The sequence below is a fragment of the Hibiscus syriacus genome, unplaced genomic scaffold (genome assembly GCF_006381635.1).
Source record: "Hibiscus syriacus cultivar Baekdansim isolate YM2019G1 unplaced genomic scaffold, ASM638163v2 tig00110634_pilon, whole genome shotgun sequence".
Classification (NCBI taxonomy): domain Eukaryota; kingdom Viridiplantae; phylum Streptophyta; class Magnoliopsida; order Malvales; family Malvaceae; genus Hibiscus; species Hibiscus syriacus.
The window spans coordinates 479844-623707 of NW_024062807.1; the positions used below are offsets into that span (position 1 = coordinate 479844).

The 143864-nt window shown below is 35.0% G+C and overlaps 10 protein-coding genes, 1 non-coding gene and 3 pseudogenes across 16 annotated transcripts; 6 read left to right on the top strand and 8 right to left on the bottom strand.

Annotated features, from left to right (window-relative positions):
• The first annotated feature begins 1042 nt into the window (after positions 1–1042).
• LOC120136661 lies at positions 1043–6105 on the top strand (annotated as a pseudogene).
• Positions 6106–7782: 1677 nt separating this feature from the next.
• On the bottom strand, positions 7783–8000 carry LOC120136664. The gene has a single exon (XR_005517365.1). It is a non-coding gene; the product is annotated as a small nucleolar RNA U3 (small nucleolar RNA).
• Positions 8001–10801: 2801 nt separating this feature from the next.
• On the bottom strand, positions 10802–19606 carry LOC120136591. Of its 2 annotated transcripts, XM_039152570.1 has the most exons (9): positions 19595–19606; positions 13917–14023; positions 13678–13780; positions 13524–13583; positions 12964–13026; positions 12650–12850; positions 12068–12179; positions 11777–11994; positions 10802–11089 (listed from the first exon to the last, which is right to left on the bottom strand). In XM_039152570.1, exons 2-9 carry the CDS (start codon positions 14015–14017, stop codon positions 10997–10999), a joined length of 951 nt encoding a protein of 316 aa, XP_039008501.1. In that variant the 5' UTR covers positions 14018–14023; positions 19595–19606; the 3' UTR covers positions 10802–10996. The 2 variants fall into 2 exon arrangements, with proteins under 2 accessions (XP_039008501.1, XP_039008502.1); XM_039152571.1 differs by lacking the exons at positions 13524–13583; positions 19595–19606 and having other exon boundaries at positions 13917–14096.
• A 5745-nt stretch (positions 19607–25351) lies between these two features.
• On the bottom strand, positions 25352–28695 carry LOC120136608 (annotated as a pseudogene).
• A 4174-nt stretch (positions 28696–32869) lies between these two features.
• On the top strand, positions 32870–39105 carry LOC120136610 (probable serine/threonine-protein kinase PBL17). The gene is made up of 6 exons (XM_039152585.1): positions 32870–32945; positions 34558–34862; positions 36798–36933; positions 38079–38215; positions 38349–38472; positions 38570–39105. Exons 1-6 carry the CDS (start codon positions 32870–32872, stop codon positions 39088–39090), a joined length of 1299 nt encoding a protein of 432 aa, XP_039008516.1. The 3' UTR covers positions 39091–39105.
• A 5982-nt stretch (positions 39106–45087) lies between these two features.
• Positions 45088–51790, bottom strand: LOC120136662 (WD repeat-containing protein 36-like). Its single transcript, XM_039152623.1, has 18 exons — positions 51588–51790; positions 51476–51503; positions 51303–51403; positions 50976–51179; positions 50640–50883; positions 50136–50311; positions 49621–49703; positions 49255–49327; positions 48709–48774; positions 48511–48553; positions 48266–48405; positions 47777–47983; positions 47434–47518; positions 46971–47265; positions 46411–46672; positions 46107–46326; positions 45811–46025; positions 45088–45420 (listed from the first exon to the last, which is right to left on the bottom strand). The coding sequence occupies exons 1-18, from the start codon at positions 51711–51713 to the stop codon at positions 45271–45273; spliced, it is 2718 nt and encodes a 905-aa protein (XP_039008554.1). The 5' UTR covers positions 51714–51790; the 3' UTR covers positions 45088–45270.
• Positions 51791–56625: 4835 nt separating this feature from the next.
• Positions 56626–57747, bottom strand: LOC120136611. The gene is made up of 2 exons (XM_039152586.1): positions 57612–57747; positions 56626–57497 (listed from the first exon to the last, which is right to left on the bottom strand). The coding sequence occupies exons 1-2, from the start codon at positions 57745–57747 to the stop codon at positions 56626–56628; spliced, it is 1008 nt and encodes a 335-aa protein (XP_039008517.1).
• A 344-nt stretch (positions 57748–58091) lies between these two features.
• LOC120136612 lies at positions 58092–68809 on the top strand. Its single transcript, XM_039152588.1, has 20 exons — positions 58092–58372; positions 58467–58506; positions 58622–58864; positions 59122–59221; positions 59346–59420; positions 61036–61137; positions 61261–61377; positions 61476–61591; positions 61664–61763; positions 62043–62401; positions 62740–63070; positions 63458–63645; positions 64042–64260; positions 64611–64797; positions 65323–65555; positions 65628–65720; positions 65807–65908; positions 66266–66623; positions 66754–66891; positions 66974–68809. Exons 1-20 carry the CDS (start codon positions 58159–58161, stop codon positions 68807–68809), a joined length of 5151 nt encoding a protein of 1716 aa, XP_039008519.1. The 5' UTR covers positions 58092–58158.
• A 779-nt stretch (positions 68810–69588) lies between these two features.
• LOC120136648 (nucleolar protein 8-like) lies at positions 69589–71213 on the top strand. Of its 3 annotated transcripts, none has more exons than XR_005517361.1 (3): positions 69589–69830; positions 69906–70130; positions 70788–71213. XR_005517361.1 is itself a non-coding variant. In XM_039152615.1 (3 exons), exons 2-3 carry the CDS (start codon positions 70063–70065, stop codon positions 71148–71150), a joined length of 423 nt encoding a protein of 140 aa, XP_039008546.1. In that variant the 5' UTR covers positions 69589–69830; positions 69906–70062; the 3' UTR covers positions 71151–71211. The 3 variants fall into 3 exon arrangements, 2 of the variants coding, with proteins under 2 accessions (XP_039008546.1, XP_039008547.1); XM_039152615.1 differs by having other exon boundaries at positions 70796–71211; XM_039152616.1 differs by lacking the exon at positions 70788–71213 and having other exon boundaries at positions 69906–70230.
• A 172-nt stretch (positions 71214–71385) lies between these two features.
• On the bottom strand, positions 71386–74584 carry LOC120136613. The gene is made up of 7 exons (XM_039152589.1): positions 74561–74584; positions 74354–74434; positions 73801–73804; positions 72858–73393; positions 72542–72761; positions 72372–72448; positions 71386–71754 (listed from the first exon to the last, which is right to left on the bottom strand). The coding sequence occupies exons 1-7, from the start codon at positions 74582–74584 to the stop codon at positions 71386–71388; spliced, it is 1311 nt and encodes a 436-aa protein (XP_039008520.1).
• A 4986-nt stretch (positions 74585–79570) lies between these two features.
• On the bottom strand, positions 79571–93372 carry LOC120136646 (calcium-transporting ATPase 10, plasma membrane-type-like). Its single transcript, XM_039152614.1, has 35 exons — positions 93242–93372; positions 92286–92454; positions 90448–90564; positions 90323–90362; positions 89542–89651; positions 89328–89459; positions 89089–89178; positions 88542–88611; positions 88384–88454; positions 88222–88305; positions 88066–88143; positions 87904–87975; positions 87432–87515; positions 87273–87355; positions 87063–87171; positions 86905–86960; positions 86441–86483; positions 86253–86336; positions 85040–85177; positions 84880–84945; positions 84701–84799; positions 83612–83722; positions 83283–83453; positions 82771–82830; positions 82332–82496; positions 82122–82238; positions 81765–81863; positions 81549–81686; positions 81366–81466; positions 81169–81214; positions 80912–81046; positions 80384–80491; positions 80205–80296; positions 80031–80124; positions 79571–79901 (listed from the first exon to the last, which is right to left on the bottom strand). The coding sequence occupies exons 2-35, from the start codon at positions 92448–92450 to the stop codon at positions 79788–79790; spliced, it is 3342 nt and encodes a 1113-aa protein (XP_039008545.1). The 5' UTR covers positions 92451–92454; positions 93242–93372; the 3' UTR covers positions 79571–79787.
• Positions 93373–111018: 17646 nt separating this feature from the next.
• LOC120136586 (pentatricopeptide repeat-containing protein At5g57250, mitochondrial-like) lies at positions 111019–115431 on the top strand. Its single transcript, XM_039152566.1, has 4 exons — positions 111019–114422; positions 114566–114715; positions 115030–115089; positions 115178–115431. Exon 1 carries the CDS (start codon positions 111035–111037, stop codon positions 114293–114295), a length of 3261 nt encoding a protein of 1086 aa, XP_039008497.1. The 5' UTR covers positions 111019–111034; the 3' UTR covers positions 114296–114422; positions 114566–114715; positions 115030–115089; positions 115178–115431.
• A 10268-nt stretch (positions 115432–125699) lies between these two features.
• Positions 125700–129462, top strand: LOC120136623 (putative glucose-6-phosphate 1-epimerase). 3 transcript variants are annotated; one of them, XM_039152600.1, is made up of 9 exons: positions 125700–125985; positions 126137–126211; positions 126995–127051; positions 127132–127292; positions 127409–127549; positions 128294–128396; positions 128482–128581; positions 128870–129116; positions 129203–129462. In XM_039152600.1, the coding sequence occupies exons 1-8, from the start codon at positions 125794–125796 to the stop codon at positions 129082–129084; spliced, it is 1044 nt and encodes a 347-aa protein (XP_039008531.1). In that variant the 5' UTR covers positions 125700–125793; the 3' UTR covers positions 129085–129116; positions 129203–129462. The 3 variants fall into 3 exon arrangements, with proteins under 3 accessions (XP_039008531.1, XP_039008530.1, XP_039008529.1); XM_039152599.1 differs by having other exon boundaries at positions 129261–129462; XM_039152598.1 differs by having other exon boundaries at positions 128870–129462.
• Positions 129463–131273: 1811 nt separating this feature from the next.
• Positions 131274–136699, bottom strand: LOC120136659 (annotated as a pseudogene).
• Positions 136700–143864: the final 7165 nt, after the last annotated feature.

Here is a 143864-nt window from a genome sequence, read left to right on the forward strand (position 1 = left end):
AATTAGGGGGCATGTATGTTATATTTTATCTTTATTTTAGAGTTTGAAACTGGTTTTGATACTGAATATTAATGGGCTATGTTTTTAATATATGTATGATTTTCTGGATTGTTTTTGTTTATAAGTTATTTAACAACTTTTAAATGGTTTAATAAAAACGTTACTTTTTTCATCGTTTTTACTGTGGGTCACTTCGGTGGTCTTAATGTGATTCACCGAATCTGATCAGGTTATCGTATCGGTATGAGGGTGTTACATTCTAGCTCGTAATTTGATATTGAAGTTTAAAAATTTTCAATTTAACTATTCAACTTTCAAACTGCTTATATTTTAATCACTCTAATTTATTTTATTAATAATTTTTATGACTTGACATTTTTTATTATTATTTTATTGATATATATAAAAAATAAAAAATAAATTTGAAAGTTAGAGTGATTAAATTATGAGTAATTTGAAAGTTAAGTAATGAATTAAAAAATAAACTTTAGTGACTGAAATAAGAGTGAGAAGATAGTTGAATGATATATTTTACGCATAAAAAGGCGTCACGTGTAGGGATGGGCATGGGACCCAAACCCAACAGGTTTCGACCCGATCGAGTTGAGTTTTTTTTTAAAAAATCGTGTTCAGGTCGGGTCGAGTTCGGGTTTAGGGTGAAAAATACCAATCCGATCCGACTTGAAAAAATATAATTTTACCTTATATATTAGGTATAATTATAATATATCTCTTTATATTAATTTTCAATTAAGTAATTTTTTTTATTGAATAAAAATAATATATTCATTATTCTCAAGTCGGGTCAGGTGGACCAAAAACCTGAATGAACCCGACCCGTGCCCATCCCTAGTCACATGCATGTTAAGTTTTTAATGACAAGGTACTAAAATGAAACAAAAATTAAATGTTAGTATGGTTTTGAAAAAATTAAAAGTTTAAATACTAAAATAGATCAAAATTAATAATTTAGATACTGAACAAGTAATTTATCTAAAAAAAAAGAATTCGACGGACAAAAACTTGGGGAGTCGGCCTGGTCCGCTCCTCTTTCCATCCTCCAATTTTCTTTAGAATTTTCTGCACAACTTTCCTCTTTCCTCCGCCTAACCCTAACCCGCAAAATTCCCCCCTCATCTTTTAATCATCCCTCTAATTAAACCCAAGCTTCCCTAAATTTCTTCTGGAAATAATAATTTCCCCATTAATTTCAAATTTGTAATAAATATCTTGCATTTAGAAGAAACTATGCAATGATAGAATTACTGGGTTTTCGTCTCAATTGTATGGGGTTTATGAAATGCCTGAGCTTCGAAAAGAAGTCTGTAGATCCCGCGCCAAGCTAGCGCTGCCGCAGCAACCAGAAGAAGCGGGAACGCAAACGAGGCGGAGGAATCGAGGTCGGAAACGTGCGGCTGAGGTTGTTGAGGTAGGTAGGCCGAGGACAAGGTTGGCTTCCAAAAGATTGAAGGGGGAAGACTACCCTCAGGTCGTTGTAGCTGCTGCAAATAAGCGTGGGTCATAATTTTAATCATCAGGTGGTTGTGATTTCGGAGGAAGAGAGTGATATTGTGAGGAAGGAGTTGGTGAAAGTTGATAAAGAGGAGGTTGCGATGGGGGACGATAGCGGTGGGTTGAGTGCTAACAAGGCTGCCGGACGGGAAGAGGAGGGGAATAGTGCACCTTTCCCGGAGAGGGTATGCTTGTGGTTTTGCCTTCTTCTTCATTTTTTTTCTCTTTTTTTTTCTGAATTGCTTTGTTTTATTGTTGAAACTATTGTTGTCTTTGGAACTTGCTTCTCCAATATTTTTAATGTCAGGCACCCTTTCATCTTTCTAGTCCTTTATGTTTTTGTGCAATTGCTTTCTGATAAAATTTAAAAATGCTGAGAGCCAATTAATCCCAAGTTATTTGTCTACTAAACTGTGTTTAATTATATGAAGTGATTGGCAATAGCAGTATTCTAATTCTGTAATATAAATTTTCAGTTTATTTTGGTTAATGGGATTTGTTTTCCTTTTAACTTCAAAGGTTCAAGTTGGGGGATCTCCCATGTACAAGATAGAAAGAAAGCTTGGTAAAGGTGGATTTGGTCAGGTGTTTGTTGGAAGACGTGTTAGTGGTGGAAATGAACGAGCAACAGGTTCTGCGGCCATGGAGGTAAACCAACTTCAACTGTCTCAAGCCATGGACAGTTTCATATGATCCCAACTCTTGATATCTATATAAGTTCTCTTACCATTTTTGCATTCTTCTAGGTAGCTCTGAAATTTGAGCATAGAAACAGCAAAGGCTGTAGTTATGGTCCTCCTTATGAATGGCAAGTTTACAAGTAGGTGGCTGTATTTCCTTCTTAATCTCTCTGTAACGTTTCTAATTATATGACTATATCTGATACTTAGTGTTGAGATTTCGATAAACAGTGCTCTTGGTGGTAGTCATGGAGTTCCCAAAGTGCACTACAAAGGAAAGCAAGGAGACTATTATGTGATGGTATGATCTGCAGCTTGTTTTTTTGTTTGTGCATCTATCCTAAATCCTTGGTTTTTCACACGTGTATTTTCAGGTTATGGACATTTTAGGGCCCAGCTTATGGGATGTTTGGAATTCTTCAGGGCAAACGTAAGTGACCCGTCTATTCTACCTTGTTCAGACTACCCCTCTCCACCCGTTGCCCTATTTTTTTTTTGTTTGCTTATTGTCTTGTTCTGAAACGAGAGTCAACATACACTGAATCCCTTTATTAAGCCCAAGGACCCTCAAAATACTTTGAAAAACTTGGGGAAAATGAATGTAATTATGTCGAACACACACCTGCTTCCAGATTTCCCACTCATGTCAGACAGAATATCAATTGTTCTCAGTTTCTTCCATCAGACACAATTCAAAGAAACAAAAGTACTCCCTTTTTATCGTCTTCTTAAGAAAATGTATGCAAGTTTTTCACCAAATTTATCACTTCGTTATGGAATATTTATGCCTTGCAATCCTTTGCATAAGCAATGGGATAAGTGGACTCTAACATGGAATAAGCCCACTAATCTTGGATATAATTTTTTGTTCTCAATTTCATGTGCAGGATGTCTGCAGAAATGGTAGCTTGTATAGCAGTAGAGTCCCTATCAATACTAGAAAAGATGCACTCCAAAGGGTATGAATGCTGCTTTCCATGAAAGCTCTATAAATCTATAATATCGGTTTCATCTAGTTTTCAACACTTTTGTCTTGTATCTACTATCTTTTGATCTGAATGTTGATCTTATGTAATACAGTTATGTGCATGGGGATGTTAAACCTGAGAACTTTTTACTCGGTCAACCATCTACGCCACAAGAGAAGAAGTTGTTTCTTGTTGATCTTGGTTTAGGCAAGTCATTTATTTTGTCCCTGCAGTATCTCTTTATGTTTTGATTTGAGGTTCTTTTCTTATGTTTGATCAACACCATGACATTGCAGCAACAAAGTGGAAAGATAGCAGCAGTGGACTGCATGTTGATTATGATCAACGTCCTGATATGTTTAGGTTTGTATAATGTTTGTCTAGTTGGAGAATTGTTTCTGATAAACTCTTTTGCTGATATTGCTGTGTTCTGTAATTTACTGTTCATAAGAGGAACTGTTCGGTATGCAAGTGTTCATGCGCATTTGGGAAGAACTGCTAGTAGAAGGGATGATCTTGAGTCACTTGCATATACGCTCGTATTTCTACATCGAGGCCGGTTACCATGGCAGGGGTGTCAGGTATGGCTGATATAATTAATTATCACAGTGAATTGCTTATCAGAGACTTGTTTTAGCTTTCATCGTCTATTTTGTTTGCTCATTCTTTCTTCTACTTTCAAATTAAGGGTGACAACAAATCATTCTTGGTCTGCAAAAAGAAAATGGCTACATCACCTGAAATGCTTTGCTGCTTCTGCCCTCCATCACTAAAGCAGTTTCTTGAGATTGTGGTGAATATGAAATTTGACGAGGAACCCAATTACTCCAAACTAATATCGCTATTTGAGGTGTTGATAGGACCAAATCCAGCTATAAGGCCAATAAACACAGATGGTGCTCAAAAGGTACTATTGTGTACTAGTTTTTGTTGTCAAGAATACTGCACGTGATACTTTTTATTTATATAATCAACTAATGATTATAAATAGAACTCCAATAATTTTATGGTATAAATATGCTAGAAAAACAATAATCATGATTCATGAATGTTTGGTAGATTATTTATCAGGTAGGCCAAAGCGAGGTAGGTTGAACATTGACGAAGAGGATGATCAACCCAAGAAGAAGGTTCGTCTTGGTGTTCCTGCTACACAGTGGATTTCAATCTACAATGCAAGACTTCCAATGAAGCAGAGGTATTTTGCAGTATTGTCTGCATGTACACCATTAGGAGAAAATCTGTTCATATATACCTGTTTTCCTTGTTTGATGTTTTGATTCAACTGTTTGGTTATCATACAATTAGGTATCATTACAATGTGGCTGATGCAAGGCTGGCCCAACATGTGGAGAAAGGAATGGCAGATGGGCTGTTAATAAGCTGTGTGGCATCTTGTACCAATCTTTGGGCACTAATCATGGATGCTGGAACTGGTTTCACTAGCCAAACTTATGAGCTTTCACCTTCCTTCTTACACAAGGTGACTTATCGCATATTGTTATGGTTGCAATATTTTTCCTATTACAACTGAAGTGTTTATGTAAGGAATGACTTATTCTTCCACTTATGCAGGAGTGGATCATGGATCAGTGGGAGAAGAACTATTACATTAGTTCTATTGCTGGTTCTAACAGTGGAAGCTCCCTCGTCATTATGTCCAAAGGTCAGTTGATATTCTGTTTTGTCTAAATTGTCTGATGAAATTCTGGTTTTGATGGATAAGGCAAAATCGAAGGTCTGCATTTTAGATTATGATGTACCAATTTAGTTCTAAACCTTTTTTACAGAACCTGAATGGTACATCAACCTAGAATGTAGACAATCATTTTCATTTCTATCAAAATTTGTACTTTTAGAGGATTTATACGATCTGAGCAAACATCTTTGTTCTGTTTTTTATTTGCTTATTGTGGCTCAAGATTTCTAATTCATGGTAACCCTTTGTAGGCACCCAATACACTCAACAATCATATAAAGTAAGCGATTCTTTCCCCTTTAAGTGGATAAACAAAAATGGAGAGAGGGCTTTTCTGTCACCTCAATGGCGACTGCTGGAAGCAGATGGGGTGTTGTTATGTCTCGCAATGCAGGTTTCAGTGATCAGGTTTGACCTCAGCAGTTGCACTACAAATATTTGAATTCATGTTAAATTTGAAGTCAATATGATATCGACGGGTCAAAAATAAAAAACACAAGGATTTAGGCTAACTAACCACAACTACTAGTAAGTAATTCGAGTGGAACCTAACTCTAATCATAAAAGTTTATTAGATGTAAAACGTTAAAAAGCTCTTGATTTATTTTAGTCATGTGTTCACAACAGTAATGCCTGAATGTCTTGTTGAGTATGAATTCTGTCCGTCATATCTCATCTGCATTCGCTTTCTTATTAAATATTGTCGACTAATTTTGTAGGTCGTAGAACTCGATTTTCTCTATCCAAGTGAGGGAATCCACAGGCGTTGGGAGAACGGTTATAGAATCACATCAACAGCTGCGACTTCGGATCAGGCTGCGCTGATCTTGAGCATCCCTAAGCGCAAACCTGGCGATGAAACTCAAGAAACTTACGCACGTCGCAATTTCCCAGCACAAATGTTAGGTAATATGATCACTATAGAGTTGATGATCTGCAATCTATATCAACATATCAAATATTATGAATGTATGTTGTTTCATGTGAGCTTTGTTATCATGTTGTGTAGGAAAAATGGGCAAAAAATCTCTACCTTGCTTGCCTATGCTATGGAAGGACTGTATCATGAAATCTGTATCAATGGCGGCAGTTGTCTGTTGAAAAAAATGGAGTTTGTTCTCTCTTCCCTTGAATTTTATCTCTCATCTTTTCCTTTTTGATGCTCCAGTTAAATGTGCTATATTAGGATGTGTTAAGCATGTATCAAGTCCTTGTAATATTTTGAAAAGTTGCAATTTAGTCCTAATCTAGTGTATTTGTATTGTAAATACAATTGTTAACACCTTTTACCGGCTTCTGTTAAATATGCCATGGTGCATACACGTGGCACTGACGTGTATATTTTATGATATAATGATGTGCAATTAAATATTAGTGTTTACATATTTTTTGGAATTTGTATTATAGTCTAAGCAATGTGGCTCGTGTACTTTGTACTACTACTTGTTTATCATGTTGCCACGTGTTAAAAAGATGACCTGGCCTAATTAATTTTAACCAATTTTTTTGGATTTGCCAAAATGACCAACAAAATCGCAACGCGAAATAAAATCGCAACGCGATCCCCAGAATCGCAAATCAGTTTTCAAAATCGCAACGCGAATATGAAAATCGCAACGCGAACATAAATCGCAACGTGTATCCGTATATCGCAACGCGTATCCGTATATCGCAACGCTATCCGTAAATCGCAATGCGTATCCGTATATCGCAACGCGTATCCGTAAATCGCAACGATAATCCGTAAATCGCAACGAGAATCTGTAAATCGCAACGATAATCCGTAAATCGCACGAGAATCTGTAAATCGCAACGATAATCCGTAAATCGCAACGAGAATCTGTAAATCACAACTGAAATTTGGGTATATAACACTGAAACATAAACTAAATCCCTAAATCGCAACTCATTCCATCTCCATCTATCACTCTCTCCGGCGACATCCGTTCCTATATCCAACGACATCCTTCCCAATCCGGCAACAGGTTTTAGTTTCGCAGCTCGTCTGTTTAGTAAATTAATTTACAACCATGAAATCATCTAATGTTGATCATGTTTGGATAGATTTGTGTTTTGAGGGTCATGGGATAATGTTCATGTGTGTTTTACAATATATGCCTTTACCCATGAATCTTCAACTAAAATTGTCTTTACAAAAGTTAACTTATGAAACTCTAATGCTACGTGTTTCAAATAAATTGAATTTAGAGCCCCTAAGTGGATTGATTACAGCTTCTTTGGAGCCAAAAAAGTAGGTCGCTAGTGCCTTCGCTAATTCGGACTTTCCTACACCAGTTAGCCGAAAAAGATGAAGCTTCGTAAAATGATCTTTTCCGATGATCTCGTGAAGTTTCGTACCTTCTCTAAGTCCCGCTGCGGCCTGCTTCCTTCTTTGCCTTTATGACCTGGCTAAGCTCTCTTCTAAGCTCTTAACCACATCAAGGATCTGCAACAACAATTGCGCCATGAAACAAACTTGTGAAATAAAGGTTAGATTAGATTGTAATACTAGCACACCTCTTCATGACGGGTGAAAACACGAGCTCCGGCTTTATCGATCAAATCGTCGCTTTATCAGTAGAATACAATCACTAAAGCATGCAGAAATCAAGGTGAGGTACAGAAACAGAGAATCTATATAAACATAAACGCGTTCATTGGCGAATCACGAGAAATATCGAAATTCATCAAAAAGATCATAAAAGCTAATTCAAAGTGAAATCTACACGCAAGGCGCATCCAATTCCAAATTCATGGAATTCAGTTATAGTTTACTGCAATTAAGTGATTAACTTACCTTTCCGAATTCCAGGCTTTCTCCATCACCTCCATGAAGAAACAGACTACGAAGAGACAATGAGAAGCAGGAGTTGTAGAATCTTGGATTATTTAAGGACAAAAAAAAAGAGAGAAAAAGAGGTGAAGTCTGTCAGACAACTGCGTGACCACTCCGGCCAGACGAGGCAGACCGTGAACGATCCTCTGCGATCGAAGAAGCCACATCGCTTAGACTCCTGGATTAATAATCACGCTCTGATCACACAGTCTCGGTTCATCAACCAGACTTGGAATCCTGTCTCCTTAGAACTTAGGATACAGAGGTACGAGCCTATAAAACAGATTCTGTTCAAGTAAGGTCGTGCCCTACTTATATTTGGTTCCGACTTAAATACAACCTAATATTATCTTTCCTTTTTGACGTGGGATCTAACAAGCATCATTCATAATTAGGGATGAGAATTTAACCAGAATTTGATGGATTTCAATCCGATATAATATGATGGGATTGGATTTTTTTTTAATCGAGGTTGGGTTGAATTTTTTAACTATAAAACATTGATGTTTTAGGTAGAAATAATAATATTTTAGATAATTTTTACCGATTTTATTATTTAAATAATAAAAAAAACTAATAACGTTTTTTTTAGTTGTATATTAAGGTGTCGTACTGTAAAACTTCTCTGCGCTCCTGGATCGCTTGTCAACAAAAGTTCGTATGTTATCTTGGGGAGTCGGATTGACCCAAGTTGTTATCTTTGTGGCTCTGAAAATGAATCCAACGATCATATTTATACTGAATGTGTTTTCTCTAGTTAGATTTGAATGAAGATATTGCAGATATCGTCGACTGAAATTTCTAGAAATTTATTAACCTTTTTTAATTTTTTTATGAAAATCAATAAAATTCACATGAAAGAATCATAAACACATTGTATCACATAATGATCATATATATATTGAACCGTCAAAACCGATCAAATGTATTAATTAATTTAATTTTTTAATTCAATAACTTAATTGATTTAATTTCTCGATTTAAGATTTCGGATGGGTGAAAACTTTGATTTAATTAATTTTTTGTCTGAAAATTTGAGGACTCTACACTCTTAGACAATTAAAAAAATATGATTGTTAAAAGAAACAACCCTTTTAAGCTCTAAGGGAATTTGACCCGAATTCGATGGATTTCAATCCGATCTTATAAGGGATGATTTATTTTAAGAAAAAATAAGTTCGGTTCAATCTTTTTAAAATGTGAGAATAGGCCAAATTTGGATTAAAGTTAAAAATTCTCAACCCTACCCAAGATAATATTATAATTATACCTTATCTATTTAAAGAATAATTGTAATAATATCCCATTAAATCCTATTTTATCTAATAAAAATGGAAATTGCGAATATATATAGTGTCAGATCGAATACAAGTTTTTACCCTAAAAATCATATCAGGTGAAGCCTCCATAAACCATCCATAAACCAAGTTGGATGACAGGTGACAGGGTGTAATACTCATGTCGGATTCAAGTGTGCCAAAAATATGACCTAACCCGACCCATCCCTAACCTAAACCAGCCAATAACATATCAGTCGATGCATCGTTTTTGTTCCGATATTATAACTACAAACGTTTATAAAAGAAGCAACCCTTGTAAAGTTTTTGATTACCCAACACAGATCGAATAATTCAAAGAGCCAAGATATTTCAAGACTAGCATATAAGGTGGAGTTTGGTTCGCTGTAATGTTTATGAGGGAATTGAAATCTGTGAAGGAATTAGAATCTGTAAAGGAATTGGAATCTATCAAGAATTGAAATCAAATTCCATATTTTGTTTGATTAGCATGAAATGAAATTGGAATCCAATTCCATATTCTATTTGGTTCGCAGACATGTCCGATGAATTTTAATTCAGTAATATAAAATGACAGAATTGCCCTTCTTATTTTTTTTGCTTTATTTTAGATTGTTTTATAACTTACATGTTGTAATATATTATAAAAAATTAAAAAATATTAAATTTTCATTTTATTGATTGATTATTTATTTCAATAAATTATAAAAATCATGCTAATAAACATTATAAGTTAAAATCATCGCAATCAAAATATGTTAATAAGTTACCAAAAGATAGAACAATATTTCGATACATTCCAATCAGAGTATGTTAATTAGTTACCAAAAAATATACCAAAAACTATTTTTATTCAATATATGAATTAGAAACCCGACCCAACCCGACACAAAATAATAAAAAAAATTATTTTTATTCAATAAAAATATTGACTTAATTGAAAAACAATTATAGGAGTATTATTGTAATTATTCCTAAATATATAAGGTAAAATTATATATTTTTTCGGGTCGGTCCAGTTATTTCCACCCTAAACCCGAACCCGACCCGAATATCACACTTAAAAAAACCCGACCTGACCCAAATATCACACTTAAAAAAACCCGACCCAACTCGACCAAAATATCACTTAAAAAACCCGACCCGACCCGAACAAAATAAAGTTTCACCCGACCCGACCCGAATATATGAATTAAAAATCCGACCCGACCCGAAATAATAAAAAATATTTTTATTTAATAAAAACAATAACTTAATTGAAAAAAATATATATATAGAGGGATATTATTGTAATTATTCATAAATATATAAGGTAAAATTATATATATTTTCGGGTCGGATATTTTTCACCCTAAACACGAACTCGACCCGACCCGAATATCACACTTAAAAAAACCGACCCGACCCGACCAAAATAAAGTTTCACCCGACCCGACCCGAAATAATAAAAAAAATATTTTTATTCAATATATGAATAAGTTACCAAAAGATTGATGAGGGTAGTATGGTCAAACTTCAATTCCCTCCAACAAGGGAATTGAATTTCATCCATTCTTGGATGGAATTCAATTTCTCTCATTTGATGGAAAGTTGAAGCCATGAGGGATTCCAATTCCCTTGGAAAACTTGAACCAAACATGGGAAAGTGGTGAAATTGGATTCTAATTTTCCCCAATTCCAAGGGATTCCATCCAACCAAATGCCACCTAAGTTTATTGTTGCAAAAATAGACTGCAGATCATATTATTATTTCCTACGAGTTGCAACATCACTCAAATAAACTGAGAAATAAAATGCATATGGATGAATAAACAGACATATGAAACTGAGTTCTGAATCATATTGAAGCAGAAAACTACTTATCTCTCGATACCCAGCTAGTGGTGCTTGTTTAAGGCCATAGATGACGGTCTTGTGCAGTTTCAAAGAACAAACTCCTAGATATCATTAAGGACGAAAGCCTTATTGCAAAATAAAGACGCTCGGTTGCACCAAATAGACAATCAATTATCTTGTGGCGCCTCGAATCTTGTTGGCGTATCGATGCCCATCATGCAGCAAAGACCCGACACTAAAATTAAAAGCAACACGAGTCCCTGAAAATCAAGTAGTGCAGCCACATTAGAACCCCATATATGTCACAGCGGCAACACTTTTATGAACATTGAAAGACCGGAATGCATATTCAAATTCGTATAATCATATCACCGCACTGATAAAAATAAAAGCATACCGAATCCAAGAACGGATTAGTTAACACTGAAAGACAATAATGTATATCCATATATATAACCATATAATAGAAAGTAGGCATGAACGAACCGAACGAACACGAACAAGTATATCTTCATGTTCATTCGTTTAACTTTAACCGAATGAACACGAACAACTAAACAAAAATAATTTCTCGTTCGTGTTCACTTGTTAAGTAATGTAGTTTGTTCATGTTCGTTCATTAAAATGATAAACGAACGAACATAAAATATAATTTTCTTTTAAATCAAGCAAAAATTCTTAAAATACTATAAATAGACGAACATTAATATAAATTTAATTAAACAGGCTGATTACTGAACGTCAACGAACATAACCAAACGGATTACCGAACGTTCACGAATGTAAATGAACGAAGGAGCCCTTTCTTCATGTTCGTTCATTTAATTAAACCAACAGAAAATCTTGTTCATGTTCGTTCAATAAATAAACGAACTTCGCGCTAATAGAAAGACATTGCTGTTAGATTAGAGGTGAGAGAAGTGTGAAGCACAAGGGCAGAGGCTTACAACTAAAACTCCCTCTAGGAGTGACGATTTTAGCTTGCAAACCTCATCACAGATTTGACCACTGGCTGAAGCATTCTTGGGATTATCTTCAACAAGAAACCTTTCAAGCTCTTTATATCCGGGATAGTGGGTGGATTTAAAAGGATCAGAAACATAAAGAGCTGCATATTTAGCCCCGGATTGCTCCACTGAACTCATAACTTCATTCAAAATCTCGCCTGCATATTTAAATAAAAACAACAAATGAATACGTTTCGAATAAATGAATCTTCAACAAAATAAGACACATACTCTCGGGGAATGGTTGGTCAAGTTCTTTCAGAGATTGAAAGCCTCCATGGCATAGAACAACCAAATCGGTCTCCCCCTTTGTTCTCTGTTCCATCCTTGAAACTAGATGATCCTGCTTATGTTTTTTATCAGAAAATTGTGAAAAGGGTTTAATAAGATGGAGATAAAAAAAATGCTAAAATCATTGTCATACTACCACATTTTGGGTAATTTTGATGGGTTAATGTTGTGGAAAAAAATAGTTCGTAGGGGTGTTGCAGAAATTATTTTTCCAAGTAGGGTGAAATCAATCGTAGATGAGGGGAAAATGCTCAAACCACTGGCGTCTTCCCTATGCTGCATGTAGGTGAAAGCCAACCTTATCAATGTATCAACCCAGACAGGCGTCTTCCCAGAGACGCCAAGTTTTCCAGACGTCTTCTCCCATACACTATTCACACCACCCTAGTTGGGAAAATAATTTCCTCTTCACGCCATATGAGCAAATCTTTTTTTTCCACCACATTATCTAAGGAAAATTGCCCCACATTTTGTATTGATGCATTTTATTTATTTAAAAAAAAACTATTGAAGTTAACTTACATGGATCGAATGCAAGTTTCCAAGTTTCTGGAAACCGCCACCCTCTATAGAGCATGATTCTGAAAATGCAACATTACTGATTCCCAAACCATGCCCACAAGCTTCCTTAAAACTTGAAACCAACAAATTCTCCATTGTTTCCTCTTCAGAGGTAGCTACATATGGAAATGCCAATGAGAAGTTGGACCTGGTAAAAGAGGCCTGTTCAACGATACGCATCATTATGAAAAAGCAGAGACGTTGAATCTAAAGTAATTAATGCATTAACTGATGAATATATATAGAAGAATTGTAACCAGGTGAAATCTAGTCACCTTAAGCAAGTTCAAAAGAGCCGGATCCACATGTTTGCTTCCTGCAACATCTGAAGAGTGCAACTACAAAAAAGACCAACATCCTTAAGTAACATCTTTAAGTCAAGCGAAAAAGGAAGCTAGCACGGCATGCAATTTATCACAATGCAACAGCGAATTAAATGTACCTTCAACCTCTTCAAGGAAATAATAAAAAGCATACTACCATCATACATCACAACAGTAGGTCACAACAGTATGTCTATCCAGATCGTGACAAAAAATAATGTTGCAAATAATGTTTCTATTATACATCATCCAGCATGCTAACTATTTTCAACTCATTTAGATTCTAGATTACATGAAAAATAATGTTGCAAATCTATTCGACTACAGTATTGACTACCGAAAGAAGTAAAGAAATTCACTCTGCAAAATACATCATCATCGAGGGGGAAAAAAGGTCCACTAATATCATTAGTATATCACTTCTCCATGTTGTAGGCAGTGATTATTGATGACAAAAAGATGCTGAAAACTGAAAGCTTAGAACACAAAACATGAAATTCGAAGAATATTACCTCTCTATCAACAAAAACAAAGGCGAGATTGACAGAGCGTTCATTTTTCCTCTCAGAGCACTAAAATCAAAACAGAAAAATCGCAATTAATTAAGGAAACCAGCAAATTTAAAACCATGGCTATAAGACTGAAGAGAAAGAAACTTCAAAATACCAGTAAGTCAGACCAACCCCCTTGAGAGAGAACAGAGTTAGCTAGATCCTTAGGAGACATGATCTGATAATTTACAGATTCCTTCAATTCATTGTTGGATAAGCTGCAAAGCACAAATCAATATATATTTGAAAGAAAACGAGATCCCAATTCCCAATTTACAACAACCCTAAACTAGAAACTTTCAAATTTTACGAATTCGATCCAATGAAATCAGAAATTAAGACAAAAGAACTTACACCGGAGACCATAGAAAAGCGGGAACAGTGGATGCCGCTGAAATCTGCGCCGCTGCAACGAAACCCACCATCATCGCCACCACAAATATCTTGAAACCCATCGCGATGATTGGTATTGTGTATTTTTCTTCTTCTTATTAACTGAATAATTTGGTCCGATCAATTCGTATGTGAAGAGAACCAGAATTTCATTAGCACTTGAAAAACAACAAAGGAAGGTGCAGTGTTCACTTAATTTAGACTTTGGGTCTTTGAGATCTGGGCCGTCACTAATACTTTGAGGGCAAAATTGGCCCAATAGGCCATACGGGTAGAAAAAATTGTCTCAAAAATTAATTTGGGATTTACGGTAAATGTTACAGTACAAGAAAAACCCGTTACGTTCACGTGACGAGTTTGCTCAAATAATATTTTTATTCAATCTCGTCACATTGAATTAACAAGTTTTTTTTAAAAAGTATTTTTTATTGGATTTTGTTACGTCGAAGTGATAAGTTCAAATAAAAAATATATTTTATTAAAATTCATCATTTTCATATGACGAGTTCTAAATCACTGTAACAAATGTCGTAATTCTTAAAATAATATCTATGGTATCGTATTGGACTAAATAAAACCGCTTACTGTATTGGACCAATTTTACCATTTTTGTCCCAATAAATTTCTTAATGGAAAAAGGGTAAACGATTTATTCACTCACTAAATTATAGTGTCCATTTTATTCTTATATGATGTTAAATATTTTTCAAATAAAATATTATTTTGTGTAATAAATTAAGTAAAAAAGTTGATAAAATCTTTAGTATGAACTTATTTTCTTTGTACACTTAGGGTTGTAAATTGGTTGAGTTAGTTCGAATATTGTTTAGCTCGACTCTACTCGAAAACTTAAAAATAAAATTCGAATTGGTTTGAAAAATCATGAGCCTAAAATTTTTAAACTCGACTCGAACTCGAAACCATTAATTAAAGCTTGTAAGCTCAAAATAAAAAAAAATATTAAATTTAACTCGATTGAAGCCCAAATTCAAACTCGAACTTGAACTTTTGATACATGATTTTAAAAAAAATATATAAATATTAATATTATTAAAAATATAATTTTTTAAAAGTAAAATCTTATTATATTATGTTTTGAGTTGCCCGAAAATTTTTCAAGTCGAATATTTATTTAATTTTGACCAAATCAATTTTAAATAACTCAATATTTGTCTCGTATCACTTACCCCACTCTATGCATCTATATAACACTTTAATAGACTCATTTGGTTTGACGGTATCGTAAAAGATAATTAAATTAATAAAATTTATAAATATACAAAAAATTAAATTTATTGAATTATGTAGAATGGGGACTAAATTAATAAAATATCTAAAGAATAAACTATTATTAATAAGATTAAGCTCATTTGAATTTTAACGGTGAAATATATTTGTAAGAATATTTTAATTAAGATATTAAATTATAAGATAGACTACGCATTTGATAAATAAAAGATTTGTTTTGGTTTGTTTTAGTACCTAAACTTTCAATTTTTTTCAAAATCATACTTAACGTATAGTTATTGTCTCCTTTTAGTATCTCACCATTACAAACTTAATATGTTTAATATTTAAACTTTCAATTTTGTTCAAAATCATACATAATGTTTAGTTTTTTGTTTTATTTTAGTATCCAACCGTTAAAAACTTAACGTGTTTAGTACCTAAACTATCGATTTTAGTCCGTTTTAGTAAACGAAATAAGCCTAAATGGCTTTAGTTATCAAGTAGAAACAGTAATTGCACCCGGAATCTGAGAATTACCTAGCATTACTTGTTAGCCATTTGTATTAGTTGGTCCATTGCCGCATGCTCGATGTTCCTACAGATTAAACCACATTATTCTAGTTGAAGCACCATTTCATAAGGCTACCAACAACACTCGAAGACAACTATCTATCTCACCTTCTGTCTACTTCTCCCCCATTCTGAGTTTGTCGAATGGGGTATACTCTCTGATATTATCGAGCTATGAATAGGTTTCGAACATCAAGTCAAAACTCAAAACGTGGGAAGATATGGAATATGAGTGTTCGTTTGCCTTCTCGGTGCGTTCAGATGGTGTGTTAATGGAGTGTTTAATCCTATTCTATATAACTGCATGAATCATGAAGGCTGAATAACAGTATAGAGACCGTGGACTATCATATAACTTGTTTAATCTGTGGACTATCGTATGTGTGTACTTCTCCCCCTGAATTCTTCTGGCAGAATTTCAGTGCAAGCTTGTTTAAATAGATACATAAGAATAAGATGCCAAGGCCTTAGGCTAGTATGCAGTGTTTTGAAAACCGGACCGGACCGGCCGGTTCAATCGGAAACCGTTGTCAGGTCCGGTTCATTTTAACCCGGTAAACCGCTATTAGTGAACCGCAAGGAACCGTTGAACCGACTGTGAACCATTCGAATCGGACCAGACCGAAACCGCTAAGAACCGGCCATCAAGAAAAAATTAAAAAAGTTATAATTTTTATTTTGAAGGTTAATAAACTTTTTTTTGGATTTAATGTGTAATGTTTGGAGATTTTTATTAGAAATAAATCAAGTAATGAATGATGGAATTTTGGTGTGGGGATGTTTTTAGTTTTTTATTAAATGTTTTTGGTATTTTTATTTAATTTTTTAAATAATTATGACGTCGTCCGTTATTCGACCGGTCTAACCGGTTCGATCGGTTGAACCATTGAACTGGTAGCACGGTCGGTTCGCTGACCGGTCAGGTTCTAAAAACCATGCTAGTACGACCTCTTCGGTTACATGCATGTGTCTTATTGTAATTTTGATTTGTTAATATAGGGTAACTCATCTCTATGTAGGTAAAGGCAGCTAACGTGTATGAACCAAACGACCTCGGTGGTAATAAAATTATTGTTATTTTTTTAGGTCCCGTGTTCGAGCACTAGAAATGTCAGGAGTGTGAGCGTTCAATGTTTAATGGTCGAGAATATTCAGTTCTGCCTCCTGCAGAACCCGAACAAGAGGGAAATAGAATTGATTTTGTTTACTTTGTGTAGAGAGGTCGTTTTGCATCTATATAACTCGTTTTAACGCCGTTAACTATTAAAGGCCGAGTGACCAAAAAAACCCCATATATTAGTTCATTAAGGAAATTAAAAAAAATTTAAAGTACAATGAGTGTAATAAGAGAGAGTAAAGTTCAGTTGTCAAATTTATAATTATTATCTAATTTGCAGAAATGTTTCTTCTCCAAATTCAATCCCAAATCTACATGCAAATCGCCCTGATTATGATGAACTGACGATGATTCCTCTCTCTTAAACTCTCTATTTCCCCTTCACCAGTGTTATAATTCACATCAATCTAGAAGAAACTCACACCATGTTCTTGTTCATTGTGGCATTCGCATGCGTAAAACGCGATCACATCTCTTTCGCTTAGTTTCTTATCCTTCACGAATCGACTCCATCCTCCTGTAAACACGAAGCTTTGGCTACTCCGACAATAACAATACCGGAACTTCCAAGTTTTCACCGATTCGTCATAGAAAACAAGCTCGAGATCTTCGTATCCACCATTGTTGATTGTTTTGAATGCACGGAAAGTGTTTGATGGCATGTTTCTTTGGGATCACGAGCCTGTTCAGCTTTCCCACGTCGCTCGGAGTTAATTCCTTCAGAAATAGTTGGATACACGTGAATTGGAAATCGCCATGGATGATATTCGATTTCTCGTCCTTTGTGGGCATGAATTGACGAGAATCGTAGTTGACTATCAATTTTCCCCACTTTTGTATTGTTTTTAGGGATGAGCATGTGACTCGAATTCAATGAGTTTCGACCCGATCGGATCTGGTCAGGTTGGATTGGGTTTTTTTATGTGATGTTCGGGTCGGATTCGTGTTTAAGGTTAAAAATATCTTACCCGTCCAAAATATATATATAAATTTACCTTATATATTTATGAATAATTATAATAATACACTCTATATATTATTTTTTTCAATTAAGTCACTATTTTTATTGAATAAAAATATATTTTTTATTATTTCAGGTCGGGTAGAGTTTTTAAGTTATATATCAGTCAGGTTCAGATGAAATCTTGTTTTGGTCGGGTTGAGTCAGGTTTCGGGTAGAGGATTCATTATTCTCGGGTCGGGTCGGGTCAGGTGGACTAAAAACCCAACTCATACCCATCTCTAAATGTCTCCCTCACATTCATAGTTAAACTTGACCCAGTAGGAGTGGTTTTCTGCAGTTGTCGCGAATTGGTAGCTATGGACCTTTCCGGTTTCTTAAACAATTTTCGTAGTGTTGTGGTAGCATTTAGTTCTATGTTAGAAGAGAACTTTTTAAACAATTTTAATACGAGCATAGGAGGGGTAAAACAATTAGGCATCTCGACCCATGAAATGCCCGGATCCCATCTGAAAAGTCGTTGCAAGTCTGTGGATGTTTCGATTTCGAGAATAGCTTCCAGAGGGGTAAAACAATTTATTTTTCGAACGATACATAGATTTAAATTGTGGTTGTGAATTAGGGTCGGTTCCGTGTTAGAGGCTAGCTTGAGAGACTCATTTGTTGATCGCATTGAAGGGGTTTATAGGATTAGTGTGATAATTATACCTGGACCTTTTTAATATGACTCATATTAGTCGTTTACGGTATCGAAACTACGAAAAATTTTGTTCGATGTGTTCGGTTCGTTCGGGTTTGATGTCACGATGTTGTGTTAGTATTCACATTGTCCCAAAACAATTGTGTACTCATTTCGATCTTGATGTCCTGCGAAATCGAATGTATTGAATTGTCATATGCTTGTTTTCCTTATGTAAGAATTGAAAGGATAAAGTACACCATAGGTCATTGAACTATACTAAAATGATTGTTTTGGTTATTGAACTTTTAAAAGTTACAAAATGATCATTAAATTTATTGAACTATCACAAAATATCTATCCTTTTTACAATTATTATAACATTGCAGTGACCATTTTTTGTGATGGTTCAATCAATTTAATGACCATTCTGTTGACCAAAATATCATTTGAACATAGTTAAGCGACTTTTGGTGTGCGTGCAACTACGCATTTGGTTATTAAATTATTAGTTTTAGTCTATTTTAATATTTAAACTTTTAATTTTTTAAAAGCATACTTAACTTCTAGTTTTTTTTTTCATTTTGGTATCATGCTAACGTTAAGTTTTGAAAAATTGATAGTACTAAAATGAACCAAAATATAGTTTATGACTAAATGCATTAAATTTTTAACAGTAGATATTAAAAAACAAAAAAAAGAAATGTTAGACATAATATTTTAAAATAAAAGTTTAGATATTAAAACAGATTAAATTGATAGTTTAAGTATTAAATGTATAATTTACCCTAATTATAAATAAAATTAGAAAAAATTAATTGTTTCAGTCGTATGTTAAACTACCGCACGTGCAACTTTCCCAAATCGTTATTCATTCGTCGGCCTGGAAAATCAGAAAATACATAAACAAAACTGATTTCTTCTGAGAAAAAGAAGAATAAAGAAGAGGAAATATTACGTAGAAAATTGTTGTTGGTTTTGTTATTATTATTTTAATAAATCGATAAAAATTATTAAAATATTATTAATTTTACAGATTTTGTTAATATTAAACTCTTTACCGAGTTTGTTAATATATCAAAAAAATATTTTAAATAATTATTTATTTTGATATATTATCAAGCTCGGTAAGTCGCTCTAATAATATTTTCTGATTATTTTTTTTAATTTAGATTTATTAAATTTCATTTCGATGTAGCCTTGCAAAAGCCCAAATCAGAGGCAAAAAGACGAAAGAAACAGTTGGAATTTGATTAGATTGATGTTGGTTTTGGAGGGGCAATCAAAATTTGGATGAATTGCAGCAGATGATTGATTTGTTGTTGCTCTCTGAATCTGAGAGATGCGATTCATGCTTGTCTTCGTGATTACGATAAGCTTCTCTATGTGGCCGTCATCCTCATTTACATCCAGTAATTCCACTTCTTCCTCGTTGATTCTAACCCTAATTTACTGTTCACGCGCATAATCTTTTCGATTTTTCGATTGATTCAGATTGGGTGCGCCTTGACCGGATCCCTCGGCGCATTGTACAACGGTGTGTTGCTCACCAATTTGGGCATAGCCTTGTTCGCTTGGTCGCCATCGAGAGCGGCAGTCAAAGCTTAGGCCGAGCTTACGCCGTTTTGCTCTTTTGCGCCATTTTGCCCGACGTTTCATGGTTCGTCCTCTTCGCCCACGATATTTGGAACATGCCGAAGAGAGCACGGCGATGGGGAAGAGAAGGGAAAATCGCGGGATGTTGTTCATTTTCTCGGTGAGATTAACGCTTGCGATGGAGATAGTTGGGTGTTTCGTGAGATTATGGTCGTATCTCTTGTGGTTTCAGATATACAGGCTTGGGGTTTCGTATGTAAGCAATGGTGCAGATATAAGAGACCCTGATTTTGATTTGAGAATGGATTTTTTAGCCCCTTCAACTCCCTCAAACGCCTTACTTAGACAGTGCTCTCAAAATGAATCTGATGAAGCTTTAGGAGGCGCCATTTATGATCCTCCTTATTACTCTTCTCTCTTTGAGGATCGTCAGCTACAAAATAGAAATTCATGATATTGGTGGAAGTGGATCTGCTCCTGATGTTGAAACTTCTTTGCTAAAGCCATCACTTGTTTCGACTCTTCGGGTTATCGATGTAAGCATCTATCTGTTCTTTTCCTCCGACTTTCCGCTTTACACTTTTTTTTTTGCCTTTTAGCAATGGTCCAGTAGCTCTTACGACTGCATAACTATGAAATCAGTCACTCTGACTTCTATGTAGATTTAGATTTTAGATAGTAATACTATATGGGGAGTCATTTAGTTGTTTGAAGTTACCACTGTCTTTTTCTGTTGGACTATTTATGTCCTTTCTTGTTCACCAAGTTCCATAAAGTTGAAGAATGGCTTTCTGTTCGGTGAATGTTTATAGGGAAGCTTTGTGCTTATTTGGTGCGATTGTTGAAATTTATTGGCATTACCTATCTTGATTGTCAGCTTCAAAAGGAACTAGATTTTGATTACCAATAAAGTAATGAAATTTTACTGATTCTGGCGTATATCTGATAGGATTTCACTGGCTTTTTTTTCTTCCATTTCTCTGATAAAGTGTTTCTTTTCTTTTTGGCTCGATCCTACATAAGTTTAGAGTTTAGTTTTTCTGGTGATGCTGGTGGTGATTTTATCCTATTTGTCATGTATGGTTTATTCCTGCAGTTTTTTAGAGTAAGTACACCGGAGGTCCTGAACCATATTAAAATGATCGGTTTGGCCATTGAACTTTAAAAAGGTAAAGACTGTCATTAAATTTATTGAAATGTTACAAAATGATCATTAATTTATTGAACTTTTACAATTAATTATAACGCGCAGTGACCATTTTATAAACTTCAAAATTTTGTGACTTTTGAAAGTTCAGTGACCAAAAACAATCGTTTTAGCATATTTCAATGACCTCTGGCATACTTTACCCTTTTTTAATGGCTTGTTTAATCCTTCGTCTGATCTCTACTTTGCATCAGGAAACCAAAAGGTAATAAATCAATAAATAAAAATCAGTGCTCGTAACCTATCACGAGTATTTCTCCATCCCTATTCAGGACTGAAATGTATTGGAGAGATATATTGAAAAAAACATAATTAAATGTATTAGAAGAGATAGATTGAAAAAAAAACTATAACTAAATGTATTAGGAAAGATACATTGAAAAAACTATAATTAAATGCATTAGGAGAGAGATACTGAAATGTTTTGAAGGCATGAGTTACTTGCATGGGTTTGGCTTTTCTCTTCTGTTTTTCATGGATTTAGCTACACTTGTCCCGTCCCATAATCAGTTTAATTTGTTGTCTACGACTTTGGTGATCCTTAAAGCTAGTTCTTCATCAACTGGGATATGCAAGCTTTTAAATTACGGGTTGTTAATAGCATGGTCCATCTCTTGATAGCATACTTAATGTGGGTTTTCAGTGCTGATTATTGGTTTATAGTTATGATGTTTTCCTAATTGCAAGTCGATCACTTTGTTCGGTGCCTTTACCTGCTGAAACCAACCATTGCAGGAGGAGAATGCTACAATATTGCCTCAGAGTGTTTGAATCTGAGCACGATATCCGTGAAAATTGAGATTATCATTATCATTTTGCTTAAATTTTTTCGGCATGGTGGGAGTGGGATTTGTACAGGTTCCTGCTTTGTCATTCTTTTGGCAGGCAGGATGTAGCTGAAGGTCTTCGAGTTAGAAAGAAAAAAGGCTAACGGTGTGTTGAAACCCCGTAAGAAATATAGTTTTAAAGGGTTTTTTTTCCTCTTATATTCGAGAAAAGTTGAGTTTTTATATGATATAGAGATATGATGATAGTAGAAGCCAAGGTTGATCTCTTAGCTAATAGGCGTATAGTTGTAGATCAGATGTAAGAGCTAGGATTGTGCTCTTCTTTTAGCTTGATTTGCATTTGCCTTTTGCTGCCTGCTGTTTTGGGCAATTTTGCTAAACATTCTTCAAGTGCCCGGGTTATGAGGGTTGATAGTGTTCTTTTGAAACATTCTTGAAGGCACTCGACAAGATAATCGGATTATTATTTGATACACTGAACTAGTCTATGAACTCGGATAATCGTGTCCGGAAAAGTAATTGGTGACTTGTCCGATTAACATTTTCGGACATGATTTTGCCGACCACTTTCCGGATTAACCGAAAGGAAAGTAATCAATTACGTTTGCATAATGCAGCGATCGATCTAACGCCATGGAGCTGGAAACTGCAACCGGATCTATCAGTAACTTATAAACACAGTGTTTGCACCAGCACTTAGTCACAGGCAAACCCTCCAAAACACCCGACTGAAAAAATGACCTTGGGTATAAAATTATTAAAACATTTTTCATCCGTTTGTTATATTTTATAATTAATAAACTTTAAAATGAAAAATGTAAATTTTAAAATGAAAAATTATTAAATTAAAAGTTTTACAAAATATATTAAATTAAATCATTACATTTTACTTATCATATAATTAAAATTAAATTTTTTTAATTATATTAACATATTAAAATTGCATACCAAGTTTAACAAATCATATTAATTAATTTAATAAAATAATAAATTCTCATATATATATAATAATATTAATGAATTTTAATGTATTAAAGTTCATATATTTTAAATTTTACAACATAATATCAAACGAATTAATGATGTCTCTTGCTATTCATATACGTTTCCAAATGAAGAAATTCGAATGAGCATGGCACGGGACCAATTCATTTTTACCATAATCAGTTCAATTCAACCGAACAAATATAATCGTACCTCAACCCATCTATGTAAACCGCAACATGAAGCATGCTCCCCCATGAAAAAAAAAATTCAGGAGGCTAGCTCAGATAGTCAGATATTGCTTGAAATCCTTCTCTACTAGCTTGAAAAGGCCACATTCTACAGCTCTTCATTAACTTGGAATGAACTGATACGTGTTCTAATGATAGATTTGTTAGGAAACATATTACATATTTATATACAAATTATACCTCTAAACTAGGAAACTCTAAGTTAGGAAAGGTACTAATCCTAGGAGATGTAATCCCTTGAAATAAGGGATTTGAAAACAGAAAATAATTACAGAATCTCTTGACAGCTTATTTCTATAATTCCTACGCTCCCCCTCAAACTGGTGTATATATATTGTATATTCCCAGTTTGAATGACAACTCATCAAAAGTCACTCGTGGAAGGGCTTTGGTGAAGATATCTGCAAGCTGTTTCTTCGTCGGAATGTACTGCAGTTGTGGAACTCCATTGTTGACCTTCTCGTAAATAAAATGTCTGTCTATCTCAATGTGTTTCGTTCTATCATGTTGTACTGGGTTTTTTGCTATACTCATAGCTGATTGACTGTCACTAAAAATCTCAAAATTCTTCTTGTCATCTAAGTCCAGTTCTGTGAGCAGTCTTTTAATCCACATTCCTTCACATATTCCGAGAGTCATTGCTCTAAACTCTGATTCAGCACTACTTCGAGAGGCAACGGCTTGTTTCTTACTTCTCCAATTCACCAAATTACCCCAGACGTAGGCACAGTAGCCACTAACCGAGAACCAAACACTAGTCGTCGTCTACAGCTTCCAAGTTCCAACTGGGGATCTGTGACGGGGCTTTGCCAGGGCTTAAAATATGAAGGACGTGATTTTCAGAAACAAAACGACATCGTTTGGTAAGAACTTAATATCAATTCCAATAATTCTATTTTAAATATATTAATTTGTTTTATTTTTGTGTCTGATAATTTGAATATTGTATAAGAACATTTACCGCTTAAGAATAAATATTACTCGATTTTAGAAAGGCAAAGCCATTTGGGTAATGTTGTGAGTAAAAAAATTCTCCCATAATATCATCATAAATTATTTATTGAAGGACGACTATTACTATAATGTTATTACAAAGATATCAAGAATACAATTCGTCTTTTAGAAAAACGAAATGATTCAGAATATGTTTCTTACTTTATTATTTTATTAGTCACAATCCAATTACATGAAATATGAAAAAGATGTTAAATGATCCGTATATCCTTCTCGTCGTTAATCATCTTCAATGATGATATATCTTTCTTGTCGTTAATCATTTATAATCATCTTCAATGATCATTTCTCGTCGCTGGTGTGAAACCTTTAAGAATTATAATTATTCCTTTAATCATAGAGACGATTTGATTATTCTAATATGTTAAAAAGAAGCAAACTTATGCAAGAATTAAATGATCTCCTTAATAAAGAAAATTGTTGTTATTCTTTAAAGACCAAGATTCGAACAACATAAAGTCATAGGTGTGAATTTTCAATGTAAAAAAATTGATAATTATCTTTCAAAGCAATACTCCTTAAATTTGAGCCACAGGCAATTTTCAATGTATGCTTCAATAATAGTACCGAATACAATTTCAAGAAAAATCAATCATGGAGAATGAAAAGGCTAATATCATATAACGAAGTCGTTTGAACTGAATAGGTTTGTTATTAGGTTCTTTTTTTCTTTTTCTTATATAGAAACAGCCAATACTAGCATCTAGCATACTACTAAACTACTACTAATAAATAATAATAATAATAATAGTAATGGAAAAAGAAAGAAAAAAGGTAATAAAATAGAGAAACGAAAACCCTAAAAACCAACACCTTCCTAAGAGGTTCGCTGCCCCCCCCCCCCCCAAAACCAACAATGGAATTCACTTTTATATCTCCTTGAATGTGGTCCCATGGCTATGTGATCTAATAGCAATTCTAAGCTTCAAAAATTCCAGTAAATAACTCGCCCTCTGCTGCATCATATTCTAAGAGATCACAAACCACCCGCAAGGGTATTCACGAAAAGGCTAGCAGTTTTGGGTATCTCCGGATTTGTCGCTGACCGTTTTCCGAAACCTTTGCATCACCATTCGAGTGAGCGGTACTAGGTTGATTGATCAAGTCACCATTTGTTGCTACATTGCTCTTTTCGCCCGCTGCTGCTGGCTTTCCTTCCCACGCTGCAATTTTGAGAACTGAATCAGATCATTTTTCATGGATAAACAGGCACGGATTTATAAAAAAAGAATTGGCGAAGTTCCTTGCCTGCTTTTGCAACAGATGTTTAGTCTTTTTCTCCTGAATTGCTTTCTGGCGAAACTCGTAAAATTCAAAATCGTCTAGGCAAGTTTTGCTGGAATGCTCCTTGAAGATTTTGAGCAACTTAAGCCCCTGCTCGAGCTTGATCTGCACATAAACCAAACAAAGGTTACTCTTGGACTCGGTTAAAAAAAGAAAAACTTTTTTAGAACAAGGAATACCTCTTGTGTATCCCTGCTGTTCGTAACGGGCTTATTCTCATTGTTCTCTAGGGTTATGTGCTTCAAGGAGTTGTTGGGGACATCCTTAACAATGTGCCACTTTAGTGGGAAACAACCAGTCCACTTGTCTTGTTGCCAGAATTCGACGTTCTTCTGAAAGTCAACAGGCCCTACCATTTCAGCAAGCCAACGAATTGCCCACTTGTATTGACCTACAAAATGTTAAAAAAAATCATAGAAATTTAGGGCAGCAACAAATAGAATAAATTGCCAGGCTAGATAAGACACTAACCGAGAAAAAAAGATATAGGGCAGTGAGCAGATTTCTGCTGAGCCTCCTGGTAAGCTGCATCAAGCTTTTGTTACCATTTGGTGTGCTCGCCCAAACATTGTACTTGTGCTTTTATGCACATCATCCTCGCTGTATGATTTAATAACAAAGAACTTGGCATCGTCGAAATCCCAGGATTCCTCTTGGTTATATTGTTCCAGTCTGGAACAATGTATTCCTTTCCTTTCTCCTCATCCCTGGTTCCATCTGAGGGAATATTCTGCCATCGCTAGCTGCTGAGACAGGAGTTGCACCTTTTGGTTCTTAGGTCCCTTGGCCCTAGGTCCCCTGTTCAGTTCATTAAAAACGTCCGTGATATCATTGCCAGAATCGAAGTAACCATTGCCTCGTCCCCTTGGTCTATACTTGTCTGCCAACCAACCTCTTCCATTCGTTCGCAATCATAACCATTAGATCCAAAGCCTATTCCAGATCTAAAGTGTTACCATGCTGGCTATATGGTTTGTTCGGATACATCCTATTGATATAACCATGGCCAGTCCCCATGCCGGACATTGGCCCAGGATGCTGCAGTCCCTACAAATTCAATAGTACAATCAATATAAGTAAATTTTTGAAGGCCAACACAAAAATAACTAAGATCCATATGTGTCAAATACAAAAAAAGGAAATTATTAGACAAGCCAAATCATACATACCATGTAATTAGAATTCGATTGGAAGTTTTGATTCCTTGAAGATGGATAACCATTTGCTTTAGAAGCCGGCTTGCTTATTCCAGTGTTTGTCACATGCCTATGTTGTCCATCAGAATACATAGAGCAATCATGCCATGGGATAGGAGATCGAAACCCATCAAAACCATATCTCGGATCCTGATATCCAGAAGTAGAAAACCCTCCCGATGGTGCTTCCCTTCCATGAGAATTATTGGAATTAAATAGCTGGGATATGACGGTTTTATTCCACCTGGACCATTATTTAACTTCACACTGCCTCCATTGGAATTCAACTTCACCGTTTCAACAGGTAAGGGCTTTTGATCAGCGGCAGCAGAGGTCATAATCTCCCCATGGGGTGGAGCGGCAGGGTTCGGAGTGAACGACCACTGGACAGAGTCACCGGCTGGAAAAAGGGAGGATACTGGTAGTGCTGAGGCCCATACAGTTGACCATCACTACCCAAAGTCGGAACTGGGGAAGTTGCAGGTGAATATGGTCCATATGGTGCATAGCCATAACCATGATACATAACAGATCCATTGTCCGCATATACTCCCTGACAACACAGTATTAAATTAATTTAATGAAAGATAACGCAGCTAACATTTACTTCCAGTACAAGGAGAAAATGAGGACTCACATTAGTCATGTCAACTCCATCTGGATTCACATATTGTGAATAATTATCCCAGTCATTACCAGTGCCGTCAAACCCTGCAATACACAACATACAGATGAAATCAAATTTTAGCTCAATTATTTCAGAATAACAGATCCAAAACCGAAGGAACAGTTTGTTTGCTACCTCCATAGTATAGGCAGATGGATAACCACCAGAATATAGCACATAGTTGGATCCATAAAATCGGGAAGCAAAGGCGTTGCAGATCTCTCAAAGATGGAACTTGGGTATTTCCTGCGTTGCCTGAATCAACCGAACCATACTGATAAACAGAAGGCTACAAAGAAAAAATCACACATTCAGATAACCATCGAAATCCACACCTAAACAACTTGTATATCCGTATTGGTTCCTACATAATTTCCACTAAAACATCCGCATCACACGGCACAGTTTTATCCATAAGAGCACTCAAAGTAGGAAAGGAGGCTACCTTCTTGGCAGGCTCAGGAATATCCAAGGGCTTTGCTTGTGAATCTATAGACAATTTCTGCAACAACTCAGCTGTTTCTAAAAGAAAGCAACAAGTTAAAGAAAAACGATTTTTTCGCGATTTAGACTCACAAATTACGAAGAACAAATCAAAATCAGAGAAAACATTCCTTTCGCAACAAATTCAATCAATCAATCAATCGAATCGAATAACAACAAAATCAAAAGTACTCTTTTGGAATAGTCGAAAGAAGATCAATAACCATATAGGAGCAAGCGGGAGCATCAATCTTGTAAAATTGAGAATAAGAATCGTTCGAAACGGCAAATTCAATGAATAACATGTGGATCGAAAAGCGCAAACAAAGTACAGATCTACACGAAAGAAACACATAAACGAATGATTGAGGATACGACCTGCAGGGGGAGCAACTGTAGGCGCCATCACCACACAATCACTAAACCCTAAAACGAATCCCAAAAGCTCAGATTTGGGGGTTTTTGGAATAGCAAATTACAGCCTCAAAGCCACAGCCGCCAAGAGAGAGAGCGATTTGGGAAATTAGGGAAGCGAGAGAGAGAGATTTGAAAATCCAAATCCGGTGATTCAAATAGCACCACGAGGCCTGTCTCAACTTTGCATCTTTTGTTTTGGTCTTCACCCCATCATACTTTTCCAATGCGCTGTCATTCTACGTGGCTTTATTGTATTGGTTTGTTTGCATCATAGATTCGTTTTTTATTGGTGGGTGACATATGTAGGTAACCGTCGGGGACGTTTCGTTGTTATGGAAGCCGTGAGTCATTGGGAACGAAATTCTTTGGAAACCCTAAATTAGTAGGAGTATTCACAGTTCGGTTAAAACCGTATTAACCGATCGAACCGAAATTTTGATCCATTAACGGTTAATATTTTTTAAAAATTTTATTTTCGGTTAATTCGGTTCGAAATCGGTTAATTAATCAATTTAATCAAAATTATTAAATATTTAATATATTATATATATATATTATTTAGCTTTATGGGGTTTGAACTCGGTTTTTACCGAATTAACCTACCAAATTAACCGAATAATCCAAAAAATATTAAATATATAATATATATTATTTTTAAATTTCGGTTAACCGATCAATTAACTGAACTTAGTTCGATTCAGTTAAATTTTTTAGAAAAAATCTATTCAATTAACGATTAATGGAGAAAAAAATTGTTTAATGAAATTTGAGTAATTCAATTCGGTCGGTTAACCGAAGTACTCATTTGAACACCCCTATAAATTAGTCCTCATTGGAAAGAGATCTTATCCAAGTTTAATTACAAGCAAAATCAATTTACTTTTATAGATTGATGGCTTAATACATTTTGGGGCCGCAAACTTTAAAAAGAAATCAATATAACCCCTATTTTTTAACTTGATTAGTCCCTTTAAACCTAAAAAAACAATATATCTTTAATTGGCTAAAATTATAATCGTTCATTACAGTGTGAATGTAATTGTTTACATGGCTCGTGACAATTTATAGTGCTAACATGGTAACGGACATGTGAATAATAACTTTACAGGTGAATTTAATTATAGTAAAATGTTTGAGATCATAATTATTTTTTGGATAAATTATGAGTTTAATACCTAAATTATCGATTTTAGTCTATTTTAGTATCTAAACTTTTATTTATTTTTTCAAAATCATACCTAAAGTTCAGTTTTTGTTTCATTTAGTCTCCCATTCAAAATTCAACATTAAATCTTGGAAAAATTGAAAGTTATGTACTAAAACAGACTAAAATCGATAGTTTATGTATTAAACGCATTAATTTTTTACCAGCAGAATACTAAAATGAAATAAAAACTAAACGTTAAATATGACTTCGAAAAAATTGAAAGTTTAGATGCTAAAACATATCAAAATTAATAGTTTAGGTACTAAATGTGTAGTTTATCCTTATTTTTTTTAAAACATGGACTAAACACATCTATCGTGTTATAATTCTAATATGGACTTATGTATTAACACCATAACAATCCACGATAATTTTTGTCAATTAAAGAATAAATTTGATTATTTTATAGGTTTAAATACTTAAATAAAAAAATCAACGCCATGAACACTGGGATCTTCAAGCAGCAGCGCGCACACCTCTGCAGGGGGAAAGCGATGACATCTCGGATGCCGGCGGAATCCGTCGAAAGCATCACCGACCTATCGATTCCGAGTCCCCGCGAACAACCATTTCCGGCATTACGTCTTGGCCCTAATAGATTGTGCCCCGAGAAGAGATGGGAAAGGGGTTGCTTTGTCGTGTTGTTCAAGCTTAGGGTGAAACAGGAGCTGCATTTCCTTTTGTGAAATCTATTCAGTTTTTCTTGTACTTCCATTCTTATCGTGCAAATAATAACTTTCTGTTGCAGCATTTTGCAGTAAACCCTATAAGGAACTAGCATTCGTGAAATGTTAAAGAAGATAGACCTCATTAAGGAGGTTCCCAAGTAGGGATGGAACCCGAACCCGAACCGATCGGTCGCTTTTTTTTTGGGTTCGGGTCGGTCCTTTTTTATGTTCGGGTCGGGTTGGATTCGGGTTTAGGGTGAAAATATTTGACCCGACCCGACCCAAAAAAATAATTTTACCTTATATTTAGAGATAAATACAATAATACCCCTATGTATATTATTTTTTCAATTAAATAACTATTTTTATTGAATAAAAATAACATATGAATAGTTGGGTGACCATTTTGTAATTTTTAATAGTAAAGAGACTCAATAAAACAAAATCCTATAATTGAGGAACTATTTTATAATTTTTAATAATTCAACAGACTTAACAAAGTAATATAATATAGTCGTAACCCTTTGCATACACCCAAATCTTTAAAATAGAACCTTATTAAACAAATTCAAATATATATGATAGGTTACACTAGTAGTCATCGAGTTTTTAGGACATTTTGACTTTAGTTATTAAAATCAAAAAACTTTCATCGGAGTCACCGTTGTAAAAACTTAGAAATCATTGAACTATTAACAAAACTTGACATGACATAGCCACATATAAATCATAGAGTTTTATTGTGGATCAAACATGAGACCTTTACGAGAAAATATGCAATGTCTAACTACTGAATCAAATAAAAAACTTGTTACGAAGGAAAAAAAATATGACTAATGGATACTTAATTAAGGTTGATACATCAAAACATGCCACGTCAGTTGTTGTTAATCGTTTAACGACCCAATAATTGTTATGTTTTTCTTAACATCGTTGACTTCAATTAAATTTTCTCGATTTTGATGACCAAATTGCAAGCGTTTTAAAAATTTAGTGACATTTTTTAAAATATTTTTTCGACTCCTTATGACATCTCTAATCATCGACGTCTAATTCATGTTTTTTAATTAATTTGAAATGATTATAAGATGATATTTATTTAAAAGATTTAAGGGTAAATTTTATTGTTTTTCATTGAACTTTATTTTCTTTCCTATTTTACTCACTGTACTTTACAATCGAATCATTTTGCTCACTCGACCATTTTCTCTTTAACATCTAACGATGCGACATTTTATTATTATTATTTAATATAAAATAAATAATAAAATAAAATAAAAATAGAAGGTGGTTGGTTGCCACTTCCAGCCACCGTCGACTGCCGTAGATGGTGGTCGTTTGGTCCCAAAATCGGATGGGTCGCTTCGCCTCGACACCTTGATATGAATCCGACCTCTATTTTGTCGGAACTTTCTCCGAAGTCCATGAATTTGAGATTGAAAGTGGGGAAACCAAAACATTTAAGTCCAAATTCATTGGTTTTGGGACATTTTCCAATGAAACAACCATCAGATTCAGACTTAGGGGGTCGAGACAAACCGATCCATAAAATTTGGGATCGAATGACCACCATCTATGCCGATCGTCAGTGGTCGGAATGAAAATGACGTGGTGGCTGCGGAGAGAAAATGAAGAATAGAAGGAAAAGGGGTTAAATTACACCATGAATCACTGAACCTTACTCTCTCTCGTAGTTAACAGCAGAGTGAGTAAAATGATTCAATCTGTAAAGTTTAGTGAGCAAAATAGAAAAATTGAAAGTACGATGAACAAAATAGAAGAGAGAGTGTAGTTCAGTGAGAAAAAGTTTATTTTACCCAAGACTTAATCAAACATTTCAACGCTTCTACAAATGTTGTATTCGAACTGATTTAAAAAAAAATTATAATTATGTTTTTAATCACTAAGATCGTTGCGTGTGCTTAGTAGATAAAAAGGACCAATCCATGTTTTCAAATATCAAAGCTAAATATATCCGATTCATCTAATAATTTCCTAATTCCATGCGTAATCGATACAGTTGATGTTGATGAAATTTTGTGTTTAACCAAACGAAATTCCCAAATAAGAAATTCGATCCAAAATCCTGAAAAAAAAGTGGATAAAATTGGACTAAAAATTCTCCCGCGCATTCGAATTTAGATTGGAACGAGTAAAACGGCGCATCGCCACGCTTCGCGCGCCGTCGATGGCGGCAACGCCTCTGAAAAAAGCAAAAATCCCCAAAGAAAAGAAGAAGAAGAACGAAACAGTTAATCCAATCGTGGATTCGATCCGAAAGCCATTGTCGATATTCTTCTTCCCCCTTTTTTAATCTTCGTTTTCATTGGATTTTTTTCTTCTTTCTTACGGTTCCATCTTTGGGTCGGTTCAATTCCTTGGCGACGACCCAGATGCGATGCGATCTTACCCAACTCGAATTTTAACTCCTCTTTAGGTTTTTTCTGCAGATTAAACTGAGAAACCCATATTCATATATGTATATAATAATATTATCATGTGAAATATATTCATATATGTATGTCGATATTCAAGTTTTGGGGAGCTAAAATCCGAATTCAGATTGATTTTACAGGGTGTGGGTTTCTTTGATTGATGGGGCTTTGTTGTAGCTCCGGTGAGAAAACGCCATGCCAACGTCAACATGACAAATCTCCCGAGAGGAGTCCAGGTTAGTTTCATTTTCATTTCCCTTTTTTTTCTTCTGGATGTTTGTTTGGGTCTGATTTGAAGCTTTGGGGTTGTTTTTTATGCTGCATGTTTGCTGGATTGTTAGTTTTTTTTTCTCTCAAATCTTTTGTCCATTTGTTGTGAATTTGTTCGTATAGGGACGAAGAAAACTCGACTAAAAAAATTCAAATTCAAATCGAGATATAAAATAGAATTTAATAACTTGAAATTTCTAGTGATTGTTGAATTGATTTTTAAGTTTGAGTCGAGTCTCTTGACTATGTAGATATATATATCACATATAAAAAATATAATATGTATCGTATATGATTATAGAAAAGTGTTTGAATTAGAATCAAATATTCTAAATTTCAGTAATTAAATTTAAATAGAAACTCGAACGACTCAACTCAAATTTTATAGACTCGACTCGGTCGAACGCTCACCCTTATCCCATTTGATGAAATCCGAATTTGTGAAATGTTGTTCAACTGGAGAGTTGCAGTGTGGAAAACTTGATATATTATGGAATATTTTTGCAGAAAACTGGAGGAATCATGAGAATTAGTCGATTGATTAGGGTTTGAACAGTCATGAACCTGTAGAACCGACTCATTGAATGATTTCTGATTGTGCCTTGTGTGATTGATCTTTTGAGAATCGACTAGAATTGGGAGGAGGATTAATTTCGATGGTTCCGATACGATCATATTCACCAATGCTTATTTCGGAAGCTCTTGAATATGATCGTATCTAGTTCATGTTTAGAAAACTATATGAGTTACGATAACTAATAGATTGGATAGAGTTCGAACAACCTAGAACCAGGGTGCCTTGTGTGACCTATTGTTTGAAAACTGTAAGAATTGTTGAATGAAGATGAATTTCGATGTTTCCAACATTATCATGTCCACAAGGCCTTGATTAAGCACTTGCGGTTACAATTGCATCGGTTTCATGCTTGAATTTTCATATTTAGAGATATTGAATGCCTTTAGCTTGTAGACTATTTCTTTAGTGGGTGAAGTATGCAAATAATTTCCGATTATAAGAATACTTTGTTAAGTCTCTCGACTATCAAAAGTTATAAAATTATCCTTTAATTACGGGATGTTGCTTTGTCGAGTCCTCCAATTATTAAAAGTTATAAGATGATCATTCGACTGTCCATATATTTCAACTTATCATTTTTGTTAAAAAAATTGACGATAGTCTGAGCTGTACGTTAATATGCTGACTGAGATATGATCAACTTGATAAAAGAATCTAAAACAATTTTACAACTCAAACGGTTCTGATTCTGAGGTTAAATTTTATCATATCTCAGTTAATAAGTTAACATCTAACTCAAACGACAGTCAATTTTTTAACGGAAAATGATAATTTCAGAACACATGAATAGTCGGATGATCATTTTATAACTTTTAATAATTGAAGTACTCAACAAAACAACGTCCTATAATCGGAGAACCATATTGTAACTTTAATAGTCACGAGACTCAACAAAGCAACACCCTACTATCCCGGGACCATTTGTATACTTTACCCTTTTTTAATGAACAACTTCGAACCTATGGCCTGATAGTTGGTTAATGGCACTGCATTTCCAACAGAAAGAAACCCAGAAACGCATAGATCAAATGAAACCAAAACGCAAACCGTATTTCCTTTGACATCCGTCAAGGATCTCAAAGATCTACGGCAGAATCCGAGTTACAGCAATGTTAGCATCTTCACATATGAGGAGACTAAATTGGCTACCAAGGAATTCCGGCCAGACCACATCGTCGGCGAAGGGGGTTTCGGGGTCGTTTATAAAGGAGTCATAGACGAGAATGTGAGGCCTGGCTTCCCATCTACACCAGTTGCCGTTAAAGAGCTTAATCCTGATGGGTTACAAGGTGATAGAGAATGGCTGGTAAATCTCCTCCTTGCATTATTCTCTTTGCATCTTCTAAACCAATTCTATTAATATGAGGTGTTATTGTTTTACGAGATAATTGCATCATATGTCTCTAAAATATGATCCTTAAATTTTTTAAGTATTTTAATTTCATCCTCAAACTATAACTCCCATTCTAAACTAGTATTTAAACTTTTAAACATTCTAATTTTATCCCTAAATCATGATTCTCTTTCTAAATTGATCCCCAAGCTTTTAAATATTCCAATTTCATCCCCAAGCTTGTCCAAATACGTAATTAGTTTTTACCATAGTTTAACCTAATTTTTTTATTTATTTCAATCACATAATAATATAACTTAGCTTAACGATTTTATGAACAAGGGATGTGATTAGTATATATGTATAGTTTGGGATGAAACTGGAATATTTAAAAAGTTTGTGGATCGATTTAGAATAAAGGTCATAGTTTGGGGACAAAATTGAAATGTTCAAAAGTCTGAGTACTAATTTAAAATGATACATAGTTTAGAGATGAAATTAGAACATTTAAAAGTTTAAGGATCAATTTAAAATCAAAGTCATAATTTGAGAAAATATGATGCAATAACCATTCTTCTTGAAAGCTAAAGTAATTCTTTTAATTTGCAGTGTCATTATTTTATTAGTGCTATATCTACATATATGAATATCTCGAAAAAGTTTTATCTTATGTTACTTGAACTCGGGTATGAATGTTTTGGTATTTTTTTCAAAGGGTAAGTTACATATTTAATATCTAAACAATCAATTTTAGTATGTTTTAAAACTTTTTTTTTCAAAATCATATCAAACATTTAGTTTTTTTTATTTTTATTTTAGTACCTACCTCTAAAAACTTAACTTGTTTAATACTTAAAATATCAGTTTTGGTCAGTTTTAGTACTTAAACTTTCAATTTTTTTCAAAATTTAATGTTAAATTTTGAACGGGGTACTAAAATGAAACAAAAAATAAATTTTAGGTATGGTTAAAAAAATGGAAAATTTAGGTACTAAAACAGACCAAAATTATTAGTTTAGTTACTAAACATGCAATTTACCCTTTTTCAAAATGTGTTCTATTTTGAATACTTGTTTACATAGGATAAATACCTAGGATATAGAACAAGAACTATAATTTAAAGCATTAATCAATGCCTTAGATAGATTTCATGTTATTATACCTTTTAAGTTGTTTTGAAGTATTACGTCCGACACTTCTGGACAATTGCATGAATTGTTTTGGGTAAAGTACACCAGAGGTCATTGAAATATGTTCAAGTTATCGTTTTAGTCATTGAACTCTCAAAAGATATACAATAGACGTTAAATTTATTGAACTGATACAAAAATGTTCACTATGACTTTATAACAAGTGTAAAAGTTCAAAAAAAATAATCACTTTGCATCAATTCGATAAAATTTGATGATCATTTTATATCAGTTCAATAAAATTTAATTATCATTTTATAGTTTTTGAAAATTTTGTGACCAAAATGATCATTTGAGTATAGTCCAATGACCCCCGAAGTACTTTATGCGAAATTTTTAGTCAATTAAACATTTTGTCTAGATACATAATATCTAACACTCTCACCTCAGTCCGAGTAACATAAGGCAAGGGTATTGCTATTTTCTCAAATTTATGGACTTGAACTATGTCAATTGTGTGGGTCAGATTGGTTTCGGATCTGGTCGATATGGTCCTAAAATTCGAGTTATTTCAATTTAGGGTGTGTTTTGACCTTGTTTCAATTTCATATACAAACTATTTTTGAATCTGAGTCGCTTTAAGTTTAGGTCATTTTGAACTTTGTCATTCGAATTTGAGTATTATTCTGATTGTTTTGGATTATTTATTCGAACCGATGTGTGGTTTGAAGCAAACATACATATGGTTGGTTTATGTTTGCACGAATTTGTTTCGCAGGCTGAAGTGAACTACTTAGGGCAACTCAGGCATCCAAATCTTGTGAAGCTCATAGGCTATTGTTGTGAAGGTGACCATCGGTTGCTTGTTTATGAATACATGGCAAGTGGGAGCGTCGAAAGACATCTCTTTCGCAGTAAGTTTTAGAGAATAGGCTTAATACAAAAAAAAAAAAATCTAAACTATACTCAAAATTAACTTTTGGTGTCTAAACTTTTTTTTTATTAAAATTAAGTATCTAATGTTTATTTCGTTACACGTTTAGGTGTTTATCTTTAAGAAAAAATTGTTAAGTAGCATATGTTACGTTTATATTTTTCTATTCTTTTTTAAAATAAAATATTATTTATTAAAAATTTTAAATGTGACTTGTGTCACTTAACGATTTTTTTAACGGTAAACACCTAAAATGACATTATTAATTTATTTTTAATGAAAAATTCTTTAAGCACCACAAGTCAATTTTAAGTATAATTTAGACACTTATTTTTATATTATGCTTAGAGAATACAATGTTACTCAATTTTAAGTACATGTCCATATTTTCTTCGAAGAATTACTCGTATTTACATCCACTTATAATGTGCATAAAGTCATTCCTCTACTTTTTAAGCCTATGTCTTGGGCATGGACCCAATTCGAAAAATATATATCCTTCTCCCGAAATCCTATCCGACCCATGTTTAGGGTGACTTCACCTAACCCAATCTATATTTTTTAGATAATCTAAACCCAACCTAATCCGATCCAAAATAAATATATTTATAAAAAAATTACTTTTATTCAAAAAAAAATAAGGATCTAATTGAAAAAAAAATAATATAAAGAGGGAAATTGTTGCAATTATCCCTAAATATATAAGTATAATTACATTATATTTTAGTTGGATTGGGCATTTTTCATCCTAAACCTGAATCTGACCCGAATATATCCTCGAAAAAACTCGACCCGACCTGAACTTGAAATTTAAAAAAAAAAAACTCAACCCAATATAGTTGGATCTGATCGGAACTTGTCGGGTTCAAGTCTAGTGCCCATCCGTAGTCTTGACACATACGAACGAGTATGAAAACGTACCCTCCAAATACATAGAAAAGATTGTGCATATGGATACATGCCATCTCCGATACTCACACCGAGTTCAAGTAATAACGAAGAGAACTAGGAAAACATATACTAAAAGGCATATGCACTATATATCAAAGAGATGTTTTCCATTATACCAGGTTGAAATCATTTTGCATTTTTTTATTTACCCTATTCATTATGGTTGGTTGTTAGGATCTGATTGTACTTTGACTTGGTCGAAAAGAATGAAGATCGCTTTAGATGCGGCAAAAGGGCTAGCTTTCCTTCATGGTGCTGAAACACCCGTCATATACCGCGACTTCAAGACGGCGAACATCTTGCTCGATGAGGTTACTCATCGTTACTCTTTGTTATTCACTTTCATTAGTTTCAACTCGTACTTGATTGTGAGTGCCAGACACGAGAATGGACTAAAAGGGCTTGTTTAAGTATTCATCACTGAAAATGCATGTAAACGTGTAGGACTTCAATGCAAAGCTGTCAGATTTCGGACTAGCAAAGGATGGACCAAAGGGAGACCAAACCCATGTTTCAACACGAGTGATGGGAACACACGGTTACGCTGCTCCTGAATATATTTTGACTGGTTAGTAACATGAATGCTTTTTCCCCCGGAGGATTAAACCATCCCCATATTCAGATATATCAAATATATAACCGAGTTGCAGTATTAAAATGAACAGGCCATTTAACAGCAATGAACGATGTTTACGGGTTTGGAGTAGTGTTATTAGAGATGCTACTTGGGAGAAGAGTAATGGACAATGGGGGGTTTAGCCGAGGACAAAACCTGGTCGATTGGGCTCGACCACTCTTGAACCATAACAACAAGCTTATTAAGATCTTAGACCCTAAGATGGAAGGTCAATACTCACCCAGAACAGCAATGAAGGTAGCCCATTTGGCTTATTTATGCCTCAGCGAAAACCCGAAAGGCCGACCTGTGATGAGCCAAGTGGTCGAATTTCTCGAGAAACATCAGACAGAAGATGTCAGCCATGACAAAACTCCCAACATGTCCCCCCGGACTCCTGCGAGAAAGAGATATCCCACGAGAAGTGCAACTCACAGAGAAAGATGCAAACGAAGAATGGAACCTGCAAGACGAAGAAGCCAAAGCGAATTTCCCATAGAAACTAAACTTTCTGAGCTTTCGGATTCCGAAGCCGAAGATAACGTCGAAAATGTGGCCAAAGTTATCTAAGGATGAGCAAAGTTTGGTTAAAGCCATTCCCGGGGGAACACGTTGACTGGTTCTCAAATGGTGCCTGGATCTTTTCCCATTAGCCTCATCCTTCCAAGTCTTTTCCTTTTGGAAAACGGTGGGGAAGATTGGTAGGCAGGTACAGGTCACAAATGGCCGGTCACTTTCTGCTGGCATTGCTGCTGCACTTGTAAGTTTTGCATCCGCACATTCTTTTATTATTTTATTATTATCATCCCTATTGTTATATTTATTTTCTTAACTTCTTGTATCAAATTCAAGAAATAAATGATTCTTTAACATAACAGCTAATGATATCTCTAATTACTTCCCGGTCTGAATGGTCAAGATGTTAGTTTAAACTCTAGGGGGAAAGAAACAGTTCAAGTTTGGCCTCGATCCAACGGCTGGATCGGGAGAACAAAAAAGAAAGGTTCACACTCATTTTTGGCCATGGATTAATTTCTTTCAGGCGTTTTTTTTGGAAAAATCCTAGTCCGGCATCGGGTTTAGGAGATCGAGGCCTTTGAAAGAACTTTAGGGTGTGTTTGGTTCATGGAATATAAGATTACCAGTGAGATTAAAAGATTACCAGGGAATAGGATTATTTGGAATGTTGTATTTTGTGTTTGGTTGATTTAACAGGAATGTAAGATTACCTTGTTTGGTTAAAGGAATAAAGGATTATTGGAATGTATATTTGACCAAATTGTCCTTATTATATATTTGTATAATATTACGAGTTGTAAAATATTTATATATTTTCTTTAAAAAATTAAATTCATAACATTTATATAATTTTTTACAAAATTAAAAATATAAAAAATGTTTAATGAAAGGGTAAAATATTTATATTAACCCCTGAACTTCATATAAAATTTTAATTATAGATTTTTTTTATAAATCTAAAATAATTTAAGGATAAATTTGTAATTTAATCTTCGTATAATTTTTATTATTCAATGACAGAAGAAGTATATTTCTGAAAAAAAATAAAAATTTAAGGACATTTTAGTCCAAAAAGCCGGTAATGTTACAATACCTAAGGGAAGGGAGGTAATGACATTCTCGGTAATATACCCCAAAAAATCCACTATTGGTAATAAAACATTACCGGGAATGACATTCCCGGCCAAACCAAACGGGGAATGTGGATTAGGGCAATGAGTGTGAAGCATCTTTAACAAACTAATAGCTAATAAGGAAAAGTAAACAAGTCGAAAAGTCCGCATGCAAATTATATTAGCCAGTGTGAAATGAAATCATGTGCAATCATATTTCCTTACCCCATTCTCGGTGGAACCTTATGGCCAGCTGAGTAACCGATCTTCTTTCAGCAGGGTTAGAAAGCTCCATGTTCATTGCCTCCTGAATTGCAGATAAAATCTCCCTTCTCACTTTAGCAGAGGGAATTAGGAGACTTGGTCCATGGATAGCACTCAAATCAACCACCTAAAAAACAAAGATCAACAGATGGTTAAACTATTGCTTGAAAACATGGAGATTTTATATAAAAAATGAGCGATAAACAAACTGCAAGGCTCGAGATAAGACCCATTCAAATTATATCAAAGAACTAGAGCACTTACATATCAGACAGCTTTATGATTTTTCAAAGTATGTTGATTTGAACTCTCAAAATTGTTAAAAATCATCTTTGATGCATGGTTCATGGTATTTCTTACAGTAACTCAGAACACTGAAATTGGTTTGAGACATCAAGAGACGTTTTTTTTGTCAGAGTTGTGAGCGTTCAATGTCAAATAATTGAGAGTTTGAAAAATTATTAGATGAATTTGACTCGTCACGTCGTATATGGTCCAAACTAATAACATTTGTTCATCCCATATTTTTAAGGTGAATAAGGAATGATAGCTATTTCAAAGTTATTTTAAAATTAATAGATCATAGATGACGTGACGAGCCAGTTCATGAACTAATTTCTAGTCGAGTCGGATTAGATTTTCAGTTAATTAAATCCGATTTAATAAAGAAGAATGCCAAAAATAGTCCTCAACGTTTATAAAAAATGATCATTTTGTCTCCTATTTTTTTTAGCATTTTAGCCCCTAACATTCCAATTTGAGATAAAAATGCTCCCTCTATATATGAAACCATTAGTTAACACGTGATTAACTATCCAAAATAGGAGTATTTTTTAACACAAGATGAAACATTGAGGGCTAAAATGCCCCATAAAAAAGAATAAGGAACAAAATAATTATTCTGTCAAATGTAAAGGACATTTTTCACTTAAAATGAAACGTTGGGGCCAAAATGTTTCAAAAGATAGAATATGGGACATAATGACCATTTCGATAAATATTGGGAGGTAATTTTAATATTATGCCTTTAATAAAATACACCCTCCACACGAAACGCACATACGTGTGTTGAGTCAAGTTTAGTTTTAAAATTAGGGTAAAGTATAGTAATGGTCACTAAACATTTCTAAAGCTTGCATTTAGGTCCCCTAACTTTTAAAACTTGCAATACAGTCCCCCAACATTTATTCCGTTTACAATATGGTCCCTCAACTTAAACCATTGTTAGAAAATTAGGGTAAATTATATAAACGGTCATTGAACTTTTCAGGCACTTGAATTTAAGTCTCCCAACTTTTAAAACAGTCATCAATTTCATTTTAAACCCCAATTTCCAAAGTAATTCAATTTCATTCTAAACCCTAATTTCCAAAGTAATTCAATTTCATTCTAAACCCTAAATTCCAAAATAATTCAATTAAATTTTAAACCCCAAATTCTAAAATACTTTAATTTAAGGTTTAGAATGTAATTGAATTATTTTGGAATTTAGGGTTTAGAATGAAATTAAGGTGTTTTGAAATTTTGAACATGAATTTACTATTTGAAAATATTTATTTCAATATAAATTTGAGGTTTGTTTAACTATCTATATCAATTTTGAATAACAATATGCACTGATTAAACATCCCGAATAGCAAAATGGAAGCACTCTATTCGGTATTTCAACTTCAATACCTTCCCATAAACTCTGCTCATTTCTTCAACTTTTGACTATATGAAATTCGGAACACTCATTTAGAGCATTATGATTTAAGTACCACTATGTTCTTGCATACTATTTTTTTTTATCAGATTTGAGTACCTAACCCTTCAGTGCTTTACAGTGCGATCATTTATGATTCACCTGAATTTGCTCATACAGTGATCATTTATGATTTAGTAGAATCAATGGTTTAGAATGAAATTGAATTACTTTGGAAATTGAGGTTTATAATGAAATTGAGGATTGTTTTACAAGTTTTAAAAGTTGAGAGACCTAAATTTAAGTGTCTGAAAAGTTCAATGACCGTTTATATAATTTACTCTAATTTTCTAATAGTGGTTTAAGTTGGGGGATAATATTGCAAACGGAATAAATATTGAGGGACTGTATTGCAAGTTTTAAAAGTTGGAGACCTAAATGCAAGCTTCAGAAATGTTCAGTGATCTTTACTATACTTTACCCTTAAAATTATTACTTTTATTCTACACATGTAATCAAAAGAAAATCAAGAGTAAACTACACATGTAATGCCTAAACTATTACTTTTATTCTATTTTAGTATCTAAACTTTATTTTTTTTAAATTATACTTAAAGTTTAGTTTAGATTTAATTTCGATACTCCACCATTAAGAACTTAACAATGATGGTGACACAGCAATATCATCGTTAATTTTTTAATCGTAGGTGACCGAAACGGAACCAAAACATAACATTATGTATAATTTTGAAAAAAATAGAAAAATAACCAAAATAAAAACGAATTAATAGTTGAATGATTAAATACTTAGTTTACCCCATTTAGTAACACCGACAGTAAATATTGTGACGAAAGAAACGTCACTATCGTGTAATTTCATAGTTACATGTCTTGTTTATAAATTAGTCACAAATCTTTTGTCAATATAAATTAATTTTTTTGCATACGATTAATAGATAAAAATATACATCATTATGAAAGATGCATTTTAATTTTTTTTTAAATAATTGTATAAAAATGTTGTCACTTTGTCATTTTCAAAATAAGAGTTGACAAAATTATATTATTTTAAGGTAAATAAATTGACTAAAATGTATTGAAAATTAACGTTCTAATAATATATATAATAAAAAACAAATAGTTCATAGATATAAAAATATTTAAGTGAAAGTCAAAGTTAGAAGCCAATGAATTGATCCAACAAAGTTCATACTTTAGCATTGGCATAATACCAAAATTAGCCTCAACATTTATCAAAATAGTCATTTTGACCTCTATTCTTTTTTTTGAGCATTTTGGCCCCAATGTTTCACTTTGGGACAAAAAGCCCCCTCTATAGTTGAAAGTATTTAGTTAACGCAAGATTAACGCTCTAAAATAGGGGTCTTTTTAACCTAAAATAAACTATTGAGGGTTGAAATGCTCCAGGAACCAAAATGACCCAAAATAAGGGTCAAAGTGATTATTCTATCAAATGTTAGGATCTTTTTTCCCTAAAATTAAAAGTTAGGGCCAAAATGTTCCAAAAAATATAATAGGAACCAAAATGACCATTTTAATAAAAATTGGGGCTAATTCTGGTATTATGCCTTTAGCATTTCCCTTAAAATAATATTGATTATTCTAATTCATTTATAAAATATATTCTCCTCTAACTTAAGTTCCCTTTTTTGTATTAACATGAATTGGATCCTTACTTAGTGTTGATTAATTTTTTGATATGTTAAATTAAAGTTTACATATGAAAAGTGCGCATTAGTAACTTGGCTTTTTTTACTAAATTTAAAATTTATTTTTTCAAATGAAGTTTATATTCGGATCCGGATATTTGATCCGAACTTTCGGATATTCAGTTTTTTCGGATCGGATATGGATCACATTTTTAGTAATTCGAATTTTTTGGATATCCAAAAGTTTGGATCGGATAATATCCAAATAAAAAAAATACACACCCTAATTTAGGTACTAAAACAACAAAAAATTATAGTTTATGCACTAAACATATTAAGTTTTTAACGGCATGGTACTAAAATGAAATAAAAACCAAAAGTTAATATGATTTTTTAAAAAAATCAAAAGTTTAAGTATTATAACAGACTAAAATTGATAATTTAAGTACTAAATACGTAATTTACTCAAAAATATAATATTAGATTGGGACCAAATTTTATAATAATTCACCTCAAGATATAAAAAAACAATGTATATATATAATATTATTTAACACAAAAATTGTCACTATAAATTACTTGAGAGTTTCTACTCTTCATTTCCTTACTCTACCGATCTCCTTTTTTTTCCCCTTATCTTCTTCATTTACTTCCTCGAATTTATTCTTCTTTTTTACTTTTATTTTTCTTTATATCATACAAACTCTCTCTCTCTATATTTGTCTCTGTACTTTATTTCAATGTTAAAATTTTCTTTATATCAACTAGACTTATATAAGGGTAAATCACACGTTTAGTATTTTAAATATCAGTTTTGATCTATTTTAATACCTAAATTCTCTTTTTTTTTAAAAAAAAACTATGCCTAAAGTTTAATGTTTGTTCATTTTAATACCCCACAATTAAAAACTTTAGTTTTTATTTCATTTTAATACCACCGCTCAAAATTTAACATTATGTTTCGAGAAAATGGGAGTAGGTACTAAAACGGTCAAACCTGATAGTTTAGATACTAAACGTGTTAAGTTTTAAATGAGAGACATTAAAATGAAAGAAAACTAAATATTAAATATGATTTTGAAGTAAAAAAAAAAAAAATTACGTACTAAAACGAGCCAAAACTGATAGTTTTGGTGCTAAATACATAGTTTACTCTTGATATAATTACATTTGATACGCACATAAAATTTTAAATTAATACGATATCTCTGTTATATTGATCAAGATTTCTATATTTAAAACAGTAAAAAGTTTTTTTTTACGTGGAACAAATAATTGAAACGATTTCACTCTCGAAAATGGTAAGTATCTGAGTGTGATGTGAATAAATAAGCTCGTTTATAACTAAAAAATATTTGACAGTAAAAAAAAAATTACATGCATTCCCTTCCATCTACAATTCTAGCCATGTATGGGAAATTCAGGGGTGAAATCATGTACCCATTTTGCAGGGAACTCTGCATTTGTTACACAACTTACCAAACAGTTGCACATTGAACACTTCAAAATTGTGAATTACCGAGGAAGGTAACCATGCATCTTGTTTGTTGAAACATCGTATCGATCTTCTGCCATACGTCGGTTTGGATTTCAAGGAGCTTCTTTGCTTCGTGTAGGAATTCCGGACGGCGTCGTATCGTTTCGCCATGAATCTGGGGAAATATGGTATAGACAATTACATCAATGAAAAGTCACCATTAAGAACTCTTGGCGTTAACAGAAGAAAACAAGAATGAACACTAGAGAAGATACATCGGCCAATAGTCAATCAAAGAAAACGTATATTAAAGCCTTTTATTTTTTCCTAGGCTTGTAAAGTTCGATGTTTTGAGTTTGGGTCATTTTGGTTTCGGGTTTATTCCAGGTTTAGGTCATTCTAGACATTTCTTATCCGGACATATTTGAGTTATGTTAGGTAAGTTTGGGCTGGTTCTTTTGGGTTCGGGTCAGAATCGGGACATCTACAAACCCGATGGTCTATTGACAAAAAGTATTGTTAACCATAAAATGAAAATCCTTTAAATAAGGTAAGAGAATAATACCTTCAGAAATAACCTGATAACAGCTTGTATGAACTCAAAGTTGTTCCTGTAGGATAGCTCAGAAACAAAATAATCCAACAACAGTTCGATTGAGATCATCTCAGGTTTCCTATCAAGCTCTTCGAGATTCTCATCGTCAATGATCTGAAGCATCCGGAGCTCCATGTCCAAGGCCGAAGGAGACAAGGCTTTAATATAATCAGTAAATGCAGAAACTGCAACATGTTAAGGCACACAAATATCAGCTGCAAAGACGTTGACCCCGGATATTCGATAAAGTTCAAAATGGAATTTACAGTTTTTTATCTCCGCAGAGGACTGAAGAAGTTGCAAAAATGCAGATGGCGGCATGTCAAGTTTCCTATCGTTATTTTCCGCTTTGTTGCCTTTTGCATCATTATTCCCATTAGCTTCACTAGGCATAAATAATATCTCCCCAGAAAGAGATGAAGCTGAAGGTAGGAAGAAAGGAGCCTTCTCGGGTTTCTTGGGAGGTTCAATTGGTTTGTTGCGAACCTGCAATTATAATGCAATTACGGCGTCGATCTTTACAGAAAGTCTAACTAACTGCTTGAAATAAAAGAAAGTGTAAAGAGTAACCTTTATAATGTCTAAATTGATCAAGCTTTGCCATTGGCTTTTTGGCAATAGTGAGAGAGTAACTAGCTCTGGAATCTGCTTAATGAATGTTGCAGAGACAGAAGCATCTTTCGGAACTGAGTTGTCTGTAACGGGTTCATCAGAATCCTCAAGTTGTGATCCATCCACAGATGAGATGGATGGCAATCTGATGTTTACAACTTCCTTTCCACTTGCAAAAGAATCCACATTTGGAGCTCCCGAGAAGATTGACCGGTTAACCCTGATTAAGATCACCATCCAACTAGTTTTGCTTACAAAGAATTAAAATCAAAGTGTAGTTACGTGGATCATCTGCTTGTAGTACACTTATGACCAAAATACATGATATTTATCATCGCCGTGTTCTAGTTTAGAAAAATTATTGTTCATGTTGTTTACCAAGGAGTAATTCATCAAACTAAGTTTCGTATTCAGGTTTTCCAGCTATTTAGAGCGAAAAGAAGATCACAAAGATAAATAGACCTAATAGCTACACTTCTTTGGCCCATAAGGTAAAGGTGAGACAATTGAAAACTTACCACAGATAAACCCCGTTCTGATCAACATGGGTAGTTGCTAAAACATCCATATTTGGTGACAAGGACAATGCTGAGATAGCTACATCGACATGAATAGCATCAATTTGTCTCGCTAAGATAACATCCCAAATTCTAAGGCTCCCATCCATGCCGGATGATAGAAGCCATTTGCCATCCTCACTGAAACATAAATCAGTAATACGGTCTGTATGGCCTTCAAATTTACGAACCATTCTTGATGCCACAACATCATACACACGAATAACAAAATCATCTGTTACTGTGGCCAAAAGACCTGCCAAAAAGTAAAAGCAGTAGATAAATATATGTTTGAAGACGTTAAAAGACTAAGAAAAAGAGACAGGTATACCATAGAGAAGCAGGAGTACATACTCAATGACACAAACACAGAAAAAACCAAGGTTCAAGGCTGATAACAACAAATACCAAAAGAAACACTCACCATTAAGGCGATTGTAAACAATCTTAACCACAGCACATCCAATTTCCCATCTAGACTTTATGTAGCGTCCCTTGAAATCCCATACCTACACAAAAATCATTAAAAAAAATTCACTTTGTTCTGCATGCTTAAAAGTAAATATTATAAATCAAGTTATCATCAGCCCGTCTCACTACTGACTGGAAAATATTTTTTAGTAAAACATAAATCAAGGTGGAAAGATTTAACAAGGTATTTACAGCTATATCCTACAAAGGAATGTCAAAAGCTATAATCACATATTACTCTTAGAGGTCTGTGTTAAGAATAGTAAAATAGAACATGTATCAGGGAAAGAATATACCTTAATGTCTCCGTGATACCCTGCACTTATCATCAAGGTATTTGTAGAATCACATGCAACTCCAATGACTTCTCCATCATGAGCACTTTCTTTCGGCCTGTCCAGATAACTACCTCGACTTATTCCAGATTGGAGATTGAATATCTCAATCCAACCACCTGCCGTCCCTAAAATAGCAAAATTACCACAAGCACTAATTGCACAGGCCTGTAACCAGAAGGAAAAAAATCATCAGTTACAATTAATATAGTTCAAGAAATACTAGTTCATAGCAGGGCTTTCTCATATTTGAATAGTTTAAATATCAGTAGTATTTTCTGTTTAATGTTTTAAATGAAGAGGAATACTTATGCCATCTAGGCTATATTCTATAAATACAAGAGCATTGAAAGTATTCACTGCATTTGGAGCAGGAAAATACAAATATTAATACATAAAACTTATGGAAATAAACAAAAACTAAATGGTAGGAATTAGATTGAGCATAACCTTCACAGGTGTGGGATCTTCAGGATATGGTCTCAGAATATGCTCACCAATGACAAAATTTTGAAGTCTCCACACATATGCCTGTTCAGTATCCATATGGCATGTAACCACATTGCACCAATCTCGTTCCCTGATTTCAGCTGTTTTTAATGAAAGAGAGAGAGCAACAGCAAAACTTAAATCACTTTGACAAAACCAAAAAAAAAACTTATTTAAATGATGAAAGAGCATATAGCAGAAGATACCACAATCAAATGCGATAACAGGCTTTAATTTTAGTTCCTCCTCCTGAAATTAAAAACATGAAACTAAGCTGAAGAAAGAATTCACTCAACAAAAAATTGAAACAGTTGCAGAAGAAATTAGTAATTTCGCAGACAAAAGTATTGAGGTATCCATGCTAACTTAGCCAGAAAAGTACCAACATTTCACCCAGGCCATACCTTCATTCTTAGTTTCTTGGCTCGCTTAGATATGTGACCTTGTGACAGCTCTCTGCTTTGCTGATCCTGATCACAACAGAGTAGACAAGTTTTTACCAACAAGAAAATTATATTAATTGTCACGTAGATGTATATATAGAAATCCATGGATGGAGGGTTAGAATAAGAGCAAACCATAAGAAGTATACCCAAGAACCAAAGCTATTTTCAAATTGCAGATTAGATAAAGGATTTTATCAGTTCTTAGAATCAGAAAAAAGGGGTTTATATCACATTCAAGTCCAGCTCTAGTTCAGACAATTATATCAATCAGAAAGAACTGAACATTGTACTAAACAAGCATGGAACATTATAAAGAGGTCAAGGGGTAGGTGTTATCTACTTAAATACATCATTGCCACCAAACAATACACAGAAACTGCAAACTTTTTGATAAAAAAAAGGTCCCATTGGGGTGAATATAAGTTTAAACAATGGTCAATCAGAAACATCATGCATATCAAAATTCATTAAGAAAAACAAAATTCCTGATTATAGATGCCAAACCTGGATGGTAGAGAAAAGGCGAAAAGCACGATCTTGGCCAGCAGACAGGATATGCCTTCCATTGGCATAGAACCTGCCAAAGCGGGTAAAATTCCAATTAGTTATTCCATGAGCAAAATGATCTCTCCAAGAATTTTTTTTGAAATAACTGAATCACGGGCTAGATAGAAATTGAGTACACTTAGTATTCAAATTTCAGAGGTCATATGGCCAAGTACTACAAGATGATTTAGCAGGTACCGTTCTTGAATTGTATTAACCTTATTCATATTAACATTCTAATACACTTATAATTGTTAAAAATGTTAGGGGTGAAATGAATATGTAGACTGTTGCACATGATTAAATTGTATGGAGTGCTATTACCTGATGCAAAGTGGAGGAGCACTGTGTCCACTTCGAAACCGCAAGATACGAGGATCTCCATCACTTGTGTCAAAGATCCACATCTGTGAAAGCAAAAAAATATATATCAGAAGTGCATTTCCCAGTATTATAAATGAGCATGAGCAGCATAAACCACAGTGCAAAGACTGATAATCACCACACCGATCTGAAAAGAGAAAAAAGAATACAGCAAGCATGCACAGAACCTCTTGTTTAGGAAGGGGGAGAATCAGACTTAGCAATATGCACAGGATAGATTAATGTAAGGTCAAATTTTAAATAAACCACAACATAGTTCATGCCATAGTTCTAAAACATTGAATATGATACAATATAGTTTCAAATCTCAAATATTTTTATCATCACTCATGATACAAAACAACTAACTGTATTTGCAGCATGTTCACTCACTTTAACCACTTAAAACTTTATAGACATAAAAATTTCAGCAAAAAACTAGTAAGGGAAAAAGATTAATACTACTTTAATCATACCTTAATTGAGTTGTCAGCCGATGAACTCATTAATACAGGCTCATTAGCAAAAAAGTGAAGTGAAATAATTGAACTCTCATGAGCCTCTCTTATGACTGTTTGAAGCCTTCTCTTCTCAAGATTCCATATGCTTATTACGCCAGAAGAACCTCCGGATGCTAGAAGGGGCTGTCCATCTGCAGAATATAGGGCATCAGTATAATTATGCTTAGTGATGGCTTGAGGAATCAGATATTTCTCTAATAGAAAATACTTGGCAAAAGCCCTATTGTAATTTAAAATTAAAGTTATTGAGTCTAAGTGACTTCAGCTTGAGTATCTGGATTATTTTTTGAGCTTCCAAATCCAAGCAGAAGAAAATAAAGCTTGACCAAGCTCAAGTCCACCGCGTGCTGGCTTGAATCAATTACCCCTACTATAGCCTTAGCAAATTCCAACATATCAACAGAAAATGCAAGCTCAAGATCAAGCAAGGCGCTCAAAAAAGGTCCATAATGAAAATACCTGTGCTGAAAGATAAGGCAGTGGCAGTGCCTCTTGCAGAATGTTTAAATGTTACAACTTCTTCATCATAACGTATATTATGAACATGAATTGTTCCATCAGCACAACCAACAGCAATAACATCTAGTGCAGGTGATGAAACACAACTGCAGACACCCAAATTCCATCCCTTGAATTCATAAAGTTTCTTTTTTGTGCTGATGTTCCAAAGCTGCAAAGAACCCTCCTGGCTCCCAACAAGAACCTGTTCAAACTCTTCTTAGTTCTACAAGTACATTTATCATAACACTTAAAATTCACCTATTACCATATTAGCAACAAAGCGGGGAATGTTACCTTGTTTAAGTAAGTATCTGGATGCATTATACAAGTAGGAGTGAATTTGGCATCTAGCTTGATATGTCCAATTGGAGCAGAATTCTCATCAATTCCTTTAAACGACCATATGAAAACATTACCATCAGCATCTACGCTTAGAATGTGATCCCCGAATAAAAGTAATAAGTTGACTTTAGCACTGTGCCTACTCCAATTTGCTACCTGCACAATTGCACATGCATTAATTTTGCGACCAAAATCCAAAAGAACAATTTCAAGGGGAAAAACCAGTTCTACATGAATAATACAAGACAGTGAGAAATAAATAAAAGACCAAAGATAAACCTGGTGAGCTCGTTTAAACACGGCAATATCTGTCCCATACGCGGCAAACGTGTAATCACGGTACGAAGCAAGAGCTCGAATCTTCTTGGATAATTGAGGACCTACATGAACAGAATTAGGAGAAAACCAGCTTTTAACCAAAAACTGAAATTAACCAAAAAAAAAACACTCACCAATTAGCACCAGATTGAGCTTGGAGCACTGCAAAAGGAAGCTGAAAGTGAGAAGATGAACAATTTCAACATTTTAGAAAGCAAAAACAGAGAAGGAAAGATTAGTACTGACGTTGTAAATCTGAAAAGCTTTGCCAACGGTGACAGTGACGAAAGTTTCGGTGCCCAATCGCTGAACGGAGAAAGGAACTCCGCTTGTTATGTATCCTATTGCTCTGTATGCCTCAAATATCCCCATTTCTTTTGCTCTCTGTTCTCTTTCCTTTCACTTCAACTGAATGAAAAATCCTCTTCTGGTTTTAGTTTAAAAGCGAGGCCGGCGGAGGGTTTAGGGTTTTGGCCTTTTTGGGTGCGGAGTTAAAAGGTTTAATTCAAATATAGCTGCCTAAGCTATACCTTTTATTTAATTTAGGTACCTAAATTTGTTTCACTCAAAATAAATGTTTAATTTTTCTAAGTTACCATTTTAAAATAAATTTCACTATATACATTAGAAAAATTATTAAAAATTATTAAAAATCAGTTATCAACGTTGACATGTAATCTATTTTTTAATTTGTCTGAATTTTTAAAAAAATAAATTTTATATATTATTGAAAAAATCTTAATTTCCGTATTTTCAGATGATGAAGAGTGTGTTGACGATAGAGAGAAAAACGTGTGTTGGTAAATTAGGAGTGTGTTGACGATGAAGTGTGCCGAAGAATCTAACTAACAACGAGTTTCAGATGGAAGAGGAAGGGACAACTATATGGAGAATGAATTATAGATTATGAATTTAGATATTAAGGATTTAGAGATTTAAGGATTTGAGTATATGAATTTAAGATTGGGATGACATCAAGGTGGATGGCCGACAATGAAGATTTAATGGGTTGGGGTTCAATAACGGTGGTGGCAATCACTAACAGTAATGAATCGATTAATGAGTTTAGTGAGATGAGACACTTAATCATTTAAGTAAGATCAAATGTTTAGATTTTGATGTTGTGAATGAAGAAAAATGAGTTTGATTATCGATCAATGAATTGATTACTAATGATTATACCAAAAATTAATAATAAAATTTTCAATTATTAATTTTTCTGAACAAAACCGATAGGTCTCATTAAAAACCTCTTATAAACCTAACAAAGGGAAAAAGTGCCCAACTACCATAAATCAAGAATTCAATACATCAGACATAATGTCACTGGAAATTATCTCGGGATAAACCAAGTCAAAAAATAAAGAACCACTAGTTCTAATTGCCCAACTAGTTAACTTAGAAACGGTATTACAAGAACGAGGCCCAACGAGAACCAATTATTAATTGGTTTAGTATGATGAGACACTCGATAATTTTTTTTTTTGATAATTTGATTTTATTACCCAAAGAAAGAGCAAATACCAATACAACTGCAGAAAGCAAATAAAAAATAAACAACACCCTACAAGCAACCTAAGCAAAACAACTCAAGAAGGACAACTAAAAGAGAAGCAAACAACAAGTAGTAAATAGCAAAACAGAAAACAGCAAAATTAGAAAAGGAAAACAACCCGCAAACAACCACCACAAAGGGACCTCTCGCATGTCTACAGGCAAGAGACCAACAGATCAGAAGCAAACATCAAGCTAGCCGATGTTCCAGTCAAGGCAAAGTTGAGAATTAACCCTATCAGCTTTGTTAACGCTACAATCATGCAACTTAACGATGACTATCCGTTTGATAACCTCAAAAACCTCATCAATCGCCCGAAAGCAGCCTCTAAAGTGTCTGAGATTACGTTCTTCCCAGACAAAGTACAGAAGACTAGTCCAAGCTAGCTTCAGAATGCAGACCAGCAAGGATTTCCCTTTAAGATTGCTGGCAGCCCAGACCAAGGTATCATCCCAACACAGCACCCTATAGGGAATTCTGCAAGTCTGCAGAATTTTACTCCAGAGACCAACAACAAAAATGCAATCATTAAACAGATGATCCATGCTTTCCACACCATCACTACAAAGCTCACAACACCCATCTAACTCAATCCCCATATGGATAAACCTATCCTTAGTTGGCAAGCGATTCAAAAAAACCATCCAAGCAACAATAGACATTCTAGGGATACGAAGAGGAAACCAAAGTAAGTGTTCCCAAATGACCTTCTCTCTCTTGTCCCTCAACTTCTCCCACACCCAATAACCTTTAACCAAATTCCAGTCAACTACACTGTCAAATAAGCTAGTAGCCTCTATTCTAAGCTTAAACAGCTTCCTTAAGATCCAGCTGAACTGAGGCTTATAACCAGCTGCCAAAAAAGAAGCCCCCTTAAGGCATATTCATTAACCCAGGCCACCCAGAGGGACCCATCATTTGCAAGGATATTTCTGATCAGCAAAAAACAACAAACCTTGTTCCAGCAACCCAGACTTTTAAGGCCTAAACCACCTTCAGACTTCAGCAAACAGACTTGCTTCCAGCTAACTCTAGCCCCCTTGACAGGAGTATCATCCCCCTTCCAGAAGAACGCATACAAAGTTGCTCAACCTGCCTAATGACATCACTAGGCAATACCAACTGCCTGCACCAGTAATTGGAAATACTGAATAAAACAGATTGGATAAGCTGCATTATGCCACCATAACTCAGCCTCAGCTTGGACCACAAAGATAACTTACTTCTAATCTTATCAACCAAAGGAAGACAGTCTTTAGCAGTAAGTTTCCTGGTAACTAATGGCACACCAAGGTACCTAACAGGGAACTTACCCAAATTAAATCCAGTAATAGCCTGCACTCTTCTCAAAACATCCTCATGTACACCACAAGAGAACAACCCAGTTTTTCCAGCATTTAACTGCAGCCCAGACAACTCATAAAAGGCCTCAAGAACACTAACAACACCCAAAATAGAAGTCTCAGTCCCATGACAAAAAATTAACAAGTCATCAGCAAAGCTGAGGTGGGTGAGAGAACACACTTACATTTAGGGTGAAACCGGATAAGCCCATCCTTGGCAGTAGTATTTAGCAAGTGGGACAACACATTCATAATAAGAACAAAGAGATAAGGGGACAGTGGGTCACCCTATCTAATTCCCCTCTTCCCTTTAAAAAAACCCACTAAACTACCATTAAATGCCACATAATATCTAGCACCAGTGACACATGCAGAAATCCAATCCCTAAACTTTTCAGGAAGCCCCAAGGAAGCAAGAACATTCATCAAGAAGTCCCAAGAAACAGAATCAAAAGCCTTTCTTAAATCAACTTTAAGGGTGCACCTAGGGGAAAGTGATCTGCGGGAGTATCCCCTAACGATCTCTTGAGCTAAGAGTGTGTTATCGACTATACTACGCCCTTTAATGAAAGCAGATTGATTTGGCAAAATCATGTCAGGGAAGTAACTAGCTAACCGTTTAACAATGATACCAGTGATGGTTTTATAGACAACCGAGCAACAAGATATGGGACGAAAGTCTTTAGCCATACCAGTATTAGGAGTCTTAGGCACCAAGGCAATTGCTGTAGCGTTGAAAGCAGGTAGCAGAGTTCTAGACTGGAAAAAATCCCTAATAGAAGCCAGAAAATCATCCTGCACAATATCCCAAGCCATCTTAAAAAAATAAGCCGTATAACCATCTGGCCCAGGGCTCTTTTCATTACCTTGCCTGAACAAAGAATTTTTGATTTCTTCATTAGAGACCTCCTCAACTAATGAAGCAGCAGCAACACAAGGAAGCTCATACCCCAACAGACTTTTGAGAAGATCAACACCACAACTTTTAACCCCAACATCTTCAAAACCAAGCAAGTCAGTGTAAAATCTCAAAATCTCAGCAGACATTGCATCAAAAGAATCCAACCGAGAACCATCCTCAGCATAGAGTAATCTAATCGTGTTTCTCTTTCTTTTCCTCATTACAGTAGATTGAAAAAATTTTGTATTTCTGTCACCCTCTTTCAACCAATTGACTTTGACTTTTTGCTTATAGAAAGAAGCTTCAGCCACCTCAAGCTCTTGAAGTTCATTAAAAATAATCTTATCCTCTACAAAATGACAACCAGCTTGTGAAAGATTTGCAAGTTGCATCTTCTCAAGCTGGGCTCTTTTGGCCTTTACCCTGCTTGAAATGTCATCAAAATGACTTCTGTTGAACTCCCTAAGTCTTAACTTGAGCCTTTTCAGCTTAGCAAAAAGGCAAAACATAGGAGAGCCGGACACTTCTAGCTGCCAAGACTCTTTAACAACACTCTTGAAATCACCATGATTAGCCCAACAATTGAAAAACTTGAAAGGTTTGGGCATGTCAGCCTGGTTGTCCTTGAAAAAAGAAATCACAGCAGGGCAATGATCAGAAACCCCCTGAGCTATAAACTCAACAAAAAAACTTGGGAAATCTTCAAGCCATCGGGAGTTAATAAGAACTCGATCCAATTTACGTGCCAAGAAATTCTCTTCTTGTTTATTATACCATGTGAAAAGATGACCCACATAGGAGTGGTCAAAGAGCCCCAAGGAAGACAAACAGCTCCTACAAGCCTCCATTTCAGCAGTGTAAAAAGGCCCAAGCCTCTCAAAGTCTGAGCTTTCTTCATCATTAATGAAGGTATTGAAGTCACCTCCTATTAGCCAGGAGGACTCCCCCACCAAGCTTTCCACCTCTTCCAGCTGCCTCCAGAGGCACAGTCTGTCAGAACCACTGTTACTGCCATAGACTGCAGTTATAACACATATATGGCCACCAATATCACCAACAAAAGATAAAGACTGATCAAAAACTTTCAAGAAAGATATTTCCTCCAGAAAATCCACAGTCTACCGTTGTCAGAACACTCGTGATTTGTGAAACAATTACAATCCAAGGAATAACAATCAACCAACTTGCACACATTAACAATCCTCACTCGAGTTTCCATAAGGCAGATAATATCTACATTGAGTTTACCCATTCTAGCAAAAACTTGCTTTTGTTTCAGGGGATTATTGAAGCCCCTAATATTCCAGAAACATATAATCATTGAGCTGGATTAGCCTCCCCCCCAACAGCTCCAACAACAGTACCCACTGACTTATCAATAAGGTCCTTCTTCTTATGCTTCATCTCATTTAAGAGGGCAGCAACACCCATGGAAGCCACGCGGGGCTTCCTACCTCCTTCTAAACCAGCAGCAGCCATCAAAACCTAAAAACGATTAGAAGAGCTAGCCAATTGCTTTTTAGCTTTATTCTTGGTCTTCTTTTTCTGAGACAAAGCTTGCAAAGGAGGGAAATCCACAGTAGCAGGCTTAGCAGACCCCTCACTAGCAACCTTAGCTTCATTAATCAAGTCCACAACCAACTCATCCACCTGAGAATTTACCCAATTTTCCAGCTCCTTACTAACAGGTTGACCAGATTCCTGCAAAACCTCAATTCCACCAACAACGGGCATTTCAGAACACTTGTCCGCCCCACAACTCTCCAACCTTTCACCAGTAGGTTCATTAGCTACTTTTAATGCCTCTGTACTATCAACAGCAGGGATTCCAGGACAATTAACATCCCCTTTCTTCCTCCAGACCTGAATCACAGCAAGTTGGGGCATATGCTCAGGACAAGCCTTCTCACTATGCCCAAAAACATTACATCTCAGACAGCAAGGGGGTAACCAGGGGACTACAACCCTAATCGACACAGCAAAACCATCCTGCAACACAACATCTACAAATTTTGGGATCGTATCATTCACTCCAATTTCAACACAAACTTTTGCATACTCCAATCTAGTCCTGGACGCAGTCACAGAGTCCATAGACAATGGCACACCCAACGCACTGGCAATATAGCTTAATCCAGTACGTGAGTAAAGCTCCAAAGGAATGTTGTAAAGTTGAACCCATACAGAAATACGAGAAAGATCAAACTCTAAACGCTTCATACTAGGTTCCCACTTCCTCAAGATTAAAGACTTATTCTGAACATGCCATGTCCCATTATCCAAAACCCAGTCACGAGCAAATTCATAGCAAAATGAGAAAACAAACAAATTCCTACCTGCAAAACTGACCTGTACACCTGAACCCGCAAGACCCACCTTCCACAAAATTTTCACAATACGCTTCACAGAGGCTAACGGAGGAGCTAGCCCAAGAAATTACCCTACAAGAGACAATTTCCACTCCGAGATACCCGCCTCAAGGACCTCCGAAGGCGGCTGAACCGAAGGAATCAGAGACCCTTCTCGAACAATTTGGGGGAAAAACTCCAAGGTCTGCTCAGCGGTGCTCCCAAAGAGCTTCCTCCAATCCATCAAACCAACATTCATACTAAACAAAGAGCCGAGACACTCGATAATTTAAGTAAAACTTGAGGCTTAAATTTAAACGTTATGAATGAAAAAATAAGTTGGATTATTCGATCAATGAATCAATTATTTTTTGGTTCTAGACTAATGAGTCCATTAATGATGGTTATATAAAAAAAAATATACATTTATTTATGTATATTTGTTTGTATTTCTTTAGTTTAAAGTAAAACGTCAAATAAAAACGAAAAACCGTTAGCATGGCGCGGGAAAATAGGAAACCAGAATGAAAAATTCTCAACTGAGCTGATTGGATCTAGAAATCTGGACCAAACTCGAAATTTTGAGTTGAGATTACTGATTTGCTGGTTGAACTTGAAAGTTAATATAGTAGATTAGTTGTTTTATAATCGGATCGGATTAGATTCGGAAATGCTGCGGCTGAGGGCGTTTCGAGTGACCAGTGATAAGATTGTGAAGATCGCGGTGCACCCGACGCATCCGTGGCTGGTAACCGCCGATGCCTCCGATTATGTCTCCGTTTGGAACTGGGAGCATCGTCAGATTATTTATGAGTTCAAGGCCGGCGGCGTCGACCGCAAACGTCTTGTTGGCGCCAAATTGGAGAAGCTTGCTGAGGGCGATGGTTCGCACTCCATTTCTATTTTGATTTTCATTTCTTTTTACACGTTTGGTTTTGGTTTGATTTGATTCTAGTCGACGAAATTTTTCTTTAACAGCCTCCAAAGGGAAACACGCGGAGGCCATCCGCGGAGGGAGGTAATCGATTAGTAATAGTGTGCATTTTTAGCTTTCATTTTCATTCTTCGATCTGAAAATTTGAAATTGATATCTGAAACGCCGACCTTTTTTTGTTTTGATGAATCGTTAAAAGTGTTAAGCATGTGGCCTTTTTTGATGATGACGTACGGTATTGGCAACATTGGCGTCGCCGTTCCGCAGCAGTGGAGACGGCTTCCGCTGCCTATAGATTGGATTCCGAGTTTCAGGCTTCATCGATAAAAGGACAGCATTTTCTCGTCATCTGCTGCGAAAACAAAGCCATCTTTCTGGACTTGGTCACCATGCGTGGCCGTGATGTACCCAAGCAAGAGCTCGACAACAAATCGCTTCTCTGGTGAATTATCTTTCACCAGGCTCACTTTGTAAATATTAGCTCCATCGTTTTCTTTGTGTCCATATTCATTAACATAGATGGACCGCGAGGGGTCTGATAGGACGGTTAACTCTGAAAATTTTAAATTCTTGTATTATTGAGATTTTTTCTTCATATTTTCTATTGATAATATGTTTTCACTCTCTTAAAAGCACTCTGCATAAAATCTTACACCCGTCACTGTTAATTAACTAACTGGATCTGGGTTTTTTTGACAGTATGGAGTTCCTCCCTTGGTTGTCTGTTGGAGGTGGTCCTCTTGTTGTTTTTGGTGGATCCGATGGTGGTATTAGGATCCTTTCAATGATGACATGGAGGGTTCGATGTTTACTTTTTTGACATATCTAGCTAATATGTTGCTTATGCCTTTTAGCTCAAAGTTTTAGTAGATTTAAGCATGGCATCCTCATTACTTTGTTTTAAATTCAGTTTATTTTGGCAGCTTGCAGCAAGATGCTGGGGTGGTCATAAAGGATCAGTTTCTTGTCTGATGACATTCATGGCTTCTTCTGGTGAGGTGAGTTATGTTTCAAAGCCAAATCAATGCTCCTGTATATTTGTTTTGGAAATCGATGTTGTTTTACTACCAATATATATCAGAAATCAATCATTACAAGCATTAAACTGAATAATGAGTAACTCAACAACTGAATCCTTACCCCATTGCATATGGGAATAGGATTTTGTTGTTGTTGTTGTCAAATCAACTTAAACTTACTCAAATAACTAGAGAACCCACACATGGGACTCGAACCTTGAACCTCAAGCCTCAAGGTTCCAGGGCCTCATCTTTTGTCAACTCCGTCAAGGCCTCACTGGCGGAAATCCTTATTGTGAAAGAGAAACAAATTTGCCCGACCATATACAATGAGTGCAAGTTGCATATAGGCAGGGACGAATATATGATTTTATGTTAAGGGATGAATATATAAAATTTTAAGAGGGACAAACTTATAAAATTTTAGGGGTGAAAACATATTGTCAATGGAAAATACAAAAAAATATCTAAAATATATTAGACTTTAAAATTTTCAAGAGGACGATTGCCTCCACTCCTTCAGTTCATCGGTGCTTATAGGCTTATCATGATGTTAACACTTTTGGTCATAAATCTAATGCTACTCCTATCTTTCATGTCTTTATTGTGTATATTCACTTTAAATTAAATGTCGGCGCAAGACAGTCAAAGAAGGAAAATATAAAGAATGATGATTTATGAATGAAAAATTACAAGTAATTTTTTTACCCCAGTTTTGATAAATTCAGGTGCCATCTGTCATACCAGTGTCGATGCAACATGAAATTGGTATAAGTATGGAATTCTTACATGACTTGTTTACATTCAGGGATAGCTATTCAGTAAGTGAAGGCCTTTGCCCCCAGCCATTTTTTTTTTTACTTTGAACCATATAATATTTTTTTTGGATTAACTATGAAGTCCCCCACTTTTCAAACAATTATATTTTATCCTCTAAGGCTCAGACTCTGGCTCCATCCCTGTTTACATTAGGTGGTATAGCATAGAGTAAGTATATATCAAGAAGTAAAAAAAACACTCTCTGCAACTTAACATTAACTAAAAGTTTACATAGGATTCCACTTCTAGAAACACTAAAATAGGAAATCCAACATTTTATCATTCATTGTTAACCAATTTCTTCACTTGTCAGTTGTCACTGCAAATCAGCTGTCATGATGGTTTTTTGGATAATAATAGTAACACAAGAACATCACTAAAAATAACACAATAGTCTAATGAATCTGAAACCTGAATCTTAGTATCAAATTAAAAAAATGGATCCAAAGTAATTGATTTAGAGTTGGTTAAACCTGGAAGAAATATGCTGTCTACAATCAGCACCTAGTATGCTAAAAAAATTGGTAAGATTGACTGTTCCAAGTCTAGCTCCTAATATTGTTAATTTTGCTTGGTGTTACTGGATTTTGCCCCAAGTATTTTCATTAAAGTCCGGATTACTGTTTTGTCTCCGGTTTGGTGCATGTAAGTTAAAAAGCATCTAAATTTATTTTTGGCTCCCCGGCTTAATTTCTAAATCCACCTTAGGCAATAATGCTGTTATTGGATTATTATGAAATATCTTTTTATTGTTTATTTTTTCTTTCAATTGCAGGAACTTCTTGTTTCAGGTGGCAGTGACGGTGCACTTATGATTTGGGGTGAACACCAAGGTCATCATGGTTCACTAGATCTTGTAGCCAAGCAAAGCATGAAGGTTCTTCCCTTTTTGATTATTGTTTGCTTTGTATTCTTTGAGAACTTTTAGTTCCTATCTTTTATGCATATTTTCTAGATGTAACTTCCATGGGAATTTTTTTGTTCTTATGATATCAAATAGGCACATGATGGTGGAGTTGTTGCCATTGAGCTTTATAGAGTAATTGGGGGCAGTCCACATCTTATTACAATCGGTGCAGACAAGACATTGGTTATATGGGATATAAACAAATTTAAGGTTCTATACAGTCACTTGAAAAGTTTTTAACAGTTTTGATTAGCACTTCCTGTAACCGAAACTTTCACAGTTCATTCTTGTTAACTTCTCTGCTACAGGAGTTAAGGCGAATTAAACCTGTTCCGAAGCTTGCATGTCATAGTGTGGCGTCTTGGTGTCATCCTAGAGCTCCAAACCTTGATATTTTAACTTGTGTCAAAGATTCGTATATATGGTATGCTAACTTTTTGGTTTTCTCAAAGGTGCCAAATTAATAGATCCATATATCATACTTGCTTCTTTTCAGGGCTATCGAGCACCCGGCCACTTCAGCACTTACAAGACCATTGTGTGATCTGTATTCACTTATTCCTCCTCTTATAGTTGCAACAAGCAAGAAACTCAAAGTATGTAGCTTCTTTTGTAGTTTTGATCCTAGGAGTAGGACCACTATTTAGTTGTTTTTTCTTCTTCTTAATTAGTAGTTTTAGTTTAATGTTATATGTTCTTAATGCTAAGTTGAGTGTTAATATCACTGAAGCCATGAATTAGAAACCTAATGAGTTATGAAGGAATATTTTTTTCGTAGATAACAAAATGGTCTAGAGTTTTGAGTAATTTCTAATTGCTTGAACTAGAGCTCAATTAAAGATATCTGTTTTGACTATTATAAGTTTCTACGGTAGGTTTATTGCATGGTTGCACATCAATTAAAACCTCAACTTGTTGCTACTGGGACCAATGTTGGTGTTATTGTCAGCGAATTCGATCCAGGATCTCTTCCTCCTGTTACTCCTCTCCCAATGTCAGCCGAAAGTCGAGACCATTCTGCTGTCTGCATTATAGAAAAGGAATTGAGTCTGTTAAACTTTCAGCTGTCCAACATGACAGATCCATCACTTGGAAATAATAGCTCTTTATCCAATACAGTAAAGTTGACTGGAGATTCATTTGAACCATTGCGTGTGACTCAGACTAAAAAGCGCATTAATGCTCCTGTTCCTCATAATGCATATTCAGTTCTTTCAGTAAGCGGTTCCGGAAAGTAAGTATTCTTACTTTTGCTTCGATTTGATTGTTGATTTTTTGCTTAACTCAGTGACTGTTTCAACAATAAGGGTAGTAGATGATTTTTTGGATGTGGACGTACATTAAAATTTTCTCTGTTTACATGCTATTTCATCTGCAATTTTTGAATAGTTAGTTCCTCTTTTTCTTTCCTCTCAGACTAGAAGAAAAAAGAAAACAAAAGAACACTATGCTCTTGTACCAGTCAGGTTAAAGAGTGTGGAAGAAATTTCAGCTGGAATATGTTGTCCTTGAACTTTTCTACTTTAAATTGAGGCTTCATCCTTACAATCTTACTTATGAACTTCTGTGCAGGTATGTTGCAGTTGTGTGGCCTGATATTCTTTATTTCTCAATCTACAAGGTCAGCGGTTGGTCCATTGTTGATTCAGGAAGTGCGAAGCTTCTGGCTTGGGATACATGCTCTGACAGATTTGCTATATTAGAGTCCACAGTACCTATGAGAACGCCCATTATTCACAAGGGAAGTTCATCAAGAAAAGCTAAAGAAGCAGCTGCTGCAGCAGCAGCAGCTCAGGCAGCAGCAGCAGCTAACTCTGCTTCTGCTAATGTTCAAGTTCGCATTTTGCTGGATGATGGGACATCGAACTTGTTAAGGAGGTCCATAGGTACCCGCAGTGAACCGGTATCTTAATCTCCTTGCTTAATTCATCTGTTTGTTCATTTCGGTTGAAGCAGATTCAATTGGGATTCTTCAGCTCTTCAAAATTTCAAATATGAGAGATGATTTGCCGAGATGTGCATTCTTACACATTATGTTTCTTTCAACAAAATTATTTTGTTTTCTTTTAATGAGGGGAGAAATACTGGATAGATGATATTTCTCGCCGCTGCCAACTATTTTCAGAATTTTCAAAGATTTGCTGAAAGAATTATACTTCCAGGCTCCAGCATTAAATAGTACTGATAGGATTTCATATTGTTAGATTTGGATGTGTTTCTCGGTACCCTCCATTTTTGCTGAACTTCACACGGTTAGACTCCTCTTGTAACTTGTAAATTTCTCTACCAGGTCACTGGCCTGTATGGAGGGGCACTATTTGGTATTGCCTATCGAATATCTCGTACAGTTACCTCTGGTTCTTCAACAATTCACTCTATGCTATCGTCAGGATATGGAAGTAGTGGTTCTTATGATGATGGATTTTCTTCTCAGAGATCTCATGCTAAGGCAGTGCCGCAAAACTTTCAGTTTTTCAGGTGCAAATAATTGACACCAATAAGAATATTGCCTAAAAAGGCAACCTGTTACATCAAGATTTAGCTTACTCCCAGTGTTAAATAGTTGGGGTTGAAAAAAATCATGTTACTGTTCTGTGAACCTAGTTGAAGACCAGGTAGCATACTTCTTTTTTAGGATTCAAACTCACATCTAGGAGGTTCAAGACGGATTAGGTTTGCTTCAAAAAATGGCTAAAACTTTAAGATATTTTCCTCCATAAATTGACATGATTGATGTGCTTAAGGTTGAAAGTTGAAATATTGTTTATGTTGCCTAATATCCACTGTATTTTTTTTTTTTGCATTTTTTAATTTGACTATAAGAAGACAAAGATAACATATAACATAATAGTTGATTGAAGTGATAATATGCAGTTGGGAAACTTTTCAACCAGTTGGTAATCTTCTCACTCAGCCACAGTGGACTGCATGGGACCAAACCGTTGAGTACTGTGCTCTTGCTTATCAGCATTATATTGTCATCTGTACATTGCGGCCCCAGTTCAGATACCTTGGAGATGTTGCAATTGCTTATGCCACTGGAGCAGTTTGGCAAAGGAGACAATTGTTTGTGGCTACACCAACTACAATTGAGTAAGATATAGTTACTTCTTCAGAATTTTTATTTATACTAAGTTGGAATTCTTGGTTTTCTTCGCTTCTTTATTTTCCTCATTTTTGTAATGCGTTTTTCTATTGAAAAATGCTTTATGCTGGTTATAGACTATTTGAAATGGAAATCATTAAAGGAGATTACGTTTACGGAACTTTACTTATCTCAGTTGAGATTTACATTGCTTTGTTGAATAATTATTCCTTTAATTAATTCTTTAAGCAATATAATGAAATGGATGCCCCTAATCCCCGTTTTCCCGGGTTTCTGGAATGCTGTACAGCCAGAGTAGTAGTTCTGCAGTGCATATCTAATATGCTGCATTTTTCAGATGTGTTTTTGTGGATGCTGGAGTTGCACCTATTGACATAGAAACAAGAAAGAGAAAAGAGGAGATGAAACTAAAAGAGGCACAAGCAAGAGCAGTCGCGGCTCATGGAGAGTTGGCTCTAATCTCTGTAGACGGTCCCCAAACTGCTAAAGATGAAAAAATAACGTTGAGACCACCCATGTTACAGGTCAGAATTCTTATATAACTCGTTTATAAATTTTCTGTTGGTTGTCATTAGTGTAGGGTGTGCTTTGTGCACTTCCTGTCAATGTTGCCGAGGCACTACGGCACAACATAAATAAGCAAAGTGGCTTTTCCCCTTCAGACAAGGCACCTTTTGTCAGGCACGTGATTTTTGCGCCTAGGTGAATTCTTTCAAGGCAAAAGGTGCAGAGAAGTATGCTTGACTTAAATTGTCCTTTGGTTTCTTTTTTTTTTATTAAAAAGTTATTTATAGCTATTCTTTGTTGCAAAAGAAAATATCTATTGAAGTAAATACAAAATTAAATATTGTTATTGACGTACAACTTTTGTTGAACATGGAAGTGATGAACAGAAATGCACTCTAATAGCTAGCACTCAGTTGGCTTCTTTTTGCTGTAATTACTAATCTCTTATGGGACCAAGATATTGGATGATTCAGTGTGGTATGCCTTATCGTATACAGTTTGATTAAGGTTCTCTATCTTGTATCAACGTGTCTACTTGTCAGGTGGTTCGATTAGCTTCTTTTCAGCATGCTCCTTCTGTGCCAGCTTTCTTGTCATCTCCAAAGCAACTTAACGTTTTGGGGGATGTCATAGAACAAAAAAAGGTTAATGAGATAGCTGTTGGTGGTGGGGGGGTCACAGTAGCCGTTACTCGTTTTCCAACCGAGCAAAAGCGACCAGTCGGACCATTAATTGTGGTTGGTGTCAGAGATGGAGTTCTCTGGCTCATTGATAGGTAGCATGTTTTGCAACTCTGAGATATGCAATGTCTTGCTAAATAATTAATCACTCTACTATTCCTTTATAGGTACATGACTGTGCATGCTTTGTCCCTAAGTCATCCAGGCATTCGTTGCCGGTGTCTCGCAGCTTATGGAGATGCCGTTAGTGCAGTGAAATGGTATACATACACAATAAAAATATATATATATATCTTTTCTATTTCTAATCAGAAATTTTGTGCAATCTCATTATTTTCCTTTGCAGGGCAATTTGGCTTGCCAGGGAACATCATGATGATTTAGCTCAATTTTTGCTTGGAATGGGCTATGCCACTGAAGCACTTCATTTACCTGGCATATCTAAGAGGTTTGCCTTACCAGTTTTGTTTTCGGTTTCTTTTATGGTTACGGTGCTATTTTTTCACAATTTTTTCAATGCTAAGATCTATCACTCTCTTACACATACACACATGCCTTTGCATTCTCGATTGCTTTCGTATTCGCTACCTTTTGCATGCAGCTGTCTGCTCAAGAAAGTAGGGAAGAAAGTCGATGCTTGAACAACTATAACTGTTCGAGTTTACATGGATGAATCACTCTATATAAGTATAATACACTTTTGTCCGTGTTTGTGTTGATTACAGTACAGCAAGAACCATATGTTATTCTTACATTGCAGTTTGATCGATATTTCTTCGATTTCATCGGTATTCCATGTTTATAGGTTGGAGTTTGATTTAGCCATGAAGAGTAATGATTTAAAAAGAGCTCTTCAGTGTCTTCTTAAAATGAGCAACAGCAGGGATATAGGACAGGATAATCCAGGGCTTGATATGAAAGATATCCTTAATCTGACTGCTAATAAGGAAAATTTGGTTGAGTCTGTTCAAGGAATCGTAAAATTCGCCAAGGAGTTTATGGACCTTATCGATGCAGCCGATGCTACTGCTCAGGTCGACATTGCTCGTGAAGCTCTTAAAAGGTTAGCCACTGCAGGTTCAGTGAAAGGAGCTTTACCGAGTCAAGATTTAAGAGGACTTGCTCTTCGCCTCGCAAATCATGGAGAGTTGACACGCCTTAGTGTACGTTGGTGCTATTTTATTGAGAATATTTATTTTACCATATTATTCTGGGGTGATAAAATTATCATATTTGTACTTGACATTCTTGATTTGATTATTGAATTGTAAAGGAAATTCTATGTGATTGCAGGGTTTAGCAAATAACTTGATATCCCTTGGATTGGGTCGGGAAGCGGCATTTGCAGCTGCATTGTTGGGAGACAATGCTCATATGGAGAAGGCATGGCAGGATACTGGGATGCTTGCAGAGGCCGTTTTGCATGCACATGTATGACTTGGTTCATATTGACAGTTTGTTGTTCATCAAAAAATATTTTCTTGAATTCCGGCCGGTTTAAAATTTGTTGCAGGCTCATGGGCGATCGACTTTAAAGAACTTGGTTGGGTCTTGGAACAAAGTATTACAAAAGGAGGTTGATCGTATTCCGACGGCAACTACTGATGCTACTGCTGCATTTTTGGCTTCTCTTGAAGACTCGAAACTTTCGAGTTTGTCAGAAGCGCCGAAAAAACCACCCATTGAAATCTTTCCTCCTGGGATGTCAGTACTCTCTTCTTCAATTGTTATTAAGAAAACTCATTCTACAGCACATACTTCCCAGCAACAATCCTACAAACCATTGGCGATAGAAGGACCACAACCTGGTGGACCGATTGGAGCACCAATAGGTGCAGTACCTCCCAGTACATCAGCTGCACCACCAGGCACACCAATAGAACCACCACCTCCCGGTAAACCAGATGCAACACCAGCTCCTGGTGCACCAGCTGCTACGCCAAACACACCGACAGGAGCAGAACCTGCCACACCAACTTCTGGGGCACTAGCTGCAACAACAAGCATGCCAATAGAACCACCACCTGGTACATCAGCTGCAACACCAGGTATGCCAATAGGAGAACCATCTCCTGATGCATCAACTTCAAAAAAAGGCACGGCAATTGGAGCACCACATCCTAGGGCAACAGCTGCAACACCAGTTACAATAAGAGGAACACCACCATCCGACACACAAGCTGAAACACCAGGAACGCCATTAAGAACACCGTCTCTTGGTGCACCGTATGGAACGCCAGACACATCAACAGGAGCACCAACGCCTGATGAACCAATTGCAAAACCAGACATGCCAATAGAAGCACTACCTCCCGGTACACCAGCTGCAACACCAGAAACCTCAATAGGATCTCCACTTCCTGATGCATCAGTTGTAACATCAAGGACTTCAAAAGGAGTGCCACCTTCAGCTGCAACACAAGGTATGCCAAGAGAAGTAAAACCTCCCGATGCACCAGATCCTACACCCGGAAAGCCAATAGGAGCACTACCTCCAGCTGCAACACCAAGCATGCAAACAGAAGCACCACCTCCCACAACACTAAATGCTACACCAGGAAAGCCAATAAGAACACCACCTCCAGGTGCAACACCAGGCACACAAACTAGCGCACCGCCTCCTGATATACTAGATGCTATGTCAGGCAAGACAATAGGAGCACCGCAAACAACAGCACCAGCTCCCCATGCACTGGATGCCACATCAAGCAATCCAATAGGAGCCCGACCTGTCGGTGCACCAACTGCAAAACAAGACAAGTCAATAGAAGCTCCACCTTCTGCTGCACCAGGCATGCGAATAGGAGCATCACCTCTCAATGCACCAGCTGCAGCACCAGGAATGCCTATAGGAGCATCATCTCCCGGTGCACGTACTGCAACATCAGGCACACCAATAAGAGCACCATCTCCCGGTGCACCGGCTGCAACATCAGGCACACTAATAGGAGCACCATCTCCTGATGCACCGGCTGCAGCATCAAGCAAACCTATAGGATCACCACATCCTGGTGCAACGGCTGCAACAACAGGCAAATCAATCACAACAACACCTCTTGATACATCTACTGCAATACCAGGAACACTAATAGGAGCACCACCACCTATATCAAAAGCAAGTGAACCTGCTTCAGGTGATAAAGTTCCTAATACCACATCAGGGAGAAACCAACATATGATTGCTTCGGTAGAAAGCAATCCGGCTACATCTGCCAGCGATAAACCAACACCAGATGCGACTATGTCGGATAAACCGTTATCAGAGGTACCAACTGTAACACCAGGTAACCAAGAAACAAGTGTTCCAACTACAGTCCCAGAAACTGAACCACTTCCTCGATTCTCTTGAGACTGGCACATAATGAGTAATATACTAATTCATCCAATTCCAAAGAACTTTAATTTGATTTCATCTTTCATATGAACTGCTGTGATCCCGAACCAGATTGAAAGAAAAAAATATCATGAACCATTTTTTGTCTAGGCATCTATATGTATATATTTGATTTATCTGGACTTCAACTTGGCTTGTCCTAAAGTTGTAACCAAAGATTATATTTGTTCTTGATTTAGTTTTTTTCACTCAAAAGTTGTCCACATGAGTAGTTTAGTTGGTATTATATATAGGAGAATCGTGTCGATACCTCGGTCGAGCATTTATCGAACTTAATATGACTTGCATGTTTTTGAAATTTTACTAAGAATGCATATCAAGTGTAGAGCATGCAAAATGAGAATGCTATCTTATAGTTGTTTGGCTTTCTTTGTTGGCATAATACCAAAATTAACCCCCAAACGTTTATCAAAATAGTCATTTTTCTCTAAGAGGTTGATGATCATAAAAACACTTTTACATAGTTTGATTGTTTCTAATGTATGTTATCATTATTTTTGTTTGATAAAAATTATTTTCAACAACTAAATTTTAATAACATATTAAATAATTTTATTATATTAATTAAAATTTAAAAAATCAACACTTGATTTTTTGATAATTAAATTTTAATTTTAACATAAATAATTAAATTAATTTCATTATCAACCCTTTTTTATATTTTAGTTGCAAAGCCCAAATTTAATAGGTTTGAGGCCCATAAGCCCTGAAATACCCAAAAATATGTTCTTTGGTAGCGAAATTATGAACTAGAATAACAAAGACGGCAATGTTGGCAGCTCCGGCAGCCACGACTAGAACAAGAATACATGTGGGAGGTTTGGGACAGAGCGTCAGCAGCGATGATCTGCGGAAGATATTCTCCGCCGTGGGCACGGTGGAAGGAATGGACATCGTAAGGACCAAAAGCCGGAGTTTCGCATACGTCGACATACTCCCGTCTTCTTCCCATTCAATCTCCAAGCATTTTAGCATGGTGAGAAATCTTCTTAAACTTCTAGGTTACTGATTCAGAAGTTTATGATTTGATTTTTTTGTGCGATTTATACAGTATAAAGGGTGCGCTTGGAAAGGCGGCAAGCTGAAGCTCGAAAAGGCCAAAGAGCACTTTCTTGCTCGCCTGAAACGGGAATGGGAGGAGACACAATCTGAAGCTGAAGCTGAATAAGGAAGCCGTCAAGCCAAGAAATCTTCTTCAGATAGCTCCAATGGGAAAAACAAGGTTCATGGTTCCCAAAACAACCAGCTTCGGATCTTCTTTCCTAGATTATCAAAGGTTAGATTTCCTCTTCGTTTAAATTTCAATCTTGTATTGCAAATTGCTTTCTGATATCTAGGGGTGAGCATTTGATCAATTGAGTGGGGGTTAAAATTTTCGAGTTAGTTCGATTGTGGAATTTTATGGTTGAGTTTATGAAATTAGGGTTTGGTTTTATTCTATATACATATTATATGTTTTCATATTTTTCACGGACATTATACATATATCATGCAAAGTTTGGAGACTCGACTCGAATTTGAAAATCAATTCTCTAATTGTTAAAAATTTTGAGTTATCTGAATCTTATTTTATATCTAAAAAATTTTATTTGAAATTTTTTCGAGTCAAGTTTACGAAATTACAATTCGAGTCGAGTTTTTTAACATTGAGTCAAGTCTAAAGATTCGATTTTTTCGAGTCAAAAGATTCAATTTTTTCAATTTAATTTGAGTTTTGTTGACCCCTGCTGAAATCTATTGGTTAAAGAACCAGACTGTGAACACATTTTCGGACATGAGTGACCCTCTAAATGTATAAAATAATTTATAAAGATTGAACTTACTTGATACCCATTTCGGATATATATATATATATCGAACACTGACGTCCAAATTTGAGTAATATCGATGCCTCTTGGATTCAACTGGTAAGTAATAGGATCAATTCTTTTAGCATCTCAGAAATTTGCCAGGCACTACTGCATTACAAGAGGTTGCAAAGCCCGTTGGCGAGGATGCGCTGCAGTCATCTGCCAGAAATCATAGCAACATAAAGGAGGAATATACTGCTTCAGGTGTCGGAAAAGAAAGAGACTCTATTGAGAGTATTCTGAAAAGCAATCATGAAACCATCGATGCCGATAAGGATGCTTCTGTTCGGGCAGTTGAGAATTTAAGCAACTCCGAACCAGACAAAGGTTTCGGTGTAGATACTAGCACAGGGGAAAGTTGTTCATTTATGAGAAGCTCTGCTTCATTGAAGGAGTGGGCTAAAACCAAGGCCTCCCTGAAAGGGTCACGCAAGAAAAAAAACTAAAGGTGGTTTGATGTAGTAGCACCCGAGCGTCCTTGTGAAATTGTTGTTATTGATCGATATTGTGTTTCATTGGTATACATACAGTTGCAGTTGAATAACCATATGAAACTTTTGGTATGCTTTTTACTTATCAATGAAACCATATGTTGGTTTTCTTTCGATTCTTCAGTTATTTATTGACAGAAATATTTGGCGGAATAGTCTGCCATTAACCTCAACAAAAATTGAACCTTTCTCAATCATGACAAATAGTTCTAGCAGAATGAAAACAAGTATTTAAACTCCTACTTTGTTTCGGATGTTGGTTTTGTGCTGCTTTCTCCTCTATGCTGCTTTCTCCTCTATGCTGCTTTCGACATTGTTCGGACTCAGTAGTTTGAGAGCAATCGTGCTTTGGTGAACAAGTTGAAGAACAGTCGGTAATGGACTTCGCTGACCCGGATTTCTGGAAAAGGCTGACAGTGTCTGGTGAATGCAAAATATGTTTTTCATTTGGGGATGTTTTCTTATTAGCTGAAGCTGATTCAGATTTAAGACCTTCACCCATAAGCTTTTTCAAAAGCTGTCCTTGAAGCTCTATTTGCAGCTGAAGCTCCCTTTGCACCTATAAAACCCCAAAAAGCATAGGTCAAATGTGTATGTCTGATGCTTTTAGGGAGTAGGTCGAACAAGAATATTGGACATAAATACTTAAAAAAAGAGACTCGGAGCCGACTATCAAAGTCGAATGCAACAGTTAACGTAACGTTCACGCACCCTTAGCTGCTCATACAACAGCTTTTGGACTTGAACTTGCATTTGCAAAGTCTCTACCACTTGAATGTTACCGCTCGTATCTCTATATATGCCATGGAAAGATGATCAGTGCTTAATCTGTGCATGAATCAACGACTCGAAACAGGTAAGGTTGAATTTGTATCACCTTTCTATATTGTCATCACTTTGGATTATAGTAGCCTTCTTTTCTTCAACTTTGGAACTTTTATCTAACAAGTGTAAAATCGGTTAGTGCAGGTTACTCTAGAGTAACCGTGATCAGAACTTAAACTTTTCTTCGTAGAGAAGTTTGGTGTTTACTGTGCTTTAGCGCTGTAACATCCTTGGCGAGTCAATACTTCTGCAAGTAAAATACAAACGGAAGAGTCATATATGATCAACTCATATATATGAAAATATATACTCGCTTTCACGAAGATCCCATCGAATATACCTCAAAATTACCTGCAAATGGCTCTTGACATGGTAGATATTCAAACCCTCAACGTTCATGAGATTCAAAATATTCTTTGGTGTGGCACCTGTGATTTAGTAGCAAAATTTGTTAGGTTTTAAAAAAAAAGAACAGACCGAGCTTTCTCGTGATGATCAATCGAAAGACTGTTTAATCTCACTTTCAGAGCCACCAAGTTGATCCACTGCATATAAGAAAAGTTCATGGAGCTCAGGTATCCACCTTATTCTTTGTTTATTTGCAGCTACGACACTGGGATGTTGATTCATTGAATGCGTATTACAACTATCCATATTAACAGCTGAAGAAAGAAGCTTTCTTTTACATCCCAACTGATGAATCTCTGGAACTGAAGAAGCTTGTGCAGCTCCATGTGTCTCCTAATGAAGATTGGAAGTCAAATTTCGAACAAGCACATGATAATTGATCTATATGTGAGAAATCAATGCAACATGCTAGAATACATATATATTCACCTGATCAAGGCCAAGATTTTCAGTTTCATTTTCATCGATCTCGAGCTCTTTTGATAAATATTGAAGTTGCAGCTGCTCTTTCAATGTCAAACTCTGCTGTGCATACACTGAGCCTTGGGGACTACCACCAGGATTTGGTGCTGGGACATGACCAAAGGCAATGAAATCATCTATTTCCCTCGAAAGAGATGAGCAGTCGAGAGCAGTCTCCGAATGAACGAGTTGACCACTAGTTGAAACTTTTTGACAATATCTTCGGTTTCCATTGCGGTTTCCGGTATCTGAACTTAATAACATCGACGGGTTTGAACCAGTATCAAACCTACCTGTCTTATGACTTGTGTCACAAGAAATCCAAGGAACAGCATGGGGGAGGGACATCGATGCACGTGGTGGTGGTGGTGCAGGTGCTTCTGGTTGTTGGTATTGAGGAACATAAGGAGTTGGTGAGTTTCCATATGCTGAATAAAGCCCCATTGGCTCACAGGTGGGGAACTTGTCAGTAAAATAGGATCCATAGTAACTAGCTTGCATTGCTGCAAACAAAAAAAAAATACAAGGACTTGAATTTGCAGAAAAGTGACATGTTGTTCATAGATTCCTAGGACTTGTAAACTGTCAAACTCTTACAAGCGTCGGACAGAGGTATGCATCCGACACATGTATGGCTGGATTTTTCGAAGTTTTTCTTTATATTTGAAGTATACCGGAGGTCATATCTCCATATCCAAGTGTCAAACATGAAAATCAAGTAACATAAGTTAAATATATGAAGAGAGGAAATAATACCTTTGAAGTTGAAAGCTTAATTTCAGGGAGAAAACACACAGATTCCTCAGCTTCTGCTATGGGGTTCAGGATAAGGTTGCTGCATATACAGGCTTTGGTGAGTGTGGTGTTTAGGGGGCAATAATATATATATATACACAACGTTTACACATACATGCCTGCATACATACATACATACATACATACATATAAAACAATGATGAATGTGGTGATTGGTTGATTAGAATAAAGAAATAAGAAGCTGGTGCAGCTGCACACGGCTGCTGATTTCATCGGTGTGGATAGGAAGCATTGGAAATGAAGTTTCCCAGGAATTTTCACAAATAGTTTGTGGGTTGTCTTGATTGTATTATATAATCAATTATTTAGAGTAGGCTGGGATTCTAAAGGCCAAAGGGGGTGAAGATTCAGAAGCTTTTGATTGGGATTCTCCTTACAATACAAATAATAAGCGGCCATTGACGATGTTTTAATAAAAAAAGGTAGAAAATTGGAGCAATGCCGGAGGTGACAGTGACTCATAAGACGAGAATGGCGAGATTGAATCATTCAAAGGTATTTGGTCATCAGCCGTGGATCCAAAAATTTAAGAACGGGTCCGAAATTTTAATATTCTTTTCTGATTATACAAAAAATATTATTTTTTCTATTTTTCCTTAACATATTAAATTAAATTCAAGTTTTTTCTCTAGATAATGGGGACGCACTTGACCCCAGGGACTTGGTGCATCTACCCCTCGTGGCGATGGGATAGTTTCTTCATCCATGTACTCATAATCTTGATCAACCTGGTACAAGTAACCAAACCCATTTGAGTAAACATATTAGCAAATATAAATCATATAGAAAATCAACACTGATTATGAAGTGCACTACATTCCTTCCCCTAATCGAAGATTCAATTTAAGTGGTACAATTGCAGGCAAGCACCATCTCATCACCGGTAGATCACATTTGTTTAGTAACTTATGGTACAAAAAGTACCAATGCCTCACGCGTAACTATGGGATGTAATATGGAAAATAATATTACTCCCCCAAGGCTAGGTTTAGGGCAGCGAAACCAGGCAAATAATACAGCGGAATAATTAGTTAGCGAACTAATACACCTTCAAATATATTTTGGGATTTATAGTATTTATTACTCATGTAGGCATGACGAGTTTCAACAAAAAATATATATTTTATTAAAATTCGTCACGTACGAATTCCAAAACACTATAATAAATGCTATAGACTAGGATTGTAAATGAGACGAGACAGATCGCGAGCTACTCGAGATTAACTCTCGCGATCTGCCTCGGTCAAGGCTCAATAAATACTCGGATCGAATGGACTCGACTCGAACTCGAGCTCTACTCGAATTCTTAACGAGTCGAAACGAGCTACTTGATACTCAACTCGAAAAGCTCGTGAGCAGCTCGAAAATATAATATATATTAAGATTTTATTTTTTTAAAAATAAATTATTAATAATATTAATATTTATGTGTTGATTTTTAAAAAAATACAATAAGGCTTTTATGTATTTAAGGTTCGAGTTTGATTTTGAGAATTCAATCTTGTTAAGTTTAAGAATTTTTTCATTTCGAGCATCTTCGAGCTGCTCACAAGCTTCAATTCAGGATTTCGAGTTCGAGTCGAGCTTAAAAATTTTAAACTCGCGAGTTTTCGAGTCAAGTCGAGCTTCATTTCAGAGTTTTCGAGTCGAGCTCAGCAATACTCGAGCTCAACTCGGCACGTTTACACCTCTACTATATACACGATTCAATCTTGTTAAGTTTAAGATTTTTTTTTCATTTCGAGTATTTTCGAGCTGCTCACAAGCTTCAATTCATGATTTCGAGTTCGAGTCGAGTTTAAAAATTTTAAGCTCGCGAGTTTTCGAGTCAAGTCGAGCTCTATTTCAGAGTTTTCGAGTCGAGCTCAGCAATACTCGAACTCAACTCGACACGTTTACACCTCTACTATATACCCCCAAAATAAATTTCCACCAATGGTATATATAAAAAAAATTGACGTCATCATTTTTTTGTACAATTTTTTGACGTCAACATTATCGCGCTAATTTTGCCTTTAAAATAGCCTGCGTTTTCCTTAAACCTAAATCTAAAAATCTCATATTCTTATCCCGTTCTAGTTATTTTGGGTACCTGAACTAGATTTGAAGCTCCAATTTGATTTGGTATATGAACTTCTTGGTTCGAATTGATACTGTGGTTTTAACCAATTTGAACCAAGAAGACAAGGTCATGCATCAATTTTAACATTAACCCATAAAAAAATTAAGACAAAGATAAAATTAGCCCTCGACATTCATATTTTTTGTAATTTTGATCCTTGTTCTGTTTTGAGTTATTTTTTGCCCTAAACCTTTCAAAAAGAGTCACATTTAGTCCCAGGCCTAAAAAAAAAGAGTTGAGTCGCTATTTAGGAACTCCTAAATATATTTTTTCTGAAAATTTCATAATTTTAAATTATTTGTTGACGTGACATACAAGACATGTAGTTCTATGTAGGGGTGTAAACGACCCGAGTCGAGTCGAGTATTGCCGAGCTCAACTCGAACTCGAAAACTTTAAATGTCGACCGACTCGAAAACTCGCAAGCTCGACTCGAACTCGAAATATAATATTGAAACTCGATTCGAACTCAAAAATGCTCGAACTCAAAAAAAAAATTCAGGAGCTCGATTGAAGCTCGATTTTGAGCTCGATTCAAGCTCGAACTCAAACTCAAATTCGAACTCGAGATTTTTATATTACATTTAAAATATATAAATAATTTTCCCTTTAATCAACCATCATCAATACATTTTTTTATGATAATATGAACTCATTTCAGAAACTTTATAGGATGCATACAAGAGTAGTTATGGTTGTAGAATAGGTTCTAAACACATAAGAATCTTTTAACATGATGGAATCTGATAACAATTATAAATATTACATACATATGTTTACCTACATATATACATACATAGATATATATGATCTATAATAAATTATATTAAACCTGGTTTTTTTCCGTTAGTCTTCCAGAAGTGGACTACTTTGTTGGGTTACAAACATTTGCTAAATCGGTAACTTCAATTAGGAAAACTTGTCCAGAAAAAGCAAAAGATGCAGATCAAGGAGTGCAGATTTTTTCCCTTTACTAGAGGAACGCATTGGTTCAGTTTCCACTTTCCAGAAACTATGCCAGTTACAAGCATTTGGTTATGAACATGCATATGCACATGAATGCAGGCTGAGGTGAAAAAGAGAGGAGGACCTTTGAGACAAGCAAAGCAGCAAGTTGTCTCTGATGCTGGCCAAACTCCTCATCTTCATACAAGCTTTCTCTGAAAAAAGCAAGCATAAGATCAATATACCCACCCAAAACTCATTAAGTACTCTACTTTGAATTAGAATCGCTCCCATTTATAGGCCCACTAACCTATACAAACTACCCATGAAAGAAATAAATCTTGCCATAATAAATTTAAATAAGCTGAAAGCATATAAGTGAAGATAAACCTAATATCCCCATCCCTATTTCTCTCCAATCCCCGTTGTTTTTATTCACTGTAAAGTTCAATTTCCTAAGTGAACAAACTATTAACTACATTACAAAATAATTGCTTTTAGTTCTTTCCAATCTGAAACTTATGCAGTACATATAGCTTAACTAAAGGAATCAATTATCACATGCAAGAATGGACACAATATAGCTGTTGAATCCAAATTTTCACCCTCTTCCAGCTAAATAAAAAATCGAAAACGGAAAAGTTGAACCATGCTAAATCTCCAAGAACAAGTAAAACAGCCCAAGCTTACCAAAATTTGAAATTTACCCACTTAACGTACTGAATGTCAAACTAAATTGTCATTTTTCTAGTGTAACTAAATCAAAACATCAAGAATAACTTTCTTCACTTCGTTTCATCCAATTTCTCACCTACGAATCAGAGCAAAACAACCGACACCTAAACCAAACTAAATAAAAGAAAAATGCCAAAGAAAAAAACTCAGGCTTACATGATAGGAACGCTGGTGGAGATCTCGGGCCAAAATTGATCAACGAAGCTAATTAAATTAGAAAGTGCGTGATATTTCAACTGAGGATTGCACTCGTTAAGCATCTCCAATAAGGCGAGGGGAAGTTCTAGCCAGGGAAAGTTTGAGGGGAAATGAATTAGGTAAGAGTTTTTACCCTAGATATCCTGCTTTTTGTGTTCCTTCAATTTGTGCTTGTTTTCAATTGTGTCTTGTAATTTTAATTATTTGACATTGTAATCTCTTAGTTGGTTTGTTTAATTTAATGAGTAATTTCTACTTTATATGCCTATTTTCAGTTTTATATTGTTTTGGTCCTTCATGGCATTTTTTAAATATGAGTTTAAGTTATTAATAGTAGGTTTAATCTTATATTGTTTCATCTTAATGTATGTGCATTTGCATTTCATTCGTATGCATGCATGTATCATGTAAGCACATTTTAGTTTAGGTAATAGTTTAGGAGTCGCATAACATCATTTTGTATAATTTGTATGTTACCTTCATGTGCATAACTAAAATCCTAAACCATAAACTATAAACTATAAACACTAAACTCTAAATCATAAACCATAAACCCTAAACATAAACCCTAAATCATAAACCATAAAACCTATCACATAATTACTTGTGGAGTGCCATTAAGTTGTCACTTCAAAGTTGTTAAAACATCAATATTTTAGTCAGCATTTTTGTTAAAAAAAATGGGAAAATGTTCACGTGCGGCGCTTTAATATATATCTAAAATAATACGTTATCAGTTTTGTTATTATTTTAAATAACTGATATAGGTAAACGTGGTAGAAAAAATTCGGTAAAAAATAATGTTTTAGGTAGCACTTAACCGAAAACATTATTTTTTTAACCGGATTTTTCTACCGCGATTACCTATATCGGTAATTGATAATAATAACAAAACCGGCCTAATAATGTTTTCAGTCATTTTTTACCCATTTTATTATTTAAATTAATAATAAAACCGGTAACGCTTTTTTTTAACCGTATATTAGGCTGCAGCACCGTAGAACTTCCCTAAAAAATGTAATTTGACTTTTTTTTAGATTGAGTGTCAAATTTAGCTAAAAAAATCACAAGGGCTAAATTGAAAAAACTATAAGCGTTGAAAAAATTAAGCCATAATAGTGATATATTCTATAATTTTTATCACGTTAATAATTCGTGTTATGTAGCTTCCAACAAATTCCAACATTTATATATTGTCCACGTTATTTGTTCATGTTATGTTGGGAGCTGAAACTGTGTTCTACTTACTTTTCTTCAACCAAGATCAAGTACAGAATCCAAATTTTGGAAGTCAACCTAAACAGACGAGACATATCATAAGTTTCTTGAGATCGATTCGGTCAAAACTCGAATGGACTCGACTTGAGTTCTTAATGTCAAAACAAGCTACTTGCTACTCGATCTAAAAACTCACGAGCAACTCAAAAATATAATATATTTTTTAAAATAAATTATTAATAATATTAAAATTTGTGTTGATTTTAAAAAAAATACAATATAATTTTTATGTTTTTAAGGTTTAGGTCCGAGTCTTAGTTTGAGACTTTAATTGAATAAATTTAAGAATTTTTTTTTCATTTCGAGCTTTAACGAGCTTCAATTCATGATTTCGAGTCGAGCTTGAAATTTTAGGCACGTGAATTTTCGAATCAAGTTTAATTCCAGCTTTGTTGGTGACTTTCAACAATGATACTTACTTCATCTTATAGAATTTGTCAACTCTGCATCCGTCCATACCCACCAATTTGAGATAAAAGAAATGATTTCTTCAATTCTAAAATTTTTTGTACCCTATCAATTGGTTAAATTACAAATCATGTCCTATAAAATGTTAGAAATTATAAAATTATCTCTAAAATTACACCTAAATTCATAATGGTCCAAAACCAATAACATGCTCTTTCGTGAAGGGATTTATATAAACAGGAGTAGATGATTTTGGCATTCAGCAGCTACAACTAAGATATATATTTGATGTATTAAAAGCACACACCTGTTACGAGATTAAACGGAAAAAGTCCGAAACACATTCGAAGCCGGCACTACCTTCGACATCTCTGTGCTCTATGTTCAGGTTTGTGTTAATATTGCCAGTCCCGAAAAGCAGGGGGGAAATGGCGAAGTACACACTTTATAGACAGATTTGTTTCCATTTCTTTAGGATGCAGCATTGGACTCCTCGTGCTTTTGGCTACCTGAGAGAAAAATTAAAATGATCAGACAACGAAAGCATACGATCAAGTGGTTTCGAATAAGAGTAGACTATAAATTTTCAACTTTTTGTGGTTATAAATTGAGTTGAGTCGGGTATTTTGGATTCTTACTCTCGGTTCTTCGACGTTTAAAATTCTCGAAAAGAAATTGCTGACCGGTGTTTCCGGAACAGGTATAAACTTCCCAATGAGAGCAAGTGGCCAACTGATTTAAAGACGAAAACAGTAATTAGACGACGAACTGTGAAGAATGTAATCAAAGTTTCAACTTTAAAAGCTATCAACCTGATAAAACCAATAGCAATCGATACCAGCCACAACTGCCAGCTAAGCTGCACGGTTTTAGCAAACTTCCCGAGGAACTCGACAATAATAGCCTGGATAACGAAAAAAAAGAATGTAGAACCCAGAAAAATCTAGAAAATAAATGAAAATTAGATTGATTTGTAGCAAACAAGTCTCACCTGAAGTATAACGGTTATTGCCACAATTCCGATGAACAGATAGTTTTTACCTAGTCCTCTGAAAATGTTCACTTCATCAGGCTTACGAGCATTGAACTCGTTAAAGATCTGCAATTGACATAAGTAATATTTCCATCAATCCATTATATTTATTTGCAAATTCAAGCTCAAGCCCATTCGGGTCACTAAAGGACCACGAAGATCACCAAAGGAAAAAGAACATATAACAGTCACTACCAGAACGTAAAACAAGAATTTTCTATTCTAAGACTAACAATAGTGTTCTGTGTAGGGTGAAGATAAGTTCTAGCAGCATGCAAAAATCATAAGCTCTCTAAGCAGTATCACATTATTCAATTGGGACGGTATCGTTCTAAAACTACATGGACTTGGTCATTGAAACGGTAACGCCAGCTCCAAAGGGAGAATAGAACACACTTGGAGTGTGCTTAAAAGAGATTTTAATCTCTTATTTAATCCAACTGAATCAAATTCGGTTAACTTCTTATTTGAGTAGTAGTTGCTTACTTGACAAAGGACAAATGCATTGAATATCAGTGTATTCTTCTCTCTAGTAGCATGCTCGCTGCTTTCATGTTCCAGACGCAATATCCTCTTGCCGTCAAAATTGAGAATGAGCAGGACCGTCACTTGATATACAGCCTGAAATTTCCATGGACAATACAGCTTAGTGAAATCACCATCCTTTTCCGGAGAGCAAGGCAATTAAATAAATTGCCAAATAGTAATATGTAGAAAATAGGTCGACATATATCAAAGCTTACCTGAATAAGCAAGTTCCTCCACATGATATTAGTTATAAGAGGTTCCCTGACAAACAAACCATCATTTTTAACATAAATCTTGAATTAAAATATAGACAAAATTATGATCAGACTCTGATCATACAAATGCCTCGTACTAGCCCTTGGGACCAGCTAATGTGGGTTAAGAATCAAGATTTAATCAAACTCTTATATACCTCCGACCGACAGGGGTCCGGTGCATCAGGTGGTCGGTTGGAGGTTCAGTAGCTAATGCTAATGCTCCAAGAGTATCCATTATAAGATTGACCCACAGAAGCTGCACAGAGTGAAAGAAATAAATGCTTGAATATTTGTAAGAGTTGATAGGAGTAACGCATATAAGAACAAAGTGAACAAACCTGCACGGCATTCAGCGGAACATCACCAGATGAAACAGCGGCTACAACATTTATAACAAGAGCTGCAACATTAACTGTAAGTTGAAACTGGATGAACTTTTGGATATTTGCATATACAGATCTACCCCATCTGACAACCTAAAATTCATGAGAAATTCATTATTATGTTGATTTAAGAAAAGGAACTTTTAACATTGATGATAAGTAATAAAATACCTTCACAACTGAAGCAAAGTTATCATCCAAAATGATGATATCCGAACTCTCTTTTGCAACTTCGGTCCCTTGAATACCCATTGCAAGACCGATGTCAGCCTGCAGTCCAGACCACAAATTCAGCACTTCAATGATAATTGCATGCAATCATGTCTAGTGATTAAGATCGTGTCAAATAAAGCTGGAGTAACCATCTTTTGGTAATTAAAATTTTGTACTATTCGCATTGCACTCCAAGAGGAATGGATTGGCCTATAGAGTCTTACAAATACATTCAGAAAAGAAAAATGTTTTCTTTTTTAAATGATGAAAAGTAGATCCTAGAATGACCAATAAAAAGAAGAGAGAATGTCAGACCTCGTGTAAAGCAGGAGCATCATTGGTTCCATCTCCAGTTACAGCGACAACATGTCCCCTCCTCCTTAATGCTTGCACAAGCAGAAGCTTATCATTGGGAGATGATCGTCCCATCACCTATGTATAAATAACATAATTAGTTTAAATTTTCTTCACAGGCTTTTAGACTACAAGACAATTTCAAATAATGAACGCAAAAGCAGAACATACAGATAATTTCTCAGCAACTTCTTCCCTTTGTGAATCAGTTAGAGAACGGAAAACTTTCCCCTCAATGAGATTAGACTCAGAAGCATCTGCATCCGACGATAGTATTCCACACTCTAAAGCAATTGCCCTTGCTGTTTTAAGATTGTCACCAGTGACCATGCGTACCTACGACACAGACAGAAAACCTCTAAATTACTCGTATTAACATAATCAAACTCCAACATCATATCAGCTTTAAAGATGAAAGGAGACCACAAAGAGACCGATAATCCCCATGTAAGCAAAATGAAAAATAAAAATACAAAGATATAATGTCTATTTTATATAATAATCAGATCTCATAGAAGGTAGGGAGATACAATAAAAACTAACTCAAAAAAACATTGGTTTCATATCATGGTTTTAATAGTGATTAGTTCTAGCATGTAAACAATTATACCTTTACGCCAGCCCTTTGGCATAACTGCACTGATTCTTTGACACTAGGCCGACAAGGATCCTGCATAAATTTCAAAGTAAAGAGCGTTTTATTAATCAAGCAAAAACTACATATCCGGACATGAATGTTGAAACAAAGAAAACATTGGTCTTATGAATCTTCTTTACAAACTTCAAACTATAAGTCGACAAACAACTAAGCCTTTGAATCTGCTTCAAGCTTCAAACTTCAAACATTGGGATGAAAAGACGTTATTTTAAATAGAGAAAAAATGGTGAAAAACGAAGCTGCTGAAAGTAGTGAATATCAGACTATAGCACAAGGAATTCCTTAAGTGCAAATAAAATTGTCCTCCATATATGTGCATTGAAGTAGCATAAAGTAACTCAAAGTCTCAAACAACGAGGACCATGACATGACTGGAGTTTTTTCTCCATATTAAAATAATAAATAAAATACGGACTAAGACGAAGACATGAAAACAGTACATAATTATTCCCGGGGATAGATACCTTTATACCAACAACAGCCAAAAACACAAGGTCATTTTCAGGTAGAGCCCATTCAGCAAGCTCTTCTTCATTAGTTGGAACCTTTTCACTTTCATATGATCTGTAAGCAATAGCAACACAGCGCAAACTACCAGCTGCCATAGTTTCTATTGCCTTCTCAAAAAAGGCCACCTGAAGACAAGAATTTCAAGAAATACAAATTCCGCAAAGGTTAGCAATGGCAATCCTAACCACATCAAATTAAAAGCATTATAAACTACATAGCTGAAGGTAGTAACTAAAGAAAAAAGGAGACAACACCGTTATCCCCACAGGCAAAGTTTCCAAACCTTTTCATCGCCCATCGATACAGTTTCACCATTAGTGTCAAGGTACGAAGTGCATGCAGCTAACACTATTTCCGCAGCCCCTTTCCAGTGAATACGAACTTCAGAACCTGGCTGGGAGACCAAATATCATAAAAGGTGGTAGTATCAGAAGAAAAGCACAATAATTAGATTAGAAGGAAGATATTATGAATAAAAATATTTATATAATTATTTCCTAAAGAAATCGGCATTAGTGTCAAGGTACGAAGTGCATGCAGCCAAGACATTTTTAGATACAGTTGCAGCCTGGAATAATGAAAGAATATTTCATATACAATTACACGATTGATATTGTTTCAAGTAATATGGCATATTGTTAAGAAAAAAACAATACTGGTCTAATATTCTTTCTAGAATTCCCAAGTTTTTTTAAAAATAAAATATGCCTTCAAAGTGAAAAAGGAGTTATTTTTTTCATCAGCTGTAGCCACTAATCCTCCTATATCTGTCTTTATCATTAACATTACACCAGGTTCAACTATTACTGTCAGGATTCACTACAGATTACTAAACCTGAAATTTGTCCCGACTTCTAATAGAAAAGTCACCTAAACGTGTCACCAGTTCCCAGGAACTTCTCAAACAATGATCATTGTAGATTGGAATAGTGTAAATATCTACTGTTAATTACTATTAATTTCTCAAAAATGATCATCTGAAGTATAGATAAGCTTATCTTATCTTGTCTAAAGTAAAGATAAGGATGTGCTTTATTCCTAGTAAATCTATGTACGCAACCTTTGTACTCAGCCTATAAATCAGAATTCTCTTTTCCAAAATACCTACTTTCTACAATCATAAACTCAAGTGAAACCACAGCTCCCGAGCAACAAATAACACCACCCCCCCAAAAAAAGAAGAAGAGAGAAATTCATATAAAAATAAAACTACCAACATAAACAATCTGAATGGAACTTCAATAGAATGGCAACATAAACAATCAGAATGGAACTCAAATTCTATCCTTGCTTGAAAATCAATCACAAAAAGGGGTCAACATAAAATAGAAAGAACAATAATAAAATTGAGCTAGCAATATAGTAACACTACCAAACGTATTGCAACACCGCCTCGTTTTTTCTCTGAGTTGAAGGGGAAAACATGTAGAATAGACGAGCTAGACCTAACAGCATCAAAAACCATACCAAGCTACAAGATTCAAAGACTAAAGATTAGTAAAATCAGAAGCAATCAAGGAAAAGAAGATAACAAGAGGTTGGATACGTAACCTTCATTCCCCAATTAAGAATTGCTTTTTCTGTTGGTGATCCAGAGACCTCTACGTCTCCACCTCCCTAGAGAAACAAAAAAAAAGAGTGAAAACAGAAGACATTCAATAGACAACTTAATAAACATAATTCAGGAAAAATGCAAGTTACTGAGACTTACCTCTGGGGTGAAGACACTGCCATTCGCATTCACAGCAATGCTCTCAACAAGCAGTGAAGTTAGTGTGTCAGGTAACCCTGAACTGCTGTCTGGAGGATCAATTTTCCTTCCACCAACATAAGCTTCAACCACAGTCATCTGTGCAGAAAATATACATTATCCATTTTAGACATTACATAGAGAGTTTTTACTGTGGTGATTCTCTGAAAATTCTATCCCACCCTAATGGTACCTCTGGAACCTGTCTGTTTAGCAATCATTTAGATTTTGGATTAGATTTCCTATAATTAATTATACATGTTGTCTAATATTTTAAGGCAAACCCGGAAAGCAAATTTAGTTAAGTATTTTTTTTATCGATATCACTAGTGAAAAGAACCAATTTGAAATTCAATATGAATTGAAGTAACTACACCATAATGACTTAAATAATTTAAAATTAGGACAAAAAATACAATAGAAAATAAGTATTCCGTACAGTATCAGCACTATGATTGTAAATTACCTAGAGCACTTTTTTATTCAGCAAATAGGTTAAGATTTTAGAATCCCACATGCTGACATCAATTTATACATGTTATTAAACTTTATTAATATTAAAAGCCATTTTATAGAGAGTGATAGTAAGGTGGCTGTGGATTGGATTAAAGGGGATGAATTATGTCCTGTTGTATATGCCTTCTTGATTAAAGATATTGCTCATAGGCTTAATGCCTTTGAAGGTGTTGTTAGATGGGTTAGTAGGACAGCCAATTTAGAGGCTGATGCCTTAGCTAAAGAAGGCATAGGCTGAGTCAGTAAAGTTGTTGATGGCTGTTTAGGGTGGTTTCTGGATTTTATGTGTTTTGTAAGGGGATTACTAGTGCTGTTTTCGCTGATTCTGTGTTTTTAGTTAGGGTGTTTTATGGGTGTTTCCAGCTTATTTGGTTCTGTTGGGGTGGTTTTGTCGGTCGTATTGTTGGTTGTATCTTATGTAATTTTATTGTTCAATAAAATCCTAAGGCACTCTTTTCCTCCTTCCGCTGATTAAAGAGCTTCCCTACAAGCTCCATTAATCAAGAAGGGGTTTTTAATGAGGCCTGAAATTCTTATAAAAAAAAAGCCATTTTATCAAAAGGAATGATGTTCTCATATTCTAAAAGTAGTTCAACAACAAAGAAAAACAAGACTCCTGAAAATCCCTTGCGTCTAAAGAAAACATATCCTAGCTTGCCTGATTCAATGTCAAGGTTCCAGTTTTGTCACTGCAAATTGTTGTCGCAGAACCCATTGTCTCACAAGCAGAAAGTCTGCGCACCTGCAGTTCAACTTCTATTAAGCATCATGAAAAAAAATCCGTTCCAAAGAACTAATTTCACATCGATGTCTGAAAAATACATAAAAAGCACCCATCATACATACCAGAGCTTTATCTGCCATCATTTTCTTCATTGAGTAAGCAAGGCTGCATTATAATTATAACACAGCTATTATATTGAAAAACAAAAGGGAACGGATGAACCAGACATAAGTATATGAAAATATTTTTTTACTATTATCTGAACAATTACACAATATAAACTGCAGCATGTGCCATATGAGACGCAAGCAGATACATCTGGAATGGATACAACAAGAGTACTACAAAGCATTACCAAAACTTAACTATAGACCATGGCAGATACATCTGGAATGGATACAACAAGAGTACTACAACAAGAAGAATAGATACAGAGACAAATAAACATGTAAGAGATAACATGGCAAGAAATTAATGTGGCCTCTATATAAATTGCAACCCGATATAAAGATATCCAGTAAAAACTCCAACTATAGACCATGAGTGTTCTGGATTTCAAAAACTTGTACATAGGAAGCAAACTTACGTTAATGTCACAGCTAAAGGAAGCCCTTCGGGTACTGCAACAACTACAATTGTGACCTACAAAGTTCAAAATGTTATACATACAAGAAAAAAAAATCCCCTTAAATGTGCACATAAGACATACAATTGGACAAAGGGCGATAGATAAGGAACACATACTGCAACAGTGACAATCTTAATTGCTCCATCTACAGCATGACCCACGCTAGTTTTGCCTGCAATGAACTCTGTTCTTCCATATGGGTCTTCAGTATGGCCAGTGAAGTACCTAAACCATTCAAAGAGCTCTAAGAACAGACCAAATAGCAGAGTGACTGAAAAACAGAAAGTGGGGGAAGCAAAAGATATTGTCATTAAGCCAAAAGTTACCTAACTAAAAGAACAACCAAGACAGAAAAAGCAACACTGAGTCCAACAAAACCAATGAAAGTTGCCACCCCATTCAAACGCACCTAAAAAGTTTAATGAAGGTAAAGATAACAAGAAAAGCCTAAAAATTCATCATTTGCTGTCATGGGGAAAAGGAACCTGCAATGGCGTTTCTTCACCATTGTCTTCTGAAAGATTAGACATGAGCAAACCCCATTCAGTATTAATCCCAACCCCTGTTACCTGAGAATTTAAACAAAGATGTCATAGTTGAGCTATAAACGGATATGAAAGCACAGAGAGAGAGAGGAAAAAAAAACAATAATGGTGAAGTTCTAAATGTCAAAAGCCATATATAGTTCATCCGCTTGAAACAAACATTTGCTTCTAAAGAAGACACGAACTGCAACCTAAATGTTTATGATTAAAATATGGAAACCAGTTATCAAGAAGAGAGCCAATGTCCTCAAATACATAAATACAGTTAGTTGAAAGAACAGAAGAATTTGTGGAATTAAGTTTAATAACTTTTTAAGATCCAGTGAGCAAAGTGCATATGGGAACTGGAACCGGCTGATTACTATAAAAAACACAATATAATGATTTAAAGATAAGGTAGAGTAAAAATTACCAGCATAGTCCCACTTCCATCTGCCACTTTGCAGCCAGACATTAAAAAGGGTTGCTTGGCATCCTTGTGAACCTATATCAATATGAAATAATAGTTTCATTATTTCAAAAAAAATGAAGAAGTGTATGAATTTCATTGAATAGCATGGGTAGTAAAGGTTACAATATCACTCTCCCCTGTCATGCTGGATTCATCTATTGCAAGCGAATGACCAGAGATTAGAATTCCATCAGCAGGGACCTAAAGAGAAGATTCAGAAAAATCAGACAAATAATTCAAAAGACAACAATGTAAAAGGAACACGATAAAGCCACATACCTGATCACCAATGTTGAGGGGTACAACATCACCAACAACAATATCATATATTGAAATTTCAACTCTTCTGCCTCCTCTAACAACCTGACAGGTTGCATTCAAGCATAAATTCCAGAAGCATATTGTTATACTCAATTCAATGGTTGAACAGTCAATACCAACCTCCAAATGTATGTTTCTCTTCTCTTCATCTAGTTTTTGGAACTGAAGAGATTGTTTATAGTCACTGATAGCTGCAAATTTAAAAAACCATACTAATAAGAACAGAAGGGAGAAAATATCCACACACTATGCAAAACATTAAACAATAAGTTCAGCACCTGTCACAACAATAACAAGCAAAACTGCGAACGCTATGCTACCTCCATCATACCACCCTTCCTTTATGCCCTGTAAATGAAGAATGCAACATAGTGGATGAAAACTGAAAAGTCTTATTTACGGAAAGAAAGACTTGAAGAAAAAAATATACTTCAGAAAAAGCACTCTTACAATAATTATTGATCACACTCAAGAAATGATGTTAGTTCTACAGTGCAGGGAAAATGTACAGTTGACCATCATATACCACAAGTGAAAAAATATTCTAGCAATGCTGTTACTGGACCTCATGTTAATAACTATTTAAGAACATATAATCCAATCCCTGTGACATTCTAATTGTAGAATCCATGTAGTACGTCCAAGACCAAGATAATCTGAGTCCTTAAAGCTATGTGACAAAAGACCAGAGCATTACACAAACAATGACTATCATCCTCCTGTATGATTTTAAGAAACATAAGATGGTCCCTTCTATTTGTATTACTTACATAAAGTTTTTTTAATAAAAAGTAAATCTAATTGACCATACACAGAAAAGCTCACCTCTGTCTTTATACCCAAAGCCAGAGATGCCACAGCAGCTACCACCAAAATCATCAAAGTAAGATCTTGGCAAGCTTCCCAAACAAACCTCTGTGTACAAGAAATCAGAGATCAGCATAATATTCCACTCAACCAAAAACAAATATTTTTTAAAGAACATTATATGAAGAGGTGGGACTAGAAAACAACAAAGATGGAAAATAGAAAGAGAAATGAAACCGAGATATCTAAATACGCACCCAAAAGCTCCTCCCTTTTTTCCGAGGATATGTGTTTGAACCAAATGCATTTCTCCGTTTCAGTAAATCGGAATCATCCCCAGGAATACCTTTCTCCAAATTTGTTTTTAGCGACTCTGATAGCCCATGAACCTGAATTAGAAATACAAAACCTAAATAAGCGTAAAAAAATACCAAAACATAATATCAACAAGTTCTATTTACAAGAACTTACCCCTCCATATTCCTGCAAAGCATTAAAATTGTGATCCCTAAACACTGAAGCAAGTTGCTCTGGTCCAATAGAAAAATCACCGCAGGGAATTGGTTGTGCGATTTTTGCTCCTACAAATCAAAGCATAGTGATGAACATCTACATAGAAATGCTGAGCTTATATAAGCAGTTGCAGCACAAGAACCATTGAGTAGAACAGAAAACAACATTCTACCAAGAAAATAAGAAAACTGGCCTAACAGAGAGCGATATCAATTTAATTGTACTGCTAATAAAAAGCTCAAGTTGATTAAAAAAAAGATCAGCATAACCCAATGGCTTTGCTTATTAGTACTGAACAAAACAAAGGTTTGACCAGCAGCAATGATAATAACTAGTTAGTAATGTTTTCTCCCAAAAATTATTTCACATAAACATTCATTAAAGGTATAGTACCCATACAGCAGTTTTTCTAAGATGTGAAATTCGCAACTATACAATCATTCCAGTTTATCAATACATGCTGCTTCTGTCTAAAGACTCTCAAAAGCTATATAGCCAAATTAAAAAGAAAAGGTAGAAAAAGGTCATGCATATGAGAGATACATGTGAGGTAAATCAAGATAGTGAAGACTAAAGAGCATAGACAACATAACATGTAAGCAAGTATAACATTAACGGAACTGTCAAAAACATAGAAACATGTAAAGGATTGGACATCAAACCGAAGTAGTAAAACATAAGCACTATCCTTAAACATTATTCTTCAATGCTAAGGTGATAAGTAGAATAAATAAATTACCGTTTACTTGTTCCCCAGCTTGTTTGAAAAGATATGCAGCCTAACATAGCCAAAAACAAAAGGTTACAAGTATAAAGACACCACTTCAATCCAATGAGAGAACAATTAAATCGAGGGTGACATACTCGTATAGCTTGCGCATGTGCTCTAATCTTCCTTAAAATCTGTCTCTTCTCTTCTTCCTTTTTCAAGTCTAAGGTATATCTAAATCGACGAGATGCATTAAGCACTAGCGCAGCTTGCTACAAAAGAAAAGAAGGAAGTCAATAACCATTCAGTACCTATGAGAATTATCACCTTCTCAGTAGTAAAGAAAAAGAAGAGAAGCCCAAACATCATAAAGAACAGAGAAAAACAAAACAGATATGACACCTAGGGTTGCAAGCGGGCAGATCAGATCTAGTAGGACCTGGAATGAGATCATTAATTCAGGTTACAGAAATTTTAGGGTCATCTTGATTCAAGTCAATTTGGATGTTATTACGGTTGAAATCGTGTTTTCATCTTTTTAAATCCATACTAGTGAGTTTTACTTTGTCTTATTTGATCAGGTTTAGATAATTCTGCATTCTAGATAATTAGAGTTCAGATTGTTTCTGGTTCAAACTGGGTAGATTTATACCGTTGAGGTTGTTAAGGTAAGTTTGGATTCTAGTTGGTTCAAGTTGATTCTGGTTTAAATGGGGCAGGCTTTTATTGTTCATGATGTCTGGTAATTTTGGATTTTAGTTGATCCGAGTTCAGGTTATTTAGGTTCAAATTGGGTGGGTTTGAGCATGTTATTTGGGTTTGATTCAACATTGCAGATCTAAAAATACTCAGAATAAAAAAAAACAGGGAAAGCAACCATGCCCAAGCCACCAAGTCAAAATGGCCACTAGGAACTAGGAGAGTTTAAGGTATTTGACAACCATGCTCAAGCCAACAAGTCACAACAATCACCACAAACACCAAGTCACACCCGTTTACTTGGGAAACGCTAGCTCTACTAATGATCAATGAAGTAAGGTATTTGAAAACCATGCTCAAGCCAACAAGTCACAACCTTCTTTTAGCATTAAGAAAACAGTTGTCCAATTCTTCAGAAAATTAGAAAAGCATGGGTCCCCAAAATTTCATCATTTACCCTATTTCGCTGAGGATGTACGTAGTGGAAAAGCATAGATGCAAAATGGAGAATCCATTCCAAAACTATGGGTGGGCAAAATTCCAAAGCTACATCGGGTAAAAATCTTTTTCATTGCTATTTGTTTCTACACGACCATCTCACTTGTTATCATAAGCTTACTCAAGAGGGCACTGTTTCTATCAGAATTCATTTTGAATTCAAACAGCCTAAAGACTAAAAGGGTTGTTTGGATACAAAAGTAACAAATATTTTTAAATTTAAATAATAATAAAAAGAACAAAATACAAAATTTTAGAATAATTATGTCATAAGTTGATGATGCATACTAATCAATCATAATGGTTTATATAATTTTCTTTTGCTTTTAAAGTAAGCAAAGAGAAAAAAAAAACAGAGAGCAAATAGAGGAGGCAACAAGTCCAAAGCAAGTCAGCGAAGCAATTAAAACACTGTTCTGTAATTGTTGACAGGTGACCAATCTATATTTTCTTGAACAGAAATGGAGATGGCAAAATTAAAATTTCCAAGAAGAAAAAGAAAAAAATATGACGGGAGAGGAACAAAAATGAAAGAAATAAAATGGCAGGGGTTAAAAAACAATTAGAAAAACAGCATTTCAGTGTCCTCTTGATTCATTTGCAGGAACCCTAAAGTAATGCAAGATTAACCCTCGATATAACTGTTTGTCTCTAGTCCTCCTAAAATTAGTAACCCAAACCGTCAATATCAAAGCCATAATATAATATACTAGATTCAGCACATAAAATAAAAAATAACAAAGGCACTGAATATATCAAATAGTATTCAATAAAGAGAGAGAGATTAGCGTATTACCCTCCAGCGGCGAAGGCGGTCGATAGGAGCATTCTTAGTGCTCCGGATGTAAAAAGGATCAGGGTAAAGCTCATGATCTTCGTCGTCGGAGTGAGCGGAGCAGCTGGTTCCGGCCTCCACGTCATTAGGCCGCCTGTTCGGCGACCCCTTGAATATGCTACTCATCACTCTGTTTATGTCGCGGGAGAGATGGCACTGTCACTCTATTTCCCAGCAAAACTACTAATTTTTTATTCAAAATCAACTTTATTCTATTTTCTCAAGCTCCAGTATCGATTTTTCCACTCTTCTAAACTTTTTCTTTGCCTTTCTCCCCCCTCTCTGAAAAGAGATGGATATTTGATATTTCTATTTCAAAAGTTCAAAACTAATTAGAAGAAAATCAATTTCAAAAAACCTACTCCACCCAACCACTAAGCTTAATTTCTACGTTTTACCACTTCTGGAAAGTGATGTGATGGCTCTTTGAAAAAGAAAACAAAGTGATCAATATAATATATATATATATATATATATATATATATATCATTTTCCACTCTTTTTTTCCGGAAAAGATGTCACTGACGAAGAAACCAAGTTCACACTTATAGAAACATTAATTATACAAATAAATGCTATAAAATAACATTAAAAATTTCAAAAAAATCAAAAAAAATAAAATATATTAGAATTATAATCACCTGATCTTCTGACAAATTAACAAAGGCAATCTCCGATTTATGCACAGAGAACCTTTTTATAATATATAAAATAAACTTTAACCGACGCTTCCTTTGTTTATTAAGCGCGAGCAAAAATCGAAAGAAACAAAACGACAAACCGACCGACGAGACCGACGCATCAGCCGTGGAACCATGCACGGGCGTTTCATGTCATTGAAAAACGAAAACAAATAATAATAATAATAAAAAGTATCGAAAATGGCGATTTCGTTTTATCAAAATCTGAAACTGTACCTCTGCGTCACTATTTTCTGGCTTTCTTCTCCGTAAGAAACTGCCGAGAGCAATTTGTTTTCGGTTTCTGCTTTCTTTCTTTCTCCTTTCACCTTACGCTTCTCTGCTTGCTTTCTCTGGATGTTAAATTTGAATGCAACAGATGCTCTCCATTGATTACAAACTAAAGCTTGTACGCTTGGAACAAAATATATACTATTTTATGATGGCTAAAGTACACAAAAGGTCACTTAACTATTCTCAAAAGATCAGTTTGGTCGTTAAATTTTCAAAATTTGCAAAATGACTATTAAATTTGGGGTAAACTACGTATTTAGTATCTAAACTATCAGTTATGATCTGTTTTAATATATATATTTTTTATTTTTTTAAAAATCATACTTAACGTTTAGTTTTTGTTTCATTTTAATATCTCGCCGCTAAAAACTTAACGAAAGGGCTCACGGGGCATAGCTCCGGTGGATAGACGACCAATCTGAACAGTGGACTACAAGAGAATGACGAGTCAACCAACATAATCCAGTTTCAGGTCCATCGAACCGTTGATGACGAAGATCAGATGATGAATAAGTCAAAGAGTTCATTGTTGATTTAAGGAGATTGAGGCATTTTTCGGTGAAACGGAGGCTGAAATTATGTTCAGATAGTCGAAAAGTTGTGGGTTTCATTGACTGACGGATGCGACGAATAACGACTGTAGAAGCAGCAACCATAGAGCCCGTCCGTTAAGTTTTTAACGATTGTGATACAATCAGAATTCTTTAACGACTGATTGTGATAAAACTTGTATAAAACTTTAACGAAAAAATATTGAACTCAAGAATTCTTTTTATCATTTTATTTAACATATTAAATTTAAGGGTAAAGTACACAAATGGTCCCCAACTATAGGGTACCACTTTATTAAGTCCTTTTACTATTAAAAGTTACAAAATGGTCACCAAATTATTCATTATGTTATAAACTCGTTCTTTTTAAAAAAAACTGATTATTGTCTAAGTTTTATGTTAATATTATAGTCGAAAGACTATAGAGTGGTGCTTTGTCGAGTCCATCAACTAATAAAAGTTACACAATGATTTTGTGACTATTCATTATGTTCCAAAATTCTCTTTCTCTATTAAAAAATTGACGATATTCTAAGTTGAACGTTAACTTACTGATTGTGATATGATAAAATCTTATCTTAAAATCCCAAACGACTATCATATCTCAGTCATCATGTAACATCCAACTTAGACAACATTTAATTTTTTTAATAAAAAATGACGAGTTTAGAACATAATGAATAATCCGATGACCATTTTATAACTTTTAATAGTAAAAGAACTTAATAAAGTGGTACCCTCAGAGACCATTTGTGCACTCTACCCTTTAATTTGACATGTTAAATAAAATGATAAAAATAATTTTTTTGGTTAAAGTTTTATACATGTTAAATTTTGGGGTGACGAATCTTTAAGAATAATTGTTTTAACACTTTTTCATGTTTTCCCATATCTTTAAGAATAATTTTGTTAAGTTAATCGATTGACGGAATTGGCTAAGAGGGGGTGAATTGGCAATTAAAAATTTGGTGGAAGCTTTTGCAAAAAATTGAAAGTAATTGCACAGCGATTTAAAGTGGTTTGACTTTCTCAATCAAAGTCTACGTCCACTACCTTAGCTATCGATACTAAGGATTTTCCAACAAATTCACTAATTTGTTCTTTCTTTTGAGGCTAAAGAGATAACCTTACAACACCCTCAAGAATATACCCAAATTCTTGAGAACACTCTTTCCCAAAGAGAATATTACAAATTTGCAAACTTACAAGGAAAACCTCACAAGGTAAGATGTTTGCACAATTCTAGAACAAAAAAAGAACACTCACAAATAATTACAAATGAGCACAAATGGTGTTCTTTGAAAGAAAAATGAGTATTGAAAGGAAGATTGGCTTGATTTGCACAAACTTGGTGTTTGATGCTTTCACTCTTGTTTCTCTATGATTTCTTATTGATCAAAGGCTTCAGAACTTGTTTAAATACACCTTGAATCACTTCTGAACGTTGGGGATGATTAGTGAAGATCATATAGATGTTTTAGTGTGAAAACAATTAATAAAACAGCTTAGAGCGTGGGGGGAATCGGTACCCCCTATGGGGAATCGGTTCCCTAAGTATAAAATTCAAATATTTCGACCGTTATACAAGGGGGAAATCGGTACCCCCTTGGGGGGAATTGGTTCCCTCCGAGCATACTAGAAATCTCGGAACCAAACCATTCAGGGGGAATCGGTACCCCCCTTAGGGGGGAATCGGTTCCCTCTGAGCAATCTAGAATTTTTGGCTTTGAAATGGTTCGAAATACTTTGTAAAATTATTTTGAAATTGTTTTAAGATTAAAACTTAATTTTATACTTGAGTAAGGATTAAAAATGATTTTTGAAATATTTGGAGTAATGTTTTGATATTCGAATAGTTATATCGAATATATTTAGAAAATCATTTGGAAAATCTTAAAATTCATTTAACTTAATTTGTTATATCGAAATATCAAAATATCAAAATGTTTTCAACAATCTCCCCCTTTTTGATATAACAAAACATTTTAGTAATTTTAAGATTTTACTCCCCCTTACTTTAACACTTCTCCCATTTATCATTTAAAAAAACACTTTTAACACTTCTTCCCCTTTTTGTTAAATCAAAAAGACCTTTTAAAGAATCTAAACAAGGTTTTGAAATCATTTAGCTAATTGATTATAATTTAAGCTGCTAAGATCACAAGCAAGAAAAACGTTAGCCATTAGTTTCATAATCAATATTCATAATTAATGTTATATGGCAAAATTGGTCATATTGCTATAATGATGTAAATGATGCAATAATGAATAAATCACACCAAATATATAAGTTCAAACCATCCATAAATCCAAACAAATTAAAAAATCAATCAATCCACACATTCAAACATTCCAAAATATTCAAAATGTTAAAAATAATAAGTTTGGAGTTCAAAGCAAAAACATAGAATCAAATATCCGTAGGAGAATCGGGAGGAGGAAAACGGGTTCGCATAGCGGCCATCTCAAGTGAGAGTGCATCAATACGTTCATTCATCGAAGCGTTGTTTGTGTGCATCTCTCGGAGAATTTCTAATTATTGAGCTCCCATTGTGGATAAATGAGACTCTATAGAAGTAAAGCGCGAATCCATGGTCTCATATCGAAAATCAAATGTCTCCATAAAGGATTGAAAATATGGAGGCATTTGAGTCGATTGTTGTGCGTGCTCCTCGGGCTGCTCAGGCTCATCTTTAGCTTCATCGATATCCCTCATTAATTGTTCAAACTAGGGATCTTCGTCAGCTTCGGGTGGAGCTTGTGAAGAACTAGCTCCCGGAGTATTTGCAGAAGATCGAACCCATTCACTGGTTTCCTTGTTCTTTATCCATCCCGCTCTCGTTAAGGAAAGAAGATTGATTTGTTTCTTAAGGGGAAAAACGACATCTAGACCGACTCTAAGCCCAGCTTTGGAAAACAGATTACTCAAAATGCAACAGTAAACTAGAGATGAACAAAGTTTTTTGTTAGGAATAAGATTTACGGTTTCAACAATTTCAGCAAAATTAATCTGAGGTAGGTTAATTTTAATATTATTTTCGAAACAATGTAACCACCAAAGATCCAAGGCTCTAAGAGTAGAATAACGACCTCCGGATGGTCGAAACCATCAAGAAATCATTAGATGAAGAAAACGTTCATGAAGGTCTAATACACTTGCATTATCCCTTCTTTTATAACGAGATCCTAAGATTTGTTTCTCATTTGAAATACAATCATTATCTAATCCGAATGCATTGGCTATGTAAGCCGAGTCAATATATAAGAATTGTCCTAGGAGGTAGGAACGAATTCCTATGGTTTCGGTTTCAGTTCGGTTTTAAACACAAACGACATTAGAATAAAAATACGAATAAGTTGATGATAAACGATGGGTTCAAGGTCAAAGAGTTTATCAAATTTCCACTCTTGTAAAAGAGGAAGATATTTAAAATTAATATCTAACATAGCTTGACGAGAAGGAATACGTTCTTCCCGGATTTTGTAAGAGTCGAAATATTGATAATACCAAAAATGATGATTTATAGGATCAGGATGATTGAAGCACGAGTTTTGGATAGTCAAATTAGGATCAATGGGATTAGGATTAGGAATTGGAATTTCAGGAATAGGAGGAGGATTTGGAGGTGGATTTGGTTGACGGTGTGAGCGACTAGATGATGACCTAGCACGTTTAAGATTAGACATGGTTTAGGAAATCGGAATAGAATGAATAACCTGCAATTTAGAAAACACATGTATGCAATTAAATCAATCCCAAAACTCAATTGAGTCCTCAATATTTCAAGGTTCTCTAAATCAATCCTAATGGGCAAAGTTTTTGAAAACTTTTGAAAAATATGGTTTTGTGAAACAATATATGTATAGTTTTCATAACAATAACATAATTCAATCATAACACAATAATTTGAAAAACAACAATTTTTTTATTATTTCAAAAATTTCAATAATTTTTAGAAAATTCTTGTGTTTTTGATGAAATTAGTTGTAATATCTAGTTTCTAATCACTACATAATCAATGCCCGATCTAAAGTTCAACCTAGAACTAATTAAAACTAGTTCTATGTTCATAAATTGATTAAATAGAAGTTTTGGAAAAATACCTTGAAGGATTTCGGGTTTGAGTGAGATTAGATGAAGTTTGCACGTTTTTTATGATTCCAACAGGTTTAGAAGATGATATTTGAAGTGAATTCCGATTAATAACGTTGATTTGAGGCAAAAATGGAGATTTGAGAGAGTAGAGGAGTGATTGGTGGCAAGGAACAGAAGAGAAGAGGGTTTGAAGTTTTGAAGGGTTCTGCCCGTGTATATCCAGAACCCCAATGGGGTATCGATTCCCCTGTGGGGGGAATCGGTTCCCTCATGGGGGGATCGATTCCCTATGCACCAAAATGCTAAAATCCGATTTTAAACACCCAAAATGCTAAATTAATTTCCTCTAGTGGTATTGGCAACTCATATACTGAAAATTAATCATGTTCAAACAATTAAATTAATCTTTAAACGATATTTGAACATAAAATTAATTTTTCATCAAGAATCATAAACTCCCCCTGACTAATAGCAATGAATGCAATCAAAAATTACTATTATAAGCATTTTTCATTTATAATTAAAAAGTGCTAAAATTATTTTAAACACTAAGTAAAGATAGGTTGGTCAAACCTAATTCTCTCCTAAGTGTCCAAAATCTTTCCTTGTCTAAAGGTTTTGTTAAGATATCCGCTAATTGGTGCAAAGTATCAACAAATTCTAGAACTACATCTTCCTTAGTGACATGGTATCTAATGAAGTGATGTCTTATTTCAATGTGCTTAGTTCTAGAGTGTTGGATGGGATTTTTAGTGAGACAAATAGCACTAGAATTGTCACACTTGATAGGAGTGGTACCAACTTCAATTCCATAATCAAAAAGTTGTTGTTTCATCCATAAAACTTGTGCACAACAACTACCAGCTGAAATGTATTCGGCTTCAGTAGTAGATAATGCAACACAATTTTGTTTATTAGAAAACTAAGAAATCAGCATATTTCCAAGGAATTGGCAATTACCGGAGGTGCTTTTCCTATCTAATTTGCATCCTCCATAATCCACATCAGAAAAAGCATGCAAGCTAAAGCTAGAGTCTCTAGGATACCAAAGTCCTAAACTAGGAGTGTCTTTAAGGTATCTAAAGATTCTCTTAACAGCTAGTAAATGTGATTCCTTAGGGCATGATTGAAATCTAGCACATAAGCAAACACTAAACATAATGTCCGGTCTACTTGCAGTTAGATAAAGTAGAGATCCAATCATTGACCTATATAATTTAATATCTACACATTTACCTCCTTCATCTAAGTCAAGCTTTGTTGAAGAGCTCATTGGAGTGTCATGAGGTTTCCCATTTTCCAGTCCAAACTTCTTGAGTATATCTTTGACGTACTTAGCTTGATTGATGAATATGCCATATTTTCTTTGCTTGATTTGGAGTCCCAAGAAAAATGAGAGCTCCCACATCATGCTCATCTCAAACTCACTTTGCATTAGCTTAGAAAATTATTGGCAAATAACATCATTAGTAGAACCAAATATTATATCATCAACATAAATTTGAACTACTAATAAATCTTTACCTTTATGCTTTAAAAACAATGTAGTGTCAACCTTCCCTTTTGAATAACCTTTTTCAATTAAAAAATTTGACAATCTTTCATACCAAGCTCTAGGAGCTTGTTTTAAACCATAAAGAGCTTTTGTCAATTTAAGAACATGGTCTGAAAATTTTGAATCTTCAAAACCTGGAGGTTGTTCCACATACACTTCTTCCTTTATAAAACCATTTAAAAATGCACTTTTAACATCTATTTGATATAATTTAAATTCATGAAAACATGCAAATGCTAATAACATTCTAATTGCTTCCATCCTAGCTACGGGAGCGTATGTTTCATCATAGTCTATACCCTCTTCTTGAGTATACCTTTGAGCAACAAGTCTAGCCTTGTTTCTCACTATATTACCACTCTCATCAAGCTTATTCCTAAATACCCATCTAGTAACTACAGTAGATTTATTACTAGGCCTTTCAACTAATGTTCATACTTTACTTCTCTCAAATTGATTTAACTCTTCTTGCATAGCCATAATTCAATGTTCATCATTTAATGCTTCTTTAATAGTATTAGGCTCTATGCATGAGATAAATGCAACATAATTACAAATATTTCTAAGAGAAGATCGAGTTGTTACCCCTTTGGATGGATCACCTATAATTTCACCATCCTTAACATAGTTGTACTCTCCTGGATAAGATACTTCCCTTTCTTCAATGGTTGGATTCTCAAAAGGACCACGAGTTTCCTCATTTTTTGTTTCTTCCTTTGATGATGGTTCTCCAACGTCATGTCTAACGTCATTTGTATTTATAACACCTACATCATCATTCACACAAGAATCCTTCCTCGGAAGGGGATTATCATCGAAAACGACATGTATAGACTCTTCTACAACTAAATTTCTTTTATTAAATACTCGATAAGCTTTAGAATTTAAGGAATAACCCAGAAAAAATCCTCCATCACTTTTAGCATCAAATTTACCAAGGTTCTCTTTACCGTTGTTTAAAACAAAACATTTACATCCAAAAGGATGAAAATAGCTAATGTTAGGTTTTTTTTTTGAAAATTTCATATGGAGTTTTCTTTAAAATTGGCCTAATCATTACTCGATTTATAACATAACAAGCGGTATTTGTGGCTTTCGCCCAAAAATATTTTGGCAAATTATTTTCACAAAGCATGGTTCTAGCCATTTCTTCTAAAGTTTGATTTTTCCTTTCAACAACTCCATTTTATTGAGGGGTTCTAGGTGCTGAAAAATTATGGCTAATACCGTTAGAGTTACAAAATTCAGTAAATCTAAGATTTTCAATTTTAATTCCATGATCACTCCTAACACTAGTTATAGAGTAACCTTTTTCATTTGGGATTACTTTTGAAAACGTGATGAATTGTTCTAATGCTCCATCTTTAGTATTTAAAAATAGAACCCAAGTATATATAGAATAGTCATCTACCAAGACAAATGCATATTGTTTTCCACCCAAGCTAGTAGTCCTAGTTGGTCCAAAAAGATCTATATGGATCAATTGTAATACTCTACTAGTTGATACGTCATTAATGGATTTAAAAGAAATTCGCTTTTGTTTTTCTTTAGCACAAGCATCACAGATTTTATCATTATCAAATTTAAGCTTAGGCAACCCTCGAACTAAATCACCTTGAATTAGCCGTTGCAAAACACTCATACTAGCATGTCCTAGTCTCCTATGCCATAACCAACTATCACGTTCATCCTTAGCAACTAGGCACAAATTAGTCATATCAATAGAATCTAAATGCACCATGTATATGTTTCCTATTCTATGACCAACAAACATAATCTGATTAGATGCAATGTCAATGACTTTACAACCATTAATATCAAACATGACATTGAATCCCTTATCAAAAAAATTGACTAATACTTAATAGATTATGCTTTAATCCATTCACATATAAAACATTATTAATTTGTATGGAAGAGGTATTACCAATAGTCCCAATACCTTCAATGTGACCTTTTGAATCATCACCAAAAGTCACTTCTCCTCTATTTTTGGCGTTAAGCTTAATGAACCGGCTTTTGTCTCCGGTCATGTGTCTTGAGCATCCACTATCAAGGTACCATGAGTTTGAATTTGTTTCCCGTGCCTTGTAGCAATGCTCCTTTTCCTACAAACATAGATTAATTTCTAATTTTTGGTACCCAAATTCTTTTGGGTGCATATTCATCAGTTTCCAAAATTCTAGTCCCCTTAGGTATCCATTTGTGTAGGATATCCTTATCTTTAGTAGTAATGAGCTCTTTAGGAACCCATATACTTCTAACGATTTTTCCATTAGAGGTTTTTTGGGAACCTCTATGATTGTAGTTTTTAAAACTTTTTCTAACAAAGTTGGATTTAGAATTTTCTCCACATTCAAAATGTTTTGTTCCAACTTTATCAAAAGAAGCTTTAAGATCATCAATTTTCTTTTGATGATCATCATTGACCTTTGAAAGTAAATTTTGCAAATCTAAATTTTTATTTTCAAACTCTTCTAGTTTGATTTGCAAATGTTTGATCTTACTTTCAAGATCGTTTTTGGTTTTGGATATGAGCTTATTTTCATTTTTTCAATTTTGAAACATTACTTTTATATTTTAAAAATAATTTCTCATAATCCGAAGCCAACCCATTATATTCCTCTAATAGCTCATCATAGGATAAATCATCAAAATCAGATGAGTTAGAGGTTACCTTAGAATCTTCCCCGAATGCCATCAAGCACAAGTTTGCTACTTCTTGTTCCTCTTTATCGGAACCTTCTTCGTCGCTCCATGTAGCCACATGAGCCTTGTGCTTATTCTTTGATTGACCCTTTCTCTTCAATTGTGGGCAATCATATTTGACATGCCCCAGTTTTTTGCATTCATAGCAAACGATTGGGTCCTTCTCTTTTGGTTCATTTTTGAGGCCTTCATTTCGTTTGAATTTTCTTCCTCGGTAAGGTTTCATCATTTTTCTGAATTTCCTCGTCATCGTCATCTTATCCGAATCACTCTCATCTTTTGTGGATTTGAGAGCAACTCCAATGTTTTTCCTCTTCTCCTTCTCCTTTGGTGTCTCTTCAATCTTATCAAGTTCCACCTCATCTTCAAGCATCATTTCATGAGTGAGGAGTGACCCAATTAGCTCTTCAAGAGTTAAGGACGTTAAGTCCTTAGACTCGATGATTGTCGTCTTCTTTGATTGCCACGATTTTGGGAGGGAGTAGACTAACTTCCTCACAAGCTTTTCATTTGAAATGATCTCTCCATATGACTTGAGACCATTGACAATTGTTGAAAATCTATCTGTCATAGCTTTGATATCTTTATTTGGTTTCATCCTGAAATTTTTATAGCTATGCGTTAGAACACTAATTTTAGATTTCTTTACCTCATCGGTACCTTCATGAGTGACTTGAAGTTTGTCCCATATTTCTTTGGCGGTTGTACACGATGAAACTCTTCCGTATTCATCTGGTCCAAGAGCACAAAAAAAATGATATGGATGGCTTTGGAGTTGAGTTGGAACATTTTTGTCTCTCCTTCACTCCACAATCTTGGATGAGTGAGAGCTTAATGTATCCTTGTACTACGACATTCCATGCTCTCATGTCACTTGCTTGAATAAAGTACATCATTCTATTCTTCCAATAGGCATAGTTAGCTCCATTGAAGAAATGAGGCTTGTTGACGGGCATCGAATCGAGACCGGAGTCGAAGTTTAAAGCGGAGGCCATTGATGACTTTGATTAACGGTATAACTCTTCCCGAATCGACTCAAGAGGCGATTAAACCTTCAAATGAGTTAGGCTCTGATACCAATTGTTGAGTTAATCGATTGACGGAATTGGCAAAGAGGGGGTGAATTGGCAATTAAAAATTTGGTGGAAGCTTTTGCAGAAAATTGAAAGTAATTGCACAGCGATTTAAAGTGGTTCGACTTTCTCAATCAAAGTCTACGTCCACTACCTTAGCTATCGACACTAAGGATTTTCCAACAAATTCACTAATTTGTTCTTTCTTTTGAGGCCAAAGAGATAACCTTACAACACCCTCAAGAATATACAAAAATTCTTGAGAACACTCTTTCCCAAAGAGAAGATTACAAATTTGTAAACTTACAAGGAAAACCTCACAAGGTAAGATGTTTGTACAATTCTAGAATAAGAAAAGAACACTCACAAATAATTACAAATGAGCACAAATGGTGTTCTTTGAAAGAAAAATGAATATTGAAAGGAAATTTGGCTTGATTTGCACAAACTTGGTGTTTGATGTTTTCACTCTTGTTTCTCTATGATTTCTTGTTGATCAAAGGCTTCAGAACTTGTTTAAATACACCTTGAATCACTTCTGAACGTTGGGGATGATTAGTGAAGATCATATAGCCGTTTTAGTGTGAAAACAATTAATAAAACAGCTTGGAGCGTAGGGGGGAATCGGTACCCCTATGGGGAATCGGTTCCCTAAGTGTAAAATTCAAATATTTCGACCGTTATACAAGGGGGAATCGGTACCCCCTTGGGGGGAATCGGTTCCCTCCGAGCATACTGGAAATCTCGGAGCCAAACCATTCAGTGGGAATCGGTACCCCCTTGGGGGGGAATCGGTTCCCTCTGAGCAATCTGGAATTTTTGGCTTTGAAATGGTTCGAAATACTTTGTAAAATTATTTTGAAATTGTTTTAAGATTAAAACTTAATTTTTCACTTGAGTAAGGATTAAAAATGATTTTTGAAATATTTGGAGTAATGTTTTGATATTCGAATAGTTATATCGAATATATTTAGAAAATCATTTGGAAAATCATAAAATTCATTTAACTTAATTTGTTATATCGAAATATCAAAATGTTTTCAACAAATTTCTCATTTTAATATCTATTTAAAAATGACTAAAAACTCTTGAATTTGAACCGAAAAATAAATATGAACAAAAATATGAAAAATATACGAATCTGATAAAAAACTAAGATACTGGTGCATGTTGAAGACACATAATTGTATGAGTTGGATGGTAACACGTGTATTTTAACATTACGTTCAATCACCCAATAAATATATATTTAAAAAATTATATTTGAACGCTTGAAAATTCACATGTTTTAAATAATGTGGGATTTGAGAAGCTCGTGAGGGCTTTCAGATCTCACATTGTCTAGATATGTGAGTATTCAAGTATTTAAATATGTCATTTCAAGCATACATATTCAGTGATTGAACATAAGATTAACACATACACACTGCAGTCTGACTTGGCTCGTGCTCGTATAATTATGTGTCTTCAACATGCATTGTACACATGTTTTTTTTTTTTGATAAAATTCATATATTTTCTCCCATATTTTGGCCTCATTACATTTTTATTTCATTTTAGTGTAATATGTATCAATGTTACTATCACGTAAGCAAAAGACGTGTCATACAGAGTATACTTTCTACTTATGTGACAGAAAAGAGCGTTAGATTGAAAAATAATCTACAATAACGTTACAGTGAGAAATTATTTTTAAATGAGATACATCTAAGTAAAAACATCCCGTAAAATGAGACTAAAATGACTAAAAAAAACTAAAGGTAAACCATACATTAAATATCTAATTGTCGTTTTTGTTATATTTCGGTCACCTAACTATTTTTTTTTTAAATCATACCTAATATTTAGTTCTGGTTTCATTTTGGTTATCCTCGGTAAAAAAATTAACGGTGATGCTAATGTGTTATCATAAGAGAATGTCACTTCATCATTGTATAATAAAAAAACCACGATAATAGTTTTATTAATTTTTTAATAACAAATGGTAAAAATGAAATCAAAATGTAACGTTAGGTGTAATTTTGAAAAAAAAATAGTTTGATGACTAAATCGAAATAAAAGTGATGATTGGGATACTAAACATAGAGTATACTGAAAATCAATTCACTTAGGAAATTGAAAATGTTGAGGATCTATTAGCCGACGGTCGGTGGAGACGACAAGACGTGCAGCATGGTCTCTTGATACGCATGAATCATAACAAGAACGGTAGTCATGGCCCACCGAGCATGCCAACCATAAAAAGATCCTCGCAAGGATTATTTTTAGGATAAACTCGTGTTTAGTACTTAAAATATTAGTTTCGTTTTATTTTAGTACTTAATATCGATTCGGTCAAAACTCGGTCAACACTTGAGTTGAATAGACATAACTCAAACTTGATATCGATTCAGATTCTTAACGAGCTACTTGATACTCGACTTGAAAATATCGTGAGCTACTAAAAAATTAATTAAAATTTGAGGTTTTTAAGTTAAATTATTAAAAACATTAACATTTATATGTTAATTTTTAAAAAATTTGTAATATAAGGTTTTTCTGTACTCATTGTTTGGGTTGTAGTTTGAGTCGAGTTTCAACTTTTGATTTCGAGTGAAGCTTGAAAATTTTAAGTTCGCATGTCGAGCTTCGATTTTTTATTTCGAATTCGAGTAGAACTTGATAAATTTAGGTTCATGAATTTTTAATTCGAATTAAATTTAATTTTATAATTTTCAAATCAAATCTAGTTCACTAATACTCAAACTCGAATCAACTCGTTTATAGTTGGGAAGCAACCAGGGAAAGACAAGGCGAGGCATGTTCTGACGAAGCTTCGTGCCTCTTGTTTTGTCTAATGAAAATATTGTTAGAAGAAACCACAGTCAATTGTTTCTCTGTAAATTGTAGTAGTATTTGTTTTTTCTTTAATTTAGTTACGAATATCTTATCTATTAATTAATTAATTTAAATTAAATATTATAAAAATTTATTATGTAGTGAATTTCCAAATTCAATTTATTTTATTTATAATATCAAAATTTAAATTTATGATATCTCTTAAAAATTTATCACCGATCAATTGATTATTAATTTTGTTAATTATTAAAATATCAATGGCTGGCTCCAGAAAAAGTAGGATTGATTTATTAAGATATATAGGGATGGCAATGGGTCGGGTCGGGTTTTTGGGCCATCTGACCCGACCCGAGAAGAAAGGGTTTTTCACCCGTGACCCGACCCGACCCGACGAAATTAAGGTTTCACCCGACCCGACCCGACCCGAATATATGACTTAGAAACCCGACCCGACCCGACCTGAAATAATAATAATAAAAAAATTTATTCAATGAAAACAGTGACTTAATTGAAAAAAATTATATATGGAGGGACATTATTGTAATTATCCCTAAATATATAGGATAAAATTATATATATTTTTCGGGTCGGGTCGGGTCGGATTTTTTTCACCCTAAACCCGACCCGAACAGTACATTTTAAAAAAAACCCGACCCGACCCGAACCCAAAATTTTTTTAAAAAAATCCGACCCGATCGAGTCGGGTCGGGTCGGAACCCGTCGGATTCGGGTTGAGTTGCCATCCTTAGATATATATATATATATATATTTTGTTTTCTCAATTCCAAGTTCATTGAACGTCTTTAGGTAGAAAAAGTAGGATTAATTTATTAAGGTTTCTTTTGTTGTTGTCGTATTTCCGATTCCAGGTTTCTCTTTGACTAATCTTGATCGATCCGTGTCACTCATTTGACTTTTGAGTGAGTCTCTCAACGGGAATTTTCTGCATATATAGGAACTCGAATTCAGGACATGCTTAAACGATATTAAGATATATTTTAAATGTGCGATCAGTCTAAATTCTTAATAATATGATATATTTTTTAGATGAAAGTATTTTAGTCCCGAAAATTCTACTTATATTTTATCCTCTGAAAATGGGGAATCTTCAATTTTGACCCTTCAAAACATAAATAGTTTGAATTCCTTTTAATTGGTCTAAAAAGTATATATTTTTTTGTGTACATTAGAAATAAATGTATATTCAAAAGTTTTCAAATCATGTTGTTCACCAAAGCCTTTAATCTTAAACCTTTAGCAACGAATATGAACAAGGGGAATTGATTCTTTCAATACTTTCAAAAGCGATATCTTAAAAGGCAAAAGATGGTATATCTTTTTAAAATGTCAACATTTTAGTGCATTCTATTCGACTTGAAAAAATTTCAAGTAAACTTCGAGTAGGAAAATAAGACTCGTCAACTTGAATAACTCAAAATTTTTTGATTTGATTCAACTCGACTTGATCGAATACTTACCCTATATTTAGCGCTTATTTATAAATTAATATTTTTTAAATAACAACATATAAAAGAATCAAAATTATAAAATGAAGAGCTAATTGTATCTCATATTCTCAAAATATGACCCTCGTTCTAAATTGGTCCCTAAACTTTTATATATTCTAATTTCATCCCGAAACTATGACTATCATTCTAAATTAGTCATTAACCTTCTGAACGTTTCAATTTCATCCCTAAACCATGACCTTTATTCTAAATTGACCCCAAACTTTTTGAACATCTCATTTTTATTCCATAATATATGTATGTATTAATCACATCCATTGTTAATAAAATAATTAGATCAAATTATATTATAATATGTGAAAAACCCAAAATGAACAAAAGAATTGTCTATCCAGTAAGAAGATATCGACAATGATGTCAATCCAACTAAATTCGATCCATAAATTATAATATAGATTGAATAAAAGAAATCGAAGCCGCCACCGTCTTCCACTTCATGTTCTACGTTCAGATTTGTGTTAATATCGTCAGTTTCCGAAATGCAGGGGGAAATGGCAAAGCACATCAGTTCACACTTCATAGGCATGTTTGCTTGTTTCAATGTCTTAAGAAGCAGACTACCTCAAAGATCTGGGTGAAAATCACAAAATAATCTGACAACATTCTGCTGAAGCAGCAAAAGCAGCTGGTGCCTAATATTTGGGACTCTAGATAGCCAGATAACAGATCTTCCTGGCTATTGTTTTGTAAGTGTTTCGTCTTGCTAACAGTTGAGACACAACTTTGATATGTTTTTGTTAAAGAACACTTCTTTGATGATTATCTTTGAATTGGAGATGTTGAGGATCGACATCTTCCTTTGTCAAGAACACAACTTGTGACTTGATGACTGTAATGAACAGGCTGTTCATGGCGGTGTTGATATTCCCAGTCTCTCGGTGGGACCAAATAGTCCGCCAACAACCACAAAGACCACATTTTTTAAATCCTTTTGATGCTACACTTCTGGCAGCTATCAAAGCTGGTGTTTTTGTTGCACAAGCAGCTGGAAATGGAGGTCCTTTCGCTAAAACTTTGGTTTCTTATAGCCCATGGATAACTTCTGTTGCAGCTGCCATCGATGATATCTGACCTTGGGAAATGGAAAATTTTAGCTCGAATTGGATTGTCCCGTAAGTTACCTCCACTTTGGCCATTTATTTGTTCTCATCATATCACTTGTTAAAAAAATCGTTAGGGCAAGTTATATTATTATATGTTTGAAAAAAAAACTAAATTTAGGTTAAACTAGTGTTGAAACAATTTGGATGAATTTAGAGATAAAATTTGAAGATTCAAAAGTTTGGGGGTTAATTTAGAAAAAGGGTTATAGTTTAGGGATGAATTTAGAATATTCAAAGGTTCAAGAATTAATTTAGAATGAGCGTCATAGTTAAGGATGAAATTAAAATTTTTAAAAGTTTAAGGATCAATTTAAAACGAGGGTTATAATTTAAAGACATATGATGTAATTAACTATTTATTAAGTGGTTAAGCATGAAAGAACCATGAACCCTGTTGCTCCAACCAGATGAACTGAACCCGAATCCGGACCGGTTTGGTTTTTTAACCAGAAACCGGACTATTTCCTTGCATTGTATCAAACAGAGTCTTAATTTGCTTTCCTCTTGCCCTTTGTAGGATATCAGGACTATCTGGGATTCTTATGCACAACGCCCGGTATCGACGTTCATGAAATAAAGAAGAACACAAACTCTCCCTGCAACACCACCATCGGCCGCCCCTCGAATTTCAATACCCCATCGATCACGATCTCTCATCTGGTCGGAACCCAAATCGTTACTCGCACCGTCACGAATGTCGCCGAGGAAGAAACCTATGTCATCACAGCCAGAATGCATCCATCCATTGCCATCGAAACCAGGCCTTCAGCCATGACACTTAGACCCGGTGCATCAAGAAAGTTCTCCGTGACCCTTACTGCGCGATCAGCGACGGGAAGTTACAGCTTCGGTTCGATCACCATGAAAGGCAGCTGAGGGCACAAGGTAGTCATACCGGTCGTGGCTATGGTAAATTGGCGATAGATCAAATCGGTAAGCTAAAATTAACGTTTTATGGTTGTATACTTTGGGGGAGCATTTCATCTGCAATTTTTCGACCACAGACACCGAATTTTGATCGGATTCAGGGTTGTGATCGGTTGATTGCATTGTAATGATTGTAGATGGACATGGTCTGGCATTGTTATTCTTTGTAATTTGTGGTTAATAAGATATGAGATCTATCGACAACCAGTTAGTCTAGTCCCAGTTAGTCTAGTGGGACGAGACACTAGATCCCTTAAACAATGTTAGAGGTTCAAATCCTGCCGTTTGCGAATGGAGCAAACTGGGTTGTGAGGGTCGTCATCACCTCTGCAGTAAGGTAAAATGCTTCCTTTTATTGTTTTCTTGGTTCACCATAGTTTGATCAAGGACCAAGTTTAGTGAGTAAATAGGGAAAATATATGATCAAGATGTTTTAAGAGTGTTAATTGTTTGGTTTTAATCGAATCGAAATTTAGTTTGATAAATTGTTCGGGTAATTAGATGTTTGATCTATTAGTAGTTGATTTTTTTAAAGTTCAATTATTGATTAATTCAGTTCGAAATCGATTAATTAATTGAAGTAACAAAAAATATTAAACATTTAACCTATTATATTGGGTTAGGATCTACTTACATCCGGTGTAAAACTAAGACTTTTACACATTTTTAGGATCGTTGGATGAGGGAAATCAAAGGTTAAGATTAACTATTTTTTTCCTAGTAAATATTAAATAATTTTGTATATGATTATGATGTTATAAAATATTGTAAATAAATATTTGGTGTATCGGCTACTACAATCAAGTAATTCAATTAAAATTAAAAAGTTAACGTTCGAGATATAGAATTGAATGATTCGTTTGTAGCCTTTTCAACCTTTAGTGACTAGTTTATAATCTTATTAATAGTTGAGTGACCTATGATGTAATTTAACAAAAGGGTAAACTACGTATATAGTACATAAACTATCGGTTTTAGTATTTAAACTTTCATTTTTTTCAAAATCATACCTAACATTTAGTTTTTATTTTATTTTAGTACCACCGTTCAAAACTTAACACGTTTAGTACCTAAATAGCTAAATTATCAGTTTTTGGTCAGTTTTTGTTCCTAAACTTTTTCACTTTTTTTTTTCAAAATTAACGTTAAATTTTGAACATGAATACTAAAATGAAACAAAAAATACACTTTAAGTATTATTTAAAAAAATAAAAGTTTAAATACTAAAAGGGATCAAAACTTATAAATTAGGTACTGAACTTGTAATTGAACCAAAATAAAACTCTCAAGAAATAGAAGAAAATTGCAGTAATTGGTCCAGTCCAGACCATTGCACAATCACTAAAACAAAATCCATGTCTTTTGCCACAAAGTTCTCTTCTTCTTCTTCTTCCCTTGCTAAAATCCCACCTCTTCAAACACTGCTCAAACGAGGCTTTACTCCCACACTCAAATCCATCAACCAACTCCTCCTCTTCCTCTCTTCCTCCCGAAGATTCAACGCTGTTATCCATCTCTACTCCCAGTTACAATCCAACAATATCAATGCCGATTCCCAAACTCACTCAATCCTTACTCGCTCTCTCCTCAAATTGCACAGATTCGAAGAAGCCGAGCATCTCATTAATACCCAGACTTCAAAATCTTCCAATTTCCCCAGATATCGATTTCAGGATTCTTTAATTCAAGGATTCGGTGTTATCCGGAACAACCCAGAAAAGGGTCTTTTTCTGTTGAAGGATTGGTTAGCGGATTCTGGTACTTTGCCTTCTTCTTTTACGTTTCGTTCGTTGATTCATAGTTTTGCATCTCAAGGGAATATGGATAGAGCAATTGAGGTGTTGGAGTTGATGACGGGTAATGTTAGATACCCCTTTGATAATTTTGTTTTTAGTTCTGTCATTGCTGGTTTTTGTAAGACTGGGAGACCTGATGTTGCTTTTGAATTTTTCAAAAAATGTGTAGAGTTCGGAGCTTTAAGGCCTAATGTTGTTACTTATACGGCTCTGTTAAAGGCTTTTAACCTGTTGGGTAGATTTGATGAGGCTTGTGATTTGGTTTCTGGCATTGAAAAACAAGGGCTGGTTTTGGATGTTGTTCTTTATAGCTGTTGTATTTTAGGGTACTTTAGAAATGGGTGTTTAATTGAGGCTTTGAATAAGCATAGAGAGATGGTGGATCGAGGAATTAATCCGGATATCGTAAGCTACACTATTCTTGTCGATGGATTTTCGAGGGAAGGCAGCGTGGAAAAGGCTGTTGGGTTTCTGAAGAAGATGTTGAAAGATGGGGTGATGCCCAATGTGATTACGTACACGGCAATCATGTTAGGATTTTGTAAGGAAGGGAAATTGGAGAAGGTATTTACATTATTTAAGGAAGTTCAAGATATGGGGATTGAAGTGGATGAGTATATGTACGCAACACTGATCTATGGAGCTTGTCGGAAAGGAGATTTTGATTGCGTCTTCCATCTGTTGGGTGAAATGGAGAAGAAGGGGATTAAGCCGAGTGTTATTACCTATAACATAGTCATCAACGGTTTGAGTAAGGTTGGGAGGACGTCTGAAGCGGATAGCATATTCAAAGAGGCAGGTGGGGATATTATAGCATACAGTACTTTGTTGCATGGTTACACTGAAGAAGAGAATGTGGAAGGGATTTTTAAGACGAAAGGAAAATTGGAAGAATCAGGGCTCCGTATGGATGTCGTTGCATGTAACATACTTATCAAAGCACTCTTTATGGTTGGTGCATTTGAAGATGCCCGTGCACTCTACCAAGCAATGCTGGAAATGGACTTGAATGCAAATCCAATTACTTATTGCACAATGATTGATGGCTATTGTAAAGCAGGTAGAATAGAGGAGGCACTTGAGGTATTTGATGTGTTTAGGATGTCATTAGTTTCTTCTGTTGCATGCTATAATTGCATGATTAGTGGGCTATGCAAAGAGGGAATGGTTGATATGGCCATTGAGGTGATTATTGAACTTTGTGAGAAAGGTTTGGTTTTGGACATGGGTATCTCTATGATGTTGATCCGGGCAGCTTTTGCTGAAACAGGTGCAGCGGGAGTTATGAATTTTGTTTACAAACTCGAGAATTTTGGGTCAGACGCTTACAATAGTTTATGCGGTGATGCTATATGTTTCTTGTGCAAAAGAGGTTTTGTTGAAGCTGCAAGTGAATTGCACACTGTGATGAGGTGGAAGGGTTTAATATTGATGAAAAGTTCCTATAATCTCTTACTGAAAAAGCTTATTTACGGTGGGAAAATGTCTCTAGTTGGTCCTTTTCTTAATTTCTTTCTAAAAGAGTATGGCCTTGTTGAGCCTATTGTTTGCAAGATTTTGGCACAATACCTGTGTCTTAAGAATATGGACATTGCACTACGGTTCCTCAAGAAAATGAAAGAGCTAGTATCAACAGTCATTTTGCATCCCACGGTTTTGAAAAACCTTGTGAAAGAGGGCAGGTTATTGGATGCATATAAACTTGTCTTAGAAGCCAGGGAAAGTTTCCCTGCTATGGATGTGGTTGATTACTCTATCCTGGTTCATGCCCTTTGCAAGGAAGGATACCCTAATCAAGCCTTAGATTTGTGTGCTTTTGCTAAAACTAAGGGGATTACTCCCAACATTGTCACATACAATTCGGTCATAAATGGATTGTGCCGCCAGGGGTGTCTTATTGAAGCTCTTCGACTATTTGACTCGTTAGAAAGAATTGGCTTGGTTCCCTCTACAGTAACATATGCGACACTAATTGATAATTTATGTAAGCAAGGATTACTGCTAGAAGCCAAAAATTTATTTGATACTATGATAAACAAGGGATGTAAACCAAATATATGTGTATATAATTCATTCATTATCAATTACTGCAAGTTTGGTCGGATGGATGAAGCTTTGAAGCTTCTATCTGATCTGGAGATCAAGGGTGTTAAGCCTGATGAATTCACTGTTAGTGCTCTGATTTATGGCTACTGTAAGAAGGGTGACATGGAAGATGCTCTTACATTCTATTCTGAGTTCAAAATGAAAGGTGCATCTCCCGATTTCTTGGGTTATATCCATATGGTACGAGGTCTTTGTGCAAAAGGAAGGATGGAAGAAGCAAGGAATATCTTGAGAGAAATGCTTCAGACAAAATCTGTTGTAGAGTTGATAAATAATATTGATACCAAGACCGAGCCAGAGTCGATAGAAAGTTTTCTTGTATTCTTATGTGAACAAGGAAGTATCCAAGAAGCTCTGGTTGTTCTTAATGAAATTGCATCTATACTCTTTCCTAGTCAAAAGTGGTCCAACATTGAACAAGAGTCTCAAGCACCAAACAATGTTGTGAAGAGTGAAGTTCCTTCTGCAGTCTCTACAGTGTCAGCAGGATCCAACAAAATATCCGGTTTACATTGCACAACGAATGACCCTCATAAAATACATAAGTTGGTGGAAGATTGTGATGTTGGAAAAGACGAATCTCAATTTCGCGACTTTGGCTGTTACTATTCCTTACTTAGTTCACTCTGTTCAAAAGGGGAGCAAGACAAAGTGAATAAAATCATGAATGAAATGATTTCAAGTTTGCAGGGAGACCTATATTCAAATTACTGATATTTTGGTTTCTGTGTCTAAAATCTAAAGCTTTTTCTGCTCCTAATATGAAGACAGGAAGCCGAGCAGTTACAAGCTAAAGCCAAACGATATGATGCTCTATGAACTTCTTCTGTTCTTAAAGAAGGTAACTTGCTTTCTTTCTTCTTCACTTTATGTATGACGTATTACCCCTTTTCCCGTCGAGTATTTATTACTTGCCGCCATATATATGGACGCACGTGAACTAGAATGTTTGCTAAAAAAAGAAACCGCCATTTTCAAGTGCAGCTCTGCCTCCTGTTGGTTACACTTGTCTTTTTCAAGATGCTCATGTATTTGGAGTCTTTGGACGATCACATCCTGTATTCAAATAGGTGTCAGATATGGGTGCCAGAGTACTTCAAGAAAACCGAAGAGTCGAAGCAACATGGCCATTAGGTAATAAAGGGAGAAGCTGGTTTTGTTTCGGAGTACTACCTCCTTTAATCGAAGCAATTAGATATGCTTTCTTCAGGTTTTATCATTATCACCATCATCATCGTCATTATCATGTTTTTCAAACCTTCTGCTGGAGATTTCTTGGTTTAGCCCATCAGTAATGATAATTACATCTGTATAAGAAAATGGAGATTCTTACGTGTTAAATGACTGAGTTTCATCATTGTTATGATCTGTATTATGTTATAAGCTTCTGTTAATTATAATCTGTAGAAGTTTGAACCTGATGAGAATTTGTGTTCTTTTTATTACAGCCGGGTTCGGATGGCAAAGATTGCGTTGCTGATGAGCATTGCTTGCCGACCTTTTTCCATGTAAGAATCATACTCTGGAATCAAGTTTTTTTGTCTTCTTTTGTTTTCTTTAACATGTAATGTGTTCTAATTACTGTACACTCGGAAGGTCGATCCTGGTGATTTTGCTAACTGCCGCGGGACACTTTCACATGTTGACTGGTCTGCAAGAAATTGGCATTCGGAATCATGTTCGGCTCAGGATGTTACAGGAGAGCTTCTGAAGAATGATATGGTACATGGCCTTATGACTTGTATATTCTCAAGCAATCCCATTGCAATAATGGCTTGCCACTTTGTTCTTGATGCTTATGACCATGAGGTAATAAGGTCATTAAGAAAACGTATATTTCTCTTTCGCCATGAAACGGGAAAATGGCAAACACTCGACAACTTACCACCTTCTCTCTCAATGGATTGGCTCGGGATTTGTGGTTCCTTCGTATGATGATGAAGAATTCGTGCATGATATTTTGGCTAAGTGGGTACTCCGTTGTGAAAATGTCTTGTATTTTGTCTCAGTTTGTCCCGAGATTATTAAGTCTGTTGTATCCAATGATTCTTCTTCTGGTAATACAAGGTCATAGGGCACTCTTTTCTCCTTACGGGTCCTAGAATTTTTAAGGAGACCCATTTTCTTTTAAGAAAAATACTTAAAATTTTATTTTTTTTCATCCTATAATAAGCCTCGAGGGGCACAGTCAATTATGACAATAACGAACCAATATTCCCGTTATTACTATGTTACAGTAAATTTGGAAAGAATTCAACTATGATATTGTCCCACAATTATTATGTTTTATAATAAATTATGTTAATTTAAAATTATTATCGTTCTTAGAGGTTACGAGTTCAAGCACCAACAACTACAACAGTAAGATAATTCAACATTCATTGTCAAATTATTGAGATTATTTAGAACAAATATTACTTTGTAATCACATTAACTTATTAAGAAAATTGATATATACAATGAACAAAATAATATCCGTTATGTCCGTAATTACAAAATACAATACAACTAAAAATGTAGTTGTAACTGATAGGGGTGTAAACGAGCCGAGTCGAACTCGAGTATTGATGAACTCGACTCGACTCGAAAATTATGAAGTGGAGTTCGACTTGACTCGAAAACTTATTAAAATTTTTCAACTCAACTCAAACTCGAAATCCTGAACAGCTTGAAAATACTCGAAATGAGAAAAAAATTCTTTAACTTAATTAGATTGAAGTCTTAAACTCGAAAATGAACCTTAAATACATAAAAACCTTACTGTATTTTTTTTTTAAAAATCAACATATAAATATTAATACTATTAATAATTTATTTAAAAAAAATAAAATTTAATATATTATATTTTCGAGCTGTTCATGAGTTTTTTCGAATCGAATATCAAGTAGCTCGTTTCGGATCCTTAAGAATTCGAGTCGATTATGTAAATGAAACCAAAACCAAAATATAGACAACTGAAATTAAATTGAATCTATTGAAACAATACAACATAAACTTTTTTTTCCTCGAGGATCAAAACGAATAAAAGAAGCTTAGCGCTTCGTACTTGCAATGAAAAGAGAATAAAAAATAGTAAACAGAGAATCAGAAAGTTTCAAGCAGAGTTTCTATATTTTCCCAGATTTAGAACCAGAAATCGCAGTCAATTCCCACGAATCAAAGAGATCAAAACTCAGACCGAGATCGATTGTTGAAAATCAAATTGCAAAAGAGAAAAGCGAGAAGTGAAGAAGTTTCGCATGCCTGATTAACTTCGAAAACTGTTGCTGTTGAAGAATCATCGAAGCACGAAAATCCTTTGTTGAAGTCCCAATCGGAGAATGAAGACTTGGATTTCAAGTAGTGGAGTTTGAGACGATGAGATGGATAACGGAGTCCCAAATCTTACCCTTTTGAATGTTAAAAACGCAATTTCACGTGAAATTATCTTGGGAAATGTTCTCCACTTAACTTAGGTCAAACGTTGGTAATTTTATATTAAAAATCCTAAACAAAAAATTATTTAAAGAACCTCTAGAAACTATTTGGAAGATTATCCTCAAACTGTCCACATTGAGAATCTCGTGGCTTACGTGTAAATTCTCGTACTCTCCACGTGAGATACATCTGACGTGGGCACATTTTTTAGATAAATCAATAAAATAATTAGATAAAATGATATCGCGCATTGCGAAGCGCGATATAGCTTTATGATATAAAATATTGCGAGATTTATGGGGACCTCGTTGTAACATCCTCAATATCAGGTCAGTGATTAAATTGAAATATTTCAAAATTTGTTGGTCAAAGTAGATAAATTGAAAAGTTTGGGGACTTGTATTGTAAATTTTGTATATGATTAAATATCAAAGAAGGAAAAATGAATGGGCAAAATGATCATTTGATAGCAAGATAATTATTGAGAGGGATTATATATATGTTACACGTGGGAAATAAAGGTAAAAGGAAAAGTTTCCAGAAAACTCTCTTCTTTATTTCTTACAGCCGTGAACTCAAGCTTGAAGAGGTGAGTTCCTTGTTAGTTGTTTATTTGTTGAATTTAAGGTTGTTTTATGATCATTTGATGATACTTAAGCTTAAGGAAATCTTAAGTCATCTTAAAATCAATGAATGAGGGGGTTAGAAGAGATTAAAGATTAGGAGTTTTAAATGAAATTTTGGAAAAGAGTTAATAAGTGGAATTTGAAACTAAATTTGACTTGTCAATGGTTGAATTAAGAGATATGAAGTGATAAAATTAAATTTAGAACATATAGAAAAGTTGGTATGATTCTTGAATTCCATGTAGAGGATAGGATTTAGGTTAAAGATGTGATAAATGAGTATAAATAGGTTTAAGCATGTGTATTTGAGTTTAGTATATGAAAGGGGATGAAACATGAAGTGTTGAAGCTGAAAAGAATGAATTTTCGTGCTTAAAAGTGATTTCTGGGTAAGGGCTTTCGGTACTTATTCATCAGGTACCGATACTTCAAGAGTAAAAATAGGGAAGATCTTCAAAGGGTATCGATACTTGGGGTAGGTGGTATCAGTACCCTAGCATAAGGGTGTCGATACCAATTTAAGGGTATCGATACCATCAAATTTCGAACCTAATTTAGATATCGATACCTAGGAAGGGTATTGGTACCCTATAGTAGAGGTATCGGTATTGTGCCTGTAGTACCAATACCCCTAAAATTGGAAAAGTTGATATTAGCTTTTTAGTTAGTTCAAGTTAGTATGAATCATGGTTGAGCATTTCAAATTCTGATATTCATTAGATTATATTCGTGTAGATACTGAGCATAAACAAGTTCCAGAACGGTTACAGAGTCAGGATCGATCCAAAGAGCAAGAATTATAAGTGAATTTGGGATTAAGCAAGATTAACGTGAGTACATATTAGTGATGTATGATGAATGAAAATAAGACTCGCGATGAGTCTATTTCTTATAGTGTATACATGAATCATGTATATGAGCATGTGATTGATATGAGGATATGTGATTATATATATATTTTACATGATTATGTGAATATATGTGACATGATAAATGACAATAGAGACATAAAGAATTGTATAAATGGAATTATGATCTAAAATATGCAGGGTTCTTATGTGACATAAGGAACATATATGATATAAAATTATAATGAATTTTGGGTTTAACATGAAATTGAAGAATGTGTTGCAAGTTTTAAAAGTTGGGGGACCTAAATGCAAGCGCCTAAAAAGTTCAGTGACCATATTGTAAATGTACTAACAGTAGTGTAAGGATCGGGGATCATATTGCAAATGGACTAAATGTTAGAGGACTGTATTGCAAGTTTTAAAAGTTGTGGGACCTAAATAAAATCTTTAAAAAATTTCAATGACCATAACTATACTTTACCCTATCTATTTTTATAATACTACTAACAAATAATACAATTCTATTGTATTAATGATAGGTGGACAGATGAAACAACTTAACAACACATCAATGAGACTTCAGACTCTTGAACGATAAATTTGGATATCAGGTGATAAAATATTTTCCTTCGACTTTTATCTAATAAATTGAGAATAATTTAATTTATTTGAGGTTTTTAGCTAACAAAGTTATGTAATTTTAATTTTATAGTTCCTTTGGATGCCTTATTGTGATGCTATTATTGCCGACTGTATACCACATGAGATTCGGGTAACTAATGCGCCTTTGTACATCATGTCAATCCCGCTGATCTTGTATGAGATAGTCGAGTGGCATCCTACCGAGCGCGTCCTTCGACAATTTAATTGTGTCCAATCGATTTCGCCACATCCACCTTGCTTGGATGAGTTGTATCGATTGACACAACAAGGGAAAACGAAAATTAATTGGGTGGATAATAATGTGGTGTATCTGAACGAGTAGGACCGAAGATTCGAGAAGACACCTGTGAATCAACCCATCATCGACCACATCATGACATACGATTATATGCAGTGGTGCTAAGAATATGGGATATATATATTGATTGATGAGGAGCGAATGCGAGAATTATATGTTCCTCCAAAGAGTCACCCGCGGATGGGGAGGTAACGTGGGGGAGTCAAGGCAGAGGAAGAATAAGACAACAAGTGCATCATCCTCATCGGAAACAACATAGAGACCTCCTCAAACACCGTTGACACACCCTGATCATGTCTTCACACGCTTGACTCAATCAACATTTCAGCAAATGGGGCAGTTCTCAGAAAGTTTCCTCACCGACATCTTTGATCAGTTGAATTCACCACCAATAAAATTAGAGGATAACTTTGGATCTAGCATTGTTGACCAGATGCCGTCGTAGAGCATATTCTACACCGGTCCCGGTTTCAGTGCTAGTGGTCGATCGATCCATATAAAATTGTCAGTCCTAATGATGATGATATTGCTGAAGAGAAAGAGGAACCACAATTACGTCCACGTTGGACTCGACATTCATCATGATGCGGAACTGGTGGACATAGGAATTATAGTTGTTATTTATTTTGTCTTCAAAATTGAAATATTTGTATTAAATTAAAAATTGAAATATTTGTACTAAACTATTTTATTTTGAGTTAATCAAAATATTTTCAGTGAAAATCGCACTATGCATGCTGCAATATCTATAGTACATTAACAAAACCACGCATCTTGTAAAACGCGAGATACCAGGATCTCGCATCCTGTAACCCACGTTATTTGGAAATCGCATCTTCCAACCCGTGAGGTTCTTGTAATAAAACAATCGCAATTCAGTATTATCGGGTAACAATTGAGCTAAAATGTCGAGGAGAGAAAGTCTTATTGCTTTGGTATATTACAATGGCGAAATGGTCTGTGATGCATTTCTCGGTGTCGTGTTTCAGTCCGTACACATTGTGACAATAACACTACCAATGAAGTTAACGTATAACAAGTTGATGAATGAAGTGAAGAAAAATGTCATACATACTCAAGGTACAAAATTGTTACCTTTAAAGTATCAACTACCGACATTGTTAGAACCATTAACGTACATGATATACACCGTTAAATATAATTGTGATGTGTATATGATGGTCGAAGCTCACTTGCAATATTCATTTGGAGGGCTGATGGAGTCGTATGCATTGTTTTCTGATGCTGATGATGGTACCAGTGTGCCAAGTTAGAGACGAGCGAAGTTCAACTTTGATCCAACTATTGACAGTCTGACAGTAAATTTGAGAAATGGATTTAATTTGTTAAGCACACACGGTACACAAAATAATTTGGGTGCATCATCGTCTTCGATGCCAAGGCATTCTTGCATTACTAGATTCGAGTTTGACTTGAACATGCCACCAACGTAACAATCAACGTTTAACCCGTTCAATAATTTCTTATTTAGACGATATTCAACGTATATCCCTTTTGCGGATAACGTCTCAAAACATATGGTGAGATATTCTTTTACTGGTATGTGTGACATTGATCTTGTGGAACTGGTTCTTGAGTGGTCTTGTGATCGATGAACACCTGCAGCAACTTACTTTGATTTAAAAGAGGATTGCCTATTCTGATGAAGAACCAATAAAGGAGCCCGACCCCGATGGTGATTAGTTAGTCCCCTTTTATGAAGAACCATAATACCTTGACATGCCACCAAAAGCAAAAGACAAAGAAGAATACGGTACGACTACAATGGTTCCACATGCTGCAACGCCTATTTCTTATTACCAACCACCATCGTACTTTACAACAATTAATATAGAAGCATTCAATGCTATAAAATTTTGCCAATTCCCACACATTGAGCAATACAATCAACATAGTGATGGTGATCTCTATGATGGAATGGTTTTTAGGTTAATATAATGTTTTAATTTTTCATTATTTATTTGATTTGCTTATTGGTAAGTTGGAAATTTTATATACTCTTTTTACGAATAAGATTTTGGACAAGTACATCATGTTAACTGTGAAAAACTTATACGGATAAGTACATTGCTGAATATCTCCACAAGAAGCAGGGATTAATTGGAGGGTTTGTGTATCACGGTTGAAGACGATAAACAACATTTGGAAACTCAAAAAATACGTCCAACCTCATACATGCACCGCCAACATCCCGAATCAAGAGCATCATAACTTGGATGTGCACGTGCTTTCTGAAGCCTTCATTCCATTGTTCAAATCAAATTCACGTGTTACAATTACGAACTGTATTACTTCAGTTACATCGCTATATGGGTACACAGTTGACTACCACAAAGCATGGTATGCAAGGTATCAAACCCAACAAAATTGTTTTGCCAATGGGAGTAATCATACAATGAATTACGGCCATGGCTTAAACTGTTGCAAAAACAAGTTATAGGAACAGTTGTGAAATTGGAAACAGTTCTGGCGTACGAAAATGATCATGTTCTACAAGGTCTTTGCCAATTCTATCGGGTTTTTGGACTTTTCCACAATGCATTTTGACACTGCAAGTCGGTTGTTCAAATCGAAAGCATTTGGTTATATGGTTGATACACTCAAATAATGGTATTGACGGTTGCACAAGACAACAACATAAAAACTATTCCCATCACTTTCGTAATTGTCGAAAATGAAGATATCGACTCTTGGGAATTCTTCATTACGAACTTACAAACATATGTTCTATCACATGTGATGCAGGATAGAAATGATGGGATTTGTCTTATTTCTGACAGAGACGCTAATATCAAATAACACTCCATCGTATGGGCCCATCTTGTCAACCCTTCAATATTTATCACCAGTACTATTTATGATATATTACCACAAACTATTTGCATAAGTTCAAGAGTCAATATGAGTATCTAATGATGCTTCGAATGGGTACGTCTTTCACCTTCTTCGGTTTACCATATCTTTACAAAAATTATTTTAAATTAATTGTTCCACTTTTTCTTGATAGATTACACACAGTCCGTACGTGAGTTTAAGGACCTGATACAGGAACTAAGACACATGATTTCTGAGGGCTTCAACTACCTTGATATAATCTCAAAACAGAAATGACTTCGATCATTTGATGGGGGTAGACGGTATGGTCACATGACAATGAACTTGGTTGAGGCAATAAATTCATCACTAAAGGGAATGCGCTATTTGCCTATCACGTCCGTTGTCAAAGCAACATAATATCGACTAACAACTCTTTTCGCAACCTTGGGAAAGTAAGCAATTAACTTGATGGCAGATGGCCACCAAATCCTCCCAGACCTCTTCAGAAAATTACAAACATTCCAACACCATTCCAATGCGATGAGTGCCATATGATTATCTCGCGAAATTGCCTATCACGTCCGTTGTTGCTTCTTCTTTTCGGATACCTTACATGAGATTTTTTGATCGAGTTTACTTACTTGAAACTATATTCAAGGTTTATGAATATGAGTTTTATCTCATTGTAAATGAATGAGATCCAGATGAAGCTGATGATGAACCTACAATACGGCCAGATTATGCACTACGACGAAAATATTGGTCGTTCATGGTCAATCTAGATTTTTTATGACAAGGATTTGGTCGAACATCAAGAAAGAACTGGACAACCAAAATTATGCTCTATATGTATGAATCCTAGACACACGAAGAACAAATTTCCTAATTGTTCAAGCCCATGTATCAATTAAATGGGTTTTTTTCATTATTTCTTTTTTAATTAACAACACATATTACTCATATTTACAAGCCAAAATAACACTCCAATATGTCTATCAAACCATTTTCTTCTTCTTCCTTCACAAAACCATGATTTCTAACCATTTTCAATGTTATTTTTATCCCACTTAAATTGTCTTATATATGTTGATATTATAGTCACCTTAAAGATAAATTGCAACACTACGCGTTTATAATTAAAAATTAAAAAATAGTTTCCCACCCAAAAATATTATATGAACAAGGATATGGATACTAAAGGGAAGGTAGGGAATCGAAAGAACCTAGCGCTTTGCAGGCCAGAGGCTCCCCATAAATCTCGTGATATTTTATATCATAAAGGCTACCTCGCGTATTACGAAGCACGAGGTCATTTTATCTAATTGTTTTATTGGCTTACCTGGAAAGTGCTCCACGTCGGATATATCCATTGATGATTTCTATTAGAGGAAAGAGGGGTAGTATCGATACTCTTGTGAGGAATATCGATACTCTATCCTTGGTATCGATACTCCTTTAAGTATCGATACAAAAAATGAACACTAAAAAACTAGTCTCGATACAACCCCCTTTATTTCAAAATCAGAACCCTAATATCGATATTGACATTCAAAACTCCTTTGATTTCTTGCCTGCCATAAGAACAATCTAAATATTATCCCTTCAATACTAATACTCCCACTCGAGAATGCCCTATTTGGGCACGAATTCAACACTCAAACTCACCCAAATTGTCCTATTAAGATTCACAATCGTTATTAATATTTTATGGATATAAAAAGGTCATAAAAAAGCTTTAAACATGCTAGAAACCATAAAACATAAGATGTACCATAAATACTCCACAACTCAACTCTAAGCTTGAAATACATCTCTAAATGACTCACAAATGATATAAAGAAGTTGTGAATGTGTTACATTGCTTTCTTTACTACTAAAGTCTCTCCCAAATCAACTATGAGTATTCTTTTATTTCCCTCTTGCTTTTGAGCTATCTTCTACCTCTTTCACTAAACAAGGTAAGAAATGGATTACTAACTCAACTAAGTGCTTGGATTGAAGTTAAAAACAATTCCTATAACTTGAATTCACTAGAAACGAGCTAGAATCCATAGATTCTCTTAAACCTCCCTAAAACTCATTTTTGGAAACTAAGCCTAAAACTTGAGATATGGAACTTAAATTAATGCTTGAAGGGTGGGGAATAATATTCTTACCTTGGTTTAACCAAACTAAACTTTAAGTCCTTAAAACCTTCACCTTGGAAAGGAATAATAAGAGAAAAAAGATGAAGATGAAGAGGAAGAGGAAAAGTGTTTGGTGAGCAAGAGGGGTAAGTTCACATTAAATATAATAACAAAAATTGGTTTTCAGATCTTGATTTGAAAGTTGGGCAAATTGCACTTTTGATACCTTTTCTTTTTATTCATTAATAAACTCATCCCACCACTTTATCATTTGGGCCCAATTCAAGCCCAAATCCAACATAACTAAGTCCAAACTATTCTAATAGGTCTATTGGGCTCAAATAATAGGTCTCGGGTTGACTCGAACTTCTAACCCTAGATTCGTGGCATTACAATTTAGTCAACAACCTATTTTTAGATTAAGTTTTAACCTAATCATTTTTTGAAATATTACCTGATGTTATGTTTTTGTTCTATTTTGATTACTCGTCGTTAAAAAATAAATAAAGATACTGATGTTTTACTATAAGGTAATGTCATGTCATCATTGAAAAGTAAAAGAATTATCACATCAATAGTTGTATTTATTTTTTAGCGATGTGTAACCAAAACAAAAGAAAAACATAACATTAAGTATGATTTCGAAAAAATAATTAGATAACCATCAAGATATAGCAAAAATACTAACATGTTAGACTTGAATATTATTTTATATAATTTTTAGTTCAATAATTAATAATAAAATAGAATAAAAGTTAAAGAATGAATCTTTATTTTCAAATAAAGGAATAAAATCAAATGTCGTGAAATTAAAATATAAAGATTAAATTTAAAAAGTTTAAAAGTATAAGGATATATAGGATAATTAATCCATTTTTCAAACATCGAGGCAGAGTGCATTGGGTAGGCTTAAGGTATTGGGCCAATGGTAGCCATTTAACGGTTTCGCCAAACTTGAATTGTTTTGTATATAACAAATAAATAACTAAAATATGACATTTTTTTCATTTAAGTTATTATTTTGATTAAAATAGATACTTAAAATAATTTTTTGTCAAAATATGTATTTAAATTATTTAAATTTTTATATTTAAGTACATAAAATATTTTTTAATTAACGTCACGTATTATCTTTTTTAAAACTTAAATGAAAAAAATTAAATAGTTTAATTAATTATTTTGATGTACTTATTTTGAAAAGATAGATAATTTTATATATTTATTTTGACAAAAAAATTAAGTACTCAAATGAATGTATATTTTAATTATTTATTTGTGATGTAAGCTTTTAGATTTAACAATTCGTCTTTACCCGTTTCTCTCAAGTTCCTCTGCCATTCTTCCTCTGATTCAAGTTCTGTTATTCTTAGATTTCATCTTCAATCTCTGTTATATGTTATTATCTCATGATTTCATGTTTAAACCGTATCATCTAGATTTCAAACACTCTTTTTTTGTAATTTTGTTGTGCCTTTTCTTCGGGAGAGGTTGTTTGTCGACACATATGGCAGGTATCGAGTTAGCCAAAGGCGTTAACGGCCTCGAAAAAATCATCCTCCGCGAGTCTCGCGGCAGCTCCGCCGAGGTAATTTTACAAGCCTTTCGGTTTCTTTCTTGTTTTTACTTCTGGATCTGTTCAATCTGATCTGCGGTAGTCTTCTTGCATTTCTTTGAAATTTTTTTTGTTTGTTATTTTCCATAGATCTTTGAGTATTTAATATTGTTTCTCTTTTTAGGTGTATTTGTATGGAGGCCATGTGACATCTTGGAAGAATGAGCAAGGAGAGGAGTTGCTTTTCGTCAGTAGTAAGGTACTTGTCAGTGACTGTAATTTTCTTTGACTAAATATGATCAGGGATTCAAATTGCAGTTGCAATTGCTTTTTCAGTTGCATCGTGTTTATCGCAATTGTGGACATAACCGATGCTATTGCAGTGATTGTGGGCATAACCCTGAATATGATATATAATGCTTAAAGTATATTGTTCAAGTCCTTTGAATCGACGATTCATTTAGATCTGATCTTTTTTTTATAATGAAATTATGTTTATACGCTTTTTGCTTCCCTTGATGCCCTTTTCAACCTGTGATCTGTCTTTTTTGAGTGTGAGCAACGGCAAAAGGTAGACAGATTATGTGTTTTCTAGATCGTAAACCTTTCCAACAGTTTTGAGAACATAAAGAACTGATTCGTTCGCTACTGAAATAGCATGAACCCATAGCTTAACTGTTAAACTTGTGTTAATTTGTTCGAAACTCCTTGTTCGATTATGAAATGAAATACTTCCTATGTTTTTAGGAAAAGAATACAGTATAGTAACTTATTTTCCTTGCTTGTCTTTATTTTTTGTCCCATTCAGTGACCAATAAGGTAAACAAGAAGAAGACTTTTTTTTTTTGGTTTTATGAGATATAAAATGCTAAATTACTTCAATTATTTAGATGAATGTGATTAACAAGTAACAAGAATCCATTAAGCTGTAACTGCAGTCCAAAGTGAACACTTGCATAAGCAAATGCAAGTGTTTAAGAAGACAACACTTGGAAGTTATGTGCACTTTTTACCTAATTTACGAGATACATTTCTTCTGCAGGCATGGTTCAACCCTCCAAAGCCCATTCGTGGTGGAATTCCTATATGTTTCCCCCAAGTATGTGCAGATCTTCTACTGTCCTAGCTTGTTTAGACCATGGTCATCTTGGTCATGAAATACATGCTCTATGTTTGCAGTTTTCAAATCTTGGTCCTCTTGAGTCGCATGGGTTTGTCAGAAATAAATTTTGGAGCATTGACACTGACCCACCTGCATTTCCTACAAACTCAACCAGTAAAGCTTACATTGATTTGATCCTGAAGGCTTCTGAAGAAGATATGAAGATTTGGCCTCACAGGTAGTATCATTTTCTAATATTTTAATGTTAGTTCACAAAGAGTGATCCATTTCAAATCTTTGCACATTATTTTTCTTGACCAATTAACTTGTCTTCATGGCTGTCTTCTGTCTCAGTTATGAGTTCCGCCTTAGGGTAGCTTTGGGACCTGGAGGAGATCTAATGTTAACATCTCGCATCAGGAATACTAATAGTGATGGGAAGCCATTTACATTCACATTTGCATATCACACATATTTTTCTGTTTCTGATATCAGGTAACTAAGAATTTGTTTTATATTCTTTCTTTTTTGTGATAAGATGCTTCTTGATATTACGACTTCCAGGTTTATATCTGCATATGTTGGAGTCAACTTTTTGGCATGCTTAGGTCACCCTATATTCTTCCTTGTCACATTTGCATGTCCCACTTCATTAACATCAACTGTTGGCGGCTATGCTATTCTACTTCATCATGATTAAGTTCTAGCGAGTAAACTGTCATTACTAGTAACGTCTGTCCTTTTCCTAGTTCTAGTTTTTGTCAGGGTCTAAAATTTTGTCTACTATTGCAAGCGTGTCTTGTGTTTGAGCAGTCGAGCATGAATGTGTAGTTTGGGTTTTGTTTGTCTGGAAGGTATAGGAGATGGAGAACATTGTTTATCCTTACCTAATTTGCCCCAGCTCCCTTTGAATTTGTGTGTTCTGTTGAACAATCATGATTGCCATTTCCAGCAGTGAAAGTAGCAAATGTTCTTCTGCCTGCTTATAGAAAGCCACTTACTTTAAAATGATGAATTTTCACACAATTCTTAGTGTCAATAACAAGGTTTATGATAATGTAACCGTTGCTCTTATATCTTCTCTTATTATTGCATTTCACCTCAACATGTAAAATTGATTCATCGTAGAATATGTCAAGTCAATGACTCATCGTTTGTCTCATGCCATGATTTTACCATTATTATTGAGCAATAGTTCATATTATCAGGGTGTAAAAGAACTAAGTTCCTTGTCTACAGTGAAGTTCGTGTTGAAGGATTAGAGACACTCGATTATTTGGATAATTTACAGAACAGGAAGCGATTTACTGAACAGGGAGATGCGATAACATTTGAAGGAGAAGTGAGTTGATGATTGCCTTTCCCCTCAGTATGCTCACGCTTTAACTTGGTTTACTGTTAACATATTTTTATTTCTGCTTAAAAAGGTGGACAAGATATACCTCAGTACTCCTACAAAAATTGCAATTCTGGATCATGAAAAGAAGAGAACCCTTGTATTACGCAAAGATGGACTTCCCGATGCCGGTGAGGTTTATTGTCTTCACCATCTTTTATTGATGTTTGTGCTATATATATAGAGCCTCATATTTACACAAACAAGAGTACTTCATATTTACACAATCGGAGCTGGAAAATATTATGTTCATTGCAGTTTATAACAGAACTATGGATTATTGTTGTACCATTCATTTCAAGTAGTTGTATTGCGAACTCAGGCTTGTGATTCTTGTCAGCTCTTGCGGATATACCGTTTTCTTGTATATTAATAAAAGCCGTTCCTTGCTTTAATATTCTTATTTCTTTTGCATGCAGTCGTGTGGAATCCCTGGGATAAAAGGGCAAAGACTATACCTGATCTCGGAGACGATGAGTACAAGTATATGCTGTGTGTGGAGGCTGCTGCTATCGAGAAACCCATCACATTGAAACCCGGCGAGGAGTGGAGGGTAAGGCAAGAACTCTCTACTGTTCCGTCCAGTTACTGCAGTGGCCAACTTGATCCTCAGAAAGTCGTCCTGGGTAACTGAAGACCCCTTACGGCGGTCGTTTATATGTCCAGGTAATCGTGCATCATAGTTCTTTTTCCTCGACGTGTTTCAACGTAACGGATTTCATTTCGAAACTAAAATCTGTGGTCATTGGCAGTCGGTGTCTGGCAAAAATTCGAGTCGATAAACCCCATTCGTTAATTATGCACATGCAGGAATCATGAGGGAACATGCTGTGGTTAAATCCTGGATTTTTTTTGTTTAATTAATGCAAATAAGGGGCTTAGGACATTGTGGAACAATGTTATTATTCAGCTGTGGATGAGCTGTGTTATTTGTCTATGGTCTGTCTTTTGACTTGTCTCATCTCCCGTTTTGCAAGAACTTACTTTTTCTATTTGAGTTGGATTTTTTATATTTTAAATCTTTTTATTTTATTAAATTTTCCTTCTGGGTTTAAAGGGTTTTTTTTTTGCATAAATCAAAGGGTAAATTACGTGTTTATTACCTAAATTATTAGTTTTGGTCCGTTTTAGTACTTAATCTTTCAAAAATTTAAAACCATACTTAAAATTTAGTTTTTTTTTTCATTTTAGTATTCCACCGTTAAAAACTTTAGTTTTTGTTTCATTTTAGTACTTATTCAAAATTTAACGTTAAGTTTCGAAAAAATTGAAAGTTTAGATACTAAAACATACCAATATTGATAGTCTAGGTACTAAACGCGTTAAGTTTTTAACGGCGGGTACTAAAATGAAATGAAAACTAAACGTTAGGTATGATTTTGAAAAAATTTAAAATTTAGGTATTACAATGGGTCAAAAATGATAGTTTAAGTACTAAATGCATAGTTTATTCTAAAATTAAATTTGCATCCTTATATCACTCACGTATCCTGAGATAAAAAGCGGTGTGAGATGTTAGATTTTTTAAGGTTAGTGGTTAGAAACTTAAAATCAACTCGGTTAGGATGATAACTCTATAATGAATCTATATATAGTATTTGATACAAATCAATATCAATAATTTTACAGTAATTATAACTAATTACAGTCACCAAAAAAAATTAGGGTAAACAACATGGGTAGTCACTTATGTTTTTGGTTCACCCAATTTTGATCACCGGTTTAGGTCCCTTATGTTTGAAATCGCGCTTTTTTTTAAACCGGTGATTAAAATTAGATAGATTGAAAATTTAAGGTACTATCCGTGCAATTTGCCCAACAAACTATACCATGCTCTAATGTCATAAAAAAACCTTCTTTTTTCGTAAACCTAAAATCCGAACCTTTATTTATTTCACAACTTTCTCCCTCGAATGTTCTGATCTCCTAAAAATATATGGACCCGTCTGAAAAGAAAAAAACAGATACCTTACGAAAATCTTCAAAAATTCAAAGCCCTTTCCATCACCAATTCTCACGTGTTTGTGTAGAGGAAATAAAGAGCATGAAATTGGTGGTGAAGCTCTTTCCACCCATCTTTAAACTATGACCATAAATTTCAATTAGTCTTTAAACTTTTGGATATTTTGATTTCATCATCATAATTTGACCCTTACTTTAAATTGATATAGGAACTTTTAGAATTTCAATTTCATCCCTAAATTATTAATGTGTTCTAATTAAATCATCTACTAATAAAAGAGGTAATTGTATCATATATCATGAAATTATGACTTTTGTTCTAAATTAGTCCTACTTTTGAATATTCTAATATCATCCCTAAATTATGACATGTATTTTAAATTAGTTCCTAAACTTTTGAATATTTCAATTGTATCATTTTCGTACCCTCATTCAAAAATCTAACGTTAAGCTTTGAAAAGATTGAAAGTTTAGGTACTAAATGCGTTAAGTTTTTAATGACATGGTGCTAAAATGAAATGAAAATTAAACGTTAGGTACGGTTTTGAAAAGATCAATAATTGAATATGGATACAGTAACTGTGTATGAACATTACATGGCGGACAAATTTAGAGCTGAAAGGATCATTTTGCAAACATACTCAAATTTAAGTGTTAAAAAGTGTGAATATCCAAATCCTGTACCTAATATTATTACCAAATTTGAAAAAGAAACACCAAGCAAGAAACTATGTATGGAACATTACATGGCGAGAAACTTGCACCACAGACTTGTTAGAACGTTTCAGAAACTAGATTACTTTCTCCGTTTCTCTTCATCGTAGTCTGTAAATGTCATCGAGTCGCCGACCTTCGTTTCTCCGGTATCGGTTTCCGGTTTTCTAAACCGTATAATGCTGCTGGATCGTATCAATGTCCAGCCCCTTCAGCTTCACCACGGACTCCACATGCCCTTTCAGCGTATGCAGCTCTCGGAGCCTGTAAGACATATATCGGAAATCCGTAATCGTGTCGTAAAACGAATGGCTTATAGCTATTAGTGTTGGTGAATAGGCATGGTACGTTGAGTCTTACCTTGCAACCTCGGCTCGTCTCTTGGCCTGTTCGGCGATCTCCGATAACTCGCGATAGCTGTTCTTTTCGTTGAAGAGATTCGAAGCCTCGGGCGGTTGAAGACCGTGCAACGTTCTTTGAGCAAGCGCCCATTGAGCCTCCCTCTCTTCTTTGCCGTAGTCTTTCTTGGTAGTGAATGCCGTCTGTTACCGAGGCCGGATTAGTAAACACGAAAACGACGTAACAATGTGCATAAATCGAGATATGTGTACCTTGTTTTCGAGTAGGTTGAGCCAAGCTTTTCCGCTTAATATATATCGAATAGCAAACTTCATTAGATCCAATGGAATGTAGAAAACTATACTGTAAAGCCAAATGACACCAGCCCATCCCCAGCCAATGCCTTTAATCCTTGCAAATCCCCAATTAGCATAACAGCGATCACAGTTGCAACCTGATCAACACAAAGAACCGATCAATTCGATGTTTAACGACTTGGAAATGAGTGGCGGGATAAATGTACATGTCCTTACAAGCTGTGCAATGATGAAGGCGGTCATCAATAGCAGTCCGGGACGCTCGACGTACGACCAGCTGCGTGATCTGGTCACGAAGATTAAGGCCTGGCTCACAATGCTTACTTGTAAGTATAAAGCGCCCATCATCTCATGCTCTGAGTCCCTTATAGACCTAACACCGAATTTGTCCTGCATTCATCGACACAAAACTGTTACGAGGCTGAATCGAAAATAGAATATGAACTGCAAATTTTCAGCGCTTCGTACCGGGAAGAAGTCGGTCTTATGCATGGCCCAGAAGAATATGACAGTCATCAATGCCAAGTAGCCTCCGAGCACGATTCCAGTAGCGAAAATTTCTTTCAGTTTCCAGCTATCAGGCAAGGGAGACGGCTTGACTCGGTCCTTCGATATTGTCATGATAGTACCTGGAGTAATATTCGACTTGATCAATGTCGATAATCAAATTTGAGCCGGTTAAACGAGAAGAGGAGTCATGTGCAAGTTAAGTAAAAAACCATGTACCATCGTTCAGAATGGCAATGATCAAAACCATGAATGGCGAAAAATCGAACTTCCAGATCAGAGCAATGAACATAAATCCAAACTGCAAAATCAGAAACAATGTATCAGTACATTTCGTATACGTAATCTATAATTAACTTGTATAAAAACATCTTATTATGTACTAACCACGATACGGATTGTGATCGAGACTGCGTAGATCTGCGAAAATAAAATACGAGAAGGTTTATGCATTGCAAAACATAGTGTATAAAGCTTTAGAAATATGTCTAAAGGGGAGATCAGTTTACAGTATAGTTCTTCATCCTCTGGAAGATAGCTCTGCTAGTTAAGACTGCACTGACAATAACACTCAGCCCAGGTTCTGTGAGAACAATGTCCGAAGCACTTCGCGCAGCGTCTGTAGCGTCCGCGACCGCAATACCGATATCTGCCTTCTTTAAAGCAGGAGCATCGTTAACACCATCTCCGGTCATTCCACAAATGTGCTTCCTCTCCTGCAACTTTTTCACAATCTCGTATTTGTGCTCTGCAAGGCAAGCATGATAAGGTGTTATGTTATTCGAGACCCGAATGATGGATGAGGAATTCCCGTTTACGAATATCCGGGATGCAAAAGAGGGCTACCTGGAAACACGCCGGCAAATCCATCGGCCTTCTCAATCAACTCTTCCACAGGAATGGCAGCTATGTTTGCATCCTTGTCTTGGCCTAGCAAAGAGGCGGATGGATACATGTTGGTTCCCATTCCGAGTCTGCGTCCAGTCTCCTTTGCAATTGCGAGTTGATCACCTGGACATAAGTACGAAAATATAAGTACAAAATTGCAGCGACGAACGATCGATGAACTCGATTAAAGGATTCAGTTACCAGTGATCATCTTGACATTCACACCAAGATGAAGAGCTCGGCGAATGGTTTCGGCACTGTCATGCCTTGGAGGATCAAACAGAGATAACAAGCCAACAAATTGCCATGGAGTACCCGCGCTTTCTTTCGATTTTTCAGGCACTTGCTGGAAAGTGTAGGAAAATTGTCAAGGGTTAGGGGGCTTTATAAAATTGAAGCAGCATAATAGTGAATAGAAGATCATGAGTTTTGGATTAAAAAAAAACCTGTCTGGCAACGGCTAATGAACGAAGCCCACGCTCGGCAAACTTGTCGATGATCGAATGAACCTTCTTCTTAAAATCTTCTTTTGCATTGCAAAGGTTCAAGATCTGTTTATAGAAATAATATGATTAAATGGCACAAACTACGTAAATTTATTGTATCAGTGCACTGTTTATACCCAAAGCAAACGAGGTTACCTGCTCGGGAGCACCTTTACTGGCTCGATGCCAATTGCCATTGGCATCGATATAAGTTAAGGCAGTTCTCTTATCCACAGGATTGAAAGGCAAGAAATGCACCTCTGTAATACCAGCTCTTGCCTGTACGTACAACATATTGAACATAAATAATCCCTCTGGAATACATGAATCGAAATCGAGAGGAAATGGCTACGTACCTCCTTAGGGTCGGCAAGCATTCCAACAATGGCAGCATCGATGGCATCTTGATTTTCAGTTCTAGAAGCTCTTGCAGCAAGCAACATGACATGATCCTTATCAGCATCCTTTACAAACACCTCGATTAAGTTTTTATCGACGCTAAGCTTGTTGAGCGTCAATGTTCCTGTCTTATCACTGCAAAGGACATCCATACCGGCCATTTCTTCGATTGCGGTCATACGCTTGGTGATAGCACCCTGCTGAGACAGTCTATGGGATCCAATGGCCATGGTCACGGACAAAACAGTCGGCATAGCAATGGGAATACCGCCGATCAAAAGAACCAAGAGATTGTCAATTCCATCCCTGTACTTGCGGTGTTGAATTGGATACATGACTATGATCTCAACCACCATACCGACAGCAATCGAACAAATACAGAAGTTTCCAATAGCAGTTAGCACCTTTTGGAAGTGTCCTACTTGGTTGGTGCTATCCACAAGATGTGCAGCCTTCCCAAAGAAGGTATGCACACCGGTAGCGATAACAACTGCTTCGATTTCACCCTGTTTGCAAGTTGAACCTGAGAATACTTCATCCCCAGGGTGCTTCGTCACAGGAAGTGATTCTCCAGTCAAGGCAGATTGATCGACCTTTAACGGATCACCTTCAAGAAGACGAGCATCAGCCGGGATGATATCTCCCAACTTAATGCTAATGATGTCTCCTGGAACCAGAATTGCTGCTTCTTCCTCACTCCATTTGCCATCCCTTAGCACCTTCATTTCACAACGGTAGAATCCAAGAACAAAATCATTATATTAAAAAATAAAGATATAACAATATCTCTTAGCCATTACATAATTCTACTCAATTTCAACATTTTTTTCCGAATATGTATTATAATTACCTTAGTTTTGGGAGCAAGACCAGCCATAAGAGCAGCAGCTGCATTCCCAGCGTTGTTTTCTTCAATGAAACTGATGGTAGAGTTAATGACTAACAAACAAACGATACCGACGAAATCTTGCCAATCCGGCGGCTTGCCCTCGCCGTTAGCCAAAGCAATGGCCATGATTGCAGCAGCTTCCATGACCCATGACAGAGGATTCCACATGAACCCCAAAAACTTGAGGAACTTGCTTTCCTGTTGATTTTAAAAATATAATCAAACATTATGTTTATTATGATTGCGGACATAATGAATGTTACTAAATATCGAACAAATTAAATCAAGTGGTACTGGTAAGCATAGTAATGAGACCTTTTTTTCTTCTAGCTTGTTGGGGCCAAAAATCTGCAGCCTGTTGGCTCCCTCTTCTGAACTCAGTCCTTCTCTGGAGCATTTCAGCTGCTCGAACACTTCCTCGATCGGTATTTTTTCCTATATGCAAAATAATTTCAATGACATTTAGATCACCACTTTTTGTTCATTGTTACAGTTCTTTGAAATATATATTGCATAGAATCATTCAAATAATATTAAAAAATCATTTTGAAAATATTACATTCACAAGAAAACTGAGACTTTAGATTTCAATTTTTATGTTATTTTTTTCTTAATAATTTAAAGTAATTATAAGATAATATTTAAATAAATTTTCGATCTATCAACAACTTGTATATATATTACATACATGATTAATTGAATCTGAATCTTATAATAAAACAACATGTCCATTAACGTTAATGAAGGTGGTGGGAATTTTTTTAATTTCTGAAGAGAGAGAGAGGGAGGGAAAAGTGGTAAAGTGCCTTAAAATTCCCAAAATAATAAAACAAACATCTCGCTTTCAAATGAAAGCACAAACAGAAAAACAATTTATTCAGTACTAGGAAAAGATCAAAACGTAGCCAACTCCGTCACTTTCATGTCATCTCCTCGTTTTTCACATTTGAAATCAGTTTGTTTCTTACAGATTACTTGTGTGCTTGTTTGGCTAATGTGAAAAAACCAGAAAAATCATACGAGTATATAGATAAAATATTTAGAACTATATGAATACAACGTAAACTATTAGAGCAAACTTGAATTATTTTTCAACTAATCAATCTCGGTTCAAATTATAAATAAAGTTACTCTTTAATAATTAGATTATATATTATGTTTTCCAGTTTTGTTGGAATTTGAATGAATTTAAAATATCTATTTTCAATATATATATATATATATATAATGACATTTTTAATCTTAACTGAATTATATTTTTCAGATTATAACGAACAAAGGAGGCCTTTGACTATCAAACAGAGTAAGAAAGCTAAAATTCGTCTATTTTCCTTCTTTATCGTTATAGCAAAGTCAAAAACATTTCTCGGGAAAGTGATAAGGAAAATCCACTAATCTCCATTCTAGATCTCACTAAGAAAAAGAAAACACGTCGACAAACTACAGAAGACGATTCGTTTCAACAGTACATATAGGAAAACATGCTAGACAAAAGAATAAGAAAGTGAATAGAACTTTTACCAGATCAACAGTCTCGTTCCTGATCTCTTCAAGGCTGATACCTTTATTGCTGGCCATGTCTCAGTTTGCACGGCGATCACTACCGCCGTCAACGGCGCGGCTCAAAGAAAAGAGCACTCGAGTAACAAGAGAGAGAGAGATTTCAGATTCCCGATAATTATGAAATAAATGAGACCTTCAGATTCCCGAGAAACAAACAGAAAATAAAAGATAGAGAGAGATTTCGAATGTGTTTTCGTCTTCTCCTCAGCGTAAGACTGAAAGGCTAAGCATTTTATATGCACACCAACATAGAAGCTGAGACTTCGTATAGTTCTAATAATTTTATTTAATTAATATAATGAGATATTTTAATAAAAGACTTCCTTATTTAAACTTTATATAATTATATTAAAATTATTAATTATATTATATAATTAGAGTTATTTGATTTTTAACTAATTTTAAAAAATCTATTATCTATAAATTTTTATTTTTTTAATATAAAGATAATATTATTTAAATATACTAATTATATTTATGACATATTAATTAATATTAATTTTGGCATTAGTAAAAATTTATCTGAATTTTTTTTATATATTATTTTTAAAATTTTATTATTTTTATATAATTTATTGTTCAAATCATTTTTTAAAACTATTTTTTAAAATATTTAATAAAAATCCATATATATTCAGATATATTATCTAAACTCAAATACAATCAAATGGTAATCTAAATCCTTTATATCTGAACTCAGATATACATATTAAAAATTAAACACAAAATATAATTAATAAAAATAATAATTTGAATAAACTTAATCACATAAATCTCCCTAAAAATAAAAATTCCCCATGTAATAAATTAAGTTAATTTAATAATTTATACAACTGTTATTGTATCCGTACAAAATTATATGTATATAATCTTCTTATATTTTTAATTAAAATTATATAATTATGGTTACTGTATTGGTTATAATTAAATTATTCTCATTTTATATGTAATTTTTATATTTTTTTATGTAAATTTAGATGATCTTATTTTTCGTTTATATTATTTTAATTAATGTTGTCTCATTATTTTGTAACAATACAATTCTAGGATATATTTTAATGTATTATCAAAAGAAAAAAATTTAAAAAAAATAAATAACAGGAGTGCATGATCTAATTGACCTTTGGTTCTTGCCTTTTATTTTACTTAATAATGTTTTTTTTACGTTTTAAGTATTGTTTTTTTATTAATCTAGGTTGATTATAAGTTGGGTAAAGTACACAAATGATCCCCGATTATAGGGGATTGCTTTATTAAGTTCATCGATTATTAAAAGTTACAAAATGATCATCTGATTATAGAATGGTGCTTTATTAAGTACCTCAACTATTAAAAGTTACAAAATGATCATCCGACTATTTATTATATTCCAAACTCATCATTTTTCTTTAAAAGTTGACGGTTGTTTTAGTTTGACGTTAACATGATGATTGGGATATGATAGTCGTTTGAGATTCTAAGATCAGATTTTATCATATCGCAGTCAACATGTTAACGTTCAGCTCAGAATACTATCAAATTTTTAACGAAAACGGACGAGTTTGAAATATAATGAATAGTCAAGTGACCATTTTGTAACTTTTAATAGTCGATGGACTTAATAAAGCAATACCCTATAGTCGAGCGACCATTTGTGTACTTTACCCTTATAAGTAATAGTATATATTTGTAAAGACTCTCAATTATTTAACAAGAAACACTCATATACCTTGCAGTTACTAGTGTTTATTTTCGAAACCTTTAGGGATAACAATTATTCTTTTAACCACTGAGATAGTTTGGTTAGTACTTTTTACGATATAAGTTATACTCCTTCTGTCTCATAAAAAAAATATCTTATTGACTTTTTAAAACTTAGAGTTTTTAAACTTTTAAAAATTATTTTAAATATTTTAAATAATTAAATTTTATAAAATATATATTTGAAAACTGTGATCGGAGGTTTTTGAAATATAATTTTACATATTTTTATCAATAATAAAATTTAAATAATAATTTATCTAAATTTATCAATAATAATTTTTTACATATTATCATTATAAATATATGTTTAACTTGATTAACATATTGTTAGTATATTGTATAAAAAATATGAAATTTCTCTAAATATGAATCGAATCTAATATTAAATGGTAATATAATACTCGAATTGAATTTAAATTAATAAAAAAATCATAACATTCAACCCATAAATATCCCTGCACGTCCATGAAAATGTGAATATACAATTTATTATTTTATCAAAGACAAAGAAAAAAACAAGGGTAAATTATGTATTTAGTACCTAAACTATCAGTTTTGATCTATTTTAGTACCTATTTTTTTAAATCTTACCTAACGTTTAGTTTTTATTTCATTTTAGTACTCATAGTTAAAAACTTAGCGCTTTTAGTACCTAAACTACAAGTTTTGATCCGTTTTTGTACCTAAACTTTCAATCTTTTCAAAACTTAACGTTAAATTTTGAACGGGATACTAAAATGAAACTAAAACTAAAGTTTTTAAGGGCATAGTACTAAAATGAAACAAAAACTAAACTTTAGGAATGCTTTTGAAAAAATTAAAAGTTTATGTAGTAAAACTAATCAAAAATAATAGTTTAGATACTAAACGCATAATTTACCCGAAAAAACAACACCAAATAAACAAAGAACTACTTGTGGATAAGTTGACATTGGAAAGGGAAAACTCTTCCCCATGCATCAAGTGGTCCCTAATAATTCATTTACTTAAAATAAAATATTGACCTTTCAATTTAATTAAACAATAATTAACAAATGTTTTATTTTTCACCCAACCCCTTAAAATAAAATAAAAGTCTTTTCGAGGCACTACAGGGCTAAAATTAAGCACGTCATGCATGTCTTATTTGTCCCTCTAGATGGTAAATAACTCATTTACTGTTTATATTATTCTTTTATGCTGTAATTTTGCTTAATATTTTTTATAACTATCGATATATGATCTATAGTTAATTAAGGTCTATCCAATGAGTTTTAATGCCCCGAGCGATATAATAATTTTATATCCCTATACTTGTACCGTATAATAGACGAAACATAAATATTTTTTTAAAACAAAAATGTAATAGAAATTATAGTCAAACAATATTAATATTAATACAAACCAAAATATAAATAATTTTTTTAAAACAAAAATGTAATAGAATTAATTTTTTTGGATCTTCGTCGCCTACCCTAAGCCTTTTGTAACAACCCGATTTTCAAAATAATATTTAATTAAAATTTGAGGGTTTAATTGTGAAAATTTGGGACTGAATTGAAAGATTTTAAAACTTGGAGTTTGTTTTAAAGTTAAAGAAAATTCAGGGACCAAGCCCTGAATTTAACCATGGAGTGTCGGCAGACAATTGATATATGCGTGATTTCTGTTTTGAAAAACAGAAATCAATTTCACAAATCCTTCCTCACGCACACAACTTCCAAACTCGATTCCGACGCCGTCCGAATTCCGATCATTGTTTTGAAACCACCGTTGTGTTCATCATCGAGCGAGGAGCAAAACCTTCAAATTAATTGAAGCGAAACGCGGCCAAACGTCGGGAATTTCCAGTCAAAGTAGCGACGGTTTTGTTAGCTCTATCGCCGAGAAAATCTTAAATTCACCGCTGATCGTTGCTCTGTTTACGACACCTCCCGCACCATCGTGTTCCTTGTGCCGTTCCGAGTTCACCGTGTCAATCTTGTCCGCCGTAGACGGCGGCGCGTGAGGAGGTGGTGCAGTCAAAGATTCGGCCGATTTGAAATCGAGCTCTCCTCCGTTCAAAAATTTGAACCGATCGTTGTAAGTATCTTGAAATCGCTCAAAATAATTTTTAGAAAATTTTCCGGGATTTTTAGGGCCCTGGAGGACGCCTCACGCGCCACACGCGTCGCCGCAGGGCGAGTGGCTGCTGGAAACCGGTTTGACCGGTTTTCAACCGGTTCTGACCGGTTTCAACCGGTTCGAACCGGTCTGAATCGGTTTGACCGTTGACCCGACCCGACCGTTGACCCGACCCGACCCGACCGTTGACCCGACCCGACCCGACTGTTGACCGTTGACCGTTGACCGTTGACTTTCTTTGACCAAAACTTAAAATGGCTTTGACCGAGCATTAAACGACCGTTAATCTTTTCCGAGTATACCTATCCTGATAGTTTTCGACGTGCCGAATCCGTTTCCGTGGTCTGTTTTATCAAATTCGAATCCAAAGGTCTCCAAATCTACGGTCAAAGTGGTTGACTTTGACTTTGACCAAGAATCTGAATTTTCAAAAAGTCATACTTTATGTTTTTCGACGTCCTGATTCCGATTCCGCAGTCCGTTTGGCCAAATTCAGACTCGAAATACCCCAAAATGATAGTCAAACCCGAAAAATGCTTATATACTTAAGAATTCTAGCTTTGAACAATTAAGTAAGATTTGGGGCTGATTAATTATTATTGTTTGAAGGTACAAGAGACTCTCCGGATCGTTCGATAGCTCGACCCAACTCTTCTAGATCAGTTAAACCATGTATACCAGTATTCACTCGTAAGACTCGTAAATTTTATGATTTTAGAGATTTATTTATGTTACCCATTAGTAATATAGTGATATTATAAATTAGGTTCGAAAACTGTAGCAGAGCGTGGTGAAACCAGCAATCAGTAGATCCACGATTTGAACTATTATCGAGGTGTGTTCCCTATTTATTACTGAATTGTTTTATTTGTTTTAATATGTGGTACACTGAATTCTTTGGTTACCGTATTGTTGATGCACCGATTTAATGTGATTATTTATAGATTATGACTGTTATCTGATATTTGTTTTGAAATGGTATAGAATTACCATGTTTATGGTTTTATGGAATTTATAACACGGTGCAATTGAATTTTTGGAATATGAATTTATAAAGTACAGCTCTGATCAAGCTGGAAAATTTTACGGACCTAATGTGACTCTTAGGTAGGCTCTGCGGCCCTGAGATCATTCTCGGGTAGGCCCTGCGGCCCTAAGATGTGTTCTTAGGTAGGCCTCACGGCCCCGAAATCTATCTTGGGTAGGCTCTCAGGCCCTAAGATGTTCCTTAGGGTAACGCTTTTTAAAGAGATTTACTGCAGTATAATTTTATGAGACTTTTTGGACTATGATATGTTTAGTGTACCTATAGTGATTTTATGGTAATATTGGGACACACTGAGCCTAGCTCACTTTTCGAAAATGTTTTCCCCCTTTCAGATACTGTTGGTTAGTTACCCTGGATTGAGCACTTGGAGGATCAACATATCTCTTGAAGTATATTTGATTGTAATGTTTTTACCTTGCAAGTTGTCTTTATTTTGTTAACATGGACCTTATTTTAAAGTATGGTATTTTAATATGATGACACTTTTGCTATTACTATTCGGTTTATCGTGATTTGATTTTTAAGATATGTTTTAAATTAATTTATTACTTATTGGTATTATATTTACAAGTTAGGTTTTGATAGTATGATTTATTATAACTTCATGTCATTTATAATGTGATTTTACATTGATTGAATAACGGTTTCGGAAAAAAAAATGTCTTAAAGAATCATAATGTGAGCCACTAGACTTAGTCGAAACGCATAGGCTGGGTCTAGGGGGTTACATTTATTGGTATCAGAGCTTTTGGTTTTTAACCCTCGGACTGTGTATGAGTCCACATGGAAGATACGATTTTGAATATTTTACAAAACAAGATACAAAGGTCATATCACAAAGTTATTAAAATTTTTAACTGTGTTCGAGACTCCAAGTGCTTATCTAACCCTAAGTTTTATCTTCTGTAGTAAACTTGAGATCCATCAAAATGAGTGCTAGACGTGGTCGTCGAACTAGCCGTGGACGAGGTCGAGTGGCTAGATTTGCAGATCCGATCGATGAGATACGAGTAGATCCCCCACCTCCGATAGGTGATCCTGCTCCTACGACCCTAACGAATCTGCCTCCTACCGATGGTATTGGCATGACTACACCGATCATAGGAGCGACAGATATTGAGTCAGAATCTACCGGAGTTGCTTTGGATGAGACTTTTGGTAGACAATTTCTGCAGTTGATACAGGGAGCAGTCAGAGCTGCTGGTGTTGTATCTGAGGTTCCTATTTCGCAGACTCTAATTGCTAATGGGGTCAGGACTTTTGGAGGACAGCTTGGAGGAATTCCTACTGAAGCAGAAGATTGGCTACAGGATACAGAAAGACGCATGGATCAGTTGGGTTTGGACTCAGCAAAGAGATATTTGGGGGCAGTAGCGATGTTAGATGGAAATGCCCACACATGGTGGGAGTCAGTGACCAGTAGTGTTTCTACTGATCGTTTGACATGGGATTTCTTCAAGGAGCGCTTTCGGAGCCGATTCTTGGGTGAGCGCTACTTAGTCCAGAGACGACAGCAGTTTCAGGACTTGGTTCAGGGTGACATGACTGTTTCAGAGTATGAGATAGAGTTCTTGAAATTGTTAAAGTATGGAATCAGTCTGGTGCCTACCGAAAGAGATCGATGTCGTAAATTTGCCTTTGGACTCAGATACGAGCTACGTAGGCAGGTGGTAGCCCTTCAAGATGAGATTTTTGATGTGCTGGTAAGCAGAGCCAAGGATGCTGAGGAGATGGAGGCGTTAGCTTCTGGTAGAGAGCGTGTTGATCAGGAGCGATCTAGGAAATCTTTTGGCCCTACTGAATCATCCGCACATTCCGGTAAGAGGACTCGTACTTCAGCCCCTCAGAGGAGCAATACACGCTTTAGGTCTACTGTATCATCACCTTCAGCTGTTAGTAGAGGTGGTTCTTCGGTTCCGGTTCTAGTGCCTCAGTGTGACTTTTGTGGGAAACGGCACACGGGAGAGTGTTATAGGAAGACCGGAGCATGTTTTCATTGTGGATCTAGTGGACATTTTCGGAGGGATTGTCCTCAGCTAGCTTCGTCTGAGCGGATCGCTACCCAGACTCCTGTGCGTTCTCAGACTACAGTATATACTCCAATTAGAGATCGTAGCCAAGTAAAGGCTCGTGGTTCAGCGTCCAGGACAGACAGTAGAGCTCGACCTCAGCAAAATAGAGGGCCAACAGTTTCTGAGGCTAGACAGCCAGCCTTGGTTTATGCCACTAGACGTCGGGATGACAGAGATGAGCCTGAGGTTATTGCAGGTACATTTACTATTTATTCTATCCCATACTTTGCATTACTGGACAATGGCTCCACTCACTCCTATGTATCGAGCTCAGTATCTCGAAACCTTCAGATTCCGATAGAGAACACTGAAAATACTGTTACAGTTACAAGTCCAGTAGGACAAGCGGTATTAGTGAATAAGGTATTTCGGCGTTGTCCTTTGG

What these genes read in the sequence shown, in the direction of transcription:
- LOC120136662 (XM_039152623.1), bottom strand. Translation starts at nt 51,713, where the DNA reads ATGGGGATATTTGAGGCATACAGAGCAATAGGATACATAACAAGCGGA. An exon ending in TGCCTTATCTTTCAGCACAG is followed by an intron (nt 50,312 to 50,639) that starts GTATTTTCATTA and finishes TATATTCTGCAG; the next exon opens with ATGGACAGCCCCTTCTAGCA. An exon ending in CAGAACGGGGTTTATCTGTG is followed by an intron (nt 46,673 to 46,970) that starts GTAAGTTTTCAA and finishes GATCTTAATCAG; the next exon opens with GGTTAACCGGTCAATCTTCT.
- LOC120136610 (XM_039152585.1), top strand. Translation starts at nt 32,870, where the DNA reads ATGGGGCTTTGTTGTAGCTCCGGTGAGAAAACGCCATGCCAACGTCAA. An exon ending in AAGGTGATAGAGAATGGCTG is followed by an intron (nt 34,863 to 36,797) that starts GTAAATCTCCTC and finishes TTTGTTTCGCAG; the next exon opens with GCTGAAGTGAACTACTTAGG. An exon ending in CGAAAGACATCTCTTTCGCA is followed by an intron (nt 36,934 to 38,078) that starts GTAAGTTTTAGA and finishes GTTGGTTGTTAG; the next exon opens with GATCTGATTGTACTTTGACT.
- LOC120136611 (XM_039152586.1), bottom strand. Translation starts at nt 57,747, where the DNA reads ATGAATGTTGGTTTGATGGATTGGAGGAAGCTCTTTGGGAGCACCGCT. An exon ending in TTCGGAGGTCCTTGAGGCGG is followed by an intron (nt 57,498 to 57,611) that starts GTATCTCGGAGT and finishes TTGCGGGTTCAG; the next exon opens with GTGTACAGGTCAGTTTTGCA.
- LOC120136591 (XM_039152570.1), bottom strand. Translation starts at nt 14,017, where the DNA reads ATGGGTTTCAAGATATTTGTGGTGGCGATGATGGTGGGTTTCGTTGCA. An exon ending in CTCTTTTGAACTTGCTTAAG is followed by an intron (nt 12,851 to 12,963) that starts GTGACTAGATTT and finishes ATCGTTGAACAG; the next exon opens with GCCTCTTTTACCAGGTCCAA. An exon ending in TCCTAGAGGGAGTTTTAGTT is followed by an intron (nt 11,090 to 11,776) that starts GTAAGCCTCTGC and finishes CTTGATTTTCAG; the next exon opens with GGACTCGTGTTGCTTTTAAT.
- LOC120136613 (XM_039152589.1), bottom strand. Translation starts at nt 74,584, where the DNA reads ATGAGATGGTGCTTGCCTGCAATT. An exon ending in GATGGTGCTTGCCTGCAATT is followed by an intron (nt 74,435 to 74,560) that starts GTACCACTTAAA and finishes TACTTGTACCAG; the next exon opens with GTTGATCAAGATTATGAGTA. An exon ending in ATGTCAAGAGCCATTTGCAG is followed by an intron (nt 71,755 to 72,371) that starts GTAATTTTGAGG and finishes GGGGTTTTATAG; the next exon opens with GTGCAAAGGGAGCTTCAGCT.
- LOC120136646 (XM_039152614.1), bottom strand. Translation starts at nt 92,450, where the DNA reads ATGAGTAGCATATTCAAGGGGTCGCCGAACAGGCGGCCTAATGACGTG. An exon ending in GCTTGTTATTGTTGTGACAG is followed by an intron (nt 88,455 to 88,541) that starts GTGCTGAACTTA and finishes TTAAATTTGCAG; the next exon opens with CTATCAGTGACTATAAACAA. An exon ending in ATGGAAGTGGGACTATGCTG is followed by an intron (nt 87,516 to 87,903) that starts GTAATTTTTACT and finishes TTAAATTCTCAG; the next exon opens with GTAACAGGGGTTGGGATTAA.
- LOC120136612 (XM_039152588.1), top strand. Translation starts at nt 58,159, where the DNA reads ATGCTGCGGCTGAGGGCGTTTCGAGTGACCAGTGATAAGATTGTGAAG. An exon ending in TCATGGCTTCTTCTGGTGAG is followed by an intron (nt 59,421 to 61,035) that starts GTGAGTTATGTT and finishes TTTCAATTGCAG; the next exon opens with GAACTTCTTGTTTCAGGTGG. An exon ending in TAGGTACCCGCAGTGAACCG is followed by an intron (nt 63,071 to 63,457) that starts GTATCTTAATCT and finishes TTTCTCTACCAG; the next exon opens with GTCACTGGCCTGTATGGAGG.
- LOC120136648 (XM_039152615.1), top strand. Translation starts at nt 70,063, where the DNA reads ATGGGAAAAACAAGGTTCATGGTTCCCAAAACAACCAGCTTCGGATCT. An exon ending in TCTTTCCTAGATTATCAAAG is followed by an intron (nt 70,131 to 70,795) that starts GTTAGATTTCCT and finishes TTAGCATCTCAG; the next exon opens with AAATTTGCCAGGCACTACTG.
- LOC120136586 (XM_039152566.1), top strand. Translation starts at nt 111,035, where the DNA reads ATGTCTTTTGCCACAAAGTTCTCTTCTTCTTCTTCTTCCCTTGCTAAA.
- LOC120136623 (XM_039152598.1), top strand. Translation starts at nt 125,794, where the DNA reads ATGTTATTATCTCATGATTTCATGTTTAAACCGTATCATCTAGATTTC. An exon ending in TGCTTTTCGTCAGTAGTAAG is followed by an intron (nt 126,212 to 126,994) that starts GTACTTGTCAGT and finishes TTTCTTCTGCAG; the next exon opens with GCATGGTTCAACCCTCCAAA. An exon ending in CGATAACATTTGAAGGAGAA is followed by an intron (nt 128,397 to 128,481) that starts GTGAGTTGATGA and finishes CTGCTTAAAAAG; the next exon opens with GTGGACAAGATATACCTCAG.